At 38.1% G+C, this 144,179-nt stretch overlaps 2 protein-coding genes across 2 annotated transcripts; both read left to right on the forward strand.

Moving 5' to 3' along the window:
• Window positions 1-6,113: 6,113 nt before the first annotated feature.
• RPS16 (ribosomal protein S16) lies at window positions 6,114-9,392 on the forward strand. Its single transcript, XM_075711510.1, has 6 exons — window positions 6,114-6,153; window positions 6,241-6,296; window positions 6,897-6,998; window positions 7,775-7,871; window positions 8,999-9,046; window positions 9,195-9,392. The coding sequence occupies exons 2-6, from the start codon at window positions 6,249-6,251 to the stop codon at window positions 9,338-9,340; spliced, it is 441 nt and encodes a 146-aa protein (XP_075567625.1). The 5' UTR covers window positions 6,114-6,153; window positions 6,241-6,248; the 3' UTR covers window positions 9,341-9,392.
• A 6,228-nt stretch (window positions 9,393-15,620) lies between these two features.
• On the forward strand, window positions 15,621-112,690 carry OTOGL (otogelin like). Its single transcript, XM_075727956.1, has 58 exons — window positions 15,621-15,699; window positions 16,701-16,740; window positions 17,823-17,871; window positions 20,083-20,143; window positions 21,700-21,903; window positions 22,596-22,750; window positions 26,378-26,499; window positions 27,684-27,889; window positions 30,620-30,750; window positions 31,388-31,494; window positions 33,776-33,882; window positions 34,572-34,697; window positions 35,413-35,521; window positions 35,768-35,814; window positions 37,217-37,362; window positions 38,940-39,063; window positions 40,741-40,918; window positions 41,859-41,983; window positions 43,799-44,008; window positions 44,795-44,960; window positions 46,186-46,260; window positions 48,066-48,118; window positions 48,819-48,981; window positions 52,308-52,415; window positions 53,689-53,827; window positions 67,181-67,315; window positions 67,464-67,477; window positions 67,796-67,931; window positions 69,653-69,772; window positions 71,995-72,111; window positions 74,947-75,103; window positions 75,652-75,678; window positions 79,650-79,817; window positions 81,441-81,719; window positions 82,331-82,448; window positions 83,677-83,756; window positions 84,676-87,533; window positions 88,206-88,383; window positions 89,266-89,408; window positions 90,777-90,800; window positions 90,931-91,023; window positions 91,693-91,882; window positions 93,254-93,468; window positions 95,606-95,747; window positions 96,081-96,266; window positions 96,769-96,981; window positions 97,862-97,966; window positions 98,258-98,365; window positions 98,705-98,806; window positions 100,013-100,117; window positions 100,205-100,245; window positions 101,238-101,301; window positions 102,262-102,440; window positions 102,749-102,853; window positions 103,682-103,801; window positions 105,766-105,811; window positions 109,831-109,910; window positions 112,490-112,690. The coding sequence occupies exons 1-58, from the start codon at window positions 15,621-15,623 to the stop codon at window positions 112,688-112,690; spliced, it is 9,879 nt and encodes a 3,292-aa protein (XP_075584071.1).
• The last annotated feature ends 31,489 nt before the right edge of the window (window positions 112,691-144,179 follow it).

Genomic DNA, 144,179 nt, shown 5'->3' on the forward strand with positions numbered 1-144,179 from the left:
TGAGATTTAAAGAGAAATGTAGACCTACAGATCACGGAGTGCGACATCGTATTTGTACTCTGAACATAACTAAACCAACTGGGGCAAGAAGTCTGTATTTTAGAGATGTGCAAAATAGGTGTCCGTTTCTATGGTCACTCGTCCCTAAATTCCTTTAACATGGAAAAGCAGAAAGGATCCCAACAGGCCTGTGGAAGCTAAGACCCAGGACAACTCCTCTCCCTGCGGAAAAGTTGAGAGAGGGCAGCTGGATCCCACTGGACCCTGCTGTGTTTAGTTTCTAAAAAAGGGAACTAAACCGAGAAGCAGCCTCCAGGGGCAGCAAAATACAGCAGGAAGCTTGGAGATGCCGTTCTGTTCTAAAAAAATAAATTGTTTCATGTACGTGATTCTATTTACTTGTTAGCTTATTTGTGTAGCTTGGGGGTACTGGGTTGTTGCCTGGTCAGCTTCTTACAACTTTGATTCCTGTTGATATATAAAAGTGTGAGTGTACGAGCTCATGCGCGCATACTTAGGAGCAGCTTCTGTGAATGTACAGGAGAAGAGCTTTAAGTAATTCTAATTTACTGTCGATAAATTTCACTAAAGCCTTGTATATGGCAAGAGAGGTCGAACACAGATGAAGTCATATGATATTCCGAATCTAGGTCATAGATTTTTCGATTTTATCCTTTAATATATGGACGGATTCTAAAATGAGTGGTTAACACACTATCACTTTTCAGCTAAACTTTGTTAACTAAATATATGCATTTTCTGCCATTGTAAATAGGATGCATGTTGTAAATTTAAGTCACAACATCTTATCAGATTCCAGAAACAAGTCAGGTAACAGAACTAAAACAATGAGCCTTAATGTCTGTCTGTATGTTCAGATCCAAGATGGGCTTTGTATTTCTTTTGTTTATTGTACTGAAAGAGCTATCCTATTCATTCAAAACTAAGTCAAGACAATCATTAATTGTGATTTTCCCCAAGTAGCAATGCTAAGAGTGGGTCCTGAGTGACCTATTGTATTGCTAATTATTTACATGCAATAAATTTCAGTGCGAATACACCTATCACCATGTCAATTTCTACATTACAAATAGGCTTGTATTTTCAATCTCAATGTGACATTAACATTTATAATCTGCAAATGGCAGTCAGTATTCACACCAATCAGGATAATCCATATGTCTTATGTTCCAGAGCTTATGTTATGGAGCTTCCTTAGAGAAGGATAATTAAATCAAAAATTTTGCTTTAGATTTTAAATACTTTCTTAGGAAAAAAAACATTTATTGATATGAAAGTCTTGTGTGATCCTTATTTGTTTTCAGAACATACTTCCAAGAGCTGGGAAGATTTGTTTTCTGGCATGCATCAAACATTTTTCCATTGGTCACAGCATTCTTGCACTAATTGAGTTTAGAAAGCTCTTCAGCTGCTGCCTGGATGAATATGATCTGTGAAAAGCAAGCATCAGAAATAATGTGATCCATTAGCTAATTACGCTTTATCATCAAACACACATCAGTCACACAATGTAATATGAGAACTATATTCTGCTATCCCAGATCTTTCAGATTGTAAGAGCTGCCATAAAAAAAAAAAAAAAGTCAGTATCTTCTTCCCTGAAATGCTTCATATTTCTCAGTGAAGGAACCCACTGATTTTCAAAAGGTATAAACCTGTACAAGATGGAAGCCTTCTGAAGCGTATAGAGATGATCTTGCTCTCTGAAGTAAAAACTTCAGGGAATATGCTTTGTGTATCATGCATGAAATACGAACAAATCTTTTTGCTGGTTAAAATTATCCACTCTGATAAAAAAAAAAAAAAATCCTACAAGGTATAATTCAATTGCAAATTGGGACATTTTCATAGAAGGCATGGATTTTTTTTTTAATGTGATTATGGACTATGTAGAAGAAATGTTTCTTCGTATTTCCCCTAAATGCCCCTTTACTTTTACAACGATTTTTTTTTATTTTCTATGACAACATACAAAGAAGTAACTGACCATATTTTGCCATAGCTCTCACCTTTCTATTAATGTTTCAGATAATACATGAGGAAGATAATCTCATTAATCCTAACACTATTTTTCCATGGAGAGCATTTTCTCTCCTCTAAACAGGAGGAAATTTAGTCACATTACAGCTGGCCTTGTTAACATATTGACCTTGACTCTTTGTTGCCTTACACTCTCAGTAGCTACATACTTCGGTGTTAAGTGGAAGCTAAAATGCCGTCCTCTTGGAATGCTTACCTTTTGAACTTACATGTGAATTTTATTTGAAAGATGACAAGGTCCAAGTGGAGAACCAACATCATGATTTCACACGGAAATCCAGTCACTTGCTATTTTAAATTCCAAACTACATAAAATCCCAGAACCTCACCCCCCCGCAAAGACATAAATAGCAAAAATCTTCAATAGATTCGGCTCCTGCATAGAGACACCAAATAAAATCTGTTAGCATTCAAGTAACAAGTATACATTTAAAATTCATTGGTTGCAGTACATCAGCCTGACAGTATTGGCAGGCAGTGGACTGACACACGGGTTTTGTACTGCAGCTTTCCATATGCTCCATGCTGGCAAATCTCCAAATGAACAGATACAGTGCTGCTCCGCTCAGCCCAGCTCACTGACTCTGCTTGGTCCACCTTTGCCCACCTCCTGCCATTCCCTTCCTGTCCTCCTCCCCACGGAGCCATGTTACTTACACAAGGTTTGTGCTCCCGTTGCAAAGCAAGGAAACAACTGGAGACATCATTGGAGACGTTCCCCTATAGCGCTATACCCTGCTGCTATACCCTAGCTTTTTCCAGCGAAGGGAGAGAGCAGAAGTGCACGTCTGGTCTGTGGGAGGAGAGCAGGTCACAGCAGCATCTTACAACACAGCCTGCAATGAGGTCAAAGCAGCTTCAGCAGAGGAGGTCAGTCAGCGAGAGACTCAGTCCCTTAAAGCCTCACTAAACGCCCGTGTAAAAGATTTAGTAGTTCTAAGATATTTGTTGGTACAAAGATAAACAAGAGATCATCTGTTAGTACAATACAGCATCACCATGAAATCAAGGACTTAGACTTGAGGCAAATCCAAATATTTTCCCTCCTGTTAGGTATTAATAAAAATGCCCTATCAAGATGGGTTCAAACCTGCCAGCTTTCTCCTGAAAAGCTCTTTCTGGTAAGAGTGGCTTACCAGCAAATACACCTTGATTTCCCTGGGCATGATTATTCACTGTTTTGCATGCTTTGTAACTCTTCAGACTGGTGCAAAGTAAGGTTAAAAAAAAAAGAAAAAAAGGCTGCCAAACAAGTGCCTTACATTCCACAGGTGCAATTATTTTACAAATAAAAAGGAAGTGAAGACAAGAGTCTGTAGGTGGTGCTTGAAGATTATTACTATGTTATTATTTTTGAAATGAGAGACATACTACCATTTTAAAGTATTCTGTGCTCAGTAAAACTAACTAGGGATATTGTTAGTGCTTGGACTTTTCTTAAAAATATAGTATCTTACCTGACTTTTTTTTTCCATTCTGGTATTTTTTTTTTGTTTCTTTTGTATATGGTGATATTTATGATCTCATTCTCTCTTCCTGTGTTACAGCCTAATTTCTGTGGTAGGTGGTCTCTAAATGCATTGTAGCTTCTATTCCCATTTTTATGCTAGAAAGCAAAGGAAACAAGCAGCACAAAGCCTTTAACCTTACCTTCTAGGCTACACTATCAATATATATGTTGGTTATCTTATTTTGCTAACAGAAAACAGAAAGATACATCTGTGTAGGCATATCACTCCCTTTATATACAGGTTCTTCTAGGATGAACATTTTCAGTTCCAGTAAGAGTGTGCAGCAGATGAACACCCAAATGGGGATGGATTTTGCAGAACCTAAGCAAGCATGCTCCCCAAAGGTAAGGTTTATGCAAGCAGACATTTGAACCCCCCTGTTTAATGGTGTACTTGCTATCAAAACACAGGTCTTTATTAGCAGACCTCAGATAATGCCCACAAAAGGAACAGATTTAGATTTGTTTTCCTTTTCTTTAAAAGTGCCCTGAACACCCAACAGAACTCAGTTACTAATGGTTCACCTTTGGGTTGATCCTTAGTTGAACATTTTTGTCTGAGTGGGTTAATTAGGTATTAAGTTTTCTTTATTTTTCACCTAAATAACGGCTTTGTAATGTCTAATATTTCAGCTCCCGCAGCTGCGTTCATTATGCAAGTAAAAGATCTCTCTTACACAAAGCCACCTACTTTCACCAAATAAGTACAAGCTAAATTGGTTTCTAAATTTCCATTCTTCTGTGAAAACTAACTGAAATTGGCCGACAAGCTGGTGACCATTCCCCCAATGATGGGGAAAGAGTGGATGATAGACATGTGTGACTGCATAAACACTGTTCCTTAGGAAACAGCCTTAAAAAAAATCACTTTTCGGGTCACATGTTAAAGCTTTGTACAATTGGGGGTTTGAGATGTGCTAAACCTTACACGCTCTGCACAGTACTGTTCACTTGAATAGAACTAATCACTCAAATTGCATAGAGCTAAGTGCTTGTTTAAATCCTCACATGACTGATGACTAATGTTCAGTATTTAAAATCCTGTCCAAAGACAAAGGAACTGATTGTTTCATTGAACAGTCAACTTTCTAATTAATCATAGTAATTTAAATCTCTGTCGTTTAAAATATCTAACAAGCATGACCTTGCTTCATCGACAGATTCTGCTTTTGTCCTTCTGGAAAATTTTGCATTCTAAATACCAGGCCTTAAAAGTAAAATATTTTCAGTCTGAAAGTTACTTAAATTCCATGTTTTATGACAGAGATTAAACAAGTAAAACAGAGACAAAAACTCAAATTGATGGTGCTCCATGGATGCCCCGAGTCTAAGAACTCCGTGGCTTGATCTTAAACATAACGGTCCCTGACTATTTAAGTGGGTATAAAGAATTGCCTGAATACGCTTCAGTGTACAATGCTAGAATACAAGGTTCAATGCTCCATCTTCTCCAGCAGTTTACCAAACTTTAAAACTAAAAAATCTATGTAGTTTGTATTGCTGTATTCCTTGTATTACATCTCAAGGAGGTACAAAGAGTGATTGCAAGCCTTTTGGGGAAGGCATCATTTTGTTCTCATTATACCAGAAGCTCAGCCTGTGACTGGGATACCTAAGACATGGTGCGCTATGGTGTCAACACTAGATGTTTTGTAAGTAACTCGAGGGAAGAAAAAAACCTCTCCGCAGGCTGTGCATCCTCTCTATCCCTCCGCAGGCTGTGCATCCTCTCTATCCCTCTCAAGAAGTCCTTTAAGCTGCTGTAACCCATGACAGAGCTCGGGCAGTGAGTGACCTCCACCGCTTCTCACCGCAGCCGTTCGAGCTCGGGCCGTGCTGCTCCCAGGCCGCCGCCCCGGTCACCTGGAGAAGGCGCAGCCGCTCGGCCTCCTCCTCCCGGGGAGCGGCAGCCACCTTCCTGCTGCGGAGCGGCGGCAGGTCCCGGACGGGCGGATTCAACAGCAGCGGGATTAAAGCAGCATTAAGGTGAGACAAGCTGGCTCCTGAAAGGGGCACAACGCCTACCCAGCGCTTACGGGGTCTGATGGGACTCCATCATTTTACATAAAAAGCAGAAAGTGAGGCAATTCTGTGTGGGACGAAAGCAACTTAAAACAAAACAAAACAAACAAAAAAACCCCAACAAACGGAACAATAAGAGACAGGGTGACCCTACACCACCGTGCCGAAGGGGATGGCGTGCGGGCACAGCGTGTCCCAGCCCCGGCCCGGCGGCCTTACAGAAGGCCCGGTCTGCCCCGTTTAACCCTCCCCAGCGCCTATCAAGCCTGTCCGGCTGACAGCAGGGCCCAGGGGCCGCTGCTCTCTGCCAGGGGGAGGCGGCGGACGCAGCCCCGTCGGAAGGAGCCGGGGAGGCAGAGGTGCGGCCTCCCGGGGCCGAGGGAAGGCGCCCGTCCCGCCCAGCTCCGGGCTGCCGCAAAGCGCGGGCGGGCAGGGGAGGGGCGGACGGGCGCTCTGTCGCAATGCCGGAAGACGGCGTTGCGCTTTGCGGCCCGGCTGCCCCTGAGGAGAGGCTGGGAAACCCCGTTCGGCCTTTTCCTGGTGCCGCCGCTGAGGGGAGGGTGAGTGTCCGGGGGGCTCTGGCCGCCGCCGCCCTCTTCGCGCCCTCTCCCCTGGCAGCGCTAACGCCGCCTCCCTCTCTCTTGCAGGAGGAGTCATGCCGGCCAAGGGCCCCCTGCAGAGCGTTCAGGTCTTCGGGCGGAAGGTGAGGCCGGGGCGCGGCGGCCCCCTCCGTCTGCTCCTCGCTCTCGGGCTGGGCCGCGGCCTGTGGCCTTCCGCGCTCGGGGTCCCTCGGCCCCAGTTGGGGACCAGCGGCGCCGGCTCCTCGCCAGGGCCGTGCGGCGGGGCCGGGGCGCGGGAAGGCCTCCGGTGGCGAGGCCTGCTCGGCAGCCCACGTGTCCTGCTCCGGGGGTGCCGGGGCGCGCCGTGCCCACGGGGCCCTGCGGAATCGGGGAGGGGGGAGATTTGCTCTTTTGGGATTTAATGGCTCGAATAATTCTAGGTAGTGGGCTCTTGTGAGGAAATGAGCCACAAAAATACCGTGTTGCAGAACGGAGAGGATATCTTGGCCTTATTTATAACTAAATGTTTTACATGCATAGCACTTATAACTATATACCGAATATAACTTTATCAGGATGGTGCCTTAATATTTTGAGGGAATACCTGGGAATGTAAGGAGTGTACTGTTTTCTCTAGTGTGAGATGTTATGCATAAACCTAAGATTTTTAGATTGTTAAAATTAAATACAAGTTTACTAGCGCAAAAATGAAGTGCTGCGCTAACACACATTTCGATTTTTAGAAAACAGCAACTGCTGTTGCCCACTGCAAGAGAGGAAATGGCCTCATTAAAGTGAATGGAAGACCTCTGGAAATGATTGAGCCCAGAACTCTGCAGTACAAAGTAAGCATCCACCCAGCCTCCCCTACCACCCTTGGATATTAAAATACTATTACACACATGATTGCTTGGTGTTGGAGAAGAATTGATTGCCTTATTGACAGTACTACATTTTTGGTTGTGTGTTACCTGATCACTTGAAATGTAGATGCTGTTCAGAAAATCCAGAAAACTGTTTTCTTACCACTCTCTTGTTGGGAGGGATGGTGTTTTTTGCTTAGTCGGATTTATGTATATTAATGTAACATGAAGTATTTTCAGCACGTCGCATCCGTTTTTTTAAGTTGAAATGGGTGACTTAAAACCCTCCATTTTAAAAGATTCTTTAGGACTTAATACAGTAGCTGTTTGAACACTTCTGAGAGAATCTAAAACAGACTAGATGAATATAAAGTGTAATAAATAGTGGACAAAACCACCCACAAATTACTTCAGATCTTCAATTTTAATAACTTGATTTATTTTTCTAGTGCTAATGTAATTACGGCATTCTCCTTAAACTGTTCTGTTGCCCTTAATTCCTGTGTACATACGCTTTGTTAGTAAAATTTTTTTAAACTTTAAAAAAAATATTCAAGACTTCAGTAAACTTATTTTACAATAGTACTAGTAGATGTCAAAGAACTCTGTGAAAGGTGTGCTTAACTTGAGGGTGTACTTGTAAAATCAAGGCTCCATTTTTCAGAACATTTAATAACTTCACATTTGTAAACCTACTATAAGCTCTAATCCTTGTTGTCTCTGATCACAAATTTTCTTAACTGTGTTTTATTTCTCAGCTGCTTGAACCCGTCCTCCTCCTGGGGAAGGAACGGTTTGCTGGTGTTGACATCAGAGTCCGTGTAAAGGGTGGTGGCCATGTAGCACAAATCTATGGTATGATTGTCTGTGGGGTCTTTGGTGTGGGCTAGAAGAAGTCAAGCCATGTATTTAAGAGGCTTGAGTTTAGTAACTTGCGCATCTCAATGTTCAGTTTCTTTTTCACTTATTAAGGGCTTATTGGTTATATTTTATGTGCAGAGCTGTAACATCTAGAGTAAGTTGAATGAAGTAAATTGATGAAATTCTGAGGAAATGTGAAGAAATGATCTTTGCATCTTGCAGTGTGATAGGACAGTTGAAGCACAGCTGAGCAGAAAGATTTTGGGAGGGGAAAAGGGCATTTATCATTAGAAATTTTACCTTTAGTTGTAAATTTCCATGTTGTTCAGAAGCATCTTTTGGCTCACCTGTGAAGCTAGGTAGTTTTTTCCCTTGTGGAGCAGACTGAGAACATACTTGCGTTAGCTGTTGATAGAGTTGCTCTTTACGAATGATAATTTGTTCTGCTGGTACAGTTTGGGTATAGGTTAGTGAAGTGGAGCTGAAGCCGCATGAAGAACAGCGACATGTTTCAGTCTCAAAGTTGATTGCATTCATTTTTTCAGAAAATTCAGGTTTTCACCAAAGTCCTGATCTTAATGTTCTGACACATAACAGCCTAACAAAAGCTTCAGAGTTATGCCCATACTCCCGGTTTGAGTTGGGATTACTGTGTTACAGGCTTGTTTTATTGAGGTATGCTAGAAGAACTGCTCATACCATCCTGTTGTCCCTTTTGCCTCCTTAGTCTTTGAACACACTGATCAATTTCATCCTTGTTGAAAAGCATAGACATTACAGAGGATTGTGTTTCTAAGGATTTTGAAAATTGAGTGCTTGTAGGTAGAAGATGAACCTACGTTAGTACTCTGAAGAGGAGGTGATCAAGACCGCCCTTGTACAATTCCTTGGCTAGCTGGCAGTTGTGAAATCAACAAATGAACTGTGGGTGGCCTCTTGGCACAGATTTCTTCAGATTTGCCAAAGCAATGGTCGTGTGGAGTATGTGGGAGGGGAGATTAAGGAGGGAAAGGACAATTTGGCAAAAAACAAGACAGCAAGTTTCTTGGATAACTGGCACTTGGTGTTAAAGTTTTAACTACATTTGCAGTCCTTACTCATCCATTGTCTTTTTTTAACAGCTATCCGTCAAGCTATTTCCAAAGCATTGGTGGCTTACTATCAAAAATGTAAGTTGTTTTGATTGTTGTATTAGTCTTAAGTGGAAATATATGGCTTCTGGTAGTTTTGGTGCAAAAAAAAAAAAGTTAATATGGATTTGTTCCATGTGAAACTTCTTAAACTGAAGATTTTTTTAAATTTTTTTTTTTTAAACAGATGTTGATGAAGCTTCCAAGAAAGAGATCAAGGATATTCTAATCCAGTATGATAGGACTCTGCTGGTTGCAGATCCTCGTCGTTGTGAATCCAAGAAGTTTGGAGGACCTGGTGCTCGTGCGCGCTACCAGAAGTCTTACCGTTAAAATTGTTCAACAGTCATGTGACAGCCAATAAACCTAAAGAGAATTTGATATATTTCATGTTTCTAAATTGCGTTTTTCTCTGTGGGTGAACAGATTTTTCAGTATGTGTTAACTTAAGATTGATACACAAATCGATTGGTATTAAAGTAAAATCAGAGGGCTGTTGGCCCTTTATCCCTTCATAGTAAGTCCAGATAGATAAGGTCTTGGGAAGAAAGGAGAGCTTTCTCCTGTTGATGAACGTGTGGTTGTCAGAACATAAAGAACACTTACCTCCTGGTTTTGTGGGTACATGCAGCAGCGTAGCAGTTGATTAAAGCAGAGTTTGATCTTTGCCTTTCTGGTGAATCTTAAACATGGACCTTTTCCATACCTGGATGGCCACTCTTCATGGCGTTACGAACCAACATGAGTAGCGCATGTTCCTCACATGTGAAAATGTCTGTCTCAGCCTGGTTACAGACTTAGTCCATAATGCACAAGAGTCTGGATCTGACCCCTAGCTGGTAACTTGTGTGTTATGTGACTTGCTTTAGTCTGCTGCCCTAGGGTAATGCAGCATGAAGCATCTTGCTGCGTACGCTTCAGCGCTGGCAGTTCGTGTTCTTGCAAAGGACTTCTATTTTCCTTGTATATTCACCTGAAATACCACACTGAGAGTGAAGTTCCAAACACTGCTATGGCATATTGTATGGCAATGAGTATTGTCCCTCTGCAGGACCTGCTTTTGTTTGTGCTTGCTTAGTGGTAAGGAATTAACCCCTTAAGCGTAACTCCCACAACATGGTGCTAAAGTGGGTATTCAGGCAGCTGTTCTAATGTCTGTATTTAAAGTTTACATTGTCAAAACCAAAATAATTATGGGGGCAGGGGAGAGAGGTTTGTTGAACTCTTGCTATACCTGACAATACAGAGGTGGAGTTTTCTGGAGTAGTATATCTAAATGTAGGAAACTTTTTTATTTCTTTAAATAACAAACCCCATGTATTCTGTTTCAATTCTGTTTCAAAAATAGTATTTTGTAAATGTAAGATGGATTTTGTGTTACAGATCAGGTTGAGTCCAAATTATTCATCCTTCAACCACATGTTCACGCAATACAAGCACAGAGGGATGTAGACCTGGAGAACAACATTAAATGATTTAATAAAAAGAAAAATCCCTGTGGAAGTCAGGCAGTTGCTTATGTCATGAGCTAGGTGAGGCAATTTGAAGGCCTTAGGGAAGTAAGTGGGGAAAAACCTGGAGTTGGAAATATGACTGATTTCCAAAGATCTAGCTAGGGTGTGTGTGTATCGAACATGAAAAGAAATGTTGGAGAAGTTCCAGTTTCTTGTCCATTGAAACTGAAGATTTTTGTTCTGGAAGTGATCTCCCGGGGACAAAGAAGAAGAGTAAAGTTCTGAGTAAGACGTGGGATGTGCCAACAAAAGGCTGTTGGAAAGGCTCATTTGGTCCCTTGGAAGAGTTGCAAGTAATTGAGTGAGGCCTTGGATATGAGCTGACCCAACAGGCATGGGAACAGCCCTGGGCTGCAGTTTTCTATGTTTGAAAACCAGTTTGGAGAGGAGCTGGAAGAAACATTGGAGACAAAGCAACTGAGAGCCTAGCTTCTGCTGTGCTGCTCTTGAAGCCTGGTATTTTTGTGTCTCGTACATTTGTATGCCAATACCGAGATTGTTACAGGAGCACCTTGGTACTTTGAGATTTGCGCTGGGCTTTCTATTAATGTGGTATTTCTTCCACTTGATCAATGGCAGGTCATTTCAGTGTACTCAGTCAACACAAAGTTAAACCGGTTTCCTTTGTGAGTTAGGTTGGGGAATTGGAAAGAATAGTACAATTTTGCCCTTTTGCTCTAGTTTAGGAAAATAGGTGCTCATGGCTTGGTATAGATGCTAACGTTTGTTATGATGTCTGCTTTTTCTGTAGGAAGGCGTTTCAGGCATCTTCACTGAAGTGTAGTTACACAAGAGTTAAACGTGTAACTTTAACAAATTCCTTCTGAAAAGGAATTCTCCATCCATCTCCCATTTTAGCTGTCAGCATCTGCCACAAAATACAGCATTACATGACCTGAATAGAAGTAGCACACTCTTGTTCAAACCCCTCACACTCCCATTGAAGTGGAGGGGACTGTTGTGTATTCTATTGCCAATTTACATACCAGGATTTTTTTGTCTTACACTAAGCGAGATATTCTATTCCAGACACTTGCTGTCTCTTTGGCAAGACACATGGTTTGCTTTCCTCAGTCCCCCCTTTCCGCACCCTCAGATCTGACCCATGTCTTGTCCAGTAAGTTCCTCAGAATTTCTACCTTGTAGTAGAGTTGCTCGCAAATTATTCTAGCTCTTGGGCTGCTGAAAACTGTGATGTTCTGCCTTCTAGCCTGGTTTTCTAAGGAAAAGATGCTGTGCAGGGCTAACTTCAAATTTCATTACTTGAATTCCTATGAGTTTTGTGAAAACTGGCATCTTGATAGATGTTAATTAGCTTCAGCTGAGGAAAAATAAGCCTTTTAGTTGTTTGGCTCGTGTGGTGACTGAAAAGCAATGGCTCACTCATTGCTTAGGAAATGCGTACTGCCCTGCCAGTTGGCACATACGTACCCTGTGCTGTGGCTTGTCCAGAACTGATTTTTGCCTAGCTGTTAGAGCAATCGGATGCAGGGAAAACGAGAGGACACAAAAGTACTGTGGTCTGAAGCTCAGGGAGGCAGGGGGAGATGCAATACCTGATGCGAGTAACCTTAAGGGTGGATTTCACAGCTATGGGGAAACCCGATGTATCAGTTTTTCTGCCCACAGAACAGCTTGTAACAATTGGGGATTTTTGTTCTGCTGTTCTTTTATGGAAAGGCTGAAAATAAAACTCGCGCTGCTACTAATATATCCAGAGATGGTATCTGCAAGTCATTTCTTCAGCCAAAAGGCTCTTAGCATAATAAAAATGCTTTCTGAACTGAACTCTGATCCTATAAAAAATGCCCCGTTAATCCTGTAGAGTGATGTCATACCCACAGACTGGCTTGCTAAATGAGAACTGTTCATGGAATCGGGCTGGTGTCTGCCTGGGTGGCTGGAGCTTTTTATTCTAAATGGTTACTTACTGATCACCCACTAGAGGGCTTAACTCCATTGGGGAAGTGTAACTACTGTGAAGTTTGGAGGTGTAAGGAGAAAACCTGTTCATAAAAATGTTTCCTTCCCTGACGTCCCGATTCTGCAGAGATGGCGACAAAGCTCTTGTCATTGAGCACTGAGAGACACATTTCCAAGAGAAATAGCAACAGTTTGATCTTCAAGCCCCTAGCAAGGTTGTTGAGCAGCTGTGGAGGCGGTTCTTGGAAAAGAAGAAATGCCCCTAACCTTGTATCGTCCAGCTCTTTCATTAGGTTCACTGACGCTAATCCTTAGGAAGATCAGGTGCGCACATCAAAACGTGGCCTCACTTGAATTCTTTGTTGAAAATACCAGTTCAGTGAAGGCTGGAGTGTGAGCTCTAAAAAGTTCCATGACGACAGTTAATGACGACAGTGGATCCGATTCCAAACCAGGGCAAGCTTGTACCCGTGGCACTGAAGGCGCTTATTTTCTCACCCATTGTTTATAATCCTGATAAACTGCGTAACCTGTATATAAAATTAAGTCCTCCTAAATGTTATGTTGGAAAATTTGGGCCAAATTCTTTTTGACTGTGATATACAAATATATTAACATTAAAATATTTAAATTTTATTTTTAAATAAAAATCTGTAACTTAAAAATGTAATACTAGCATTTTTAAACAATGGACCAGTGTGTTCTCCATCATGTTTGTTTTCTTACAAAAGTGATTATTTTCTAGTGCATTTTTTGTGTTCAAAATTTTCAGGAGTCCTAATCTGTGAGTATTCTACTACTTGTGTAGATAATGTGGTTGTTGCCTTGATATAATTTGATTTTTTTTTTTAATCTCTTTCTTAATATAGTCCTTGGAGTTACAGTTCAGTGTAGTTGGCTGAATAATTCTTTTTTCTTATTAGCTAACATCCTTCACGTGCTTGGGACTGTGCTGTTTCCTACCCTGCCTTGAGCAGAGATATCCAGACCTAATGAAACCTGTTGCTCTAACTCTTACAATGTCCCTTTGCAGCTGATGAGGCTTGGCCTACTTTTTAAATATGAGAAGTTAAACAACTGTGAAATACTAACATGTACCAAATATGTCTCCTTTTCTTTCCCTTTTTTGCACTGCATTATTATAAATAATGCATCCAACTATCTAACTTTAAAAGGATTTAAACACACTGTAGTAATACGTAGGTCTAAGATGCCATCGTAAACGATTCTATGATTCTATTCCCTCAACTTTGCTATAGAAAAATGGGGGGGGGGGGGGGGGGGGAAGAAAGGCTATTTTTGATAGTTTCTGTTAAACCAAAAGTGTTCATTCATATTAAAGGAAAGATTTATTTGTGAAGCTACATATGAAGCATGGTATGAAATACGGTCGTGACGAAGGGAAGAATCCCAGATCAGATTTCTCAGAAGAGTTTGAAACAGTTTCTAAACCAGACTTAGCTAGATAAGACAGAGACTGGTAATGGAATTTGGAAGCTCTAATGCTTGGGTTCATCTCGGCTTGAGAGCAACCTAAGGCATCATCCTCCAAGAGTAGGTTTATGAGAGAGTAAAATGCTGAGTAGTCTCTGCCACCTCCTGTAAGATAAGTGCCCACATAGTAGTTCACAGTCTGTGAGTATGACTACATCGGTGCGTTAATTTGGACCAGGAACTCACTTCTTTTGCTTCTGTTTGCAGTCTAGAGTGGTTTTGGACCACATGGAGCAGATGAAACTAACAGCAGTCTAGCTGCAGATAAGCAGCCAGTGCATGGCACCAGCCCATAGCTAGTCAGAAGTAAAAACAAAGCAAAAAACCTCTTGAAATGTGAATTATGTGAATGTCAGCTTCTCAGATCCAACAGTAATAAAAAGAATTCTTAAGAAATACTCCAAACATAGTGTAGTGTTATAACATGTATCAGTTTGCACTAAGTATCCTTGGGCCGCCAGTGATCCTGAACCTGCATGAGTACTGTTGGCTGCTGTGTGGACACAGGGTTTTGTCTTTGTGGTTGGAGAAGTTGAGTGTTTTCCTTTGCCTTCTCTTCTAGTCCAGCTGGGGAGCAGGAAAGAGAAAGGGCTAGAATAAATGATGGGAGAACTTTTTACCCAAGAGAGGCCATCAACTTCTGAATTTTATTTTGGTCCAGACCCACCTTCTGTAGCATGCTCACAGGGTCTCACAAAGCACATCCTAGGAAGAGTGGAGGGTTAGGCAAAAGATAGACTTTGCAAAATAAAATGAGTAGTAGCAGTTTCAATTAGCCTTATATGTGTCTTTAAAACTGTGCTTTTTAATGATTCTGTTAATGTTAGGGTAAGGCAGGTAAGGTTTTTCTATTTTAAAATATGATCATTTTTATTTTTGGTGAAATTATATTTTTATATTGTAATGAAAATTGGAAACAAAACCCATTGGCCCTGTTGACTTCTTTCTCCTTTTTGCTAATATGAGATTTTCATAACATGTTTTATTAAAAATGAAATATACTCATCCTCTGGGAAGCTGCCTTTTGTGATAATAAGCAAACTGTACACAAAAATGTATCTAAAATATTCTTAAAAATCCAGGTATATTATTTAATGGAAGTTCATGTCTCTCCTTTTAGAACAGATAAGGAACATCAATATGTTAATCTCTAAAACCACCTGGTTATAACTTATACAGTAGCATCATTGCAGGGTCTTGCAAAAATATTTCGCTGTAATAAGCAGTAAAGGGCAGCACTCAGGGCAAGCCTCGAAGCACACACACAAAGGTGTGTGACAACTGAAGGAACTCTCAAACCATCATGACATGGCAACATTTCTATGTCACTGTCTGCTATGTTATAAAGGGCCGATTCAATTCAACAGAGGAGTAATACTCACAGGTCTAGTGAAAGTGTAACTAATACAGACTCTGCTGAGGAGTTACCGTGCATTACTAATGAGACACATGCAGCCAGAAAGTTGCATGCAACGCTTGCAAAGCTCCTGAAGCTGTGTGTAGCTACCAAGCTTGATGTCTCCTTTTCTTTCCCTTTTTTGCACTGCATTATTATAAATAATGCATCCAACTATCTAACTTTAAAAGGATTTAAACACACTGTAGAAATACGTAGGTCTAAGATGCCATCGTAAACAAAGCCATTAGTTTGGATAAATTTCCTATTACTAAGTTATACTGAAATGAACATCGTGGGAAAGCTCAATTTAATGATAACGTGGAGTATATTCTTACTTCATTTGCTGCTGTCCTCTTTGCAAGGTAAGAAATTTATTCCATTTTTGTAGTAATCCTAAATTTTAAGAAGATTTTTCTAAATATTTTAATAATATGGCTCCTTATTTTTCTATCATTATAAAGCAATTTTTTTGATGCTTGCTGGAATTCATAAATAAAAAAGTTTTTTAACACAGGTTAAAAAGCTATATATCACCATTCTCTCTTACAGATGTAGAAACTAAAATATAGCTCTTTTATTTTTTTAAAGATATATTTTTATGTCTGAAGTTGTTACAAAACAATTATTTAGGAACAAAATTTAAGTTTCTTGGCTTTCTTGCCATTATTGCCAGATGAGTAAGCATATAATGATTTTCAGTGGGGTATGGTTTTGTTTGATCAGACTGCACCTGGAGTTTGTTTAAGCATTTTTAGAATGCTAGGGTAAATAATCGCTCTTCTGGTTGTAGAAATGATCCTATTTTCTATGTAACGCAAATGGATCTTGTAGATAGTTTTCTTGTAGCAATTATAAAGATTTCTAAGGCAATGTGAGAAAGAAGGGGGGTTTTGTGTTTGTTTGTTTGTTTGTTTGTTTGTTTTTTAAAGCATGGACTCTAGAGCATTTTAAGTGGATTGCAATTGAGTTTTACAAGTAACATTCAGAAAATTATTATAGGTAACCACCTCAGAAGTTTGATTCTGGAAAGCTCTGAGCACCTCTTGTATTTTATCAGTTTTGGTCTGAGCCTCTGAAGAACTATGAACTCTCTGCTCTTTTTCATGGTAGCACGTACCAGAACTGAGACCATGGAAACTTGCAGGCGATGAGTACTTGAGAGAATCAAACTCTCAGGAAGGAAAGCATGTAGTACCACATCCCTCGGAAACGGAAAAAGTTTGTGTAAAGATGCTCTGGAAAACTTAGGACCATTAAAGAACAAAATTCAATAGTGTTGTTTTAAACTTGACAACTGTTGTTTGCCAAGTGCAGAGTGAGGCTGTAGAAAAAACATTTAATGTGATGCCTTTTTAATCTACAGGATCTTATTGCAAGCTTTCTCTTTTGAGAAGAACTTCAAGGTAAGTTTTTATTCCTTATTTGTCAAGTCCTACAAACAGAACAAGAATGAATGTGTGATGCAGTGCAAGCTAGAAAGTAAAATACAGCCTTGGACTCGACATGTAAAATGTCATGTACATGTACGTTGGATGTGAAACACACTTTCAGAATGTTTACAACTCTTTTCAAAGAATTTACATAAAGGGCTGGTTTGAAAAATGGAGGTCCTTATGAAAAATGATACTTCTATGGTCTCGAGAAAGCTTAGAGGAATAATGGAATGAAACCAGGATGAGATCATGATTTCATGACTGGAAAAATACATTAAATGAATACCCTTCTACAGTTTTAATTGCATGATAAAATCCTAGCTGCTATTTGAAGCACAGAAAAGTAAGTGTTATACAGCCTTAAAATAAACATTTTCAATACAAGTTTTCATGCAGAAGCTGAAATCCAAACAAAACCCAAACTAGGGAATGTTCCTGATCCCATTGAATTAAATGGGAACTATGCCACTAATTTCAATGGGAGCATCCAGTCGGACGTAGCTTTGGATGTCTAATGACCTCTAATACATCCAGCGAACCCACATGCTCGTCAAATGATATGCCATCTTGGACTGTTGATAAAACGAAGTATGTTTTATAGTTTGATGCCCTTGTTTCTAAACTTAATCACAAATTTAAGTCAGCTACAGCTGCAGAGTCATCTCTTGCTATTAAAAGTACCATCACAAGATATTCAAATAACACTTGGGGGAACTTGCAGCCACTCACACACAGAGTCGAGTAAATACGAAGCCGCTTTACAATTTTGTATCCTGTCACGTAAGCCTATTTTGCCTACTTACGTCTCCCCCACAAGCTCCAGGTACCTCCCTGTCCAAGCAGAGATCGGAGTGCTGCCCAATTCTGTAAAATGAGACCACGAAAAGAAAAAAAAGAAAAGAAAAAAATTCACCTTCTTAAATATTAACCCAAGAAAGACCTCTTTGATAAAGTGATGGTAATCAGAGACAAACACTTCTCTCTGGGGAGCTGCTTATTCAGGTTGCTCCAGGGACCTTTGATTATACAAGATCCTTTTTGTTTTCTTCCAGAAATGACTTTAATGCAACTCGACAGAAAAGCGATCTCGTAACAGCCCAGGTAGGTTATACCTCCAAAAGCGTAAGGGAGGGGAAACCCTCCCCCCTTTTTGTGCTCTGGGCCTTGGCCATCCTTACAAAGGAGCCTTTGTGGGGAGAAGGGCTGCGGTGACAGGAGGACAGGGAGGGGAGCAGCTACTCCCTACCTGCTCGCCCCCGGCCTGAGCCCCTGGCCTCAGGCCCTCGTTCCCTCTCCGCAAAGCGCCTGGTGGGTGACCCCCCCCGACGAGCCGACTGACGCGCACCATGGGAAATAAAACCGCGACGCCTCTGTCTTTTGTGAGGGCGAAGAGGCAGCCCTGGAAAGCTGTTAGTGTCTGGTGAGAGGCGCAATGGCGGCGCCGCCGGAAGGACTCCCTCCCGCACGTGGTGCGGTGGCGGCTCCGGCCCCGCCATGGTTCCCGCCGCCCCGGCCCACCGCTGCCTCAACGCTGCATCCCGGCAACGCTGTGCTGAAATTTAATAGTAAATGGGGGAATCCCATTCCCCCACTGGTATACATCTCAGGCTATGGAGCCCAAGCAAGGGGTATAACTCCATTCTGTGGGGGCAGGCGTGAAGCCCAAGGCGGCCCCTCCTCAGGGTTTTGCGGGGAGCCTGCAGCCGAACCACGGATGATTTTCTCTGAGCCCCTTTGAGATCTACATGTCTCCTGACCGAGTCAGAAGGTAGCTGGTGTGAAACGCTGCGCTAAGGCGGATCAAGCCTCTGAGGGAAACGGGCCCTTGGGAGTGATGGTGTCCCAGGAGGGCTTCAGCAGGAGCGTGCTGTTGCAGCGAGGATGCTCTACCTCCCCGAAATAACGCAAAGGCCAAAAGCCGCTTTCCTGAGGAGGGTGGCTCAGAGTAACTGTCAGGGGAAATGGAAACAGGTCTTGTTGTGCAGGGAGGGAAAGGATCCTCTCCGGCGAGTGACGGGCCATGGGAACCCGGAATAGTTTTGGTGTGGGGCGGCCTTCCAGGTGGTGATTTGATGAAGTCCATTTCAAGTTGATTTTAGACAGATTGAGCTACTTGGATGCATCCCACAAAGTATTTCCCTTTGGAAAAGGGAAGTTTTTATGTCACTGTATGAGGCATTAGTGAGACTTAACCTAACCTGTTCCTTGTGCGGTACCATTCACTTTGAGATCCATTAGTTCAAACTCCAGACATGGAGAATGACTGGCAGCAGGAGGGAAGAAAGAAATTAGCTTACAAGTGAAGACTTAAACAATTTGTTTTGCTTAGTCGTGCAGCTGACGGCTGGTGTATACATCTGTGGGGAGCACAGAAGGGTAACTGTTTTCCTCATAGTACATCAGAGAGGGAATAAATAAAAACCACACGGAAGAAGAGCTATTTAAGCAAAAGGGCCAAGCTTTATAAAACAAAAGGATTTAAACTGGCAATGAATAAATGTAAGAGGGAAATATCTAACTACCCAGCACTTCACCCTGGTAAACTCTCCAATCAGACTAGTTAGGGCAGAAACGGCAGAGTGCTTTCAGCTTGGAATGGGATCAGCTCTTGGAAGGGACGATGCAACGTGACAAACTGCAGTAGCGGCGTGCTGGGTCAGATCCAGGGCTTTCTTATAGTCCAATGCTCCCCGGTTCCTAAATGAGACAGGAAGCAGATCAGGCAGATCTGCCTCCTCTTTTGTTTGGGATGAACTGAAATGCAGTTCTGAAGGATCTCAAGAAGGACATGAATCCATCACAGCTGGAGTGGCCACAGCAGGATGATTGGCATGCAGCACAGAGCATGAGTCAGGGAGGAAGGAGATGGAGGGATACCACATGTCCAAGATCTCCAACTATTGGTATTTGACCAGAGTGAAAAGAGTACAAGTGCTTTCCACCCCTTCACTCTTTCTTCCAAATGTAAATGCAAAACTCTCCAGGTGGAGCCCCACTGGTTCACTGGCACTGGAGGGCATGGAGGGGAAGCCAGTGGTGATCCCACAGCGCAGCTGTATTCTTCCCCATCCCCCCAAAAGCCATGCTTCCCCTCCCCACGGCATCGATTGCTGCAGTCACTGCCTTCCCCACTGGCCCAGGCTGCTGACCTCTCCTGCAGCACCCATGGTCGTGCCATGTGCTGGCTGAGCTGCAAATTGCTCTTCTGCATTAAAAGTCCCAACCCAATGTTAGGCTGCAAGGCATCAGGCTCGTATCGGCTCATTTGTAAAGCATGAACACCCTGATTTTGCCTTTACATTTCTCTGACAGATTCAAGCTGCCTCTCCTCGGTTACACCTTCATGGAGCCTTGACGCGGAGTCTGCCAGGAGGTCAGTGCCGTGCTCCTCACCTGCAGGAGGAGAGATGGTCCTGCAAATGCTGCCTTGCTACCAGCTGTCCTGTGTTACTGTGGGTTGTGGAAGCCCTCCTCATTATGTCCCCTACAAAACCCTGCCCTGTCTCATTTTCTCATATTATCCATGTTAAATCATGGAAAATTCCTGTTAAAATTGTACTTTCAAAATAATGCCTTACAACCAAATCTGAACAGCTAACTAAGCCAATCCTTTGATTTTTTTTTAAAGTTTAGTTCCACTGCAGTTTTTCTTCTCTGCCACTTTTTCTGGCTTTGGCAGAGGATGTAAGTATGTCTGAGAGGCGTGTAACTGGTTATGGGAAGGGACAGGGGTGCTCAGGCAATGAGCACGCAGCTGCTCCTGGAGGGTTTTAAGCATTGTACAAACACGTAAAGCAGGTCCAAATTGCAGAAGTTGTTTTGCAGAAAAATTCATTGTATGCAACCAAACTTTGGCATCTTTCTTGGAATATACATATGCCTGGGTAGGTGATTTCTGTTGCATTTTTCCATGTACGTGAATATATGTAATTTTACAGCTCACAATTCTAACAACAACAAAGAAGTTTTCCACATTAGTGCTGTTCTATAAACAGTATTTTCTGCTTTGTCGGTATTTTCAGAGTATCTGTGTATATTTGGAAAGCAGTTCTTAAATGGAAAAAATTCAAAACTAAGCATGGAAAGGAGTTTTCACAGTGAAGGCTGCTGTTCATAATCATTGGTAACTTCCGTGTGTGCTTTACTGTAAAGGTCCCATTTTGTGCCCATTTAATGTCACTAGCAGCTCTACCATGGCTTCATTGGGAGTGGAAGGGCCTGTTTACTTCATTTACTTCCTGCTTTTTGCAATGCTTTTTTAATCTCTGTCAGCAAGATTGTAAGCATTTGTACCTAGAGTTTTAATCCTCCCTCAAGAAGGAAAGCAACTTCTCCACTTTTGGGGAGCTATGATTTAGACCCACCTCAGTGAATGGTTAGTAGGTGGCAGTGTGGTCTTAGCTTCCAAACAGACTATAAAACCCTTTAATGAAACTGCTTTTGGAAACAATTACTAATTATAACATAAACCAAGCCATTCCCATGGAATCTTAAGTCTCTAACTCCAGTCACCTCTTAAGCAGAAATAACCTTTTAACTGACTTTTTTTTAGCATGGGGGGAAGGTTATTTATAATTGGGTTTGACTCTGTAAATTATATATTCTGGACTGTTCATAAACTGAATGTACCCTTTGCTGTAATGCTTAGGAGGGAGGAGCTGAACATATGTATAAATTGTGCTGAATTTGGTCAATTAGAATAATCTGTGTCCTGTGTATTTCGAGATCAGCAGGACTGGGATTTCGTTTCTTTACATGGGAACGTGACCTTTTGTTTGCTGGGAGGAGGCTGACCTTTTGCTCCTTTGTTAGTTTACGAGTCTCAAACTAAACGAGAGAGAACCTTGCTTCTCTTTTAACCAAGGAACACAAAGAATAAAATTAAGTAGATGTTAAAAACTGGAGACTGGTGTTCGTTAATTTTCGTAGCTAATATTGCTGCTTATGAATTAACAATAAACAGATTTAATGTGGAGATCTCAGCCTGTTTGCAAAATACTGTGTCTACTAAAAGGCTGCCGTGCTTGCTTACAGGTTCATGTCCTCAGGAATGCCTTAATGGAGCAGCCTGCACAGAGGCAGGTGACTGTGACTGTCAGTTATTTCAGGCTCAAGGAAGCAGGTGCCAAATTGGTAAGTTTGGGGCCAAAAGAGTCAAGTTTCAGCTTCAAGTGAGTTTTAAGGTGCAGGTTTTTAAAACAACGCTGTTAACAGCATATTTGTGATTCCTCTGTAGTAGGACTGTCATTCCCCTAGTAGCTAAGAGGATTAAAATAATATGCGGTAGGGATATATAGAGAGCAACATCAGGAATGCCTACATTTTAGCACTTGGGCTGTAATGATACATAGATACCATAACAGATAGATCACTGTCTAGTACATCAGTAGCTAGCCAGCATTTTTATAATTCATTTTATAAATAATTTTATAAAAAGTCACTGCATTTTTCTAACAAACAGTGACTTATCGCAAATAAAATCACCAACTATTTCAGTGTACTGGTTTCTGGAACCTGCTGTGTGTAGGGATCAACAAGAATTGTCTTTAGTAGATCTAAATTCCTTGCTTCTACTTATAATTAAAATGTCTCCACTGAAGCAAATTAAAAACTTAGATGATCACATGTGACTAAAACTGCAGCCTAAAGATTAAAAAAAATGTACTGACTCTTTAAAGTTGAAGAAACAAGGTTATCTTTTGTCCTTGCTATGTATTTCCTTTATAAGCTCTTATTTCCTTTCTGAGCTCTTACTTTTGTAGATACCTGTGACACCTGTCCATTTTTGATTACCGTGCTTATTGTAAACTCTGTGTTCTCTCCAGTACCTAGCACTGGTAAGGACCGAGATGGGATTTGCAAATCGTGGGGACAGTATAATTTTGAAACATTTGATGGCATCTACTACTACTTCCCAGGAAATTGCTCCTATATTTTTGCAAAAGACTGTGGTACTCCAGAACCCCAGTACACTGTTTGGGTAAGTATGCGAGCATACGCTAGAAATAACACACTGAGTATTCCTGTGTTACAGGACTTATTTTTCATCATAAGTAAAATAAGTAGAGAGACAATAAATGGATCAAACCATTGCATTGCTTACTTAAGTATAAGAGTATGCTGCTGGAAAATGTCTAAGACTATATGCAGTAACTCAAAACACTGACGAAATGATAATCAACAGAGTCAGTATATTAAAAATAGTATTTCTTACTTCCCATATCCTAAAAAGGATCTCTGATCTCTCCTTTCTGGGAGCAAAAGTGGGTCTTAAACCAGACCTTGGAAATGTCAATAAACTTCAGCTGTCAGACTGTAAAAAACCCCTGAGTTGCTGAGTAAAGTGCAGCTATCACCTGCCTGATAGCTGGGCACCCGAGTGTGCTGGGTCCCGATTCACAGCCATCGGTGCACTATGGGGAGCTGCCTCCCTGGCCCACGGAAAACTCTGTCCCCTCTGGGGATTTGCATTCTAATTTTGGCTTACCTCTACGTCATGCAGAGAAGATTAACAGCTCAAAAGCCTTCATCTTGACCTATGTATGGAAGGCACTCTTTTTAGTAATTTCCTCAAATTGCTGAGTATCTGTGGTTAATGACTTTGGTTCAAGGAGAGTTCAAACCTATACCCTCTTTGAAGGTAGATGCCCCATTTATCAGGCTGTTGGTTACTGTGGGGAGAGGATACGAGCTCATTATGTTACTTTTTACACAATGGTTGGGATTTGGTGCTGATTGGGCAGGGGAGAGGGAACAAGAGCGGCCCTAATTCTGAGCCCTGGTGGTCATAGTGCTTGCAGGGGCGAAGGCGGACCTAGATGCTGATTTCTGCTCCAAGGACTAGCTTTCATTTATGACCTCCTCTCCCCCCAGATAATAGCATCTAGTGAAGATAAATCTTCCATTAAAACTGCCATTTCTATTCACTCAGGTTATAGACAGATGCTGTTACCTCTGCCTTCCAATATTTCATTTTAATTCTTTGGATTCTGTGTGCAGCTGTGATCTTTCAAGCGTTTTCAGAAAATGCTGTAGCAAAGCCCAAGATTATATTAAAAACTAGAATCAATATTTCAGTGGATTTCAGTTGCTCTGGAAAGTGAGAAACTGCCGTTCAATTGCTGGAACAAATGTCATGTTTTGCTAAATACTGAAAATGTTTACTCAGAAAAGTCAGAAGTAATGTTGAAGCACTGCAGTCACTACAGGCTGGGCAATGGAAAGCCAAGAACCTCACATTACAGTCCTTCTGGCTTTAATAATCCACCTCTCTAGAGGAGAGGAAAACACAAGAATTATTTCGATTTTCCTTGATTGTGTTTCTATCTTGGGCCAGGTTTACATAGAAACCATCTGTCAATACTAGTAATATTTATGAAGTCTTTAATCATGATTTTCTTTTTACATGTAAAAACTCTAATGCTTTTCCTGGTTTGGTTTATTTCACTCAAAGAAACAGTAACTGTTTTTCACCTCCAGGATCAAGTGTCAGTTTAAGAAGATTAATTCATGTATGTATTAGCACTGTATGTCTTTACCAACAGATCTTTTCTACAAAAACAACAGCTCTAGTTACTTTTACAGTCTCCATTACTATGTTGGCAAAATGTTTCCCAGTTACTAACCTATTTAGCTTCACAGCACTGTCAAGTAAACCGGTAATGCAACTCCCATCCTTCTCAGAGAATGGTGATGCACACAGTTATAGGAGTCATATTTGAGCTACATTTTGATTTAGCTAATGATAGGTGTCTAAAATTTACAACACATTCCCCTCTCAGTGGTGTCTAAAATCAGCTCGCAGGCTTTTGAAGCACCGTAGTCTAGGGCATCCCACAGGTTTGGGTGGCTCAGCCCCACAGAGATTAATGGAAACTGTTGAAGTTTTGCTCAAGCCCTTAGAGTAGGTGTGTGCTTAAAACTCACTTAGACTATGAGAGTGCAATTCAGAACTGTGTAGTAGTTAATTGGTTAGAGCACATGCACAGAAAGTTGGAGACCTATATCTCTATCATCAGGCAGAGTAAATCTGAACTCACAGTTTTCAAGTCCTGGGAGCACGCCCTGGCCAACGAAAGCTGTGTGGTCTCTGGGGAAAAGGACCTTCCTGCAGGAGTTGTGCTCTGCCACACTGAAGGCCGGGAATGCAAAGGAAGTCTGTCTTTAGGGGTAGCCTCCTTTTTGCCAAACTATAAAAAGGAAGAGTGCTGGCTTATCATGCCTGTTCCAAGGTCTGATTACACATTTTTTATGCGAGATCTGCTTCACTGCCATAAAACCGTAGACATGCTGAGACAGGAGTTGCATGGTTTTCATTTCTGGAAGCATGCATCTGAGATCTGTTTAACACCTCTCTCTAGTAGCAGGCAGTCATGGAAGTCACACATTGCCAATATCTGAGACGCAGTTTTGCAAATCTCTCTCTGGCTGACTGAAACTTGTATTTCCATTGCTGTGTTCAAACTAGGGAAGCTGATAGATGATTCAAACCAATACCCTGGCTCACTATGCTATGTATGTATAATGGGGAGAGGCAGCCTTCAGAAAAGCCTGCCCTTCTCCATCAGCAGGGCTGGAAAGCCAGTGCGAAATGGGTTTTAATAGATCCACGTAAGTTAGAGGCCTTCAGTAATCCATGGGAACACTCCAAAATCTCAACAAATCCTGAGTGGTTCAGGAAAGCATGTTGTAGTTCAGCTGGTGACAGTCTCAGCCGGTGTGGAGAATGCTGGTATTACTCTGAGGTTTTGTATTGGTTTGTAGTCCCCTCTTGCAGATCAGACCTCTAGAAACAGAGCAGTAGAGGTGTCTCCTCAGCGCAAATAACAAGCTCCTACGCTGGCAGTTATAAGGTAGCTCACTACAGTGTCTCTGAAGTTCATCTACATAAAAGATCTGAGGCTTTCATCCAGTATTTATACCACTGTCTTGTGATGCTTTTTGCTATTAAACAGTTGCCGTATTTGTATTTCTCAGTGCTACTGGGTAGCGTGAACTAGTTGTGCAGGAACTACTCACAGCAAGAAACCAAAGTCAGAAATTCTTCATGGGAGCCTAGGAGACTATGCTCTTTCCCTCTCTTGCCCTCACAGCTTCCCTCACTCCCCCACAGATGCTCATGCTTTCCTCTGGGAGCCAGCTTGCAACTTCCATTTAGGAAAAAAAAAAAAAAAAAAGCCTGTCTTTTTTTTAATGAAGGTGTTTATTTAAAAAAAATGTGATCCTTCTCCTTTATTCAGTGCTGCTGAGGCCACACCTGGAGTACACTTACTGGAGTAAGTGTTCAAAAAACGGGTACATGTGGCACTTCAGGACATGGTTTAGTCTAGTCTACCCTTGATTGGTTTAGAGTAGACTTGGTAGTGTAGGTTAATGGTTGGACTGGATGATCTTAAAGGTCTTTTCCAACCTGAACGATTCTATGATTCTATGATTCTATATCTTTGTAATTATGACTTTTTTTATATTCTTAGTATTTATTTGTAAAGCTCTTTCAGTGATTGGTGCATAGAAATGTAAAATATCATATATGATTTAATGAAAAATTGCATGAAATTATTAAGAACAAACATGTATTCTTATTGTGTGTATATTTTTTCCCTCTAAGGTTCATAACAGTCCTCACTGTTACGGTTCGGTATATACTTGTCAGAGGTCCGTCAGCTTATTTTTTTCAAACCAAGAAGAAATAATTATTTCGGGACATGAAGTAAGAAAAGAAGGAACCAGGTGAGTGTTCTAATCTGGGTTTTAACATTTTATTGCAAAAAGATAGCGTGGAGTTTGGGAAATTGATGCTTTTTACACCAGCCAGAGAAAATAATTTGATCTATATCTTCATTGATCCCTCGCTGTTCTGTATTAGGGCTGACAGAGCTCTAGTGTGAGCAGATGTAATGGTGCTGATGTAATACCTGAGTGAGGACAGCATACACTCTCCTCATGAACCTTGGGTTCAACTTCTCAGCTGTAACCTAACGGTTACCCATCCCTACTTTGTAGAGACAAAGTGTGCATCAGACAATTCTAGCTAATCCTTGGTGCATCCTGATACCATTTTGAACAAGGCGATCATTATTTATTCTTGGTAGCTATACTTAATGTAAAATATAATTTTCTTCTAGACAAGTCTGAATTGGTTGAATCAAAGATTTTAAGTCCCCTTTGCCCCTTTGGGGCAAAAACTCCACAAAACATCTCTGAGATACATCAAACTCCCAGATTTACCAGTTGTTTTTTAATAAGTAAAAAGATGAGTGCAAGGCTATCATAAGTGTATTTTACTGGTTGATAAAGTACAGAAAATTTCCAAGAGCTGTTAAGGTGTTCTTGTCATCCCCTTTGATGTAATTCTATAGCCATTAGCATCTGAGACTGTCAGCTACAGTGATGCTGTGAATCCCAACAGAAGCAACTTTGGAAGATTAGGATTAGATCCGTGCTACAATATTATTGTCCAGCTGTCTTTGGCCAAAGGAGGAAAATATACAGTATTTTGGTCAATAGGATTTTTTGTACTGTAAGTTCCTCCATTTGCAGATGTCTAACCCAGTGAGGACACTGTGCCCAGAAGGGCTGCTGGTGCCCACAGTATCACATAGCTCCTTGTGCAACGCAGCATGCTCATGAAGTGACATATTCCTCAACATGCCCATGCTGGGCTTTGAAAATGAAGATTCATTATTCTTTCAGGCTTATAATTGGTACAACTGGTAGGTATATACAGCAGAAAAGCATTCATTTTTGATGGTCAATATAAAGAAGTGCAGAGAAGAAAAGACACTAAGAACATGATGAAGAACTGAATGGGAAAAATGGCTTAGTGAGTTAGAAGGTGATGTTTTATGTGGTATTTTCCTAGCACTAATCTCATCTCATCTGAGATCTTTGAAGCAGGCTGTTTATTTTTCCAGATTAATATTGCCTCAGACAGTTGGCAATGCTTTCCTTGAGAGACTGGCCGACTATATTCTGGTGAAGACTACCTTTGGCTTTTCTCTGGCTTGGGATGGAAACTCTGGTATTTATATTAAGCTGACAGAAGATCATAAGGAAAAACCTTGTGGCCTCTGTGGAAATTTTAATGGCAATAAATATGATGACCTGATACTGCAAAATAGTAAGTAAATAGCTTAGAAATACACCCTTGCCTTGTGTGAACAGCTTCCATGTTCACTTTAAATATAATACTGTAAAAAGGCAGAGTCCTGCTTCAGTTATTTCAGTATTATTCAGAAAACAGACTATCTGCTCTACTTTTCCTCATCATTAAAGATGCTAAGGGAAAAGGCCCCAGTTCAAGAAAGTATTTATATGTATGTTTAAGCCTCTTCTTGCTCAGCAAAGCACTTGGGGTATGTTTATCTTAGCCGATGAAAGTGCCTTCAAATAATAAATAAATAAACAAATGCTTGTGGTTTTCTCTATGTTTAAGGATGGAGGGAGAAGGAGAGAAGAGCCAAAATATTAGTATTTGGAAAAAGCACCATCTCCAGTCATTCATTTACATGAGCATCATAAAAATGCTAGCTGAAATACGCAAATTTCAAAGCTGTTGCCAGGGAGTTCCTTGTATCTCTTTGTTGGTATGGTGTGTTACGGGCCTCTGACTACCCGGTAGGATGAGGAGTTGCCCAGTGCTGTGTCTGAGACAGAGATGACTTGCTAAGCTGGTAGAATATTCTGTAGTCTATGTTGGGAATACTCTATAGGGATTTTTTGTGGCGGGGGGGGGAAGAACAAGCTTGAGACTATGAGGAATATTTTTCTCAGTCTGATAAAAACAAAGATAGGACTGTTTTACCATTATTTGCTGAGAGAATCTAGTCCCATGGCCCTGCATATTCTTGTCACAGAAGTTATCTCACTGTAACTTTTTTCCCCATTTTTTATGGTTGATAGCAGAGCTTTTTGACTTTCTAAGTGAAGGAAGATGCAGTGTACCTATCTTTGTATAGTCTTTAAAAATCTGCCCAATACAAATTTCTCATACCTCTTCTCCCATGAGAGCAATAAGTTCCCTGTTTCATATATTAACTTCTGCACACTAGAGTATAGTATGTTTAATAACTAGTTAAAACTGGTGATCTGTAATAATGGAGAAAAATGGAGTTTGGAGGAGATAATAAATTCACATGATTTCTAAAAAATAGTATTTTCAGTATCTTTAATTGTATTATCTGTTATAAAAGACTTTTAGCTTTTAGCTTTCTTCATTTCCAGTGCTATGTTTCTTCACCATCATTATTTCTTCTAGCATTTTTCCTTGTCAGAAATAATAGTATTATTTTAGTGTACAACTGAGAGCGCTATGAATCATTTTGACCTTGAACCAATTGTATAGCATGGTGCCTTGACTCTGTGCAAATACAAAGCATGAAGTTCTGATATCTTCACAAGAATAGACTGCTAATTCAAATTACTTCTCAGCCACAATATTTTTCTTTGTGTTTCCAAATCTTATAAATGATTTGGGTTGATGATTTATGTCCCCCAGCTAAACGTCCCCCAGTAGTGTAAGGGAAGCTCTTACATCTATCCTGAGTCTTCCAGAGTCTGAATGCTCTGTATTTGCAATGCCCCAAATAAATAAGTTGCTGAGAGGCATGTAATACTCCATTTCAAAGCACAGTTTAAAAACAAACTCCTTTTCTATTTCCTTATCTTCATCTTTATTGGCGTCTTTGTATTGCTTTAATATACAAGGCTGTATCTGTGTATAGAACTGTTTCAAGGACAGTGATTTTATTTTGTGACATTTTTTGAGGACTTAGAAATTTTTTTCAAGACTTGTCAAGATGTAAATAATATATTGTTAAGGTTTTTGCAGAAGCAGAGTTATGTCAACAGGTTTACCTCTATATCACAGCCCAGCTTTTTATGTTTGGGAAGGGTTTTCTGCATAAAGAACTATTCTGTCAGAGAGGGAGAAATGTTTTAAGTCTCCCTGGCTCTTAAGTAAAATAGATTGGTGGTTAGGATCTTACCTTTGTTTATTGGTGGAGATCCAAGTACAAATATCTGATTAGTGTGCTTTGGGGCCTTCCACATTTCAGAGTGTCAAACTTTGTACATCTTGTGCTAGAAGAAGTTAGATTAAGTTTTGGATAGTACAGCTCTGTGAAAAAAACTGTAGCTGATTTCATTTCAATACCCTATCTCCTAACCATGCACAGATATAGATAACTATAGCATAGATACCAGTTACTGTAAGGTCCTTTTTAACATCCTTAAGAACATAGAGAAAATGTAATATTTAGTTCTTGCTGCAAAAATATAGAATTCTGGGGTCTGTTTCTTTAATGCCAGCCTTCTTGTATGTCCATGTATCTTCCTCAGCCTGTTGCCATGACTTCCAGTCATGCATCTTGTTCATTAATTCTCCCATGCTCATGCTGTGAGAAGAGCTGGGCATGCAGTGGTGTGTTTGTTGTAGGGCTTTTCTGCAGCAAGGGAAAAGGAGGGAGATAATAGTGCTAACTGACCTTTGTGAAACATGATGAAAGCCTTAAATTGTTTTAAAGAAATGTATTTTTTCTTACGTATTCAGTGCATGATGCTTGTCCTTATTTGTATATTTGTCACAAAATTGTCAGTGATTGCACTTAAAAAATCCCAGCCAACACCTTGTCATATATTTTTTTAATCTTTCCATTTAAATGTAGTATAAAATACTACCTGAAATTAAAAAAGAAAAATAACATTTTTCTACACCACCTGTACTCTGAACGTATCTGTAACTGAGGTAACAAACACATTGAAAAACTACCAGAAATTTTCAAGCTGTCTTTTGTGTATGTGTTGACAATTTTTTTTTTCCCCCGGATGCTCTTCCAATGTTTTCATGCAGTTGGTGAATATACAGAAGACATTGCTGAATTTGCAAATAGCTGGGCTGTGCAAACCTCAGATGACATAGCTTGTGTACCTACTGCCTCAGATTTTCCTAGTCCTTGCTCAGCTAATGCAGAATCCATTGAGGTAAATTAATCATGGTTTTTTATATATATATATATACACACACACATATATACACACTCTTAATCTTCATTGCCTAGTGATGGTACAAGAATCTAGCAATATACACCATGTTGAAAAAAGCTTTAAATGCATTGAGGTTTTGAGAAAGGGGAGATTCAGATCAGGACTGTTGCTAGGGAATGTCTGAATATCTTCAGATGCTTAGCTTAAAAGTACAAAGGCTCAGATAGGATGTGCCAAGTGGCACAGGTCTGCTGGCAGAGCTCTTCATTGCTGCATTAAACTTGGGTTCAGTTTCCAGTCCTGGCATCTTACACCTCATTATTTTGGAAATTGTGAAATACTGCAGAAGTAACATGCTCAGCTCCTGCATTGACACAAAATGGGCTTTTTGTCATTTCACAGTCTTTCATCCCAGCTGGTTTAGGACCAGCATGCAATCAAACCAGCCTAGGCAGAGAGGACAAATTTTAGGAAGAATAATAAAGGAGACATAATAATAAATTGAGACTGTGAGGTTCTCAAATTTTAATGGGGATATAAAGAACCCTAGATTAGGGAAACAAAGCTAAAAAGAATTATGCTTGTTCAGAAAGTATTTGCTAACTATTGTTTACTGATTCTTCTTAATGTACAGGACATATTCTTCAAGTGCCAAATACTCCTACAGTTTCCTTTTCTCAGCTGTCATGAGAGCATAGATCCATATTCTTACATTTCTAGCTGTATGAATGATCTTTGCAGGTAAGACTGGAGTTCTTGTGTATTTATTTTTGACACATGAATTGAATGCTCACTCTTTTGTTTGAGACCAGAACTGAGCAGTGCTGAAGGAAGTTAGGAGGAACCAAGTTCAAAGTGAAAGGATGGGGTTTCTCAGTTGGTGATTTAGTGTGGAAACAAAGGACACAGAACCAGCCTGTCAAGGGATATTTCGATTGCTAAAGGTTTACATGGATTCAAGGAAATACTAGACAAATACATGGAAGAGAAATCTATGGAAAATCACTAACGACAAATGAGGAGCTGCTAATCACAAAAAACCTGAAACCTGTATCTGGAGGTCCTGAATCAAACATAAACGGAGATGATACTAGCAAGAAATATCAACGATACTGGAGGAGCTGGACCATGTGTCTGACATGGACTGTTTTCATGAGCAATCACTATGGTTCAAATTAGTAGAATTTTTCAGAAGTGTTTTATGTATGTAAATTCAGAGTTGTCAAAAGAAATTCAACTCTCATTGGCTTTGGTGGGAGTCAGACCCCCCTCAGCTGCTGGCATTATATGCAGCCTGGTGTTTTTCCCTTAGCTCTCCAGACTCCTGTTTAGTTCTTGTCATTCAAGTCAAACTGGTGCTCCAGAGTGTAATTGAATAGATGACTGAGCAGTGTACCACTTCCTTTTTAACAGGGTGTTTAAATTAAGAGCTAATTGTCATAAATAGCAGGATTTTTGCCAAATACTATTATGGCCTCTCAGAGCATCATCAATTTAATCAAAAGCATACAGAAAGGATCACAAGACTAAAAGTAAGAATCACTCAGTATAATCCATTACAACTTGTTAGTTTATTTTTGATGAATTTTTAGTTTTCTGCTTTACCATAAAGTCAAGATGGAAGAATTTGTGTTTGTAGGCAAATCTCCAAAGTGTGCTTCCTGAAGTTTATGATCTGTACATTGATTTTGCTCAGAGAAGAGATGAGTTGCTTCTGTATGGTCCTTTGTAACTCAAGAGTTTATTGTGACTTTTTCTTAGCAAAAGAAGAATAATGAAAAGCAAATTTTCAAATGTGATATTGAATCAGCATCACGGTCTTAAGGAGGATTTGATTTTTGTCAACATGCATATGTGTGTTGATGTGAATTGTGTGAATGTTAAAAACCTTGAAGGAAGTTTCTGTGTCTCAGAACCTCAATAATTGAGGCTTATTTTGTTTATAAAAGAGACCTCTCTTCTTGTGGCTTAGTGTCAGTTTATGAAGTTTTTTTGTGGGGCCATAGTGTATGCCAAGTATTCTTTCTATTAAGACCCATTTAATTGGATTGGATAAGGAGAGGTAGAGAGACTCTGATAACTGTAACAAAGAGTATAGTGGTGTTTCATTTGATAACAGATGTGTTGAAAGCCGAATACAAACACAATACAATATATTCTTAAGACCATTAATTTTGGAAGCATGATCTTGTGTGCTGAAAGACAAACCCAGCTGATCTGTCACAGTCATGTTTATAATAGAAATATTGTGTCATGACTAGTTCATTTTGGCATCAAGTCCTCCACATTGAGTGATGGGAGTTGTTGGACTTTCACAGTAATAAAAGGTTGGTGGTATCTTGCCTCATGTGACTTAAATCTGAATAAAATTTGAGTTTACCTAAACACTGATGAATGTCTTTTTACTTGATCCTGGCAAAAGCGCACTGTACAGCTTCTTCTGTATAGATTAAGGCAGAGATAATGTCTTTGCCCAAGGTTGTGCTGTAAATCCCTAAGCCTCTCTACAGTATTCAGTGGATAATGCTTCTGATGCTGAGCACTTTGGCACAAGGTCAGGAGTCAGGTCAGTCACCAACAGGGTTCTTCTCACCTAAGTTCAAGAACTGGCAGGCAATTGGAAACTTGAACTTGTTACTTGGACCAGAATGTCTTTTATCGGTGTAGGTCGGGGTTTCCACATCAGGCAGGAAGGAGAAAGCCTGAGACATGGATCTTGAGACTGTTGAGTTGTCCATTGTTCAAGACAAGGTCATGTTTCTTGTTCAAGATAAGCAACATTTATCTTTTTTGTAATAAATTAGTGGTTTTGTTCATTGTGGTAGTATTAAAATGAAATAACTTTTTGTGAGATCAAATGATAAAAACACAACAGTGTATTCAGTATAGCTCATACCTTTCCATAGTATTTTCACCGTGTGCTGTTATGACTGAGTGCGAAGTACCCTGTGCAGTGTCCCGTGGCAGAGATTTGTAGATGGGATTTGAGTTCCTTGATTACTCTCTTGTTTTATCATTTCAGAGTGGATAATGATGAAACATACTGCAGGGCGGTGACAGAGTACGCTAGAGCATGCGCTCATGCTGGGTCCCCGGTGCAGGACTGGAGGGATGACTTTCCTGCCTGTAGTAAGACTCTTTAATAAAGCATACTATGTGACCTTTGAGATAGCCCATGTATTACTTTCAAATAATTCCATCTTGACAACACTTGTCACTATAGGATTCAAACCTGATACTGAAGTAGATCAACCAGCTTCACTATTGCTGGCAAACAATGAAGTCAATGACTTGCTAGAGGAATATTTTAATTCCATTGTGATCTGACCTAGATCCATACAAATTTCATGTTTCCACAGATTGCTTGAAACATCATGTGTGCTGATCATATTCTAGGACAAAGAACAAATGTCTGTGGAGATCTGATGTTGCCCCTCTTTCCAGATGACCTTTCAGCCTCTACTGGCCCTATAACAGAATTAATACAGTTAATCCAGCTCCTTCTAGTTGTCACCACCACTCACCAATTGCAGTTCAGTCTCATGCACAAGACTAGCTGGGATATGAGCACATGTTCCCCTGTCACACAAACTGTAATTTGTTTTGGAGGGGTGATGTAAGAATTTGGTAAAGACAGACTTAAATACTGATGTGAGATTCATCACAGTTCATCAGTTAAAACCTCTCCAAACAATCCATTGTACCTGATCTGAATAATTATCTATACCAGAAGCGCTGCACAACTGTTTATTTGAGAGAGAGGGGTTTTCCAGTATGGAAAGAGAAATTGCACCTAACATTCAATGTATTTTTTCTAGCTGAGAAGTGTGAAGACACCTTTGTACACCGTGACTGTATCAGTTGTTGTCCACCAACCTGCACATTTGAAAAAGATTGTCTTGGCAGCAATCTACACTGCTTAGATGGCTGTTACTGTCCAGATGGTAAGTACTGTCAATTTTATGTGAAAAAATATGTGTAAAGCTAATATCCATCATAATAAAGTTGTCTAAATAGACTGTGCTTAAAGTTAAAGCCTGAAAATATGAATATTGTAAATTCTGCTCTAGCTGTTGTTATTCTCACTGTGATTCTTCCTTTTATTGTGTTTTAAACATTTCTCTAGAATACAGAGGTGGCTCAGAATGAAATATCAGTTAAAATCTGGAGCCATCACTAATGCTTGCTAAAATAAGATACTGCACAGATTTAATCCACTTTATTTGAATTATTCCAAAATATATCGAGGTCTTGTTTAAACAGAATGTGTCTTATGCTCTGTACAAGAAGACAAACTTCTTGAGACCTGTACTCAATAAAAAATAGGGATTGGACTATGAACAGTCCTGTTCTAGAAGGACTAAAGATTATGTGATCTCAGAATCTTTTCATTTTTGAGTCTGTACAGTTTTACATGCTTAAGGCAGACATTTTTCATAAAGCAGCTATTCAGAGTGACAACTGCTTTGAGAGAGCTTCAGTGCTCATCACTCTGAGGTCTCTACACTCACCGGGTGACTCTTTTTGCTGGTCCCTGGATAAGACTGGTGAGATCACCTTCTGGCAGATTTGAATGTTTGAGTCAGATGGGGGAAGAGCAGTGATGCGGAGTTCATTAATTTGTTTTTTTCTCTCATTTATTAACTTCCCTCCCAACAGGTCTCATTATGGAAAATGGAACTTGTATCTCTGTGTCAAATTGTCCTTGTAGTTATCATGGAACTGCCTTCCCTGTCGGCTCAAAAATTGAACAAGAATGTAGCAACTGGTATGTGAAAACTTCAGGTCTGTGTTTCCTCTCTCTGTGACTGCTGCTCATAGTTTAACATCGTAGTCACACATATTTTAAAGAATAGTTAGTACCTATGTTTTACAGTCTGGGCCCTGTGTATCACTAAAATATGCACGCTATTCTATGGAAAGGGTAAATTCAAGACATATTAATTAGCTCAGAGCTGCTCTTTTTGCTAAAGATCAGAACACTGAATTTCTGTGGTTTGATTTTTCTTTTCAGTATTTGTATTGGTGGCATTTGGAACTGCACTGATCATGATTGCCCAGGTATCTGTATTTTATTATTCTTTCCTTTCCTTAGTGAACATAAAGAATAAACTTTTCAGAAGACAACAGAACCAAATATGATCCAAGGGCTTGGGATGCTAATTTAAGAAGAAAGATTAAGCAGATGGATACTGAGAGTAGCACTGGGCCAGCTAGGGTGAAGCTGTTAACTACCTGACCTTACTCATTGTACCTTTTCCCATTTGCTTCCCTAACTCAGTGTGTTACATCCACCTCTTGTTTTCTATTTCCTATTTATGCTTTATGTTCTTTGGGGCAGGTGGCTTATTTCTACTGCCTATGCAGTACCTAGGCCAGGTATAAGGATCTCCTCACTTCTAGGTGCAATTGTAATGCAAATAATAAGAAAAAACATCATTCTGATTCTCAGTGTGCTGTATTTTCTCCCTTGGAACAGCAGTTCATGTTTGGATAATGATCCTTATCTTTAAAGATTACAAGTCTCTGTAATGAGTTACTCAGAGGAACACGCAGTAGTCAGTATTGAAACTCCCTTGACAGTTCTGTATCTTAGACAAGATTATACTATGAAACGCATGAAAGAGAATTTTTTACAAATTAAGGAGCCCCCTCTGAATGAGGTAATAACCAAGGCTTAACAGTTACTAAGCAAGGCTTGACAGGGTGGATCTGTAGTATAAAACAGTTGACACCGAGAACCACTCCACATGTCTTGTGTGTGTCATGTGTGCATGTGGGGGGGTTAATTATGACTGGTCCTAGGAACTGAATGCCTGTTAGTGGCGGGAGCACATTAGATGTCCTCCCACAGAGCACCTCCTGCAGTAGCGGCAGCCAAAATGAATCTAGTTCATGTGCTCTGACACTGCCCCATGGTGCGAATCAAAGTGCAGTAGCGGGGATGCTCTGGAGACTTGCTTCAACAGTGCACTCCTGATCCAAACTGAAAAATGAATAAATATAGGTGCACTCTGAAGACAGACAGCTGCGGCCTCTTCATACCTGCAGTGACAAGTAGTTCCATAGTACCTAGAAGGAAGGAGAAAGAAGCTTGTCCTCTTTCACACTCAGTCATGCCAAAAGATGATGAGGAAGAAGATTGTAGGAAACTTCAGAGTTGTAATAAAAAGAAAACTCTTTTGTATTTTAGAGAACTCATGACTCAAAGGCATCTCATCTAGTTAGAACCACAAGATGCTGCACATTGGTGTGTGCAATATGAGATGGCATCTGATGGAAATAGGTGTATATAACATATTTTATTTCCAAATGCTGTAATAGATAGATAGATTAAAGTTAGCCTGGATTATGTGCTTAGAAATAAGGAGAAAGTTTCTTATTTATCTCTCTTCCATCATTTACAGAATAATGATACATTCTTATGCAAGTGAACATTCTTGTTTATCCTTTTTCTCTCAAGCTGAGTGCTCCATCACAGGTAGCTCTCATTTCACAACATTTGATGGACGTCATTTCACCTTCCTTGGGATTTGCCAGTACATTTTGGTAAAAGGCACTGGGAAAAACAAATTCACAATCACTTTACAGAAAGCACCTTGTGGACAGGTAAGTCACATTTTTGTTGAACGTTCACAACAAGTGTGTCCATCCATATTTCAGGCAATCTTGTATAGATTCTACTGTAAACCACCAGGTTATGTTTAACAGAAAATATAAATTGAAACCATTTTACAGCTTTTCTGTAAGTGGTTGTATTGCTACATGTTGTATTGCCCTTTGTAAAATCAACTGCATCTTTAGAGGGATAAAGTCTAAAGAGTTATTCATTTATGCACATTAAACAAGTATATACATCTTTGGTTGTGGTACAAACAGATGTCTTAGGCTTTAGAAAAGCTCTTGCTGGCAGCACTGAACAGGTTTAATACACTGCTAGTTAGGCAAGAGATTTTTTTTGGTAGCTTTGGATTTTTATTTGATATGTTATCGCATATTTAATTTGTTGGAACAATGCCTTTTAGAAAATTATTGAAGAGACTAGCCACCACACATATTTGTTTGAAAGTATTTTGGCAGGTATCCAACAACAGGCTTTATGAGTAGAGGTGCTTATGAAAAGTATTTATCTGCGAGGCTGGATTTAATGATTTTATTAGTCACCTAGGCTCTCAGGAGAAGGGGCTCTGAGACTGTGACTCACAGCTGCCTGTGTGCTGAGGGCTGCGATGCCTGAACTCATCAGCAGAGAGTGATGCACTGAAGCTGCCCTATTATGGGACTGTCTCTCATGTCCATTCAAAAGCTAGACTATGAGCTGGTGCCTCTGCTTTTTTTGTAAGCACCTCCTTCTCCTACATAGGTGTTGGGACTCCTGTTTCTGCATTCCAGGTGGCCTCAAACATGAAATGGTTGGTTAGGTAGCCACTAAGACACAAGGATGCTACTGGAAATAACCCTTAGCACAACTCTAGGTACCTTGGAAAGTTTCTGGGTGAAAACCTAGGGGCTCCAGGGAGCATAAGATGCTTGGTTTAAGCTGGTTATGTGTCACCTTTTGTCCTGTACTTAGGTTCATAAATTCTGCCTGGATAGCACTCTGAAATGATGGGTGTGAGTTAGTTTATAAGTCACCATTTTTTGATAGTCAGATATTTATAAATTATTGTAGTATAATTCTGGACAAATTTTATCCTTTTGGTCTGCAGTCAGAGATCATGCCTACGTTTCAAGGTGAGAAGCACCTTCATGTGTGCAATAGTTTCTTTCTTCTGCACTGCTGCATTTGGGCTCTGGTTGCACCAGCTTGATGTAACATCAGACTCTTGCTCAAACACTGGTTAACCCAGCCATGAGGAGTACCCAGGGTGGCCATGCAAGCGTGGCCTTTTGAACCCAGTATCACTACTTGGGGATATCTGTCCTCTTACTACCAGACCTCCATAATAGCTACAATGCATTCTTTTTGCTTTAACATGCATATGCAATGTTTTATGATGTTCTACATACAATTTTGGGTGCGACGTTTAAAGCTTTGAGTGATAGCTTACAACTGATTTGCCTGATGACAGTTGTGGTATTTCCTTTCTATACAACTGTTTTTTCCCCTGTTTGTTTGGTTTTGCTTTCCATGGCAATATTAATGTCTTTGCCTGTTTCTGATGGTGAAACTTGTTTCTACTTAGAACTTTGACCACACCTGCATTGAGTCTATAACACTAGTTCTTGAAGACGACGTGAGCAAACAAGTAACTCTCACGAGATACGGTCAAGTCCAAACTGGCCCTAACCAAGTTTTTAACCTTAATGGTAAGAAGTGCATGGAGTAGAATTTTACCAGGGTTCACATTCTTTCTTTTATATGCTCCAAAGCTTTTTAATAATATCTGTCTATGAAAAAGGAGCTTCTTCAAACATAACTTATGAAATGTACAATCACTTACTTCTTATAACCTTAGTAATGGTTCTAGAAATGTAGTTTTTCATGCTGTTAAATGGAGTCCTTCATTATGCCCTCATTTCTTTGCATTTCTTATCTTGCAGAGTGCCTAGAAATTCTACTAATTTGGTTTGTGTTTAGGGGGGAGGTGGTAAGAAAAAGAAGGGAGGTGAAGAGAGGCTGGAAATCATCTTGATGCTGATGTTAAGGTCTAGCTTGATTAAAACTTTTTGGAATAAATGGCATGGAATGGAATCCATGTGCCCTATGGGATCTACGTTGCTTTCAGCGCTCACTTATGTTGTGATTTCAGGCAGGTTACTTCACCTTTTTGGAAAGGATAGTAAAATAAATCAGCCTTAAAAGGATGTTATAAAATTAAGCACTGAAGGTGAAAATGGTATTTCTACATTTTGTATCTTACAGTGTAGTAAATTACAGTAGTAAATTCTTACTGGATTTTTAGTCTCCTTCTGAAAGAGTAAAGTGGGAGTTCCCCTTTCCTTTCCCAGCCGCCAGCAAAACAGAGTTTAGGGAGATCTGTGCTGGTGGTTACAGCTATGTCTTTTCTTCATTGAATTTGTCCAGTCACAGTTCTGCTTTTGGCATTCACAGCTTCCTATGGCAATAAGTTTCATAGCTCAGTTATACTTTCAGTTATGTTGACAGTTCTGCTTAATAATTTCATCGATAATTTCATTTTATGTCTTTTGAATCAGTACCTATTCACTTTCTTGTCTCTTTCCATAGTCTGCGACAAATATAATCTATGACAAATATTTTGGTGTCACATTCTTGATAATTGGGTGTATCTGGTAAGTCTTATCAGCTAAGAACTTCTTTAAGCATTTTATCTGCCTCTTCTCAGTTTATGCACCTAAGTGCGTGTGTGTACATGCATAGAGGCTGCTTGTGAAGGGACATCTGCTTTAAGCCTGCAGCTGCAAGTAGCTCAACACTGTGTAGCAAATGAATGCTGTGACTGTGAAATTTCCATTTCCTCGCATGTTAGGTTTGCTGGGAAGGAAAGCTGGGAATTTGATAGGGCCTTAGTTCACATACAGTCTAAGGAAAGAGCTATACTGATGTCATATCAATAGCAGCAAGAGTGAACCTTGTATCTAAAGATTGCAATACACTTTACAGACATCTGTTAATTAATCTTATAACATCCCTGGAGACTAAGAAACAAGTGGCTTCTTGTCTTGTCTTCACATTGCCAGAGACATGCTGTTGCATTCCTTTCTTCTAAAAAAAAAAAGAAATGCGACAGTGTTTTTGGATAACTCACAGGTACAGAAAGGTGAAAGATTTTTTACTGTTGACAGTAGTTGCAATTCCTGATTTGTGTTGCTAATGAATAAGATATGTAGTCTTATAAGTTCAGATGGAGAATGGGTGAGGTTATTTGGCTGCAGGTGAGGTTGTGCATAGTTTCTCATTTTATTTCTGAGTTTTCAAAATCTATTTTGTTTAAGGGGTAAACCAATACAACCTGGAAGTTGGATTTCAGTGACTTTGTTTTTCTTTTTCTTTTGCTATGTCAGGGGCTATTGAAATTCAGAACATATCTTCTTTCTTTGTTCAACTGAAAACTAATTTTGGTTTGAAGATACTGTTTGCTAAAGATGGAGAGAGGATCTATGTTCAAGTTGATCTTGGCTGGAAGAGAAGGACGTTAGGACTATGTGGAACGTACAATGGGAATTTAAGAGATGATTTTCTGTAAGTTGCCTATTGTACATTTAGATTGTGTTTAAGTGAAAAGTTTTGTTGAGTGTAATCATCTGATTATTTAATTTAATTTCATTAATATGCTGATACTTTATTAAACTAACCAATATAAAACCTCTTAATTAAAATGTTAGTCACTTTTTAAAATATGAAACTCATAAATTTAACTAAGTCATTCTAAGATGTTTAGCTAAGTAATTCTAGAAAACTACCATATTATTTATAGAAGTTATTGGATGATGATATTGCTTGAATGTACTTTTTTTCCTCCCTGTTGCTCCCTTACCATCAGAGCAAATACATGAGCACTGACAAAAAGAGTGGATAATAATAGTAGTATCATCCTCACCTGATTAACACTTCCTACTGCTTGATATTTTTTCCCAAAATTCTAATGGGAAAAAATGTAATTCTGAACCACAGGAAGTAGTTTAATTAGAAGAGCACTTTCCTTACTCTTTTGCTTCTTTTTCTCCAAAGTTCCTCAAGCTATAATATCACAAAACTTCTCTAGCAATAATAAATGCTTTTGAAATACTTGGTGAAAAACAGCATCAACATGCAAACACCTCCCCTCGAGAACGCTGAAATTAGCTAACAGGTCAAATTTTTGACATTTCACTGAATGTACGTACTTGAATAAAGGCCAAATTCTCCTTTCATTAATGCCTCCTCCAAGTGATTTCACAGTACTTGAATTAAGTGTGAGGGCAGACTTGTGAGTGTAAGAATATTTTTGCATGAGTAAAATATTGAGGAAAAAGCTTCACATGCCCTCTCTTCTTTTATACCTTACAGATGGAAATTCTTTTGACACATTGAATGTTCAATGTGACTATGCACCTAAGGCTTTTTGATGTACTTGCGTCCTTACCTATGTAGTCCATAAGGTCAGCAGGACACTTGCAGTATTGATTTTTTTCCTTTTCAGTTCTCCAGCAGGGATGATAGAAGGGACCCCACAACTTCATGCCAATGCATGGAAAGTTTCCTCCGCTTGTTCTGTGCCTATCAATATTCCTGTGGCTGATCCCTGCAACGTTAATCAGCAAAATGGTATGTTTTCACATGGGAGTCTAGAATTAGCTGTATCTTATTATGGGACATTTTTTGTTTTCTCTGTGAATGAATTGCACATACATATATTTCAACTTCAGCTTTAGGTGTGAACTCTTTCTTTCCTTTTTCTTTTTTGGCAGAGACTATTCTTTCCATACATTTAGCATGTAAAATGAAGTAAATCCTTCATAAATACAAGCTAGTTGATCTATTAATGCTGGGTGTACTGGCCATGAGTCCTAAATTCTGCTGTCTAATATACATAGAGTGCTAGGCAGAACACCATCTGTAGTCCCGTAAATCATGCCAGTCAAGAGGAATGATGTGATGCACATTTGTAGATTGATAAAGAAAGCACAGCAGACAGTGTCTTGCTGAGACAGTGTTCAGATCAAAAGCCCTGTCTTGGGCTTCTCTGTCCTTGTTGCGTTAAAAGTTTCCTTATCCTCCATCTGTGCTCTCTGACACAAACTGCTGCAAACAATCTGAGATGTGTGGATTTGTTCAAATTCCTGAGTAAAGTTTTAGTTTTGGGTGGTTGACATGCCTATGTTTTGCGTTGAACTTTCACTGTCTCCTCCTTTCCATGTTGCTGTTCTTTTCAATTAATGAAGACAATGGGCAGACAGTAGTTGCCAATTCTGACAGAATTGTCTCATGTTTTTAATGTTTCAGACATAAGGCCTCACTAAGGATGTGGGATCTGGCCATATTTAGAGCCTGTGGGAGCAAGCCTAGAATAACCATAAACTTTTAAGAATCTGGGGCATTCTAAGACTTTTTATGCCTTCAGCACTGGCTGTCTTTTAAAGCAGCACATCTCAGCCAAGTTAGCTCTCTCCAAGATACCTCATGCCTCACCTTCAGTTCTGTGCTTCCTCAGTGAAGGTGCAGTTTGACCTAAGAGTAAGCTGCTTAGAGCAGGAGGGTGGACTACATGACCTTTTGAGGTCCCTTCCAGCCTGAATTTTCCTGTGATCCTGTAATCATCATTGGAAAAAGCAGTTCCTGAGTAAGTGGTCCTGCCCCATGCTACCACCTGTGCTGAGCTAGCACAAGCATTTTTCCAGTTCTGTGATGATTTTAGTCTGATGAAACTGAAAAAGAAATTATTGTTTGTTTGTTTACTTATTTTGTCAAGTTACTTTTCAACCAACTCAAGTTCACTCCTTGAATCTAGTTTACTGAGAGACTCCAGAAATCCTTGCATCAGTGTGTGCATGTGGGTATAAGCAGGGAGGATGAAGGGTAGGGACACTCTTTTAGCAGCAAAACTGGCTTAAATACGATCCACACTATGGTGATGCTGAGATATTCCACCACTTGTGGTGGTAGTACACTTCAGTGCTAGGAATAGGGTCTGTTGGTGCTAGAAGGTATACGGCCAGCTTGAGACTTGCATGCCCTCGAGCTCCAGTTTGTAATACTTCCTGGGTCCGCATGCCAAGAAGTATATGGCCATTGCTGATTTCAAAGCTAAATGAAACATCAGGTAGGAAAAAATGTATTCCCAGCTTCGGAGGACTCTTCTAACTAACTCTTTTGAAATATATTACTTTCCCATTTGAGTTTCCTGCACTACTAGAGGAAGGCGTAACTGGTTTTAGATAGTTATTTTTGTCTTAAGTAGAGTTTATTGTTGAGGGAGTTGCTTACAATATCAGTTTTAAACTATAGAACTTTGCAGAAAGACATAGTATACAAGGTTTTGTTGCACAACTGGCTATGTTTGGTTTTAATATTCGGTGCTATTCATTTGACTAACTGTTATATGCAAATGGATCTGGCTAAACCAGTATCACCTTCTCTTAGCTGGGTATGCATCTCACTGTGATATCATCAATCAAGAAGTTTTTGCTCCCTGCCATGCCTACATCAGTCCAGGATTATACTACCAGCTATGCCGCTTTGACGCGTGCAAATGTGGAAGCAGCTGTTTGTGTAATGCTTTGGCGCACTATGCTTATGTCTGTGGCAAGCATGGGGTCGTCATTGACTTCAGATCTCATATTTCTTACTGTGGTGAGTAATGTTTGCAGAACAGAGTATCCTTTAGAAATGTGTAAATATCATTCGCTCCACAAAATACAGGGATTGACCCTTTTTGCTGGAAACTAGAATTGTGCATGGGCTAATGACATATTCAGGGGAGAATGCTAATAGCCTTTATGTTAAGCATCTGAGTTGGGGACCCTGAGCTACCTCACAGAGGGTGCCTGTCCCTTTCCATTGGCTACAGAGAGAATTTAAATTTCTGACTTTGAATCCCTAACTCACGTGGAAGTTCGTATTAGGCTAAAGTAATCAGGGAGTGGCAAAGAGCAGGGCTGTTCCCTAAGGGAAGGCAAGCCAGGGTGGCAGGGGCTCCCCAGGGCAGGCAGGGCAGGATGGGCAGTGATTTATCAAGTAGGATATAGCAATGACTTAAACCAAGGCATTTCTAAACCATAGAGTAATGCCTCCACCTTAACTGGACCATTCTTGCTCTTTTGGAAGCCTGAGTTACTAGATAGACATGCCTACCACACACACACATGCTTAACATAGATAAAGAATAGACACCTACTGCTTACAAAATAGACAATTCCAGCTAAGGAATTGTCTAACATAAACCCACCTGAATCTAAACATTTCTAACTTAAGAAATCAGTAAAATAGCATTTTTGCCTTATGCATTTTAACTCACCCCAATGCAGCAAGAAATCATTTTGCTTTGCTGTTTCACACTCCCATGATATACTGCTTTGTTTTCTATTTTTCACATTTTAAGAATATGTTCTCCCTTCTCTCTCCATCTTTCTCCTCCAGCTGTGATGTGTCACAGTGGTATGCTTTATCATCAGTGCTCTTCTTTTTGTAAACACTCCTGTGCTTCACTTTCTATGGCAAAAATCTGTGGTGACGACTGTGCAGAAGGATGTAATTGTCCTGACGGGAAATATTTTGAAGAGTCAGTCAACTTTTGTGTATCAATGTAAGTCATAAGAAAATAGAATATATGTGTAGGCACATTTTCCTCTTTCCAGCAAGATTTAAAGTAGTTTTTCTGCTGTTTCCCTCAAGATGTAGACTGCCTAAACAGGATAGCAAGCAATATGTGAAGATTTCATATTCTTTTGTACCAATCAATAGTGGGGCCTCATCTGCTACTGTGTGTACAGCCATCTACTGCACTTCAGAGAAGATATGTCACACTGCATTAGAGAAGGGTGATGAAACTTTTTTATTCATGGGAAAGCATTTTCACATGAAAACCTTGGTTTTAACACTTAAGAAGTGAGAAGGAATCTATATAGTAGCAGTCCATAAAGTCAGGAATAGTATGGAGAGAGTGGCTAGGAGTGTCTTTTTTCTGTCTCACAATGCAAACCCCTTCAGTTAAATAGAAAGAAATGGTCAATGAAAGGAAATAGGGTTCGTACATTGTGTAACAAAACTTTATAGCTTTCCACCATAGGGAGTTGCTGAGTTCAGGTACTGAATTAAAAACTAGAGTACTTATAATATATATTTATATCTATAATATCTATAATAAATAATATATATTTATATATAATGTATAATGTATAAATATATTATATAAAATATATATTATATTTATAATATAAATACTAGAGTATTTATATAATTTTCAAGATTATACAGAGTTATCGCTGTTCATTGCAACATATATTTTGGAAACATCAGTAAAGTTCATATTGTAGGGATAAAGACTATTTCAAACTATTAAAGAGTGTGAGGTAACTTGGTATTCCCATATTTTTGCATGGTTTCTAGGGAATTCTGTTAACTACTTCTATCCCATCTGGCTCTTATCACAGACAGAGTTAATGGATTTTGCTATAAGTCCTCTGTCCCACGATTTTGACAGTCTTTTGAATGGGAACTACATGTTGCCATACTGCTCCCATACCTGGGAAGAAAAGCTCCTTTCCATAAGACTAATGCACAGAAACAGCAAATAAATAATATGGAGATTGGCGAAAATCCTGGCTTTTTGAAGATGGTAGGAGTTTTGCCACTGACTTCAATACAGAGTGTCATCCTTTAGTTTTTGCCTTTAGAAGTATATTGTAAATATAAAGATTGAGTTAATGAATTATAAGGTGTGTTTATCATAATAGCTTGATAAATGGATTGCACTTAAATCCCATTTCATCTTGCTTTTTTATCTACATGCGTAAATATTCGTTTAACAGATCTGCCTGTCGTTGTCACTACAAGGGCAAAGCCCTCCAGCCTGGAGAAATCCTCCCTACGCCAACAGGCTCCTGGTAGGTTTGAGTGCCAAGTTTTATCTTTCATGTATCACAGTTTGGATGCTACACAAGAGCCTTGAGAATTTTTTCATATAGAATGAAGGCCTATTGTATCGAGATTTTATTTTTGTTAGACACTAAGTAAAAGGGAGCCTAATAGAAATTGGATTACGTACCTGCTTATTTTAACAACAGGATACCTGGAAAATTCTGTAAACCAGGGACTAAAGAGTATCTCAAAACACACACAGACAGAGGTTACAGTGCTGTTCTTAGACCTGGGGGCATTATGATAGCAGTATGAGACTGGTTTCAAAAGAATAAACAATGTGATTCTATTTTGGAAAGTCTTTCAAACAAAGGCTTGCAGGGAGCTATATTTGTTCCATTTTGTAGTATTAATTCATGATGGAATCCTGACCTCACTGAAACAAGTGGGGAAACCTCCCAGGTTTCCTGATCAGACTTGTTCAATTTACAAGAAATGCTCTCAACCTCCTGATTTAAAATCATGTCTGTGACTTGAGTGTCAAGGTTGATGCTTGCTGAGGTCTTATATATTATAGTTGTTATAATTGAAGTTTGGTAATCATGTAGTTCAAGAGGTGTGAGTAGGGGCTTCATTTTTCTGCCACTGCTATGCCTCTGCAATGCTTTGGTTTTTTCACATTTTTTTTAAGGAAAAGGAAAAAATGAGAACTAGGTTTATTGTTGAATGTGTTTTTCTGCAATTCTGTGTTTTATCATAAAAAGAATCAAGCTGTGTATCCTAACGTCTGTGCAACAGGAAATTTGCATACTGTATCCTTCCATATTCACCAAGGTGGATAAGGTTTTGTGTTACCCTGCCAGCATCCTGAATCACCTGGCCCTACATTCCCACAGAGGCTGACATACCCAGCTTTTCTTATTTCAGTAAATGTTACGCAATTAAATAGTACATAAACACCTTTGTGAGTTTGGGCCCTGATTACAGATCAGATCACCAACAAAATGTTGGTCAGAACTCATGCTTTCGGATTTTAACCCTCCGGATTTCTGTTATTTACATTGGGTTAAGTTGTATTATAGAATCATAGAATCGTTTAGGTTGGAAAAGACCTTTAAGATCATCCAGTCCAACCATTAACCTACACTACCAAGTCCACACTAAACCAATCAAGGGTAGACTAGACTAAACCATGTCCCCAAGTGCCACATCTACCCGTTTTTTGAACACTTCCAGGGATGGGGACTCCACCACTTCCCTGGGCAGCCTGTTCCAATGCTTGACTACCCTTTCCGTGAAGAAATTTTTCCTAATACCCAACCTAAACCTCCCCTGGCGCAGCTTGAGCCCATTTCCTCTCGTCCTATCGCTAACTACATGGGAGAAGAGCCCAACACCCACCTCGCTACAACCTCCTTTCAGGTAGTTGTAGAGAGTGATAAGGTCTCCCCTCAGCCTCCTCTTCTCCAGACTAAACCACCCCAGTTCCCTCAGCCGCTCCTCATAAGGCCTGTGCTCCAGACCCTTCACCAGCCTTGTTGCCCTTCTCTGAACACGCTCCAGCACCTCAATGTCCTCCTTGTACTGAGGGGCCCAAAACTGGACACAGTATTCCAGGTGTGGCCTCACCAGCGCCGAGTACAGGGGGACAATCACCTCCCTGCTCCTGCTGGCCACACTATTCCTGATACAAGCCAGGATGCTGTTGGCCTTCTTGGCCACCTGGGCACACTGCTGGCTCATGTTCAGAAGGGCTTTTTTATCTTTTTTAACATGGTGGCTACTAAACATTTTCTCCTTGAATAAAGATGGATTCGCTTTTCTTTTCCAGTCAGTGTTTGAATGGAACAGTGAAATGTATTGAAGCCACAACAGAAAATGCAGGTAATTTACAGTCTTGTCTCATATTACAGTTGCACAGAGAAATTTTTTGACATTGAGCAGTCATTTGGTTTTCTCCTCATATGGATTTTCATTATGAGATACTCAACATCATGACATATCTAAAATAGGAGGTTAGGAGCACAAGTTGTCTTGTTTTTTTTCTTTTTCCTTTTTCTGTAGCACAAATTGTACTACTAAGTTACTTGGGAAATTAAAAAAAATAATAATACATGTGAGGTATAGGTCAATATGTTCTCATGGGAATACCTGAAATTAGGGTCACTATCCATCTTGAGGAAACCTTAAGATCTTGATTTCTAGAAAGTAAATTTTTCATTAGTTTCTAATGGATTTAGAAGGGATTTCAGTACACTGAAAATTAGGCTGCTTCTAACGATTCTGTCTACCTAAGGCATAATTACTCCATCTTTAAGAATGGGCTGTGTATCAGATCCAGGGTGCATAGATCCAGATGCTTATTATTAAGCTTTGGTCTTTCTTTTACATTAAAACATGTATGAATTTTGTATCTCTGTAATACAAATGAAGTTATAGACTTTTATTCAGATTGTAGTCTTATGTGTACTGTAATGTAGGCCAACTGTGCATTAAAATAAATAGATTGTGAACAAAAACAAATAGAAAACCTTCAGTGTAAAAGAGCAGTTGATCTCATTTAACCTGCATTTTGCATTTGAAGTTCACATATGCCCTGAAGGAAAAATCTACTATGACTGCAGATCTCCTGTGCCTGGATTACCAGCAGCGGGTGTGAATTGCGGGATCTCTTGTGCAAACCTTGCCATGAACTTCTCCTGTGTCCCCTCACCACCCTGTGCAAGTGGCTGCATTTGTCCCCCTGGGTAAGTTTTGGCAGAACAGCCTGGAGCACAAGCCATATACATGTTTTTCACAGTTTAACTCTGCTTTTTTTTTTTTGCTTTTTTTTTTTTTTTTTTTAAATTCCAGTGGTATCACACCTCTAATTTTGAACCTATTGTTCTATAAATTTTTGCAGATATACAGTCACAGTTAAAAGGCTAACTCTTTCTTTTGTCTCTGAGTACCTTTTTCTCCTTCCTGCTGGTGGGACGCTCCATGCTATAATGCTTCCTCAGTTGGAGTCCCACAGTTTCTCTATCCTGAGACCATGATTCCACTATCCCATGAGATATCCAGCTTGCTACCAGTCTGACTGGCTGGTATTTGGGACTCTCTGGATGGGAGATGACTCCCATCACTTGCACAGTACAGTTTATTTGAGTGTAGAAGCAAACACGACAAAAAAGTGTAATATAAACCACCTGTGTTCCTGCTTACTGCTCAAGTAATTGTCTCACCTAGACTTCTGCTCAGGCTTACAGTATTCATGCCCAATCTGGGGCAGGGAGGGGGGGTTGCAGGCTGGATCCTGCCCTCTTCCCCTTCATTCTCTCTGCCCTTCTGAACTCAGCCAAAGTTTTTGTTTTCTCAGCTAATGTATCTGGGTTTGGTGTCCAGAAACAGTCTGCTGATCTTTGCAGGGGTAAAATCAAAGTACAAAAGCTAAAAGCATTTGTTGTGAAGTTTCTGTCAGGATCAACCACCACTCCCTCCATCTGTTTCCATTTCCTCCCCTGATACCTGCCGTGTGCACTTTCAGATTTGGAGAGTCAAATATGCTGTGCAAATTGCTGCAATTTGACCTCAGGTGGAATGCTCCCTGTTTTTTCTCAACATGTGATTTTATTTCACTGTATGTGTAGCCAATGGTCCCCTGACAGTATATCAGTTGTGCACAGATCAGTGTAATGAGACTGCCAAGAAGTCCCCTTCCAGCATCTTGTGGTGTTCATAGATCACTAAGCACTGGTGAAGGACAGATTTCAGGCATAGCTATTAAAGATTTCACTAGTTGTTCTTGCCTGGTATTCTGTAGTCCTCTACAACCTCTCCCTCAGCTGAGGAGTTAGTTTTCAAGACCATTTTACAGGAATAAACAATTATTTTTAACACAAAAATGTATGAATCTCTACAAAGCATCATATAAAAGCCAGTAATTTTTTACTAAAACATCACCATGATATTTGCATGAACTTAAACTAGCAGCATTGTCATGAAAGTTCATTTGAAAATTTGAAATAACATAAGTTAAAAAACAGAGCTAAAACTCTGCTCTCACAGCCAAGCAGTATTATACCATTTCAAATTGAGTGTTACTTGATTATTTTCTGAATGATAAACTATAAAAGGGGTACAGACAATCCCAAATTTCTGTCAAATAATGGAGTAAAACACATGATAAGTAAGAGAATAAACACTTATTTTGCTATTGGATAGAAAAGTAAATGTGTGAAATTTAGTGCAGTTAGTACCATCATCAGTGTTAAATTGTATCTCTGGAGCCATTATACCTTTCAGGCTCATGGTTTCAAGAAGCAAGTATGGCTTTTAGCTAGGAAGGAGTTATCTTAAAAATTGGGTTCAGAAGTTCTCTTTTTTATACAAGAAAATGTTAAGCATATACCTTATGATATTAAATCTGTAAATCTATATGGACAAGTCATGAAAGCCTTGTTATGAGAAGTTTTACTGTTATGTCATTTTTGTATTCTCTTGAGATGCTGTTCTTCTCTTTGTTTCTCCTTTCCCACCTTATTTCTACCACTACCCATTGTTTGACCCAATGACCTAACCTTTTGGGGTGGAATCTTGAATTCTCCTGGAGACTGGCACCTTATTCTAGCATCCTGGGTATTTATGGTGCTCACAAAGTAAAGCAGCTTGTGTTTGGTATTGAAACCCTTTCCTTTGGAAACCCATGACAGGATGGACTCTAGTACACAAAAAATGGTTGTCTTAAAGTAAAAGTGTTTTTCATTTTCTATTGTTAAAATTCTTGCATAACAGCTTGTAGTTCTTTTAGTCAGTAGTTAAAGAGGTGACAAAGAATAAGAAACACTGAAAGTCTCTGGTATGCTATAAAAATTGAATAGAATAGCTCAAAATTTCACGAGGAAATGAGCTGAGAATGACAGTAAATTCATCACCCAAAGATACACTGAAAGTCACCCTAACACTGAGCTGGAGATATAAGAGGGTAAGTTGAATTACAGAAGTACAGAAGAGTAGTATGGAAAGGGACCTCATGGGGCTAAGTTAGTCTCCTGTAGCATCAGCAGTACCTATGTTATTCTGGCAGATAGTTAACTTCCATTGGCAGAAACTCTAAATGACCTTTCCAAGCCATCCAGTCTAGTGCTTTCCTATCTTTAATCATTTTTCTCAACACTTGACTCTTTTACTTAAAACCAAGTAATCTTTAATGAACCAGAAATTATGGGGAGAAGAAACCTCTAATCTGTGTATTCCTTTTAACTTCCAGAGAAGCAATCTCAAGATCATACTTTGAAAACACATCTCTCTCTACTCTCAACCGTGTATTGCAATGACAACTGCAGGAATTGCTCCCCTAAAGAGCAGCACTGGGAGTGACAATAACTTTTTTTATTTTTAAGTTAATGTTGCTAAGTAGATGGAAATGAGGAGATAGCAAAAAGTGGTTAACCACATCTCTGGGTCACTTATTCATGATCTAATTAGATTTGCCGCTTTTTGCATTAAATGCCACTGGTTTGTCTTAACCGTGTTAGTTGTTCCCGCATCCCCGGGGTAAGCAGGTAACCTCCACCACCGTCCTTTGTAAACTGTGTTTCTTTTGTCCTGCTAAGTCTGCAACAGCTGCTGTAGCCCAGCTCACTATCCTGTGCTCAGCACGGGACAGTTGCTGCGCTGTGCAGAGGAGCAGGCACATCAGTTTGGCTGCTTCCCTGGGACAGGAGGATGAGGGAGCAGCAGAGAGGGAAGGGCAGCCCAACTCCAGCCTCAGCAGCGTGCATAACACACAGATGCTCTGCAGTTAGCAGGGAGGAGTCCCTACACTACCTGCGCTCTTGCATAGGAGCTGCTGCCCCACAGCAACATACCTGTTTCGAGGTAGGAGAGCCACAGCTGCCAGCTTTGTGAGGTCTCCAGATGTGCACAGTGGAGATCATTTGATTCGGACAGCTTTTGCTGCTGAAACAATTGTCCTTGGCTGGATGGAAGACTGGTTGCCCTTGGTGGGGCTTAGACAATACACTACACATTTAGTTATGTTGATCTACTTGTGAATTTACGCTTTCATCTTAATCATTCTTTTATTTTGAAGGATGGCTGAGCATAGAGGGAAATGTTATATTCCTGACAGTTGTCCATGCACCTGGAAAGACAGGGAATTTCTGTCAGGAGAAGTGATAGCTACACCATGTTACACCTGGTGAGTGGCATGCATTTTGCATACTTCCAAATCATCTGGGTCTAGCCACAAAGGGAAATTGATACAGAAAATGCATTGAGTACATTGAAAATCAAAAATATATATGCTTGTTTATAGACAGTTACGGGATATATCTTTTGTTAGGCTCACTAATAGACTTGGAAGAGTAGGCAGACTTTTGGGTGAATGCTTCTTCAGGTCTGAAAAGGAAGCAGAAGATACACAAGTTAAAAAGCAGTCAAGAACAAATGCTTGATTCACACATATCAGTTAATCTCTGAAAGAAAAGACATTTGGCATTTTGGAGAATGGAATATCATGAAATATAACCAAGGAGAAAAAAAGAGAAATTAAATGTATGACAATGTCAATAGTCTGCTCCTTTGGGAACTGGACTGTTTGCAGTGTGAGTTACCAGTCAGTGTGAGCAACTGTATAGGAAGAAGATGGGCAATAAAAAAAAAAAAAGGAAATAAAAAAAGCATTAGAATTGGAAAATGAGCTAGTGCCCAGCATCTTTTTTAAGGAGCCTCATCTGACTCATATTGATGCAAACCAGTTTTTCATCCATTATAATTTGCTAACCAAAATATTTATCTTCAGTTAAGTATATATTTAATACTAATAAAAAAGTTTGGCATGGCAGCTTTTAATCCATTAAAAACTTCACTGGCAAGTCAACTGAGCTTATACACTTACACAAGCAAAACTAGAGGCTGTCAGTACTACCATCATACAAATTCATGTAAGTCACTGAATGTAGCTGACAGGAAAAGTAATCCCACAAAATATGAGCATTTACTTCTTAATCTCATTCCATAATTGTCTGATACCCTGAAATCTTACAGGTAGCAACTGGAGGTCTTTTGCATTGAATATGTGTGGATTTTTATCAAAATTTCTTGAGAAAAAATATCATATTGATGGTTTATGAATAAGCGTGTTGTGGCATGGTGTCTTAACTATACTGGAGGCAGTGATGGAAATATTTGCATAAGCCATAAAAATTTTAATATTTTGCATTCATTTCTTACACATTTTTATTGTATATATGTGCTGATGGCAAAATGCTCAACACTTTTCTGCCATGGCATCGCCAGTAACTTCAGAAGCAATCCACAGAATAGCTCCATGTTTCAAGGTCTGAGAATTTTCTTCCTTTCATGAATTTCTGTATGACTTGAAATAAAGAACCCAAGAAAGCTTTTTCTTGAAAATAAAAAAGAAAATGGCCCTGCTATGTGAAGATACTGATTATTAATTTTCCTTACAGTGTTTGTCGGAGAGGGATATTCAGTTGCACTACTTACCCCTGTCCTGCTGTGTGCACTATTTATGGAGATCGACATTACTACACCTTTGATGGATTGGAGTACGATTATGTCAGTGACTGCCAAGCTTACCTGCTAAAGGTAGGAGGATTGTTCACACATTTCCATGTGTCCAAGTGAAAGTTTCCGTGAGAAGGCAAGTATTTTGAACATCGAGAGATGATCTATAGAAACGAACATTAAGAATACAGGTGCAGAACAGATGTGTCTGAAAGGAAGAATCTGTAAATGACATTTCGTGCGCAGCCTTTCGAAAATGGTACATGGGTGTGTCCTTATGTATCTATGTGGTGTAGAGAAAAATAGAAACCAATGTTTTCTGTCCTACCTTAACCATACTTTCATCAGAACGAGCAAAGAATAACACTACAGAAACTGTTCTAGAACTAGGTTCTAAATCTATAGATTTATTTAATAACTATCTACAAACTCTGCTTGGCAGAGGGTTAATGATGACCTCTGAGGTTGCTTGGAATCCTTCTTGAATGTGATCTGCATCAGATCTGGATTGTATGTGTATAATAATATCAAACACAATGATTTCATAATTCAACAATGAAATCCTTCATTGAGATTGTCTGGCAGCTACACGCTAACGTTCCTCATAGTACACATTTACAGTACATTGCTAGCCTTTTTTGTTTACAAATACCATTACTGACATTTAGAAATATATTCTATTACTAACATCACTATTGTTTATTCTCATTGTTGCTATTATTAAAGCTAAGAGTCTGTCTTCTGAGTTACAGTAATGTGTTTAGAAAAATATTCATTTTCTGTCAACCCTACATGTCTAACCTTAAGAAAAAGCATGGTTTCTCAACAAGGACTACTGCAAATAGTTTATTTCATGTATGCTTTAGTAGAGTATTCACAGCTGTGGAATAAAATAGATCGGTTCCAGATTTTTTTCTTTGCTTAAAAAAAAAAAAAAAAGAGAGACGTTTAGTAAAGATAAGAATACCTCACAGCAAACTCCTGGCATGTATCATATTGTCTCATAAAAGAGCTCCTACTCTTAGAGGAATATGAACCTTTGCACAAACCTTCCTCCTTTAAGATGCAAAAAATATGGGTTACTTTACCTGTAAAATCATCTTGCCTGTATGATGAGGTGGAAAGGTGGGTTGTCATTTCTTAATTCTTATGCCATTCAGCCAGAGAGGTGTGTAAAACAGATCTGTGCTGCTTTTTCAAACTTTAGGGTGATACTGGAATGTTTTGCTTTTACAATCAAATGTCACCTGCCGCTCTTCTGCATAAGAAAGTACCTATCTGGAAACAAACCATGGGGAGCATCTGGAGTCCAAGAATAAAGTTGGCAGCCATGTAATTAAGGCATGTGGCACACTGCCAACAGGCCTTTCTTCAGGTGAACATGATGACACAAACGACAAAAATGCTGCCTACATAGATCTGCTTTTCAGACTTCAGACTTTTTTCAGCTTTTCAAACTTTTTTTTTTCCCCAGACTTAGCTAATGTGAGAAAGTATGGCCTAATTTGTTCATCATTTTTCTTTCCCCTGTAGTATATGGAAAACTTTCATGATCTATATTGAAGGACTGTTTATTAAAAATTAGGCACTGCATAATTATGTCTGGAACAGATGATGTATCTGTGGGCTCATTTTTGACTGTGAAAAGTTTGGAGAAGTTTTAGGGGGAAAAAAAAGAAACAAAGGATGGGATCATATGGCAGATGCCCAAGATCTTTGAGGGAACTAAAACACAGACCGATGAACTATGTGATGTGTAATGCTGGAATCAGAGGAATGGAAGATGGCAGCATAACCAAATATTTTAAAAGGACTCCATGGCTGAATCTGGCAGGAACAGACCAATATGTCTGATTTACATATGAAGGAAATTAATAGAAATTATAATAAAGAGAAATCACAGTTGGGGAAGAGTTGAACTCTTTTTTTTTGTAAAAGAAATTCATGCATGATGAATCTTCTGAGTTATTCTGTGAAGGCAATAAACATATGGATGAGGATGATCAGGTCAGTATGTGTGTATTTTAGTTTAAAGACCTTCTGGAGACAGATTTCAACAAATATTTTTTAGACACTAGTCTCTCATAGGATGACAGTGAAGATTTTTTGAGACACAAATGAAAAGTTAGAAGTTAAAAGATAGGAATAAATGGCCTTTTTTTAGAATGGAGAAATCCCGGTGACATCTCACAGGGATCCATGCTGAGACCTGCACTCAGCATCTAAAGAAACTATTTTGAAAAGGTGGTGTGAGGATTGAGGTGGGGTATGCTGATGGTAAAGAACCAGTCTGAACAGCTGAAATGAAGATGGACCACCAAAAGTTTCAGAAGATCTTATGGCACAAAACACTGCATGATAATATGGAGGATGAAATTGGACAATGAAATATGCAAATCAGTGAAGACTAAAAATAACAGTAACTATGCTACCACGAAGACAGGCACTAAATTAGCTATTACTATGCAGGAATGGAATCTTATGTAAGAAAAATATATGAAACAGATGTAATTGGCATCTTCCTAGTGGCAGCCAGTGTGGTAATTCAAAGTGTCATCCATTCTCCAATTTCACACATGCTTTTAATTGCATGTACACAGTTACACCACAGTTGTACCACATACATGTATGCAGTTGTACCACATACTGATGTGGTTAAAGTATGTTATATGTGCAGTCATGATAGCATGATGAGGCTGCTCTTTTTTGAAATATGCTTTGTTGTTCCTAGAGCAGAGATTTCCATGGCTGTCTCTTCATAATCATCCTCTGCTATATTGTGGCCATATGCAGTGACATTTTCCAATAGTAGTATTAGAGTAATATAATGAGTCTCACTTGAGCTACTCTTTGTTCAGAAAGTATGCAAGAGAGCCCTGTCTCTTATAGCCTGCTAGCCAAATAAACAAGCCAGATGAAAGGTGGGAAAGTATATGTAGTTGCAAAGGTTTACAAGCCTTGCCTAACACCTTGGCAGGCACAGCTGTCCAGGGCAATCTTGCCATCTAAACCATGCTACCTGTTCTACAAACCAACTTTTTGTTTGTTTGTTTTTGGTTTTGTTTAACTTAAATCATAGAATCATCGAATCATTTGGGTTGGAAGGAACCTTTAAAGATCATCTAGTCCATCCCCCCTGCCATGGGGGGTATGTGCTGTGTGCTTCATGTTCCCTACCTGTAAGGTATTACAGAACATCACAGATTTGATAGTTGCTAGTACACAATCCATTGACTTAATGGTAGTTTGCAGTGCTGTTACGATGCTAATTTTTATGGATAACATGTAAAAGGCTCACTAAACACCTGAAATCAAAACAGCTGAAGTGGTTGTAATACTGTATATACAACACTGTAATAACTTTCTCCTTTCCCTTTTACTAATCTTTTCCCTGTGAGAAATGGACCACTTTGTCTCTGCTATCTTATATACTCTAACAAAGGTGTTGTAGCAGTGCAATAAGGGAAATGATAACTACGATAAATTTGTTGGCATACTAGTCCTTCCCAGATGTAGAACTGAGTCCAAGAATTATAAGCTGAATGCCATGTCCCCAGCAGCATGATAATGCACTGTTCCCATCCACACTACCAGCCCTCACTGTTTGATTTGGCTGTTAGCCTCCCTAAATGCGACCTGTTTGAACAGCTCTTTAATTTGTCACTGTATTGCACTGTACCAAACAAAGAAGTCATCCTTACTTTCTACTATGTTTTTAATAAGGAGCTCTTGTGCTCTTGTGGGAGACAATTCAAATATCAACTTTCAGCCAATTATGAAACTTCAAACTTTGTTTTCAACATCAGTATCATCTGTCAGGCCTTTTTGTTTAAGGTGACAGTAGGTGTATGAAAAAGCCCTTTATAACTAGTTCAACAGATATATCTGTTGGTCAGAAAATGACAAAAAAGATTTAATGCAGCAATTAAGAAAATTAGGGCAGTAATGTCTCATGAAATAATCTTTTTCAAGAAATTAGGAGTTACATTACACACTGAGAAGTAAAGTCCATGTATGAATAAATGACATTCACAGAGCAGACATCAATATTTGCTTCTAACATTTTAAAATCTGAGCAATTTCAAAAGAAAAAAAGAAAAATCTTAGCAGACCAACTCATTTGATCAGTGTAGATCACATAAACACGTCATTTTAACTAATCTGAATATTGATCAATTTAAGCCAACAAATTTCTTAAAAGATTTGCTTTCTTCCATTTTTTTGCTTATCTTCTGTCTTTGATAATGCTACATTCTTTCCCTAACGAAATGTGTTATTTTTCTAGCAAATTTTTACTGCATGTTATTTGTACTTGCAGTCTTATTTCTTCCACTTGCCTGTTTCATAGACTTCTGCTTTTATAGTAAAATTGCTGTCTCCCTATCACACGTTGGCCTTTTTCTAGCTTTGTGGTGGTTTTCAGTCCTGCAGTTCAGTGTGTTTATTAAGGCTTGTAGGGTCAGTGCCCTTGGAGCCTCTCAGACTTGTTCTCTTCTGAGAAGCAGAATTGTATTATTTCTGATTTGGGGGGGTCTCCAAGCAAGAGTTTAGAGGGATAGTCTACCCGTCAGAATATCCTTGAAAGAGAGGGAGCTCTGTTGTAATGTTTATCTGACTTTAAAAAAAAAAAGCCAAAACAACCCACTGAAGTCTTTCCATTAGCTTTAGTAGGTTGTCAATAAGGTCCTAAAGCCAAGAAAAGGAAGGACTGTTTTATTCCTGTTCCCTGAAAGATGGAGGTCAGCAGAACTAAGCCCTCATCCTCAAGTATTCAAATTTTATGGATTAGTCCTAAATTTAAAGTATGAGATAAAAATATTTTCACATCTTTTCATCTGACAATGGGGGTTTGGCCATTTTAAAGTCACCTTTTTAATCTTTTTGATGCAACCATGAAGGCTCTTTTAAAGCCAAAGTTATCACCAGATTTAGTGTGTTGGAGGATTATGAAAGCCACAACCAGACATTTAATCAAATAATTGAACTGTTATGCCAATTAGTATTGCAGATGTAACTCTTTTGGGTCAGGAGACACCACATTTGTTAAGGCAGAGGTTCATTTAACAAAACATGCATGATCTGGTGAACCAGTACTACAGTTTCCCAAATGATTAGCCTATGGATGAGCAGTCCCCAGTGTTAGATACCTGGTCTGCCCTGGGGAATACAGCAAGAGAGATCTTTTCTTGCACACCCTTTCTTTTGTAACTTGAGGCAAGTTCAAAGCCATTAGCGTATGATGCTTTTATTAGAGTGCTTAATACAGAATTTGGTTGACGTACTGATAATCTTTTACCTGTTACTTGCTGATATATTCATCTTAATTGGTAAATTTGTTAAATGATGACTGGGCATAAGCTGGAGCAATCACCCACAAAGCAACAATTCCTCAATTACTCATTTGTCACATCTGAGGAGGCAGAAGTAGCCTTTATCCCATTTCCTTTCATTGAATATCTGTAAATTTTTGTGCAGCTTTTTTCAACATCATTTGTGCCAGGTAGCCAGTCTGAAGATCCATGAAGTTGGCAAACCTATAGAATGAAATAGTATTTTGCATGGTCTCTCTTGTAGCCTGTTTGTAAAATGAATACATTCTGCTCACTGTTAGTCACCCTATGGAGGACTAAAGCTGCAGGTTCATGGTTAACCAACATTGTTGAGCTGACTGTTCATAGTTAAGACAAATATTTTCTTTTAATAGACCCTGAAGATTTTAATGGGAAAGTAAATAATATTGATTTTGAAATTACAAATGTTTTAAATTGGGAACCTGATTCTAAAAGTAATTTTCATCTATTCAGGGAATAAAACTGCAACATGGGGTTCCAATCAGAATGACTTTAATTTTTTAATTAACATATCTAATCCTCAAAGCCACATTCCAGCAAATAGTTTAATGAGTAAGTGGTGTGCCAAAATATGCCCACCTAAACCATTTGTCAAATAATTTATAGCAACAGTAACTGTGCAGAAAAAATTATGTGTTTCTTGACAATTTGCATGCAAATTTGTGTCCAAAAAAAGAGAGTCTATATTTCAGTGAAAATATTATTTACTGTGAATAGTTTACCCTGCTCCAGTTGCAAAGTTTGCTTTTCATCAGTCTCATGATTTCAGAGGAAGCCTTTCTGGATGCCCTCTTTTCTCTGGATCTCTGGAAGTCCTGTCAGGGTCAGTAGTGAGCTCCCTGTGGGAGACATCCCTTTCCATCCTTGTCTTCAGCTGGGAAGCACGGTGCTCAGATAACTTTGGCTTATACCTGTTTTTCCATTTGTTCTACCCCTTCTGTGAGCAAAAGATTTCATTACAGTTGGCAATGGATTTATGCTCTGGTTCTATTTTCTCCAGATCAATGATTTCAGACTCAATTACCTCTACATGCCTTTCCTTCTCCACCACCTGATTCTCCAGACCTTTAAATTATGCAGTGAATGAACCACTTTTATTCTCCAACAAAGGAAAGATTTCTTTCCATTTGTGCAGATTAGTGTGGAGGGCTTCCAGGAAAGGCTTGGGGAAACATTTCTTGCCATGAGAATGGCAATTTGGAGGCGGTGTGTGCATGGTATGACTCAGAAGTTGGATCCTCTTTCTGAGGACCTTGCCATTTAGTGACCACACAGCCTGAAGAAAGTGACCTTTTCACCTTGAATTTCTGCTTTTGGGTTAATGTTCAGCATCCAGCAGCCCTTTGGTTGTACTGACTCTAAAATGTTATAATCTGATGGCTGCCTGAAAAGGCAGTTCGTGATAAGAATGACTGCCTGAGTTGGATCCCATCCGGTGGATACAGCTTTGTGGACTGTTGATGCCCATCTTCTACTGATACAGCAGTAAAGGATGAGCAAAAACCAGCATCATGTGCTGCTGTTTCAGGAAGCTGTACGGTATATTGGCAGCAGTAAAATGAAAGCCTTTTGCTGTGTTCGAAGTGGAAGGATGCTCAGGCTAGTCACCTGCAGATGCTGCTTAGCAGTTTATGGCCTCTGACTCTGGGTGTTGTCAGTGAGCTATGAGAACTGTGAATTAAATTTACTCTGGTTTAGGTCAGGATATGAGAATTTTTATTTCTGAATGCATAGAAACTAAACTTCAGCACTGTAAATGAACACATTTAACCTTCATTATATTTAAAACAATAAAAGCTTTGTGTAAGTTCCAGCTTTCTAGCTCCTGCCATCAGTTGCTGGAGCTCAGAAAAGGCAAATTTATCACCACTATGTTTTGTCCTTTTTTTTCCCTGTTATGTTGTGCTTTATCATTACAACCAACGATGATAAAATATTTATATTTATCATGCATTTATTAATAAAACAATACTAATAGGTCTCATATAAATACCCATTTAGATATTTAAAACTAACACCACCAACTGTGCTGCTGATTTGTGATTCAGAATAGCTCATGTTGCAGAATGTGTCACTTGGAAACAAATATTTGAATGTTTCCAAATCCTTAATCTTCAGAATATCTAATTTCTAATTAGAAAGGGATTGCAGTAATGTGACCTGTGCAAAAGCCAAATCTGATACACAAGCAGGCAAAGCTAAATAAATGAACCAAAATAAAATCTGCTTTAAATGATCTTTTCTCAAACCTTTTAATATAGTTCTCTTAAAATATAAAAAACCCAAAACCTTTCCAGTGATCTCTATCTGATTAATCAACTTTTTCAAAATTAAGAAACATTGACTTAGAAAAAGGTTTTGAAATATATCGTCATGTACTTTTCATTGTTAGCAGTAGATTTTAAAAAATGATTTGGATTTAAAAAATATTGTTGACAAAACCTCAGAACACCCAACAACTCAACTACAAAAAACCTATGTATAATAAAGAAAATATGATATAATGATTTATTTTTTCTATTGCTTGTATACATACACACAGATACTTGTAATGCATCTTTCTCAAGAGTTGTTGAGAGTTTATTCTGCCTGAGGAGTATCCTTTTGGGAAGTCACTTTTAAAGAAATAGGAAAGAGTTATCGTGGATTCATTAGCAGACATCTGGAAGTTGTTTGAGGGTGAGTCAGTAGCTGGAATAATCTCACTCCCTTTGAATTGCATCAGTGAATCTACTCAGTCATACTGCTCTCCTCCATGTCTACTCAACTGTGCTACAATGCTAGAAACGTGTCATATCTTACAGGTGTAATGCAAGTTTCTTTGCCATATTTTAAGTGAAAATAATCACATAATCTGCAGCTCTGTAGAAGATGCTGAGGAGAGAATTTGTGTGCGTGTGCATGAGCAATTTAGCTCTTAGGTCCTCAGTTCCTAAATGTGTTTTTTTTTTTTTTAAAAATACTTGTACAGAAATACATAGCATCAGTGGAAAAATAAGTACTATTATTATTCCTTTTCTCTCTCCTGTAAGAGGATCACCTACTATCTTTCCTATAATACTGTTTTCCAACTTTCACGTGGATTTCTTCACAAACTGAGATAGTGTGTATCAGTGCCATCTGCTGACTCCAAGCAATATTGCTCCAATGTTTTAATAGCTATGGGGAAAGCATTTGACGATACAAATTAGTACAGGATGCAAAAGCAGGGATTAAATAAAGTTACACAGACTGTGTATATATATATATAATTTTCAAATGGTACAGAAGAAGTTATCACACCAGCAAAGCGAAATAAGCCTTCCAATAGGAGATGCTTCTTGGTGTAAATTGTTAATGAGTTTTGCATAATTAATGTTTTTTCACTGATTATCGAGAGATCAATGCCCCCATAAAATAGTACAGGATCAAGCTCACTAGAAGTAACAGTTTCAAATGTTAAGTTCCTTCAGAAGAAACTCAGAGTCCAATAAACAACAACCAAACTAATTCTGAGTTTCCATAAGATTTTCTGAAAGGTTAAGTCTGAACAGAGCTAATGGTATCTCTCTGAAAATATGTAGGAAAGAGAAAGCAAATTCTACTTTTTAAACTACTGTATATTTTTTTCAGTATTTTTACAGCTTTTTTGCATTTGTTTGTGCATGTGGCTATATATGAAAACCTCAAAAGGGTCATTAAAACAAAAGGAAAATAGGACTAATCTATCTCTATCCAGCTCCCAGGGTGTCCCTAGATGCTTTTATGGCCACCCTAGTTTGCAAGTTAGTGTATTGTAGGGAATGAAACAAAAAAAATGGGGAAATCAGGGTATTAAGAATGGAAAAGAATGAGTCTGAACACTGAACAGTTAGAGTGATTTTAATGAAACTTTCAAAGAAGATAAATACAGCCACTTCTAAATTGTCTTCTCCCAGGCTGCATTTTGACTATGTAAGCACACTGCACAGTGTTATTATTGGTTAATAGCAATAGAAACTTTCTAATGGGATATTGAAATAGAAAGTTGCTAACAAAAATAAACCCTAGCATTCCCAAGCACTATTTAAAAAAAAAAAAAAAAAAAAAAAGGAAAGCAATGCTTTGCTTTTTCGGCTAGGAAGAAATATGGAAAGAAAGTGCAGTGAAGTCTAGAAAAAGAATGTCCTGAGAAGCAGGACTGACAATGAGCTTTTGACTGACTGCCCGGAGCTGTGACTCTGTCTTCCCTGTTGCTTGGCAACTCCATGTTATCACAAAGAAACTGATATTAAGTTGGAACAAGCTGGATATGGTAATTTACGTGGGAAGATACTCTTGCAGTGGGAAAACCACTTTATTTCTAGTTTCTGTCAGCGTAAGTAGGTTTCACATGATGAACTGTAGTACATCCCCTGTTGGGTGCATTTTACCTAAAAAGGTAAAGAGCGACTCTGCCTTGGAAAGAGACTGTACAGAAAAAAAAAAAGAAAACCAACAAAACCCCCCACCTTGTTATTCATTAGACCTGCTCCTAGTGTCAACTCAGACATTTCTTCCAGCGGTAGTGACAAAAGCTTGTTCTCATACCTGTGTGGATGCAGTACAGGTTACAGAGATGGAACTCGATCGTTATCATTTATACTATCACAGTCCCTAAGAGCTGTTGAGATTTGCCCAAGACCTCACTGTCTTATACAAACACTAAAAGATGATCCTCACTTTATCTAAATAGTCTCTGTTCTTTCTTTTGCATTGGCAATAGCGAAGTGCTAAGTTTCAACTGCATTTTATTTCTTCCCTGCTGAAAGCAGAGGCTGCACATATAGCAGTTACAGAATAATTTGAAGACCAGGATAGAAACTGTCATTCAACTTTGAATTTGCCTGGTACTGTATGGGTGGGAAAAGACCAAATTTTTATTGAGGTGTATGGAGAGAATGGTGAGGGTATGTATGCAAAGCAGGTCTTACCGTGAAAGCTTTGAGCCACAAGGGATACGTAATCCATGATGGTGTTTTTATACTTGGGTTTAGGTCTAAGATTTAATTAGAAAGAGAGAAAGCACAGAAGGTTCAGGATTTAATGCAAAGCCCTTTTTGTTAAATGTCTGGTTTACTCACAGCTCTACTGAACCACCACCACTGTCTCTCTGCATTTCCATTCTGCATCACTTCTAGTAATTTAACACCAACATGCAGTCCTACAAGTAAGGAAGTACTTCACATGTCTTCAGGACTCCCTGTTCTGGCTTTGGTCAGCAAAACACTCCCTGTCTCCAGGCTTCTCTCTGCTGCAGAGTTAACTTGAAATATAACTCAACTTTTGCTCTTGGCTCAAATCCCAACCATACACAAAAACTTCTGACTTGAGTATGTTGATGCTGTTCAGCTGAAGGGATCGGCCTGGAGTGTCAGAAGGCACAGGCAGCAGCTTCAATTAGCATAGCTAATACAGCTACCCAGTGCTGCTCCAAGAACTTGTCTTCATTGCCAAAAAAGGTGTATTTTTACTGTGGGATAATTAGCCTGAATTAACTATCCTTATTTAAAATAAAGCCTTCCATCTCTTTTCTTACAGTGAAGACATTGCTTCCCTATTAGCTCAGAGTGTCCCCTTTTGCTGAGGCTAAACTAACTGAAGAGGAATGAGCCCTGCAATGAAAACAGCCCACAATGTCCTAGGTATCAAATAGACCCATAGACTGCAAGCAAAGTCCTGTTCTGAACTGACTCATGGTGGGGGGGTAGCTTCTTCGCTCACTTTTCATTTGGCCAGCACAGAGTGTATCAGCTTGCATCCTATCTACCAAACTAATGAGTTTGTCTCCTTTTTAATTTACCACATCACCTCCAATAAATCAAAAAATGCTCTGGGCTGTTATCTGACTTGGAGGAGAATAATTACTGGACTGACTCCAGCAGCAAGCCTCGTTTAATTAAAACAGTGTATTTCCCAAAAAGGTAGTGACCAATTTTATTCTGAGTGCAACCTAAACCAACTTTACAACAGAATGGAACAGATGAACTTTGCTTTACCCTGAAGCTTTCAGTACTTTTAAATTCAGTTCCCTGCTAAATCATGAAGAGCTGATTTCTATACCCCTTTCCCACTAGCAGCTAGTGGCTAATTTTACCCACCTGAACTATTGTTTTCAAAGCTAATTGCTAACACATACCACCTGTCTCTTAAGCCCTGGCATCAGGGTAACATAAAGCTTGCAGGCGGTCTCCCATGCCTTATGTTCATTGCATTCACTCACACTTGCTGTAGTGTTTTCTATGCCAAGTAGCAGCACCCTCTGGCTTGTGGGCCGTGCTAGACTAAAGGCTGCAAAGCTATAGCACTTCCTCTGTGTGGCAACAAAAATACCTCTACACTTCTCATCATCTAGGGGTTGGGTTTTGTTTTGTTTTTTTTTTTAATTGAAGGTGTTCTTTAAATAGCTTGGTCACTATGACTTTTATTAAGGAAAACAAAAGCTGCTTCCTGTAGCACCCATATTTTCTGTGTGCAGTGTTTCTCATTGGTGAGGAAAAATTGCTGATATGTTTTTTTATTCTTGAATTCTGATGCGCACAGAACAAATAAAGGTATAAATGTGAGACAGGCGAGGAGTAGTTAGGAGTATGTACCTAACACCTTTCAGGGGTACGTTGACCAAGGGAAGGAGCAAAGCTCTGGGGAGAGATGCTGTGGGCACAAACCAAGGCAAGGGATCCCTCCCATTGTGGCCAAGTGGAGCTCTCCAAAGCACTGCTAGGAGCCAAGAGGAGTTCCCAGGACTGGGGAACTGCTGAAAGCCACCATTCCCATCTTGCCCACCGTGCCCATTAGCACCTGCAATTAGTTTCAGCTAGTCATAGTCTCAGAGAGTATTTAAAGGAGGGTGGGAGTAAGAAGAGTAGTTTAAACATCTTTTTGTTTCCAGTGCTACTCAGGTGTCTTATATAAGACTGGATGACTCAGCAGGTGAGATATATAGCTTGCTATCTCCAAGATTTTTATTTCATATCTGTCTCAGGTTTGTAATGACTGTAGGACTGAATTTGATCAAAAATTTAGCTGGATTCAGAAGCACTGTTATTGACTTACATTAACGTTATGAAGTTGACTCTCTCAAATCTTTTCTGTAGTTACAGCTTCTTGTTGACTTGCAAGGATTGGTACAGAAATTAATTGAAAGGCAAATTAAAATACAAAACAATAGAAGTAACTCAACTTTATTTTTGTTTGTGGTAGTGTTATCAACTCTGAAAATAGAGCTGGTCTCCTTTGTTCCAGTACAAATCCTAGCATGGGGAGTTACAAGGTGCATGTGTGTTTCCCTCAGGGTACAGAAGAACCACAGAGGCTGTAGGTGAATAAACAGATATGTTGAGCCAAGGTGCAAAAGTGATTTTATATGCCTAGAATGCAAAATTAATTTACAGGCTGGAGAGCCAACAGATACAGGATTGGGCAGGTAGTAAATTTGAATTTTGGGTACTAAAGCACCAGCAAATCAAAAGAGAACAGAGTAGACAAATCTCCTAAATGTTAAAGAAAAAAAACACAAACAAAAATATCAGCAGAAACCTTTGCCCCCTCCAATAACATTGAGTATGACTCATGGTTTTGTGAATTTTGATGTGTGGCGGTACAAAAATTGTTCTATCTACTACTGACAGATGGTAGGTTTCTTGGTTTTAAAAATATGAAAACAGCTTGATCTCATGTACCTTGTTTTAAAAATAAAGCATGTCTTTTTATAGCATGTCTCAATTTTGACAACCATACTGTGCAGTAAATATTGGATTCCATGTATGAGAGTGTTTTAAAAGCCTAAACCAGACCCTTATTTTAGGGGTAGGCTGATCCTCTGAGTTTGCAAAGTCCTCAGAAAGAGGACTCACAGCTGAATGTAATGGCTTTTTGTGTTTAACTCCAAAGTTTGAGTTGTTTGTGCCTTCAGCTTTGAATTTAAAAATGCATTTCCTTGTTTGGTAGCTTTCTTAAATTTAATTTCAAAGATGTGTAAATACCAAGTTATGCATTTTTTTTGTGATGGCAAGTCTGGAATAAATCTGCAGGAGTGAAATGCAATTGCATCTATAAGTAAAATGACTTCTTCTTCATATTGCAGAGCATAGATAACTCAAATATATCTATTATTGCCCAGAACAAAAAGTGTTTTGACAATGATATTGTTTGCTCGAAGAATGTTTTCATCACTGTTGGAGACACTGAGATTTATTTTAGTGAACCTTCTGAGAAGCAGGTTAGTTATTTTCTTTCCTTTTTGGGTCATCCTTTAAGATAAGCATTGTAAAGTTACAACTCTAAAGGAGCATGTTTTTGGAAAACGTCTCTCAGTCTGAGTTAACATAGTACAAGTGCCTAGGCCTGGATAAAGCAGCAGGTCCCAGGAACAATCTTCATTGTTTCTTTCAAGCTCTATTTGTCCTACAAAGAAGACTACTCAAAAGCCTCAAGCAGTCAAAGCATACTGGCATTTATTTGTTTCTTTCCACTTGGTTTTGAAAGGGAAACCAAAGTACAAAATCAAAGCAAACTTGAATGATTGAAAAGACAAAATATCAAAGTATTAAACAACACTTCTAGTAATATTATTGATCCAGCTAAACGCTAAAGATAAAGTATTCTTCGGTACACACTTTGTTATTAAATGGCTGCATACCTTGGTAGAATTACTTTGTTAGATCTTAATAAATATTCATTTCTGTCAGAGGACCTTAAGGGGACAGGAAAAAAAATCTAACTATCAGCTTTGGAAGGCTGGATATTATACTGTGATACACTTTCCAGAACAGGACATTACAATTCTGTGGGATAAGAAGACAATGATGCATATTAAAGTTGGACCCCAATGGAAGGTGAGCCAAAATAAAAACCTAAGATTTTTTGTAGCTCTCTCTGTTGCTAATGTGATCTCTTATTGAATAACTGTGATTGTCTTTTCTTCATGACTAACTTTCTGAGTTATATAGCTGTTTACCATGGTGTTCAGCTGCTAGCATTTCCCAGGTAAGAAGAGACAGAGAACGTGATTTAGTGGCTGGACTTCTGAAGAGAAGGGGTGGTTCCTATGTGCATGTTTAATCTGTTGTTCCACATATTGCAACCTTGCAGATATGCAGTGACTCAGCTCTGACTCAAAGTTACTTTGGGGGTGGGAAGACAGGGTTAGTTTTGAGTTACCCAGTTCACTGCATGTTTTCATAATTGCTGATGCCAATGGAAAAGAAGCTTCCATATGTAGCGACATGGAAGATGGCATGTTTGTAGCACAGATTGGATTAGGCTGATGATGGAACTGCACCCTGAGATGTAGTAGAGGCTGCTGAGATGAACAGATGGAGTCACACTTTGGGTTTGAATTAAGAAGAGAAGATACAGGAAAGGATCTAGACAAAACCTAACATTTAAACCTAATAAGTATACTGTGACAGGGTTCAGCCATGATGCAGAGAAGAATATGAGGCTCTTTTTCTTGCCAGTTGCTCTTCTCTGTTCCATTCCTACATCATCACCATCTGCATTAGTGTCTCTGCAACTCAGTCTTTGCGTCCTCGCAGAGTAACCTTATGTGCACATTTAATAATTACATTCCTGCTTCGTCTCAACCATGAACACATGTATTGAGAGGGGGCTCTTTCCAGTAAAAGAAAGGAAAGCACTCTATGCTAGAATACAATATCAGATTTTTTCAAGTGTAAGTCAAAGTTACAATGACCATCTAATCTGGTTTTAAAGCACCATTATTACAGGCTTTTTTCCCAATAGCCATAAAATCCTTACTTCACATACAAGCTGATTTATCAGCCATCCATACACAGAGTGAAAAAAAAAAATCTTCTGTTTTTGAGGAAGCTAGCAGGGAGCTGAGTTCTACAGGTTGCATGCAGGGACACAAATACTTCAAGCTCCTTCTGTTTCCAATAACTGTTTCTTCCAGAGGCTCCAGGTGAGTAAGTTAATGCCTGCAGCAGACCTTAGGGAAAAAGAATTCATTAGAGTGACCCACAGCATCCTAGAAATCCAACTCTACATTTTACTGTTGTGCAGAAATATCTTTTTCTCTATGTATGTATACATATATGCATGTATATATACTTTTTCCATCAGCAGCACATGCCCCAACACAAAAAAGTTGGAGCTGTCTCTTTTGTAACTGCTATTACAAATGTTCTTGCTATTGTGAGCTAAAATTAGAGGCAGCAAGTTTTAATGGCAGCCATTAGTCAGGCTTCACAATCATGAGGTAATTCACCTGAACTTTTGACTTTTGGACTGGATGCACTACTAAGCTTTCAGAAAAAAATATGACTAGATTCCAGTCCCTTTTCACAGGCAGACAGTAAGAACAGGTTCTGGACAACAAGAAGAAAAAAGGAAAACATAAAAGTCTATTAAAAGTTATTTGCAATACGGAACTGTAAGCATAGCAGAGTGTCAGATATTTTCAAAGTATATGTCAGAGTTGCATTCACCTTTTTCAGTTGAATATTTTATTCCACGTATGTAATTTGTACCGATTATTGACTGTCAGTATATGTAAAAAAAAAAAAAAAAAAAAATCCATCTTCTCTTTTAGGGTAAATTGGCAGGCTTGTGTGGAAATTTTGACAAATATACTTCAAATGATCTGACCACATCAAACAACATGGAGGTGAGAAATGCACAGGTGTTTGGAGACAGCTGGGTATTAGGACAGGTAAGGCCCATGTCCAGTAAAAAATTTAGCAAAAAAGGATGCTAATTTTAATTTATAAATGAACACATTATAAGGACGTGATGTACAGGGATTTTCTAAACTCATGGTCAGTGTATAAGAGGACATTTTAATTTTTATGTCTGTAGACGTGAAATGTGTTAATAATGTCTTATGTCATGGCAAACATATACTGAATTTAAATGAAACCAAACACTCTCTTTAGGGAAGAATGTATTTTTCCCTACGTAAGATAATTATTACAGCTGTCTGGATTTCAGCTTTGTAGAAAGTTAGATACCTTGCTTCTGATATTTTTGGATTCAGCCAAATTTACAAAACAACTGTAATTTCTCTGGTGTTGGAGGCATCAGGATGTTGAAAGTAAATAGAATCTGAACACTGGGAAAAAAAGCTCTGGAAAAAGGTTTCTTTCTGAACACTGAAAAAAAAAATTGGCAATTTTTTTTAGTTCCAGTTTATAAACAGAGAACAAACTGACGAAGCAGCAGTGGTGAAGGGGTGACACAGAAAAGGCTCAAAACAACAACAGGCACAACCCAGTATGGAAACTTGGTTTCTGAGAAGGGAAGAGGCTGTAGAGAGTGGATGATTGCAACTGTGTTTGATAACACAGGAGAATAGGTATTTCGTTAATTTGTGCTGAGAAGATGTAAGGTTTTATAGCCTCGTGAACCTCCTGAAAAATCAGTATTTGTAATGCACTCCCTTAGTATGTCTGTGAGAACCAGTTTTTAATCTGTTCTCTCCTTGCCTCACAGCAGGAAATTGAACCAAAATCTCTCACCTCATGAAAGAATATGATACTTATTCTGCTTTGGAGTAAAGATTTTGAGGCTTCTCTCCCTCAATATCTCCCTTTGGATCTATTTTACTCTACCTAAAATGTTTAAATTGTGTAAGCAAGCAAGGCAAGTGTGTAGTGTTGGTGGTGATACTACTCATCTAGAAGGTGGTACATAAAGGAACGTGTAAATAATTTGTATGAAGTATATGAATTTTTCTTTTCCAATTTATCGGTTCAGTGGCCACTTTAGAAAAGCGTGTAGTGTTTGTATAGCACATTAACTTCTAGGATGCTATGATCTTTGCTTATGCAGCCCAAACTTGCATTACCTTTTTGTGGCCATATACATGTATTTTGTAAAATCTCATGTAATCTTTTGATCTCTGTGGCTGCCACAGTGCTCAGTATTTGAGTTCAATATTGGCCTTGCAGGCACCCTGCACTCAGCCAGACTTGACACTTCATCTGCTTCTGCAGTAGGTGTTAGGGATTTTTTAAGAAAGGACCTTTGGCCTTTGTGGAGATGTGTCCTGGTCATCTTTTCTGCAAAATCTAAATACTGTAAAGGAGTATTTGATAGCTGGAGGCCTAAAACCCAACTCTGCTACTAGCAAACGTGCTTGCCTTGGAACTGTGAAGCATGGGATGCTTCCTGGGTTTCTCCCTCCTTGGAGTGGCAGCGCATCACCCCATGTCGTCATCCGAGCATCCGCACAGGAGGGCAGCATAGGTGGGTGAGTGCACTGCAGCTGAGGCTGTGTCGGGACACCCCAATGCTGCCTGTGGATCCACCATTACCCCCTCTTGGTCTTCTCTGCTGCATGAAGAGAATATGGTTTTGGATGAACTTGTGTTTTCTGAGCTGAGTGTCATTTTGTTCTGTTTTTCTGTTCATTTGTTTTTCTTCTTGAAGAGAGACTTTAAGAACGGGAGTTGTATCTCAGCCATTTTTGAGTTATCATGATGATCTTTGACTCTATTTTTTATGGGTTGCTCTCTTCCTACCGCTGCTTCTTTATTTGAACTTACAGGGCCAAGGCCATCTGTAGTGTCACTCCATTTAAAGTCAGTGCAAAACCACCAGGGATGGATTTGGACCATGTATTTGTTTGTGATGTTACGGTTGGTTGCTCTGGTAATGATTATAATGTGTCACAAAGAAAACATTTTGTCTTTATGCGCTGAGCAGACAGCAGGAACATTTTAGTACTTCAGAACAAAACACAAAGATTCTTTTTTGTGCAAATGTTTTCAATTATAACAAATCAGGGAAAGGGGAAGATGAAGATAGCGTTTAAACTTTACTTTTGTTTTCTGAGTATGCAGGTATTGAATTATATGAAATTATAGTGTACCTGAGTCAGTGGTAAACACACCTTTGTATAAAATGTCTGTGGTGTTTTTGCTTGTTTTTAAGTGCAAGAGCCCAAATGAAACACTAAGACCATGTGCAGTACATCAGAGCAAGTTCCCTTATGCCAAAAAGGAATGCTCAATTTTATACAGTGATGTTTTTGCACCTTGTCGCAATGTGGTAAGTTTATTAAGTATCCAAGATGTGCTCTCATGTAGAAAAATATTAAAATTCCAGTAATTCATTTCTTGCCATTCCCCTCAGTCTGAATGCTGTGGAAGGTACACAGTAGAGCCCTGCCAGTATCTCTGTGTGGGTGGGCTATGTTTGTGCAGAGCTCCTTGTTCCTTTCAAGACTGGAGCCTAAACATAATAGTGATAACTGGGAGCCATGAGTTAGTAGACTATAATCAAGGTTCTGTTCTCTTTAGGTTTTATTTATAACTTTTATTTATATAGGTAACGAAATTTTTAAGGCTTTTGTATATATTGCAGGATTCTAAAATAAGCATTTGTGCAATGTGCCTACAGCTTATCTCAAATGGTTTTGCTCTGTTAACTGTCCTGCTCAATATAGAAAGAAATATGAGAGTGAGATTTCAGCCTCAGAGCTATCAGTATTTTTAATTGGCTGACAGCTGATCACCTGCTTTTTATCAAAACTCTGAGACTTGGTGTCCTTGTTTTCCCAATACCTGGCTGAGCCTGGGACTTGAGTTACAAGAATGTCCTTAAGTTCAGTCTGGACAAGATGGGGACAACAATAGCTTGTGTGGGAATCTTTTAGACTGTTTTAGTCCACCCTTTATCAACGCAAGACATGCTCTGTATGCTTTTCCTTATTTCTGATTTTAGCTCCCCAAAGGTATTTAGTTATCAAAGATGCTTCTTTACACCTGTGCAAGCAAGAACCACTACGACATTTTGTCTCAGTCTCTTATTTTCTTTATGACTATTAATACTAAAGGAGATCATTAGATGTCCCAGCTGAACCTCCTGACTTTCAGGACTGAAGCTTGATATCAACATGGTTAGGAATTTGCCTGAGGAGGAGGTTGCAGTAGTTTAACCCGACAGATTTATTAATGTTGACTTTAGTTACTATGTAAAGAATTTTTTGAGCATGTGCCTGAGAACATAGTGATGAGTGTATTTTCAAAGTGGAAAGTAATAAATAAAAATGGAACTTTTGAGAGTTTTTAAGGAGCTGTATTATAACAACTCATAAAGAAAGATATTTTCTCCTGAACATTCATTTTCTATATCTTATCCATGTTGTGACTAAAATTTACAAATATTATGCCAAAAATTTAGCCTAATTATGTTAAAAATTGCATATTAGGTGCAAAGCATGCCATTTAATTAGTAGTCATGTATTTTCACATGCACATATCCATCCTGTATGGGACAGCCTGTAAAGCAAACATCTTCCAGGTGTTTTCACAACCTATTCATCAGCATGTGAAAATACGGGTCTTATGAATGTAATGTAAAGTGACCTGTCAAGGATATCTGCAGCTGGCTGCATGGGTCGGGAACTGGGTGCCAAGGAAAACAGCCCAAACAGAGACTGACGCTGGGGGCACGGAAGGAACAGAAAGTATAGATGTGGGTTTCAGGATGTATTTGGAGCAGCATTCGTACAGTCACTCCTGTGCAGGTGGTAGAGGATCCTGCTGTGGATGGAGGCAAGTTCCTGCCCGTGGGACAGGTGGCCTCAGAGTTCAGCTGCAGGTGGAAAACCACATTTTCAGGGAGACAGAATCTTGCATCTCTGGCTGGCAGTGACTGATGGATTGCAGTTGCCTAGCTGAGCATTGAACTTGGAGGGGGCTGAGGAGCCTTGACACTCACAGAAAAAAGGTCTTCCTCATAACTCCTGAACTTAGCAGGAGCTTTGACCCTAGGCTCCCAGTTTGTCACAAAAGCAGGATATTGCTGACCCATAGAGAGATGCTGTCCTGCAGACGTGAGAGACAGGGTGAGCTCTTTGGAGCCAATCTGCTGTTTGGTGTTTCCTGCAAAGGTGTTGCAGCCATTTTCAATGGAGCTAATGCTTGTGCCTCCACCCCAGTGGTATCCCTGTTTTCAAAATAAGAAAAAGAATGAAAGCAAAATGGCATCTCTCTCCACTGAAAGCAGAAAAAGCCTTCGTATCCCTGCCAGCTTCTAGCAACTGCCAGCTGAGAAGCTGTCTTTGTGTTAGATAAGTGCTGCTTTGTTACTGTGATGGTATTTCTGTAATCTGACATGTGCCATTTGAATGCTCTATGACTAAGCTAGACCAGAGTCTAAAAATTAGTCTAAACTGGAAAAAAACATTGCTTTAAACATTCCATGTGTTAAGAACATTGTTTTGAAAACAGTGCTTAACATTACAAAAAAGATGATGAACCCAAGAATTAATGTATCATGTAAAACCATGAAAGAATGTGATAGGATTTTAGAATGGAGAAGTGGATTTCTGATCTAATGAAGGTCTGTGGGCAAAGTATATTAAAATCTTGATAAGTGCAGAAATATTTTTCTGCAAAATGTCACCAGTGTGCTCAAGCTTTCTTTCCCTGACCAAAATCCACCCTACAAATTATTACTTTAATTACTTGATAATCAGAGCTGCAGCTCTGATTTTGTTGTTCATGCAAAACTGACAGGATGACTACAGATGGCAGTATTTGCCTTATGAAAACACAGAACTGCCAGCTTCAATACACTTTCCCAAATCAATGAACAGCAAGTGCGTGGACAGACATACTTGTTAATAGTCGCTGAATGAAATTTTCTCTTGGACTGTAATGTAGGTACAAGCTGATTACTCAAAGTGTACTTTTTGTATAGGAATGCACCCAAACCTTAGAAAATGCCTTATTTTTGTGTTAAATTCTTTCATTCAGTCCAGAGGTAGCACTTCTGCTGAAAATGGTGCAACAGGAGTTTGTACATCTTGTGCAATTAAGTCACCAGCCCTCTCTTTTTTTTTTTTTTTTCCTACCTTCTTTTTTTTTTCTTCCCCAGATTGATGTGACTTCTTTTGTCAAAAATTGTCACACAGATACATGCAACTGCAATCTTGGCGGGGACTGTGAATGCTTGTGTACCAGTATTGCAGCTTATGCCCACAAATGCTGCCAACAAGGAGCAGCGATTCACTGGCGATCTCCCTCGCTCTGTGGTAGGTACCTGGGCTGGCCTTGCACCAGAGCTCATCTTTGAGGCATCTTTGGCCTTTTGCTGCCCAAAAATACAAATATGACAGATATAGGTAGCTAATAAATGTACTTCACATTGTTCAAGCTGTCTGTGTGTTAGCTGTTAGTCTTATACACCCAAATCTGCTGTCTTACTGAAAAGGACTGACTGTGCTTAGGGTGTGCCAGCGCAGAGACTGTTGGAAAGGCACCCGTATACCAGATCTGGGGTACGTCCAGTGTTCTGTGTAGGGCTGCAAAGAGATTCTGTCCATTCTACTTTTCATTGACGGTGAGAACAGTTCTTGGCTGTAGAATAATTCAAGCTTCAGGTCTGCTGTCCTGGCACATTTATTTAAATACAGCCATATGTCAGTGAATAAAAGGCCAAGGAAATAAAGTCGCTGACTGAAATATATTATGGGAAATGAAACTTCCTCTGATGAAAGTGAATTTTACATTTTTAGGATGCAGATACGCATAAATTCTGTTATTTTGTAACAATAATATGCTTGTTTTCTTTTCCTTTTAGCTTATGACTGTGAATATTACAATCAAGGTATGTAGTATTTGATATTACTGTCTTTGATTCATCCTCATATTTATATAACTTGCTGAATACACTTACTCTTCATGTTTTCTAGCATACCAGCCAGCTATGTTGGACTTGATGATCTTTAACGGTTGGATGTGATGATCTTGAAAGTCTTTTCCAACCTAAACTATTCTATGATTCTGTGTGCTAGCAACAAATCTGTACTCCCTGGTTCCAAAATAGAATTCATTTTTACAAAGCATTTAGTTGCAGATAATTCCTTACATCAACCACTCTAGAATACAGAAGGCATCTTTGATGTACTATTCTACCATCTTTGTTTCTGCATGATGCTATTTTGAGGTATTTATCTCTCTCCCCCCCTCGCTTACTTTGTTTCTCTTTTAAAAACAAATACCAAACAGACACTCTTCTTATATCAGCTCACTCAGACTAACCTTGGAAGAAAATATAGTTTGGTAATTTCTCTCTTGCACAGGTTACAATGGGGTTTTTTATACTCCTGATTTGGATGTGTGAGTTTAATGAGCTCAGCAAGTTAGCAAAGCAAGTCCCCGTGGGCTTTTCTGCTCTATGTCCATGGACAGTGGTGGCATGGAAATAAACATCACAGCTGTAAGCAAAACAATACATCCTGCATCTCTGATGAAACATGATACAGTGCACACTGCAAACAAAACCCTTCATAGCTTGTGCTGAGAAGAATCTCTGTCAGCTGCAGCAGTGCTGGAGGTTATCTCTTTTCCGCTCTCTCCGTTCCCTAGCGTAGGACTGCATAGTCACAATCCCTCGAGCTCACTGGACCTTCAAATCCATTAGAAAGGAGAGGTGACTTGTATGAGCAGCCTGGAGTATTGTATGTCATTTTGCGACATATTCCTTGTCTGTTTAATATCATTATGTCCTTATACTGACTTTTCCTTCCTTCCTGTTCTGCTATGGATATCTAAAATACTGTCTTTCTGTGCAGTATCTCATGTATCGCTTGAGATTTGTTCTATATAAGCACAGACAGTCCTACATTAGTAAGGAATTCAAATAGTGACACATTAGTGAGCATCTTAGAAGGTTATACATGGTTATTACCATTTGAATTTTCACCCCACTGAACTAATTGCCTTTGGCACAGGGAAATTCAAGTCGTTTTCTCCAAAAATGAATGGTGTGGATATCATGCATCTCTGATGATCCTGAGTTAAGATTAATCAGAATAATAATTAATTTGTTAAGATCTTTGGAAAAAAATTAAAAAGCCTCATAAATTTTATGAACATTTGTCACACTACGCAATTATCTTCTAGGTTTTCATTCTGAAGTGGCTTGCTTTGTTTTATTTTTCCTTCTTTCATATGGGAGATATATAAAAGAGATTGCTCTGGTTCAATTAAAAACTCAGTTGAATTAATTGATGGGCTTTTTCTTTGACTTGCTATATGTAGTTTTAACATTGCTTCTATTTTTAATGGGTGAAGGTCAGTGGGCCAGCTGTGCTGAATGATTTTAGTAATCCCTAATGTCTCAATTAATAACCTCATTATATTCAATGTGGGGGTGGATTAATGCACCATGCAGCATATCTTGGCAGTCAGGGAGAAGCTCAGGAAGGATGTTAGCTTGTGCTTGTACTGTAGATTTCAGAACTGGGACCTATTATGTTTTGAAATTGATATGTTACAGGATTTCATGCACAAGTCTCAAAAGTATTGTACTGTAAAGAACAGTTCCTTAGAATGAGAGTGGCATTCATTTAACAAATTTAACTCCTGTGGCATCCCCTCTTACATTCGGATACTGTGCATGTGCTTTGTGGGGAGCAAGGTATTGAAAAAGAAGGGAAACTTGACTAAATGCAATGATATGAATGTGACTTTTGATACATCTTTTTTAGCCACTTGCATCCTGTAATAAGCATCATATAGTAGATGATTTTTTTTTCCTCCTCCAAGGACTCTGGCTCAGTACAGTAGCAGCATGTAGATCTTGCCAGGTATAGCTGACTTTCCATAATTTCTTTGCAATAGGGAATTCTGTATTATTTAAAAAGCAGTAAGGCATACTGGTTTTGGCTTGGATAGAGTTAATTTTCTTCATATAGTTAGTATGGTGATATATTTTCGATTTGTGATGAATAGAGTGTTGATAACACACACATGTTTTAGCTACTTCTTACACAGGGTCAAGGCCTTTTCTGGTTCTCACACTGCTCCACCAGCCAGCAGGCTGGGGGTGCACAAGATGTTGGGAGGGGACACAGCTGGGACAGCTGACCCCAAGTGACCAAAGGGATATTCCATACCATATGATGTCATGCTCAGCAATAAAAACTGGGGAGGAAGTTTGCTGGGACTGAAGTTGCTTGGGGTCCAGCTGGGCATTGGTTGGCTGGTGGTTGGCAATTGGGTTTTTTGCACCACTTTTCTTGGTTTTGTTTTCCTTTGTTTGTTTTTTATTTTTTTTTTAAACTTATTAAACTGTCTTTATCTCAACCCATGAGTTTTTTCAGTTCATCCCTTCCGACACTCTTGCAGGGGGGAGTGAGCGAGTGGCTGTGTGGCGCTTAGCTGCCTACCAGTGTTAAAGTCAAGGACGGCGTTATGCATGCTTTCACCACCAAGTGCCAGCAAAACAGCTTTTGGGGCATAGGATGGCTCCTCCTCGGATTCTTTTTTTGTTCTGCATGATGTCAAACTGTTGAATCTTTATGGAAACTTTATCAGTTACAGCTCATTCCTGCTTTTGCTCAAGTCATAGGCAAAATGTCTGTTACATTTAAGGGATAAACATTCAATGATTTAGAATAAAGAGTCCTTTTAGTATTAAGACAAATTGCCTCACTGCTTCTTTAAAAGCGGTCATTTTGTGGCAAGCTTGTGGGCTTCACGTGCATATGAGCTCCAACACAGTTTCCATATAAAAACAGTGGTTATTTTCACGCAGTTTTCTTCAGAAATTGGTGTTTAACTTCCAGCTGAGCCAAATCTCATTATTAGGAGAATTCCTTCCCTCTTGGAAGAGTCATATTTGAAAGGAGCTGTCTTAGGCTTGGAAAGGGGTTCAGTCTTTTCACTGTAAGGATTAAAAGCTTTCACAAAACTTACACATTTTGTTTATTATTCACAAGGTGAGGTTTTGGAAGTATGCTGCTCTTGGTTCTTTCAGTGGGATATAGTGACAAAGACGGATGCTGTTGTATCTGGATGGTATCCCTGTGAGCCTTTCCAGCCCAGCAGGAATAGCTCCAGGGGTTTGCTGCGGGGCACGGTGAGGCCAGCACCATTTTGGCAGTGGTACCAGCTGAAGCTGTTGTCACTGTTATATTCACATGAGATTTTGAAGGACAATGTGGTGAACCAGACTGGAAAAATTAGCTGGTTATTTTTCAGCCGGACCACGTCACTGTTGAAGGACTCTGGATAGCATAATAAATGGGGCAGTAGTGGGGGGCGGAAGACGGTAGTTTGTGGGAGAGGATGAAGTAGACAACTGCTTAAGCAATATTGCTGCCAGAAGTTGAATTACAGCCTTCTAATTTGAAATCTGTTTTTTTGGGGGGGAATTGCCTTGTAGATCTTAGAGCAGCTTCAGTGTCTATTTGGGGAATAATATTAAAGTTGCTCTGTTGATTTTTCAAAGTATAGAAATAAGGCCATGTAAAAGACTAAATACCATAAAAAAGCAGCCCAGATTGCTTTCTCATACAGGTCATTTTGTGAGGATAGCTACCCACATTTTTTTTGTGCTCACTTTGTATCTGTTGTATTCTGGACAACAAGCAAAGAATAAGGGAGTACGTTGAACAGACAGATACAGACCTACTCCAGCATAATACCTTGAGGCATTGAGTAGTTCCAAACTTTTTTGATTCCAGGTATGGTGAAATATTTAAGGCAATATATTATGTTAACTAAGACTTAAGTTTTGTATGTTATGCAAGGAGGATTTTTTTTTTTTCTATTTGATTTTTCTTCCCTTAGGTCTTGGTGAAGGACCCTATATTTTGGCAAGTTATGGAGAGAATGACACAATTATAGGAGCCAACGTATCCAGTAGAAGGATATTTCCCCTGCCTAGAACCAGAGCATACGGAAATGTATTTTTCAGTTTCATGATAACTCCAGGTCTTTTCAAAGATAAAGATTTATGTAAGTGTTCTCAATAATTTTGCTAACAGCGATACGTATTTTTCAGACTATATGAATGATTTTTGCTGCATCTTCTACATCTCCTAAAATAACCTAGATATTTTTAGTTATTGGAATAAATGAGGATGAAGCACCCAATTTCAAAACTGAGGAAGAATACTGGTTTTTTTCAAAAATTTTTTTAAATATGGGAAAACCTCGCTGCCAGCTTTAAAGCTGACTTTTCAAAGATTGTTTTAGAAATATTGCAAAATACAATTAAATAGAAATCCTTTGTGGGGGTGAGGAATTAGTTTGTATAACTGCAAGCTGGAAAATTTTGCATGTGTATCTGGCAAGTATCAACACTGAAGGTGAATGCAGGATATTTTTGTCGCCAGTAAAATCACTTCTACTTCATCTTTTCTTCTTTTTTCTGACTTTCAGTGGACTATAAAATGTGCGACTTCAGAACAACCAATCTGTCTCCTGCATTGTTAGTAAGCAGTATCTCCATACAATGTAGAAGGAAGTTTCTTAGGTGAACAGTAATTCCTAAGCTCTATTTTTCACTTATCAGAGACCGATCTAAACTATACAACCACAAATTAATATCTTCAAATATTTTTCTTTCTGTATATGTTTTCCTTTCTTCACTCGTATTGCATTTGTGCCAATTAAGTCAATACAGATTTTGTCATTGCTTTCTCACAGGATTTAATTTGTTGAAAAAATCCCAAACCCTCAAAAATCAACATACAGAAGGGCTGTCTTCACAGTAAAATTTGAAACTATATTCCCAACAGTTGACAATTTTGCAGTGGAGAAATTAGGTTTTTAGATACAGTTTTGAAAAGACAAAGTACATAGAACAGAAGAATTAATTCAGTCTTGTCAATTCTCCAACTGATGTAAAGTGGAAGCAAAACATTCATTATATCTGTGCAGTACCCAGGTAGTTTTCATATCTGTGAGGAATGAGATAGTATTAATTTAGATTAAAGACACTTTAAGATTTTATTCAAGTTGAAAACCAAATATGAAGTCAGTCGTCTTCTAAGTTCTTAAATTTTCAGAGAATTTTCTTCACTTTTGATTTCTGGCATGGGTAGAGGAAATAGAGGGCTGAGTCTTTTATTTGGCCACAGGTTTTCTTACTGTATTGCTGGATACGACTGTATGTAAAAAAAAAAAAAAAAAAAAAAAAAAAAAAAGAAAGCCTGACCTCAAGGTGAAGTCAATCATGTTCTTACAATATTTGTGTGACGTTATTTACTCATGAAATTAGGGCAGCATGATGTCAGGCATTTGTCTGAATTTGAGAAAAAAACTCCCAATTTGAGCAAGTCACAATTTGAGACTGCTTATGAATCATTGCAAAGGCTGGTAGCAGTAGGCTGAATGTACTTTTGATCTAACTGATTAGCTCTCTGGTGGCTTTGGATTATGTGATCATTTGAAGTCTCCTTTAGACCCTGCATTTCTAACTTTTTTTTTTGTGTTACATAAAACTGTTTTTTTTGGTGAAAAGCTGCTTAAAAGGAGCCACTTAACAGCCAATATATAGATTTTAATCCCACTTTTAAGATGTTTTCTGTGAAAATCTTACTATTATTATAATTTTTTTTTTTTCTTCTGCGGAAGCTGTCTCTCTTGTTTCCCTTGAATCTGCTGAAAGACCAAACTACTTTCTGTACGTACACGACAATGAAACTGTTGGGTTGGAACAGTGGCAGGCAAGTGCCTCCTTTCGGAGACGAGCCACCTTCTTCCACCACCAGGGCCTCTGGAGTCCAGGGCTCAGCGCCTTCGAACTGCACAGTAAAAAAGGTTTTTTCATCATTCTCACCTCATCTGGTGTTAAAGTGGCAAAGTACGATGACTCAGAAGAATTCAAACGTTTGAGTAGCTTTAGTATTGAAGGTAAATTTTGCATAATCCCCAGAGATAAGTATGGTTTTTCTGCTTGCCTTCAGAGCACTTGTCTTTCATCAGCAATAGTAAATAATATTTTTTTATCCTGTTTTTAATTGCTATTCTGTCTTTGTCTTCCATTCCTCCAAATGCTATTATTTTCTAATTTTTGCAGATATGATGATCACTTTATCTTTGAACTACATTTTCATTGTTTTACTCTTTCAAAATGAATGTGGCATGTCACAAAAAGATGCATGTTAATGTCTTGCTAGTGAGTTATAGATATCTGTTCTTTTAAATGAATGGGGTAAATGTATTGCTTCTACTACCAACAGTACCGTCACTATATTGAACTGATTTTTAAGGTTTTTAAACAGATTTTAGAAGTGAGTAGCTGTCTGTATCTTTGGAACTTCAGTGTCTTTTATCTTGATTGAATTTAAAATACTTGAAACAAAATGAACAAAATCTTGCCTATTTGACAGTTCTCAAGAATTTCTCTACCTGGTTTTCAGTCTTTCATTTTCCTGAAAATCCCAATGTACACTATAGAAAAGGCTATAATTTTATAGTTTATTGACACAATCAATAAATAATACCTTTTCCTTCTTTCTCAGAACTCAGTGCATCTGTGCCTTATAGAAGGATGTGTGAATGGCGATATGAATCTTGTGCTAATCCTTGTGTTAAAACATGTAGTGATCCTGAAGGAATAGCATGTAAATTCCTTCCGCCGTAAGTAAAATTAAGCTCATATTGCTACCCTATTGTCTTTCATAATATGTGTACCACACACTTTCTGACAATTACTGCAGCTGCACTATCTATTCATTTTTACTCATCCAGATTTCAGTATCACTCGTGAGAAACTCTCACAGGTTATGTGAAAACATTTGTAACAAGCCTCTCATTTCCCACGGTACACATTCCTGTTTACATGCAATCTTTCAACACAAGAATAAGAGGGTTTGTATTTAGCCCAGGGGATTAGCTCCTGGTAGTGGTTAAGTAGAAATCTATTAAATTAAATGAAGGCTATTCCCTTCTTTGGATTTATATTCACATCCTAAACCTGCATCCCATGATGCTGTAAAGGACTACATCTTTCTGGAGTCTATATGACAGATCAAAAACTGTAAGAATAGTAAGGGTGGACTACGCCCTCTCCCGTAAGAAGAGGGAACTTTACACTAAATAGAGATGCTCATTCGCATGACGTGAGGGATTTCACACGGCTGATGTTACCTTGTTACTTAGTAACAAGGTTTCTTGTCTCCACGGATCTTCCCTGGCATCTATGGAACCACAACAAACTAAAAAGAAAAATGCCTAAAAACTTAAGGCACGAAATGTGGTGGAAAAGAAATGATATTTTGAATTTCAGGCTACATCACTAAGCATATGCAGTTTATGACTAGGACTATTACTAATTTTCTCTATTGGTATTCTTAGCTTTTTCCATATGGGCACAGTGGTTGTTAATGTCATGATTTTCTTATTAAAAATCCCCCTGCAAATGAAAAAGTAAGGGAATATATGGACTTGTCTGCGCTCTCCTGTGCTGGAAGTGCACAAGTACGAGACTTTCTATGGAGTCAGTCTCAATATTTTAATGTCTCAAATGAGACATCCTGGTAAAACAGCGGTCTTTGTCCTATGGAAAACCTTTCTGCTTAGGGATCCGAACTTCCACCTGGCTGTGGAAGCAGAATGTTCCACAGCTATTAAGTTCGTCAGCCTACGCAAAGAATTGATTATTAACAATTTAGAAACAGAATTGTGCTATTCAATGTACTTTTGACCTTAAAATGACTCAAAATGCTGTGTTCACCATTACACTGGAAAGTTCTCAGAACTCTGATGGGGAAGACATTCAAATGTTTCATTTTGCCAGAGTAAAATAATTTAAAATTAACTTACATTTCTACTGTGGCTTTAGAATTAACTATACAATATTTTAAAGGGTTGAAGGATGCTTGCCATACTGTCCCAAAAACATGATTCTTGATGAGGTCACACTTAAATGTGTTTATCCAGAAGACTGTAAGTATATTTTATTATATTGGTCTAATTGTATAAATAACTCTTGAGATCCCAGGAAAGGTTTTAATCAAATGTACATTGTTGGGTTTTTTTGTTAAACACTTTACCAGAACATCTTTCTGTTGAAGAATATCTTGCTGGGACATAGACTCCATTCCCAGTCATCCAAAATACATCTTCTACATACAAACAAGCCGTATCTAAAGTTGAATTCTTTCATTTCTCTAATAGTGCATTAAATTGAACCTTTTGTGATGGTGTTATACTCATCACAACTATATTTGACTATATACTGTTAGTATATCATATGTATATATGAGAGAGGTCCCAAATGGAAGAAATACTGCTGTGGTGAAAAGTTCAGACAGTTGATGAGCCACCACTAACAAATTCAGTGCATCTATTTCATAACTTCTGGTGTGTGAAGATACTACATTATTTGATTATTTTGGGGATACAGTATTCTTTTAACATAACAATTACATTTTAATACTGTCTCTTGTTTTATTTTACAAGTTTTGAATGCAATACATTATGCTTGATATTTGCTAGTACCAAGTTATCTCATATAGTATACTATCTTCCCAAGATATATTTATTCCAAATATTTTATTATTTTGGATTTACTGAATTTTCCATGGAATTCCCTTGTTGCTTCAAAACTACTCTGCAAAATCAAGGTTTTCACTAATAGTAAAAAATTAGCTACTTCATTTGCAAAGAGAATCAGAAAACTCCTTGAGTCAGCTGAGTTCCTCAAAGTCATCAGGCAACTTGGAACTATTGGCAAGTTATCTTCTCAGCAAAATGATGCTCTGATTTGCTAATATTTAAATGGGACTCGAGCAGAGACAGATGTTGCTATTTTGCTTTACCAATAATCCATAAAAGACAGTGAAACATGAATTTTTCCTTTTAGGCATACCTGTGACATCTACAGAATCAACAATTGGAACAAAACCTTCATTGTTAATCTCTCTCACGGGTGCTACCACAGAGAGATTTCCTTGGACACCTCCCTTATTTGTTACTTCAGGGACTGAGTCAACTCGTACCGGTGTGACAGCCAAAACGACCATGATGGCAAACACAACTTTAAGGGGAACGAATATGTCGGCACAGTCCATTACAGACTTTTATTCACTGGAAACATCGGATGAAGCCACCTATTCAACATTTTCATTACCAAGTACAGTGGTGCCTTCTGATGTACTTCACAGCACAGCCAGCCCTCCTGTCCTTTTCAAACTCATCTCTTCAACAGATTTTCCAACTGTTCTTCAAGCCTCAGCAGTTACATCACGTACTGTCAGTTCTACCGCATCTATAACTTTTCCCATTACAACAGCAACTCCAACAACCCTGCTCAGTGCGACTCCTATTCCAACACGTTCTGTGTTATTAAAACCCACTTCCCTAGTGGTAGTTCCATTTCTACTTGAAACATCAAACACTCATCTAGGAACTGTTCCCCCTGCCTCAGCATTAACAATTTTAACCTCCAAGCCATCTTTTGTCACTTCTGAGCTGCCAGCAGGGATTGGGAAGGGTAGGAGTCCTTCAGTAGTATCCTCTGAAATGTCTTTGTCTGCTTTGCTGGCTGGCAGAGCAACTTTCACAAGACCTGTATTTCTTCTAGGTTCACAGTTGACACTAAGCACATCTACTTCTCCTATATCTACTTTGTCTGTTAGAACTAGGCCTGGCATTGGTCAAACTGCAGTTCACCCAACACCCATTTCTGCACCGAGTTCAACTGCACCTCAAATTCCTATGACTACTAGATTTGCTGGCTTTGAGACAAGTTTTCCTCAATTAATCACAGTTTCATATTTTGAAACAGCAAAACCCTTGTCTAAAACTTCTCTGATATCATTAAATGCAAGTTCTTTAGCTAGTTTTTCTCCAAAGCCATTTTTATCTTCAGTGGAAATTTCACTGACTGTTCCCAAGTGGACGTCTCCATTAATAAAAGGCAGTATTTCTGCTGCTCTGCCCATATTGACTGTATCTCCACCTCAAGTTGCTTCTCAAATCCCTATAAACACTTCATGTCCTTCTGTAACACGCACAGTATCTATACCAGTGCATTCTCCAATTACCTCCCTGAAGCCCAAAGCCATGGCAGATGTCACTGTTGCCTCCAAAAGTCTTTATAAAGCACCTTCTGCTGCTTCCACTCTTCTAGTCAATCCAACAATCTCTGATATATCTATAGTAAGTAAATCCTCAACAGAAGATAAATACATCATGCACACTGATTCCTTTTCAGTGTCATCCATTTCTAAAAAGCCAATGAAATCCATTATGTCTACAATCTTCCCTCTTAGGGCATTGGTATTACCTCTAAATGCTACATTAATAACCACTTCAGAAATTAGAGAGTACCCAAGCAGTTCACATACAGAACTGAAAACTGACCCTGTGGCACAAAGTTCAGGCACTTTCATTCCTAAAGATCCTTCTCTTACAAGGTCATCACCTTTATTTACAGTCTTGTTATCAACATCAGTACCATCTTATGTGACATCTGATACTAGAAGTTCTTCATTGATTCCCCTAGTCGGTAGGATATCATCATTAACACAAAATAGAACTGCTACCCAAACACCAGTTTCATCTCTAGATACACAAGGAACCTCAAAAAGTCCAGTTACAGACTTTGCAACTTCTTCTGTAGATTTTTCCACACTCACTTTAAACAAAAGCCCTTCTACCAGCCTTTCAGCAGTGCTAAAAACATCCATTGTAATGCCCTCTTTACGAATGCCTACAACTCCTGAGGCCACTTTAGAAAGCCAGTCCAGTGGGGTCTCTATGTCTTCACCTCCTCCTAAGACCACTCGTATCTCTACTGTTTCTCTAGGAAAACAGAGTTCTTCGGTAAGTTCTTCAGAAGAAGATGGAACAATATCAGCCATTTCAACTGGAATCATCACTCAGTCCACTACACCAATGATCATGAGCACAACAGTGAACGCTACATCCTTAAAAGCACCTTATATTTTTGCAAAAATACCACCTAGCTCTTCAGCCAGTTTATTAGTTTCTTCCGGCACTACTGTAGCCTCTAGGTTTACTACAAAAACCACTGATTCTTTTGTTACCGATTTGGAGTTTTATATGGCTTCAGCTTCAGTTCCTACCACCATAGGAACACCCATGCATGTGTCACACAAGTTATTAACATCTGCAGTGACTCAGGCTTCACAGAGCACTAAAGAAACTCCAAAAATGATGATCATGAAAACAACAGGTACTGCAAGGCCATTATCACAGCCAAAAAGTACCTCATTTACAGCTTCAGAAGTCAAATACACAACCTCATTTGAAAGAACTGTGGATATTTTAGAAAGTGGTCAGACTTCACATGAGCAAAGAAATGTTACTAAGACAAAGTCAACCGCAACTGAGAAATCTTCCCTGCCTTATCTGACAGTATCTGCAGTTCAGAGTTCACCTTTTTCAAGAAATACAACCTCAGTAAAAAATCTCTCTCTCTCTGGAGTCCTGGATGTAACAACATCCGATTGGTCTAAAATCCTAACGCAGAAAACCATTAAACCTTATTTCAGTTTAACAGAGCCCACAGAGCTGCCGACCAGAACTGTAATAGATTTATCTCATTCTAGTGGTGGAATGGTTCTGCCTTCCTCTTCAGAGCCTGTGGAAATACAAACTTCTCTGGCAAGCACAGAAACAATGAGCACTATACCTGACAAGGCTTCCTTTGGTACAATGATGTATACACTGATGTCTACATCTTCTGAATGTGTGGTATGATCAGTTTTACTTAACCCTATGTGTTAAAATATATATTCCTTTTCAGTCCATTATGCTATGCTATGCATATAATACCAGAGATTTTAAATATCTCCTATTTTTTTTTTATTTGTATCTTTTAAAATACTCAGTTATTCTTAGAGGATTGTGGTATCTGTGCTGTTATACTGCTCTGGTATATTCTGCAACTTGGATGTATTGCTCTGGAAAAGAGTGACTTTTAAAGCTATGTGCTGATTCTAGGTAGCAAAATATATTTCTGAGGTACAGAAAAAGCCATAATCCATGGAACTTTTGGATTTCTGCATATTTCACCCTGTTTTTCCTTTTCCATTTGTTTCTTTGTCATAGGGTTTAAAATGGTGGGAATGCCTGATTCTGTATTTCTTAAAATGCTTCAGATTATTACTGAATATAACATGTAGCCTCAATGCATAATGCTTTACATAGAGTATTCCACCAAAGCTAGATGGAAGAGGAAGGGTGTGGGTGACTGGATGTACTCATTGTCAGCTGTTACAACCACACAAAAGCAATTCATTCCAAAATAACTGATGAGGGGTCACATAGATACACTGATTCTGTCTCAGAGCAGGGTGATGAACAAGTGATTGCTTGGACTTCATAAGGGCAATGAATGTAAAGGTTTTTTTCCTTATATGACAGCCAAGATATCTCGAACCTGTCGACAAATGTAGCCAGTACATATGTGTTAATACGGGTTGGATGTTATACAACCTTTCAAGGAACTGCCCTAAGGATGTGCAGAAACCAGACTGCGGTTTTCGAGGAATGCCAGTTCAAGTTAACACTGACAGTTGTTGCCCAGAATGGGAATGTCCCTGTAAGTCACTGTTTTATTTTTAAATACAACATAGAGCCTTGATCTGTAAATTTCAAGTAAGAAATTAAGGGTTTATTACAGTGGGAATATGAGGTTGAATACCGGAATGAATTTAAAGAGCTGTTCATCAGTAAAACAGAACGAAATATACTGAATGTTTTGGTATCTTTGAATTAACATTCAAGAGACTCAAAATGTTTTGTTTTGAATGAAAACATTGAAATGAAATCTGCAACATGAACATCAACATTTTCCAGCTGAGACTTTTCAGAATTTCTATCAGTAGAAAAGCTGAGATTTCAACATTTTGTGAAGAAAACAAGTTAAATACTGGCATTTTCTGAAAGACAGAACCCCTCCAAAGTTCCGTTAGCTCTAATTGCAGTTTTTACTCACACTTAGAAAACTGCAGAAACTGGTAGGTGACTGTCTGCCAAGGGAACAAAAGGGCCAAAGAGAAGTCATTAAAAACCTTTCAGCATTACTGAAACCAACATCACACTTTTAAATATTTGTCTCAAGATAGGACAGATCAGCCTCCTGTTACCAGTATCTCAAACATATGTATTTTTAATGCATATATTTTATCTCATATGTACAGATTCATTGACCTTACCCGTAAAACATTGACTTAAGTGAAAATTTTCACCAATGTAAACTTTCTCCCCTACCCTGGGCACATAGCAGTAGGTTAAGGTATTTCTACCAAGTAGCATAAGATACTTGCTTCTGCTTACGGCTCAGTATGCTGTCGGCAGAACAAGGTCATCAATATATATATGAATGTGTACAGGAAAGCAAATATTGCTAAAACTGAAAGTTCTTAGAAATGCCCTGTATTCAGTTTTGTTGTAACCTCATTAAATGACAGTTCTTTTTTAGGTCAATGTTCTGTACTGTCTGAACTGAGTGTTATTACATTTGATGGCAACAACATAGCCCTCTGTAATACGGCTTCCTACATTTTAGTGAAGTTACCAGGAGAAATTATTGTTGCTCATATTGAAAAATGTCCTGCTAATCAGGTAAGATTCTTGCATTTCCACAATAATTGTAATAGTTCCTTGAATTTTTGTGTTATAGGTATGAAATTGTGCAAAAGTGTATCACTTAAAACTTTCAGATAAAAGCCATACTCATTGAAAAATGGCAAGTTATTTCATTTTTAAGGAGTACACTTAATCATGCTGTCTAGATAAAAGAATTTTATTTTAGGTTAAATAGCAATTGCTGTGTTATGTTCTAAAGACATTCAAATTTAGGTTCCTTTTAAACTATCAGGGGTGACATAACTTCTGAATCTGCATGTCTCCTTTCAGGCTCTCCACCCACAAATCTTCCTGAGGCCTTGAATTTATACTTTACAATATGGTCAAAATACCAAAATATTTTGGATAGTCACAAAAATCTTTTGTAGCTACTTTTGGAAGGTATTAGTGTCATGAGTTGTTCTTTTTAGTTGTATAACTCTCTGTATTGCCTACAGAGGGGATCCAGCCACTTTATTTTTAGACTGCCAGTTTAGGTCAGGTCAGTCTCATCCTTAGAGTTTGTACATACATTTCCTTTGCATTGTCCATAGTCCTAATTTATGCAGCCCTTGAACAACTGGCTTGTATTTCCGTCTTTAGTTTGTAGATAGACAAGTTCCTGATGAGGAACTTCATCAAGCTTCTTTCGTTCCCACCCCTATTTGGTCTTTTATATATTCTCACTGGGCAACCGTACAGTTGATTTTTAAATCCCAAGTCTTACGGTGTGTTAGAGGTTTTCTTTTAAATTGCTCTCTTCAGTGTTTCTTGGTTGCAGTCTAAAGGTGTGAATGCAGCTCACACAGGCAGATAAGCTTCAGAAGTCTGTAGCTACAGTTCTTTAGGAAATATTTTTTGAAAGGGCTTTGCAGCATACACTGAATCTTGTGGTGCTGGTAATGAGTTGCTCTCAATGTTAAAGCTGTTTAGTTAAAAGCCAGCTGAGGTATGGTATATACGAGCTACAATCTTGTGCAGAAAGATGCCTTGTTAAAATAGCAGTTTTATCAAAGTTAGGGCAGGGGATTTTATTGGCATGACCATTGTATTTCTATGTATTTTTAACTCAACTTGTTCAGGTCATTGTGTTCTCTTTTATGTATTGTTTTCCACATAAACCCCTTTGATTTAAATCTTTAACAAGTAAATCAAGTTTCTAAAAATAGTTCATAGAAAGGTGCACTACATTAGCTAGGAAATGTGTATTTTTAATTATTTGTAAGGAATATATTAAATTAGTTTAATTATGAAGCTGACTGTAGAAGAACTTCAAACACAAAGAAAACAGTCAACTTATTTTTGCCAAATAAGAATGCTGCTGATTATCACTGCACTTCTAATCTATTTTTTAATGTTTTCCAGAGTATAAATTCAATAAGAAAACTAGTGAGTACTTTTTTCTTTTACTAATTATAAAAAACACTAATGTTACACATATTGAAAAAACTCCCTGTAGCACAGGTACAGAATTAGAAAAACAATAGTAACTAAACTTGTTTGTCCCTTTTCTTTCAAGGTTCCCCCTGCAAGTACTTCAGGGCTCTGTTTTAAGAAATTAAATGTAACAACACGCACACATAAATTACTTATCAATCGTTTAGCAAGAAAAGTAAGTATATATGACCAGTATGTAGCATGTGTATGCTTAAAAGATAGCTAGAGAGCTATGCTGTTGTAGAATGCAATAGATCAAATTTATAGTGAATGCACTACAGGATTAGGATTACCTCTGCAGTTTAGGTTCCCAGTAATTCATGGTGTGCTAGAAGCAAGAAATACATATTTCTGATACCATGTTTCACTTATATGTCATTTATCCAAAATGACACTTCAAAGCTCTTCTGAGATTTTAAAGAAACTGCAAAAGTCATTTATACTTGAGACTCTATTTCCAGATAACCTAGAACCGAACAGAAATGTTCCAAGACGTGATAAATACTTAAGCTGCCTTTCCTGCTAGTCAATAACAGGTCAGAGCAGATAACTTTGAATAATTGGGATGAGGTTTTTTTGTTGTTTTATCACATGATATGTGATAAATAAAATGTATTGCTTCCTTTATTAGAAAAGATTTCTGTATCATTATTTTTTCTCATGCCTACTTCATTTGCAGTTATAGGAAATGGCACTGACAGGAAGCTCTGTGATTTAAGCACTGTGACTGTTATTGTATGTGGCAGAGGCTGTAAAAAATATCTTTTGCTGTAAGATGTAAAGACAGATAAAATACATCTTCACAATCTGTTTTTATCCTTAAAATGTACTTGGTTTATTTTAGGTAGTAGTGGATTCTGTAATTCAGTCATTACCATTTTCAAAAGAAGGACTGAGTATTCAGGATACTGGCGCGATGTATGTCATTAATACCCCAGCTCGTATGAGCATCAAGTGGGCTCACGTTACCGGCATCATAGATATACAGTACGGATTACACTCTAACGCATCGGCGAAGACAGAAGGACTTTGTGGTGAGGCTATAGTGGCATTTTTTTTCTTATTTAATAATTTTCCATTTAAAATTTACACCTCCCTTTTTTGTATGTGACCTGCTGTCCCTATAGCTCTCTCTGTGACCCCCATTAACTACGCTGAAAATCTTATTTGAGGTGGGCTTGTGAATTTCTGCTAATTAATAATAATAAATCAATAATTCTCTTTCAAAGCACTGCTTGCTAATAAAGTAGTTTGCAGAGCAAGTAATGATCAATACATTGTTTCTAATTAACTTTTTAAAAATGTACTCATCTCTGCCTATATTTAAGAATATTGTTGAAGTCAAGTAAAGAAAAGGGGAAAATTTTCAATGGAGAAGTGGCTGCTGAAGAAGTTCAGGTAGTGACAGTATATTTCAGTGATTATGGGAGAAAAGAGTAACTGTCAGCTGTTAGCAGTGGCAGCTTATCACTATGCAAATATTGATAAAAGGTGTATCTTGGTAAGGGTCCAAGTTCGCTGAGTATAGTGAATCCAAATTCAGGCCTCTTAAGGTTGGATCTAGGGTCCAAAACTGTGCTGAAGGTGTCTCAAACTTAAATTACAATGATAATAAATTTAGCATGTTTCAGGCTTCCCTGATAGCCTTTTTATAACTCTGCCAGTATGAATTATATGGTAAAGGGTAAGTAGGTATTTTAGAGTTACTTGGATTCTGTCATAAATGTTCATTTTCTGGTGCATTGTAATTTTACAGAATCTACCCTATATTGAACAGGAAAATGAACTTTTTATAATCTTTTAAACTGCTTTAGCTCAATACGTACAATAATGAATTCAGGTAGCCAATGGCTGCCAGGCGTTTGGGTGGGGCATTTTTTTCAGTGGTTTCATATTAATAAATTGAGCAAGAAAAATGTTTTCTCTAGAGATTCCTTTCATAACTTCTTGCATTTAGAATGTTCAATTAAGTTTCAGTACAGTGTCAAATAATCAGTGATGTGCAGTTAATTTGAAAGCCATCTACATTTACTCCCATGGAGCTGATTGCTATTCAGTAGAATGAGATCAGAATCTGGTGCCATGTCAGTGAATTTGCTACACTCAACAGCACATTTTGGTAGCAGTTTTTCTCATTGTTTTTCTCATTGTTGGGAAAAGTATCATTATTTGCACTGTATGATCTGCTTGTTTTGCTAAGCCATTGAGCTGACAACTAAAATCACAAGTAGAAAGTTGGAACTACAGTGGACATATAGCTGCTTTCATTTATAAATTCAGATGACTAAGTCTCACAGATGAGCCTGATGCAGTGTTAATCTTACCTTATCAAATGCACTTTTCTTTCCCAAAGGAAGTAATGTGGCATGTTTGTTTGTGCTTTGAATGTGATGCTCTGTCTCCAGGGGTGTGTAATGGAGACCCTACTGATGACCTGAAAATGCAAAATAGGACCATAATTACAAGTATGGAGGAAACTGAAGTGTTCATTAAGAGTTGGGAAATTGAGAAATCACTTGATGTAACAACCAGGAGGCCAGTAAGAAACTGTAATGAAGATAACTGCACGTACTGTATGGAACTGTTAAACAGAAGCATTTTCATCCCTTGTCACAAGAAAGTGAGTATGAAGATCAGAGAAATTCCAGGTGCAAATTAAATAAAAGATGTATAGTTAAGAAAAGGGTGAGAGAGATATGCACATGTTTTATGTTTTGCTTGTTTTCATGAGTTGACAACTGGATGGGTGGCTTTAATACCTTTCTCATGTTGGCCGTAATACTTTTGTCATGTTGTCCATTGTAAACAGACATCTATGTGGATACCTGCACTATTATGCTGTTTCTCAAATTATTTAGTAGGCAAAGCTCAAAGGAGAGCCACCAGATCATCATCTCAACACAAATGCATTCCAAAAGAGTTATTTTTAATAAATGCTTGACAGGGGTCACTAGAACAGAAAGCCTCATGCTTCTGCTGCATACAACAGCAACTCATGCAGTCTGAGATTGATTGGACTAAAGAAATTTCCAGTTAAACAAATTTTGATGTAGTCACTATTTCATTGACAGTTTGGTAGCATTTCTTACAAAACTCATTATCATTTATTTCTAGATGCATACTTTCTAATGGGGATATAGCTGTAGCATGCAGACGACTACTAGAGGTGGCTAGTGCAGCACAGCTACTTCCCAGAACGAGAAATGAGGAAGCCCCAAATCTCTGAGGTCTGACTTACCTTTCCCACTTAATTCAAAATAAAAAAGGATTAATTACTCAAGTGACCCTTTCTTTCTCAGAGATAGATATGTCCAGATTCTTGATTCACTTCTTGCTGTTCTGCCTTTCCACCCTTGGTTTGCGTTGTGTTACTCTTCAGTTTTCATCACAGACAAATGCTGTTAAAGGTATTGCAGGCAGCTGAGCCTCTTCCTTCAAACTCCCAAGACCTCTCCTCACTTTCCCCAGGTAGAAAAAAATGGAGGGAGTTCTTCTGAAAGGAAGGGGTTAAAGAGATTTTTTTTTTTAAAAAAGATTAATAGATACATGCCACAGAAACTTGATGGGAGGGAGCAGTGGTAAGCAGTTTGGAATCCAGAAGGAAGAGTAGCACCAGTGGATAGCAGGATGCTTTTCATAATTGTTTTAACATATCTCATTTAAAAATAATTAAAGGGAATCTGAATAGTCAGAATTCCTATTTCATGTATGTTTCCAGGAGAACTCTCATAGCCTCAGATACAATGCAATTGCATCTTTTCCTGGTTTATAGCAAAACCTGACGTAGCATCAAAATTGCCAAGCACTTCGTTCATCCATTATGAAATTTGTTTTCTTTCATATACATGATGGTGGCAGAGCCAGAGTGGATGGAGCATATTGTGCACTTCACAGGCATGAAGCAACTGGACAAGGATAGGTAACAGAGTTGTCAGCATAATGAACTTTATGGCAGAAGTGAGTGACTGCTTGAAGGTTTCCTGAAACCACAGGGAGAGCCGGGCTGCAGCACAGTAGTGAACAGGCGGAAAAAAACAAAATCTGACTTCTTCCATCTTGTTATAAACTTATGCAAATAAAAACAACAGAAATAAGATAGGTTGGAGTACCTGTATTTAGACCCAGTAACATAGGCTATCAGGTCCTATAGACACAGAAACAGAGCACAGTAATAATTTGTTCACAGCAGGAATTTATGGAAGGTATAGCAGCAATGTTTAGCTGAGATTATTGACTTTTAGCTGACAGGACTGTACTTCTTGTAAGTAGTGTGACAATTTCATTAGAATCATAGAGTCATAGAATGTTTTGGGTTGGAAGGGACCTTTAGAGGTCATCTAGCCCAAGCCCCTGCAGTGAGCAGGGACAGCTTTAACTCCATCAGGTTGCTCAGAGCCCCGTCCAACCTCACCTTGAATGTTGCCAGGGACGGGGTCTCCACTACCTCTCTGGGCAACCCGTTCCAGTGCTTCACCACCCTCATTGTAAAAAAATTCTTCCTTATATCCAGTCTAAATCTATTCTCCTTTAGTTTAAAACTAAACAACTGTAGGACTGTGTTCTGTGCCTACTAATGAGCATAAAAAATTCTGGCAGTTAAAGTTTTGCACAATGAGTGTTCTGAAAAAAAGGGTATTTTTTACTTTAGACACTGCTTGTGATTTTTGCCCTGCAGCTGTATTGTTTCTTGCAATTAATGATCTTTAATCACCAAAACCTATTCTACTTGTTAATTCTCAATTACAATATCTTCCTAGGTGTCACCACAGGAGTTTTGTGAGAAGATGTGGATCAACAGTACTTATTTTTGGAATTATGAGTGTGACGCACTTTCTGCATATGTGGCTTTATGCAACAAGCACAACATCTGCATTAAATGGAGGACCCCTGACTACTGTTGTAAGCAGATAGCCATGTTCTATATCCCGATGTGGCTTTGTACTGCTGCAGTGCTTAGTGATGACTTAAAAATATATTTCTTTCTGTTATTATTGTACTGCCTCATTCTGTCGCAGCATTAGTAAGTCAGGGTACAAGTCGTTAAGATTTATTGTTTTAGTTAAAGTGTCATGAATCAGTTTTAATCTTGATTGAATTAGTTGCTTACCTAAAGTACTGTTAAAAATATAAATGATTGCTTTCTATGATACACTCGTTTGTATTACCTGTTTATCCAGTGAAATGCTGAAAGAATAATAGCAGCACTCAATTTCCTATTTTTATGACTTGCAGCTTTGAGTTGTCCTGAGGGCAAGGAATACCAGCCTTGTGTGCAACCCTGTGAAGCCAAGACATGCTTGAACAAGTGGTTCTATGAAGATTCTCCCTGTTCCTATTTAAGGGAAGACTGTGTGTGTAAAAATGGCACTATTCTGCATAGAACAGACTCTGACCTCTGTATACCAGAAGAAAAATGTAGTAAGTGCAGCAAGACAGAGTAGTTCTGCAAATATGCTAATATTAACTGCAGCTCAGTGTAAGCAATGTTTAAATTCTGTGTCAGTCCTCAGTAGGTGTGCATCTGGTACAGCTCCCTTCAAGAGAGCCTAGCTTTATCTCAAGCTACAGCAGTTTGTGCTCTCACTTCACTTGGATTCAAGACCCAGTGCTGATGTACTTCTGTGGGGAAAAATGGTAATTTTTCTGTAGCTCCCCAGGCTTTCTTTCCTGGAGTACTCAGGAAGGAATAGCATAGGCGGGTTCTTTCCCCTGCACTCACTGATTATTTTCGCCCACAGCAAAGCATATGTTCATTTGAGGTTTCTGAGGTCATTATCTTTTCTTGGATTCCTTGATCATAGTGCTCCACAGTGCTCTTATTTTAGGCAATAAGGTTACCTAGATGGCAAACTAATTCATAGTTGCTCGCAGGAAATCTGCGCTCTCTACTTGTTGAAGGGATATAATGTTTTTCTCTCAGCATGTACAGATAACAAAGGACAACCCCGCTCTGCTGGGGAGATCTGGAATGGGTCCATGAGAGGCTGTTGCATGTACAACTGTTTAGAAAATGGAAGTGTTGTTGCCGTAGAACCTGAATGCAATGAGGATCCACCACCAGTCTGTGAAAGAGAAGGAGAAGTTATCATCCATGTCATTGAAGAGAGGGCTTGCTGTCCAAAGAAAGTTTGTGGTATGTACCACACTGATTTTCAGTAACAGAAGTATAAGGTAAGTGCTTGACATTCATCATCAGATGATAATCTTTAGACAGGGTTCAAAGTAACATTTTCCAGAAGTGGGCTTCAGGTGCTTGTTGGGCCAGCAAAACAGGCTTCTTTTCTTTGTGAGAACTGACTCACTGAAATAATTTTTTTTTTCTTAGAAGTCCACTAGTGAAACAAAACTTCTGTTAAAAATGAATGTTTATGCTTTTGGGTGGAATTTCAAAAGAAATTAAGCAATACTTGATGACAGAAGTAGCTTGGTAACTGGGGCAGCCATCAAAGCCTATTTGCTTTTCTTATTACTGTTTTGGTGTCAAGTGTAGTATCCTCTGACCTACTGCTGTTTCTCAGAAGCAGTGTTCTGTGATATGCTGTGAGCTGATCACTGAATACTAACATTCTGTCTAGCCATGGTTCTTATGCTTATTGCTTCTAAAACGTTAAGCAAAAGATATTCATTTTTTCATAACATCTTCAGGGGAAAAAAGAGAACAAATGGTCCAGCTGATATGGTGCTTTTGTTCATTAGTTAGCTACTGGTAACCAACAGTGTGTTGTTAATTTGTTTAGGGAATATTTTTACCAGCTTCATCTGTAGGAAGGAGGGGAAGTAAATACCTGCTTTAGGAAGGATATAACTGCTTGCACAGGGCCACACAAACGGAGCTATACCAGCCCTGGGTTGAGCTGGGAGATCTACGTGATGGTGTGGAGTGCACTGTAAGCTGACTTGGCCTGTTGTTACTTTGTGCATCTCTATGCTAGATGGCATAAATATCTTGAGGTATAGGACTTGCACTTGTATGTATTCAAATAGGTCAAAATTGATTGTTCTTTATCCCACAGAATGTAACAGGTCATTGTGTGATGCCATTATTCCAACATGCAAAACCAATGAAAAACTGGTTGTAGGCTACCACCCCCTGTCCTGCTGTCCACAGTACCAATGTGGTAAGGGAAATAAAAAAATACAGTTACTGGGACATTTTCCACGCTTGTATTATGTGTTGTAAGAAAGTTTGCCTTAGAAGTTGTTTTGATTGTTAAAATAATGGGACATTGTAAATAGCACCAAGGAATGATGGGGTTTTTTTTTTTTACACTATCCAATATTTTTTGTTTGTGTGTTGTGTCACTTCCGATTTACAGTCAATTTGGGGTTTTTGTTTAACTAAGGAGATGAAGAATATATTTTCCTTATCTTGACTCTTTTAAAAATACTGATTATTTCATATCCGACAGAATGTGATCCTTCAGCCTGTTCCAATGCTTCCCAGCTGGACTGCAGAGAAGATCAATTTATTGTTGAAGCAAAACAGGAAGATCCCTGTTGTTTTTCTTATCTCTGTGGTAAGAAGGCTCTAGTATTTTTGTGGATAACTAAGGGATAGTTAAGTATTTACAAAAAAGTAGTACTAGTTCTTTACCATCAAACTGGCTATTACTTAGTGTAAGTCCTGACACCTAGGTGCATGCATTGTTGCTTTGTTGTGTTTTCATATTTGAACGTCAATCCACAAAACCTGTTACCCAACAAACATAATACGACTTGTAATATTAAATAAAATTCACATGTACTAACTTTCTAGTATTTAAAACTTTTTAGATGTCTTGATTTTTTTAAAATTTAGTTTGTGAATCCTGTATTTAAAACTTTGTAAATGTCTGATTATTTTTTTTTTAATTTAGTTTGTGAATCCTGTATTGAGCCTGTTCCCTTGTGTAATGAAGGGGAAATTCTCACTGTAGACCTTAATACCATACATTACTGTTGTCCTCATTACTACTGCGGTGAGTGTAACTGTTATCAGTTCAATATATTACCAAATTTAGTAAAAATGACAGGAAGCGTGTGTGTGTGTGGAGATTTTTTTTATTCAGCATTTAGGGTGGTCTTCAGTTAGAGATTGAGAGATCTAAATGAGGGTGTCTACATTTGAGGTAGGTTCAAAGTTCTTGAAATGTACTCAATGGTCATCTAACCAACACAGCCAATGGACTGTGGGGAGCCTATTTAGTTCACCAAGCAATATATAGCTACTTTCAGGATGATCTAAATATCGATATGTTAATCTGGAACTGAATCCCATCCTTGGTGTATAAATATACAGTTGTTCATATATTAAATCACCTGTAATAAAACAACCTCTCTGCTGTTGTTCCTCTGTTGTACCATTCATTAGTGTTTGGGCACTTTCTTTGCACTTCTAGCTTTTAAGGGAAATAGTGCTGTATGTTCAGAAACAGAACAAACAGAAATTGTGCTGTATGTTCTTAACTACTGTCTATAAGCGTAACTGCTTAATTTGTATCAATGGAGTATTCCTGCATTAACTCTTGTCCTATTACAGTCTTCAGGTAATTTCAATTAATTAAATTGTCTTCCAGTAAGTATGGAGCTTAGTGATTTTTACTTCAGGTGGTTCCACATTTTGGTCTTTTCCTTTTCCTAGTACTTGCATCCAGGTGAAAGTTTCTGCAAAGGCTTTTGTCACTGTTTTTGCCAACTTCTAGCAGCTAGAAAGTTAGCACATGGTCTTTTTTCAGAGTCCCAGTAAGCCTCCGCTGATAAGACAGACAAGTATTCTCTTATTAGAGTCATCCCAGCAGGGCAGTTGCTCCCTGTTATCTTAGAAAGAAATGTGCTTTACAACAAAGCTGAGATGAAAAAAAAAAGCATGTTTTTCCAAAAGTTGTGATTTTAGTTGTCTTTGCTACTGGTTATCAGCTTGAGTCACTCTGAAGTAGGAAAAAATACTAAGTGAATGCTGTGTGATGTTTTCTGAAAATTTAAACTTTTTTTAAGGCAACTAAAAGCACTTTTGAAAATCTTGGCTTATTTTTCACTTCCAAGTATAATCGAGATGCTTAAGAAACAAAATAAAAATTTATTACAAGTGTCATTATTTTTAGAATAGTTGATCAAGAGAAATGTAAGCTGGAAAATTCAAAGGAAATTTGAGTAAATTCTCATACCTGCCTCTTCCCCCCATTTAGTTTGCGATGAAAATCTTTGTTCTGAGACTCCTATGAATTGCACAGATGATATGACACTTGTGAAGAAAAAAATACCTGGGCGATGTTGTCCAGAATGGCACTGTGGTAATTATTGCTTTATTCCTTCAGTCACTGCTATTAACAAAAGCTAACAATTAGCTGACTAATATGCTTTTCTTGTTCTTTTCTCAGAATGTAGCTGTGAAAATGCTACTATGCCGACCTGTAAATTGGTAAGCACTGTCCTTTAGATATTTTTATTAATAGTGTTCAGCCCTCTTACTCCTCCCTTTCCATTCCCTGTTTCAATTAGCTGTAAAGGGTGATGAGGCTGAACAGGGACAGGCTGGGACTCTGCCTCCCAGTCCCCAGCTCAAGCATGTAATTCCATCAAGTTTCTGCACAGCATTGTCAACTATTCCCTGGGGAAATTTCACTTTGTGTGTTTTAAGATGTCAAAAGAAGAAAAGCAACTGTAATACTATTCTGTTCAATGTTGACTCGACACAATATGCTGGGAAGTTTCTCCATGTAAATAATTCCTAATTGTTTTTAATAATTAACGAGGGATGAGCTTTATGATTGTATCTGTCATCTGGAGATATGTTATTTTGTTAATCATTTATGCTTTTAATTAAAATGATTTAAAATGATTGAATTTAGCTGATACAAGAAGTCATAAATATGTTGCTCCTCACATACTTTCTCATAATAGGGACCATGATCTGGAAAATAATTATGAGTGAACCTTCCAACTCCCATTATTACCATAGTGACAGGGATATATTCCCTATCAAATGCCTCTGGCTTGTCCTTCTCTTCCCCTTCTGTGAAGACTGCATAATCTAAAGTCTAAACAGGAGTTGCAAATTTGAATAATTTTCACCTGTCTTTTGGGAGAAAATTCATAGAAGGCAGTCTTTTGCTAATATGTTTATTACTGAAATAACTTTGTATCTCAGGAAAAATAGCTGTTTAGCCACTCTGCTGTTTATATGCATTCCTAGAGAAAATGAAGTGCTTTGCTCCTGTTTGAAGAGATAAATACATTGAATAACTCTGAATGTGCTACTGTTTCTTGAGTACATTGCAATTTTTCTCTTTTATGAAAGCAGGGGTGGAAGCGATGAAAGTAATATTTTACATTTTTAGAGAAAAACCATCTGTTTAGCCCTACATTTAATTGTGCATGACTTTGCAAACTCTTTTATCTTTTTATACTCAGGGAGAAGTTAAAAAAATAGATAGTAGTGTTTCCAGTGCTTGTGGATGCACTCACTACATTTGTGGTAACTTTTTCATCTTCCTAGCTGTTTTGTTTTCTTTTTAGTAAAAAGGGCATGCAAAGAAAGCAGAAATAGGACCATAATAACCTTCTCAAACATAAACACTCTTTTATCTTAATTTTATGGGTGCCTACCTAGTTATGCAATTATGCTCTCTTGTCTGAATATGGTGCTTTGTCTGCTAACCCCTCCATTTTGTGTCTCTTCTGGCGGGGCGTAGGAGTGTCGTAGAACTGCCCATGGTTTCAGAGTCAGGTACGGTCTCTCTGGTGAGAGGCAGGTAGGAAGCAGGTTGTGAACTTTTAGCTGAGTTTGAGTGGTGCAACTGCTCCTAGTCCCCTGTTGAGCACAAATGAGATGATCTCTCACACCAGAGCAACAGACCTGTCCAGCCAGCACGAGGGTAGGTGCTCAGTCTTAACATCAGACCTCTGCTCCCTTCCCTCAGTCAGCTACCCCATGTAGACTAAATTTCAGCCGTACTGCATAGGGGTGCCCGAGGTATGTGCTATCCTGACTGCAGCCCAGGCTAAACTGCCTCTGGGAGCAAAGCACACACTTACAGTACAGCTTGAGCATGTTACTGTCCCACAAGTAATTGTAGACATGCTATTTTAATTGACAGAAAGGCTACATTTTGTGATGTACAGAATAATTCATACAGTGTACTTAGCCTGATGTTAAATATTAGAACTCTAAAAATAAGAACAACAGATATTTTTCTTGCTCCACAGTAGGAACATTATCAGTTTTAGGCAGTTCTGCATTTTGTAGCATTTTCTTAAGCTGAATTATACCTCCTCCCCTCCTTGTTTGGTACTTAAAACCACAAACCAATCAAGTCTAAAAGCGAGAAAACTTTTGCAGAGCATAGAACTTTGCCCTACTTTTGTCTTCAGTGATTCTGTTAATGTGCTTGATGATTTTTTTCCCTCTGGTAACATTTATTTCTTTTGGTGTTAGAGAAGGATGACGTGTGCATCTTCCAAGAGGTCACAGTACTGAATCCTGGACAGTCAGTGATTCAGTACTTGGATGGAGACCTTTGCTACACTGTACAGTGTTTACAAGAAAAAGATCAGAACACAGGATACAATGCCATGCATTTTACAATGGTGAACTGTTCCCAGCAATGTGAAGCTGTGAGTATTCTTAAAATACAGGAATGATGCAATTTGTGAGCACAACTACACAATTAGGATAAAAGTCGAAGTGAAGACTTTTGCTAGTCCTGTTTGCTCAGCGAGAACTTGAGAACTTAACAGTGGTGATGTCTCCAGGACTATTTTGAGAGGCAATTTCTGTCAGCATATGTAAACATACCCATCCATCTATCCGTATGTTGTTTCTCTTGGTATTTTTAGTTTCAGAAATCAATGAATTTTCATATACTGTATGTTTAAATAATGCTTGGGGTTTTTTTTCTTGTTTTGCTTTCCTTTCTTTCCAGCATCAAATATATATTCCTTCCTCCAGTCACCATACTTGTTGTGGTACCTGTCAAAACGTGTCCTGCTCTTTTCATACTGAGAATGGAACACTAATTGTGTATGAGGTAAGTGCCTCTGGACAGAGATTGAAAATAACTATAGTGATATGATAAACAGGTGTCTGACAGTCACTTCCTAGTTAAGTCATGCTGTGAGTCTTGCTTCATACCTCCTTACTGCTGGTTACGCACTTAGGGACTATTTATGGTATATGATAGGAAAAAAGTGTGTTTATTTAAAGACCTGCCATTTCACACTAGGTGAATACCTTATTTTATTTTATTGGTTGTAAATTTTCTACAAAGATATGTGAATGTCATCATTTACTTAAGGCTGGATATGCTGTAAGTGCAGGGTAGGGCTCAAATTGTAACTCTAAGTCATATACTGTGATTTAGATGTGTTGGCAGCTTCTGAGTCCACATCAGGACTCCCATGTCCCCCTCTTTCCAGAGCCACTCTTCTCTTCATTCTGGTTTCTACAGAAAGGAAGCATGCAGACTGAAGCACTGGGGTTCAGGATCCTGGTGGTGTGTTCCAGCATACACATACAAGGAAATTTAGATGTGGCCGTGACTTGGTTCATGCTTCCCATTGCTTTTGGAGCAAAAGAAACTACCGGACTTTTTTTCTGGCATAGAGCCCTTTTGTTCTGCACTAGCACAGCTGTGCTGAGCAGCATGCTGGAGACTAGAGCCATGCATCCAGGGAGGAGTAGCCACTGGTAGTTAGACGATGGTCTTTCCCTTTGCAGCCTACGGGTGGTCTGCAACAAACTTTCCACTCCAGTAGGTAGTCCAACATGAGGGCACCGCTTTTACAGACATTTGGGGTTGGAGATAATGCTGAAATGTTTTGGTTTTCCTGACAATGGTTTTGGTTTATGTATTCAGGAAGGAAGCACCTGGAGCTCCAACTGCACTAACTACAAGTGTGCAAAGACTTCTGTGGGGGCTCTCATACTGGGATCAAGTGTTGTCTGCCCTCCTTTTAATGACACTGAGTGTACAAAGGTTTGTACTTTGGGTGAGGTAAGTGACAATAACATTCTGGAGTTTGGCTTACACTTGACAACACATGCATACCTCAGGCACTTTCTTTAAACTGAAAAAGTGGTAAGTAAAAACAGGTAAGCGAGCAATTTACAGTCTTGGTTTCTAAGCTCCTGTTTGCTTTTTGACTGGCAAAACATCTGTGAGGAGTACGAAAGTTTGTTTGGGGTCTTAATGATGACTGATTTTAAAGTATTGTGGAATAGGAATCACGCTTGAGATACTACTATATAAAGTGCTAATCACTATGTCTTTAATTTGGAATAACAGTTTGCCAAGTTTGTAGTACACATACATTAAATAAATTAGATTAAGCAATTCAGAAATGCTGCATATAAAAGTGGGCTATATTAAAATTTCCTTAAGCTGTGCAAAGAATAGAAAGATGACAGAGTATATATAAACTTTATTATCTCTTAAACTAAGCTTTGTATAACATAACAAAAAATAACTATCATACAAGAAAGGGTATCTACCTACATCATATATCGAAAAATGTAAATTTGCCATAACAATATAAACTGGTTTGAAGAATGTGGCTGCTTCACATATATTACATATTTATTTACAATTTTAATTTCTAATTTAATACTTCTCTAACTTTATACTACTACTTACAATTCTTGCATTTGCAGTACACCATATATTTAATATCAGCTACAAGTAATAAAATAAATATACATGTAGAGAGGGTAAGTACCATTGCTGCCTTGACTAGATATTATAAATTTAGCTCAAGTCCTACTTATCCATTGCATTTGTTTAAAAAAGTCCTTATTTCTTCCAATTCTGAAGAAGGCATTCTGTCTAAAACTAATGCTTATTCTACTTCGACTTTATGCTTGAGTTTCTTCCTTGGAACCCTTTTGTCACTGTCCATTAGGATCTTTCCTTAGTAATAATGGTTAAGATTTTAAAGAATGGAGCCCTCAAATTAACTTCCTGACTCAGTCTGACCTGTTTCTCAGAGGTACTGAGCATAGACTTGAGCCAGTAGACAAGGAGAAAGCTATTCTGACAGGCAGCTCAGGATAATTTAGGAATATGGATTTAAGAGGCTGAGTTTAAGTGCTCATTTAAGACGCTCTTGAACTTGGTATTTTTTCTGTAATGAGATAAAAAATGCACGCTAGCATGAAAAGATGGAAGCTTAAAAATGTCTTTTGTCTGTTGTTATTGTAAGAGTGCTATTTATGTTCAGTTGTCTGCTTGATATGCAGTTCTGGGCTATGCACTAAAATTGTGGGTGCATGTTTCTTGCTTGCACCCATTCTGACAGATTCTGACAGCCTCTCTCTCTCTCTCATGCTCTCTTTTAATTTCAAAAGGACATTTTCTTCACTTTGATACATTTTTAATTTCTAGCTAATAAGCAACTTTAGTCTTTGTTATTAATTTCTTCTGTAATTGAGAAAAAGAATTGAGCACATCAGTGGTTCTGGAATTCCACAGTTAATGCTCTCTTTCAAAAGTGTGTGTGTATACATACATATAGATATTTTTAATGTTGTAAAGAGCTACTTATTAGGTATTAATTTTCTCCTTGGCATATCATCAGTGTAAATCCTTTTACATCATCAGCAAAGTCGCATACATGAATTTTTTAAACTATCCTAATAAATCTCAGTGGTGGGGAAATAGATGGCAATTGATGGTGTACAAAGATGCTCACAGAAACTAAGTGGCTTATTCAAAGGAGTCTAGATCAGATCAGATAAGCAGTGACAAGTTCACATTCAATGTCAAAGGCTGTAAAGAATTTGTGAACCAAACCTTCAGCTGATCATATCTGTGTAATTCTCTTGATTTCAGCGATACTATTTTTTGTAAGTTGGACATCTTTAAAACATGGAATATCTTGAGATACAATTCACCTTTGCATTGGGCACAGTCTTTTTTGATATATTCTCCTTTTATTTTCCTAGAATGGAGGCATTGTGCAGACATATAATGATGGCTGCTGCAAGACCTGTAAGTGATGAAGGCTGCAATATGTGCTAGTTTGGCTTTGGTTTTGGAGGGCTTGTTTTTTAACCTCAGTTGCTGGGATATAAAGAAGGAAAAAGCATGCAGTCCCCCCACAAATCACATAAAATGGCTATAGTTACCTAACTACTCTTACTAAAAGGTCTTGCTTCACTTGGCTGCTGACTTGGTGATTTTTAACAGTATTGTTCTGGAGTATAACCAAATCTCTCCAAATATAACCTGTGGAAGCTGAAAAGTTATCTTGATTAAAATAATGAAAACATTCTCTTTATTGCTAAACTGACTCTAAAATATCGCCTATATGATTTTCACCATAAAATCTAAGGATTTTCCCCCCTAAAATTGATTCCTAATTCAATGATGTTTTAAAATACATCTCCAAACTTACCAATTTATTCTGTATCATTAGTATGTATTTTCTAGGGCCAAAATACTGGAATTTTTTTTTTTTTTTAAATCCCAAATGAAGAAAATTTATAGTAATACTGGTATTAGCAACCTTTATATAAAATTGGCTTTTTAATATCTGGGAATACATTCACGCTTTCTGAGTGTGTAACTTTAAAATATGATTAATTGTGATGCAAGCTTATATAAAGGTTTCATAATTCATGCAATTTCAAAAGTCAATTGAGAACAAACTGATTTTCTCTGCAGTTTTGACTAGGAAAGGTTTTATTATCAAGGTATATAATTAGGTACACATAAAAATAAAACACTGTTGCGTAAAACTAATGGTGTACAGCAAGAACTTGTTGAATGCCACAGAAAATCCTCCCCCCCCATCTTTTTTGGCCTTTTTTGTGTTCAACATTAAAGTTAAAATATATAAGCAAATTAGTCTTTGGAATTTTTTAAGACAAACCTTTACTTCATAATATTGAATAGGAAGTCACAGACTTACAACCATATATTGCACAGTTATTAAATAAAATTCAGAAGTGCAATGCATTGTAAATAGTTTGGCGATATAAGGGGAAATAGTCATATTTATCAAATACAGAATACTCAAGTTTCCAAGTTATGCAAACCTTTGAAAATGAACTGCAACTATTGTTGTTCTATTGTATCCAAAACATAGAAAATAAAAGCTATTTTAATACAACAGAATACTTTTTTTGAATATCAGCAGAGAAAAGTAACACACCAGAATTGTGCTAAAATCGTATTAATCAACATTCTTTCTCTAACGAGATAAGCTATGTTGAAAAATATTTAATAAACCCCCCAAATTAGGTTGGCTTTATTTAGAAAATTAGCCTAAAGAATTAATGGCTACTGGTTTTCTGCTGACCAGGAAGAATTATGAATTATAATTTTGGCCATATTCTGTGGCCTCAGGAAAGGCATTGTTATACTTCAGAAATACTTGCTGAGGTGGCTGCTAAAAAACCAGATATAATTCATACAATTATATGCTATTTTTTTAAAATTTTGTTTTATTTTTAACTAAAAGCATGTGCCCTGTGGTGAAGCAGTTAAAAAGAGTACTTATAAATAGAGCTTGTAACACCTTGGGGTTTTAATGGGAACAAATAATCTTTCTGAAAGAGCTTGATTCAATGCATGCAAAGTGAGTGCATATATTTAATTCTTACCTTGCCATAGAGAGACTCGTTGCAAAAGTTTGGTTTGCAAGGAAGCATCATTCCAGTTTTGTGTTAACCAGAAGAGTAATAAAATTTAGGCCATCTTTAGTGAGACTTGAAGCAGCTGCAGAGTTCCTAAATTTGGAAGACTAACAGGAAAGCTCATCATCTTTTGCTAAAAGAAAAATTGTAGTTGGCAGTGTAAGAATTAATGAAATGTCATTTATATAAAAATGTTTTTATTTCATGAGAAACTTATATTCCTAATGATTCTGCCAGGTTCTGGATTGGGTCTATTACCCTTTGCCATTAGTCCAGTAGTGCCTACTGATAGTATTAATTGTGAACCAGGTATTATTTTTAATAATGTATTTTCTTTTTTTAATAATAGTGTAAGCACTGCTTGATACACACGTATAGCTGTCGTCACCATTAAATGTTACCATGCAGTTAATGGGATCGGGGTTGATACTGAGAGATACTGATCCCCTGTTGGCCTCCCAGATCAGTGGTTTTCTAAAGCCTGGTTAGGTTTCGCTGCTCAGCACCGGTCAGAATTAGGTTCATCCATTTATGGTATATGCTGGTGATGGTTCTTCCTCCTGTTCATTTCTGAAATTGGTTTTAATATGTGAACTTAATGTACAGGGCAGTTGTAGTAAGAAATGTTACTTTAAAAAATATCATCATCCTGAATACTGTTACCAAGAGATTCTGAATCTGATCCCAGGTCTCTGATTTTAATGACTGAACTCGTTTTGCCTTCAAATAGAGCAAGAGTGTGCATTACTGCCTGGTCTCACCTTTGCAGATATGGATTTATGCTGTATTTCTTCTTTGTCACAAATAACATGATTTACAAAGTTATGAAAATGTTGGGGGGGAAAATATACAATTACAATCACATCTTAATAAATACTCTTTGCACCAGAAATTACAGAATGTTACATTACTGTTGCATTATGGTCGTAATTCTTTGCTTTTAAGGATAGGTAAGTCACAGAAACTCCTCACTCAAATAAGGAGTGAGTAAAAAAAGCACACCTGATACTGAATGCAGATCTTGAAAGTTGAAGGTGGGAGAGGGAAAAGTATAGCAGCAGAGTTTTCATTAGACATCAGCACCTTATATGCTGAAATGTCGTATATCTCTCTGTATGACTGGTACAAAGATTCGCTGTCTCCACATATTCATGCTGGCAAGCGCTTTCGGATGGAAATATCACAGGACTTCTTCTTCTTAAGTGTTGCTGATGAAGGAAAACCAAGATGCCGTAGGCTAACAGCTTCGATCATACAGTGATCTGCTAGCTCGGTAACAGAATCTTGTTTGACCCTGCAATGCGCAAATTAAAATCTAGCTGTACTCTGCAGCCAGCCTAATTTTTAAATACACACTGGAGCTGTGGTTGCAGACTGTCTTGGTTACTCAAAGCTCATTTATCTTACAAAAGTGCTCACAAGCTTCTGGGAAACAGAAAAGTTGTTCTTTTTGTGTACACCCAACCATGAAGGCATGTGCTGAAATTGGAGAAACTCTGCTGAATAGTGCTTATTATTTTATACGCTCGATGTCCAGAATGGTTGCATAGCAATAGATGATTTTGATGGGTAGTGAAATAGGGTGTCTAAATAACTGCTGTTACACAGATAGTAATAACACTCTGACATGGAGTGCAGCATCAAAGATTGTATATTTAAATGTTTCAGTATTATATTACGATTTTTATTATGTTAAAAATGGTTTTGCACGGTACAGCTTTGTTTTTCAAATAAAAGAAAAAACCTCCTATCAATATCTCCCAGAATGTACTTAAAAATGTAGCATTTCCCTAATCCTAGATCCGTATGCTGACTTAGTGATATATGCTTCAGTTCTGGTGGTAAAAATTGCACTGTATTTAGCAAATATATGCATCTCTCTCTTTCAAAGCTTCCTTGAAGGACACCATTCTCAAAAATATATGGAAATTATATAGTTCTATTTGAATTTTAAACATTCAAATAGGATCAAGGTTGTAATTACATTCACAGTTTTACCTTCTCAAATGTTAAGTTCTGAAAATTTTCTAAAATGCAGAATCAAAATCTTATTTACATTCAATTTGTCTTGCCATATGTGAATTTAAAATCATATTAATATTTTAACATTTATAGAATCTGTATAACTTAATGGGACACTTGATGCCTCATATGTGCCAGCTATAAAATCAATAATTCTGCACAGGAAGTATTTATTAATATATGAGATTTTTTTCCTAGAAAATGATTTAATTATGGAATTCATCGTTTCAGTGTGAACATTAATGAAAATGAAGTATAATTATAAAAATTATTTTAATAGTTTCACTTTTTTAGTAGCAAATACAGTACAAAAAGTGTATTGATTCAGTATTTTCGGTATTTTATCAGGCAAAAAGGAAGAAAGGATTTGCCAGAAAATGACCATCAGGACAACCATAAGAAAAAATGACTGTATAAGTCAAAGCCCGGTAAGCATAAAAGACCTGTGTCTGATGCTGGGCCTATGGCATACCAAATGAAGTATTAAGTGGGTTATAGCTATCAACAAGCAACAAAAAATGCTGCTATCTTCTCAAAAGCAGACCTTTGACCCTAGCAATGTTATCGTACTTGTAAATGGAATAAAAGTAGCTGTTCCTATGGCTGAAAGACTGAGCCCTCCTACTTGGAAAAACATCTGGCTTCAAATGAAAAGTACACAGCATAATTGCTTGTAACTAAGACAGACATTGAACTCTTCACCATGAAATAACATCCCACTCTAAAAGAGGAGTAGAAATGCTTCCACTTAGGATGTGATGGAAACACTGCTGCATTCCTCTGTGAAGACCTTTACTCTCTGGGTGTCTTCTCCTCCACATAGCACGTGTCTTCATATCATAATTCATGATCACATTTATTTATGGGTCTGCTTAAGACATCTTATTTCTCAGCTTTGGTGTAGCCCCATCTACAAACCCCAGGACATGTCCGAGCAGCAAATGTCCTTCTCATATAGCACTTACAGGAGAAGCAATTGACACAGTATCTCAAGACTTCCAAAAGACCTCTGGTAAGATTCTGTTGAAGAACCTAAATAGTCATAAGGGAAGAGGCAAAATATCATCACAGATTGAAAGCTGAGCAGGTTAATTTCCATCCTGATAGAAGGTCAACAGTGACATGCCCAAAGTTTAATAGTAGAAGGAAGAGCATGTGGTATATTTACTTAGTTTTAGAAGAAGGGTTGGTAATGAGGGAGTACAAATATGGAGGTGAAATTACTGTGGAGATGAAGTTACTTGCCATAGTTAAGAGGAGCGAAGACTGTGGAGAGCTTCACAGTTACTTCAACAACCTTGGTTAAGGGACAGCAATATGACAAAATAAAGACATGGTATTGACTAAATAAATAATAATAAATATTAAAAAGAAATATTTAGTCAAGCCTCATAGGTTTTTAAGCTAGCTGAAAAGGACCTTGCCCTTGCATCCTGTTCTGTGAAAACCTCTGTTAAATGCTCTGCTGCAGACAGAAAGGATAACTAAGAGTTATGACATTTCAGGAATAGGACAGGAAGTGGAAACAAAATCATTCTGGTGTCTTTTATGAGCCAATGGTGCATGCTACTGAGGGTGCTCTGTGCAGTTATGGTCCCTCTATGTTGCTGCAGAACTAGAGACGGTTCAGAAAGGAGCAACGAGAATACTGGCCAGGTCATTCCACGAATGGCACAACAAATGAAGCCTTCCTCTTTATGACTTTCTGTTATAGATTCTTTATCCTTCCTTCCCCCTCTATCCACCTTCCAAAAAGACCTACCTACATCCCACCTCCAGCGGTATTACAACCCCCTTTCCCCAGTATCTTCTTGTTTCCCATTTCCTTGATGGCTGCCCACCCTTCCCACAGTCCAGATTCCCTTACTCCACACCCAGAAGTACCTCTGGATTTTCATGTCCTCAAAATCTCTGTTCATGTCCTTAGCTCCACTTACTTTCTTCTCTAGTTTCCCCAATGCAAAACTCCTGGCACTGTATTTCAATCGCGTGATTTTGGCCCATCACAAGGCAGGATCTGCTATGGCTGGTTTGGAACTACATACCTATTCTTTGGCCAGATAAATGCTGTCAAACTTTGGATAGGGCTGAGTATGATTACATTCAATTAATTAACAACTGAGATTATTAGTGCTTAGGACAAGGTATCTTTTTTCCCCTATCAAATTTCAGGAAAGCTGTAAGAGTAATGTTTTGGTCTAGTTTGTTTGGATATGGCCCATTTGTTCACAGGCTCTTTGGAAGGGGATGGATCAAAGCATCTGTCATATGCCTCACTTGGATAAGAAATCAGATTTAAAACTATCACAAAAAGAACTAGAATTTCCCAGCATATCAACTCTGCTTAAGTTTTAATTAAAAATTACCATTTCTTTTCTGTCAGAGTATCAGCTAAGAAGACTCTTCACATACTGTAATAATGAGAGAAAGCTTTGCTCTGCTGAAGTCTAGAGCACAAATAATTGTATAGCCAGTCTCTGCCCGTGCTGGTTTGTTACTGCATCTATGTTTTGAATGTATTTGTTACAGTGATAACTGAGCTAATATTGGTGTGCCCTTAGTCAAAAGCAGTATGAATAAAAAAGGGAAAAGTTTTTGCACTTATATGTTTTTCCTCTTGAATCTTCAAGGAGGATAGACTTTGCTTCATTTTGCTTAGAAGAATTTAACTTTTCAGCAGTGAACATGAAAAGAACATGAATTTATCTATGCTGTTTTGAAGTTATACATTTGTAAACCAGGGATTCGATTTTGGTATCCACAGCACAACATTTTGCTCAAGGTTAAGACACAATACATGATTAAACAACCAAAAAAAAGGTTAAGTAAAAAAAAATATTAAAAATGTGTCTACACTTAGAATGAATGAATTTTAGAAGATAAAATAATTTTTAAGACCAGAGCACTTTTCAAATGTAAAAATAGGTTTTAATCACAAAGAAGTTTGAAATATAATATCTTTATAACAAAATCTGAGATGTCTAACCATTTCTTCTTTTACTCATAGATAAAAGTGGCTTCTTGTGATGGAAAATGCCCATCTGCAACAATTTTCAATGTCAATATTGATAGCCATTTAAGATTCTGTAAATGTTGTCGAGAAAATGGAACACGTAATCTGACTGTGCCACTACGCTGCTCAGGAAATGGTACTGAAATTATGTATGTCATTCAAGAGCCTATAGACTGCTCATGCCAATGGAACTGAACATTACTGCAGATACAATTTAATCTGACGAATCAAAATGAGTTTCATTCCACCAGACTCTATTTTTTGACCTTGGATGGCCACAGTACTCTGCAGGGAAAAAATAAATAAAATGTCTTCACTTATGCTTTATAATGTAACTTTTCACAAATTTAGTAAAGATGACGACGTTCGTTGTTCTTCAGATTTTCTTTTTAAATATTGGCGTGTATAGAAAGAAAAATATAAATCCTTTTGAACAAGGTGTAATCTAGCCACCATTTATTTCTCCTCAGTGGCCTTCCAATGAGCTGCTGAAAGATGGTTAATGTCCGTGTTTCCAGTGTTTTAAAATTTTGCATTGTGAGCACCTTTCAAAGTTCAGAATTTCTCAGTGGTTCTCTTCCTTTTACGTAGAAACTTCCATTTAAGAACCATCACTGGTCCCATGTTTAAATGGGAATTAAGTATACTAGGGTTTTGAGAATGACTGAATTAATTTATTAAAAAAAAAATAATGGGTTCAAATGAAACATTTTTTATCTTGTTGAAAGGTCTGCCTTTTCTCCGTTAAGCTGTTGTCAATGACTGGACTCTGCTTATGCTGTGAGTCACTGAGAAACACCACAACTGTGGTCTGTAAGCACCTGTAGTAAATCTCCGGAGCACAAAGCAGAATCATAATCATGTCTTTAAACCTTTGACATTTATTTAATTTTTATATATATTATAAATATGAAGCATGACCAGGCAAAGGCTGAAGAGTTCAAGCTTTTGTGCATTTATTAAAAATATCTGAAAGCTGTTTCTGATTTGAAGGATTCTATTTTATATGCATTTTTCAGTTCTCACAAATAAGAAACTAGCTGTAGAATAAGATTCTATGTATATATATATTTATTAAAAAAACAGGATACTGCACATTTTAACTACTCATAATGGGTTTCTTCCTTTGTTTTCCAGTTTGAAGATTTGTGTTCAGTATATTTTTATAAAATAAATAAACATGGTTTGGGGGTTTGGGTTTTTTGGCATTTTTTGTTGTTGTTGTTGGTTTGTTTGGTTTTTTTTAAATACTGAGATTGGGACTATTGACTGAATTTAGAATTCATCATTTTTGAGTCCAGGAAAGAAAAATCCAGGTAAAATATATGTTTTGAAGGGCTTAGGTGAGCTATTCATGTTCAATCAGGCTGTGAATGTCCATGATTCAGCACCTCAAGCTGAGTATGTTCTCTCTTTTATTAAACATACTACATAATCTTATCTTAAAAACTAAGGATACAATTTTAGGGTTGTTTTTAGACAATTACTTTGCTTTATAAACTCACTGAATGAAGCTGGTTTAAATGATGACAGTGGGAGTTTTGCCATTGACCTCAATGTGGCCAGCATTCTCCTTATCACGTAAATTTAAAAAATCTTGTCTAAAAGTCTGAAAAGTTTTTGACAGACAGTTTTTATTTCATGCTGTCATCATTTAATTACAAAAAGGTTGCATTATCACAGTGGTTTATACAATGAAAAATAAGCAATATAAAATTTAAAAGCCTTAAAATCCAAGGCTATTTTGCTACTTTGTGTGACAAATCTTTAAACATTTGCTGTATTCAGTTTGATGGCTTATAAAGAAAAATAGCATATACAGTGAAATCTGTCTTTACTAACAACACTGTAATCTACTCCTCCATCTCCTTAAAAATAGTAACTTGGTTTAAAAATTAAAGAACAATCCGTTGTATTATCAGTAAAATATGTAACCATTATAAAGAAATAGTGATCACTTAATGATCAAAATAAAGTGCTGTTCTGAAAAAGCATATGCTTTGTTTGCACGTTTTTATTATTTGTATGGCCGATGTTTCAAGTTGTTATACACTAGGGCCTAGAAACAAAATATTCTCTGATATTGCTGTTGGGATTTGTGTACAGAAACTTTTCATGCAGGCCAGAAATGGAAATTAAATCATGGTCATAGCCGTAAAGATTGTGTACTCATACAGCAAATTAAAAGGACAACTTTTAAAAGAAAAATACATCCTTAGGGTCTTTTGATTTATTAACACAGAGATAGGAATCCTGCGCATCAAGAGAGTTTGGCCCAAAACTTCTTCATGAATTTAGCATTTGATAAATTACTTAAGGAAGCTCCTACAAGATAGCATTTTTCCATAATGACCGAACACTTGATGTGTTTTGGTTGAACAGCTGTGCTTTTTATAAGCAATGTGCTTTTGTAAGATTTAGAACCGTGTTTGTAATTAAAGAGAAATTAATAAACATTGTTTTGCAGAATGCTAATAAATCAGTGTTGATGCAATTAATTTACCTGTGCCACTACAGATGAATGATAATGCAAAATCTTAGACAAACTTGGAAATTAAAACCAGTTATGGTTAAAATTAACTCCATGATAACCTGTAATAGGAAAAATGGTATTAAAAGATCTTTTTCCCACTTACACAATTTGGTTTTTTAAGTGCAACAATCAATAGGAACTGTGTCAGGATCCTCCCCTGAAGCCTACAGCAAAACCTTACGTCTTCAGCAGAGCTGGATATGGTCTGATTGCCTTCCACTTTACAATTAAACTTCAAATTCAGACTGTTTTGGCCTGGTCAGAAAGCAAACATCTGTTAAAACTTGTAAATCATTTCTGGACAGCCATCCCACCCCCGTTACCTCCATGAAGGTGATGTTGGCATAATGTGGTATGTTTTATATAATGTGAACCAGCCTGCGCAGGCCTTGCGATGCATAGAAGGTTTGAATGAGCCTGCAGTGTGGCAGGACTGCTCTGCTCCAAGTATTTCTTCAGTCTGTACCTTAAATACAAATGTAGATGCAGTCCGTGGCTCTGTCTCTGTTTCCTCACCTCTCTTCAACTCTGCATTTCCACCTCAACCCCCAGCCTCGAATTGCATGTAACCCTGTGTGCGCAGGTGTCTTGTGAGCTGGTTTGGAAAGCTGATCCAACTCAAACCTAGCAGAGTTAAATACCAAAATTAATTAGTTTGTTTATTATTGACTAAAAGAGCTTTAATACCCACAGAGTTCCCTCCCTTCTATCCCCTCTGAAACGAAGACTCGAATAATTTCTACTCCCCTAAAAGGAAGGCTGGGAATGCATGCCTCTCTCAAACTCCCACGCTGCCACCGGAAAATGCGAGGAACGGGGGAGAAGCTGCGCGCGTGACCGAGTGCACCCCCTATGCCGCAGTCCCGCCGTGCCCCGTCATTCCCCCCATTCGTAGCTGGTTGTACCTGTCCTTCGTTCCTGCATTTCCGCTGCTCCATTCTCCTAGTTGTGCTTGCAAAAGAAATTCGACAACATAAAGGCTTACCCATAAAACTATGCAGGTTTTTTTAGGTATTAACGTGAATATATCTCTATACTTAGAATCAGATTTTAACTGACTGTAACCTCTACAAAATAGTAAGGCTTTGGCCATATTATTTATAATATTTGACTTTTATAATTCCACTGCCTTATTACCAGGTCACTTGTTAAGACCAATTCTTTCCCCAATATGCAATTAGAATTTGAAGCACAGCTTTTAATACTGGGTTTCAACCACTTACTGTGTGTTTTCATTAACAGAATCCAAGACCTAGAGTAGAGCTATACAGGCAGCTAGTATTCTCATTTTTAGCTAGACAAATCTGTATACTAAAAATAGAAAGTAAAACTTAATACATTTGCATGATTTATTACTTTTCCACATTGCAGGCAGACATCTTCCCAAATACATGCAGTTGTCTATTGGTGAAAAAGCTATCTGCACTGAGGTCCTGAGAGCAGTATCAGGCCTGAAGTATGGTGTTTGAACACAGTTACAAGCCACATAACACACCAAAAGGTGGAGGCGTTTACAAGAACGCACTCCAGAGTGACAAACAGCCACCGTGCTGTTCACAGTGCTTAAGCAGTCACAGAATCCTGCTTCAGATGTGGCTCCTTTCCCTTTTCTTCTGCACTGTTTTTCCTGACACGAATTCAATTTTTTTTCTCTTCACCTTCTTCACTGCTGATAAGCTCAGCTTACAGAGCCTGGATAATTTTTTTATTATTATTATGCATTGGTTCTGTATAGCTCCTTCCATCTCTTTTTCTTCCATCTTTCTTTTTATAAGAATTTACAAGGACAAATCCAATTTCCAATTACTACAGAGGTTCACCTTTGTGTAAAATCTTACTGCCAAATAAATGTGTAGGTACCAATGAGAAATTCTGTGGCAGTGGGAAACATTGACGTGAACTAATTTTTTCAAGTTCCGTCCCATCAAATAATTTTCCAGTGGTTACCTTGATGTTACGCTGCTGGTGTAATCATGTACAGCATCATAGACTCATTTAGGTTCGAAAAGACCTTTAAGATCATCAAGTCCAAAAGGTGTACATCCTGTGGAAAAATGCCACAGATCTGTATTTTAGTACAGGGGACAGAACATAAATGAGTTGTAACACAGAACCACGGCAATAGAGTGATTGTAGAGGGGCAGCATGAAGGCCAGAACACCAGCAGAAAGTTTTTATAGTTACAGTGGGATATTGGTACTGTATTATCTATATTTGGTTGGATTTCATGCTCCAAACCACCCTGGGGAATATATTTTTACAAAACAGTCATGAGGTGAAGGTAAATAATCTTTTGAGGGATAGACTTCAGCACTTAGCATTAATGCAAAAGAAAAAAAGGCTTTTAGTGAGGAAAGGTTAGGATGTAGAGGGTCTATATGTAACATTGTGTACTAAATTTTCTGTTTCACTAACCATTCTTTAAACACCAAATGGAATGTGCAAGCTGCCCACAGAACACAGAAACTTGAAAAATTGTGTATCCATTATCATTAACAAGTCACCATATTTTAGGGGAGAAGGGCAGATTCAGAGCTGAAGAACAATGAACTCTAGCAACCGCAAATATGACTCATTGACCAGCGCTTGGCAGCCACATACTGACCGCTTCAGAACTGCCATTTTGGCCTATTTTGAAAACAATTCCACATATAGACCAATGAGGTGGTCATATGCCTATAGAAATCAGTGGTAAAAGAGTCCCTAAGATCAGAGATTTGAGAATCTCACTCAAAGGAGATATTCAGAAAAAAATGTCTTAGACATGTAGTTTCTGTTTTCACATGTAGTTTTTGTATGAAGAATAGGTGGAACTTACAGAGCTGCTTGGATGATCTCAAAGGTCTTTTCCAACCTAAATGATTCTATGATTCTATGTTGCATTCTGAAGAAAACCAATAGTTAATGATGTTAAAACCTAATCACTAGAAATGCTGAATAAAAGGAAAGTGATTATGGTTTGGGGAGTGTTCTTTTGATTAAGGTGGAATGTGCCATGCACACTTAATTTAATGAGGTTAAAAAAGAGAGGGCTCCTGCTGTTATCTTGAAAATTGCCCCATTAATAAAGCCTCCCTTTGAGCTCAGTGATGACAAAGCGCTGGGCGGGGGGGGTGGGGGGAAGAGTATGTCTGCTTTGTAAAACAGCTGAATAGGCATCAGCTAACTTGTGGCATTTAGAGCCAAAATAGCATTCAGGTGATACACCCATGTATGCTCTGTATGGGAGTGTGTTTCTTAAATAGAGGGAGACTGACTCAGTGTTTTGAGATCAGGGGTTTCATTGCTGCAGCTTTTGATTTACGACATCTGTCTTTGAGCCGGGGTAACATAAAAGCTCTGAAATGGTATTTTTCTGGTGAGATTAAGCCTGCCTTGTTTACTACACATTCTAAATAAAGCTCTAATTTAAAACTGTATGCCTTATTTCACGATTCAAAGTTCAACTGCATACAGGTTTTTGGAAAAATAAGGAACAACCCATTGAAGAACAAGGTACTATCTTAAGACAGAAATAATATATTATGTGATGATAGCGCCTAAGAAAATACATGGTAAATCATAGAATCATAGAATCGTTTAGGTTGGAAAAGACCTTTAAGATCATCCAGTCCAACCATTAACCTACACTACCAAGTCCACACTAAACCAATCAAGGGTAGACTAGACTAAACCATGTCCCCAAGTGCCACATCTACCCGTTTTTTGAACACTTCGAGGGATGGTGACTCCACCACCTCTCTGGGCAGCCTGTTCCAATGCTTGACCACCCTTTCCGTATAGAAATAATATGAGTGTTGCTCATTTTTATGGTACATATATGCAGTGGCACTAATTTTTATTTATTCTACAATTACGTTGTCTGGAAATAACTGATAAACAATTTTTATCAGCTTATTAAACTGATTTAATTTCAAAGAGCACAGCAGAGAACTGATTTTCTATTTAAAAGGTTAATTTGGGGAACGTTAGGCCACTGGGAAGTACATTGAGATAAGCTTACCTGTGAATTCACTGCTTCAAATCTGGCCAAAGGCAGATGTCACCCAAAGTTTTTGTCTGAGCCGAGTTCTTGTTCGGTAGCCTTTGGGAAATCAATCAGTGGTCCTGCTGTTACGTATTCTTGTCTATTCTTTCTTTATAGATGCTCGCACTGGCCACTTTGTGTGGGACCTCTGTACAGAGGCCAACAGCTTGGTAAGGAGAAGGAGAAATTCTGCCCCGGAGAGGTAAATGAGGATCTTTCCAGTGACTCCGGCAGCAGGAAACTGGTTTCACACTGGGGAGCAGCTGTATGGGTTCTGAGACCAACTTTATTTCTGAGGCCTGCTTTATTCCTAAGGGGTCTGATTTGACCCTTTTCATGTAAAATCTTGAACGCAAAGATGCCTGTTAGGAGTCTAGCTAGTTAAAATGATACAGCACAGTACTTCATGCTAGTTGCTTTGGTTGTGTGTGTCACTAATACTTCCCGCAGATGTACTCTGAAACTCTGTAGTGCCGAACTGGAAAGCATTTTCTCAAAGCAAATTAAAGCCAGTAGTCATCATAGAATCATAGAATGCTTTGGGTTGGAAGGGACCCCGGGAGCAACTTTCGTATTTTGCACACATTTATTTATAAAGCCCCGAAGACATAGCTATTGCACGTAAAAAGAGTTGAGGAACATCTGCTTGTGGTGAATTTAAGATGAGTCCATATTCCAGTGCAGCTGGGTAACAAAAACACTAAAATTGGGCCCCGGAGCTGGTCAGACGGGGTGGCTGCGTTAGAAAGCACAACAGCTCTTCACACAAACACTCAGCTACCGCACCCAGCCCCTGAACACTCCATTTGCCTTCTGGTGTTTCCTTTCATCCCGGTGGTTTTGCAGGAATAGTTCGATTTTTAATGTTAAGGAAGGTTCCGCGGCGCGGCCTCAGGGCGGGCGGCGGGAAGGCACCAGGCCGCGCTGCGCCGCCGCCGCCTCCCTCAGGCCGGCCCGTCCCGTCCCGCTGCCGGCGGAGACGCTCGCCTCGGGGCCAGCGCGGCGAGCCCCGGGGAGCGAAGCAGCCCCTCTTCGTGGGGCGGGAAATAAGGGAGAAACTTCTGGTTTGAACCCCCGCGACGGGCATGAGGGGACCCGAGGGGCGCCCGCAGCCCGGCGGAACCCGCTCCTCCAGCCTCCCTCCGCCGCCGGCAGCAGCGGAAAGGGCAGGAGAGGCTGGAACAAAATGGGGGGGAGGGAGGTTTAAAATGTCTGCGGCCGCCGTGGCGGTGCGGGTCTGCCGCGGCGGGGAGCGCTCTGGCGGGGGCGGCGGTTCTTCGTCCTTCTGCCCTTAATGCCCGCGTTGTCCTGGTGCTGTGGAGATTTCTCCCGGGAATGGCGTGCTGTAGTTAGCAGCTAGAAATTTCAGAAGTCCTTTAGTAGGTTGTGTGCGAGTTAGGAATTTCTAGGCTCTGAGAAGTAGGATTTTGTGTTTTCTGTAAGTAATTTTAGACTTGCTCACGCAGTTTTCTGGTGCTAGACTGGTGTGCACCTGTCTTTTGATGAGCAAATTTAACAGAAATTACCGTAAACTTACACTTTATGCCTCTTGGGCACCCTGGCAAGATATATCAGTGGTTCTGCAGGTGTGCTTAGTACTTCCACCGAAACCTGCTTTAAGGCTTATTTCGAACACTGATAAAGGGGCAGCTTGCTAGAAATGTGTACTGTGGAAAACAGCCAGAGTCTCCTGAAGAAAGTGCAAGGGGTTACACTGATTTCAATGAATTTGCATCTAGTAATCGCTGGTAAAAGTTTAAGAACCCTGACATTTTTTACACTGAGTGGTTTTTTAATTGACTAGTGAACGACAGGCACATCCCTAGTTCGGTGAAGTTACAAGACAGGCGTTTGCAGATTTCTCAAAGCTTTATATGAGGCCTGGGAAGAGGCAGGGCCAAGGCAAAGACATAAATCTTGGGTAGACCATTGGCTGCTGCTCTGTCCATGTGAAGTATAAATACGTGTATTCATTTTCCTTTTCTTCTGTCTTAGAATTTTTAACACCATTTTGTTTTGAAGCTGTTGTGATTCAAACACGTAAGAGACACTGGGACTATAACGCTTCTTTCTCTTATGGATCAAGCAATTCTTCTTCTGCTTTTATTAAAGTATTTGTTTAAGGTAAGAAAAATATTCCCTTTTTTGAAGGTGGATAGATACGCTAATTGAATGTTGAAAATTGCTGTTTCGTGATTTGGAATGCTTTTTTGTCTTTCTAGCAGTCACAGGGAGCTCTCAATTGTTGCTACTGAACATTCCCAGTCTTACTTCTATATTGTTGGAAGCTCTCTTGAGACCCTTAATCTGCTTTATTGCCTGGTGCTTCTGGTTTAATGTTGTTCCCCAGAAAAAGTAACAGACCCCAGCATCTTTAAGTCCTAAGCTAGCTCATACTGCTGTGTACATTGTCACCTTTTGAACACGGTGGAGACATGCATTGTGATGATAGAAATTCAAGATTGTCTGGTACCCAGGGGTACACTCTTGGCTATGCCTTTAGGAAGTGTACTTCTGCAAGAGGTATTTTGCTTTCTGATCCAAACCTGCCATTTGTGGATTAGCCCTTTGGGTTTAATTTGACTGTTATTAGAAGAGCCACGTACGTAGGAACCACACATATCTTTCTGCTTACTTTTCTTATATGCTTTCCAATAGTGTTGTCCATATTTATCTATATTTAAAGTTTGTATGTGCGGTCTTTATTTTACATTTAGCTTAACATGTTTTGCAGCAAAGGTGATTTCAAACCTCTGTCAGTTACTGTGGAAATACCACTCCCTTCCTTTGGAGAGCTGTGTATTTGGGGTGGTGAAATGTTTCTGTGGTACTCAGCCTCCCAGTATATTCCTTCAGAGTATCCGGATAGTGTCTGGTTGCACTGGCCAATTTTGAGCTTGAGAACAAGTGTTTTTTGTGGAAGCCATAGTGCATTAGTCTGTGATCTGCCTTAGGAAAGTTTCCTGGCAGTTGCACAGTACCTGAGACTACCTGACTCTTAAGGATGGTGGTATGGGGTGAAATAAAAACTTCAGGAAGTTCAGTATCACATCTCCAGCAGTAGCAAAAAGCAGATCCTTGGGGAGGACTGTAAGAACAATGTAATATGAGAATTGCCTATACTATGTTTGTTTCCCACCATTTGCAGCTTAAGGGCTTCTTGAGACGGGTGTGGTTGCAGTGCATTTTGTGAGCTTCAATGTCATTCTCTTCTATGAACTTGTCCGTCCTCCTCTGAAGCCCATAGAAACTTTTAGTACTTGTTTTAAGCTTTGTCAGATAAGCTATTTATCTTGTGAAGAACTGCATCTTTTTGTTTGCTTTGAATCTGGAGCATACCGGCTATGTTTCATCCTTCACAGTTCTTGAAGAGAAAATGAAAAAATCAATTTGTGCTAGCTTCTTCTGGCTACTTACGATTTTATAGACCTCTGTTGTATTTCCCCTGAAGTGCCTCTTTTTCAGGATGAGAAGCTTACTTGAGTCATATGTTGAGAAGTAATTGATAGCAGAAGTCAATACATGTTTGTTGTGTAGGTCTCCTAGCTGGTATGTAGCTAGCCTGAAGGTAGATTTGAGCCTTAACTCTTTGGTCAATTTAATTTTTTTTTTTTTTTTTTTTAAATTTCTGCAGTCTTTGAGTGAGGGCCTAAAAAGTACTGGCAAGGTGCTGGAAACAAAAAGGGACATTCTAAATCCCTCTCATCAGATATAAGTATGGTAAAATTTCTGTGTACACTTGCAAAATTAGTTCTTGTTTTCAGGTCTAGGAGTATGTATTTCTGTACAATAATACAATATTGCTGACAGTAGAAAATCATTCACTTTTTAAATTCAATTGTTGGCACATACACATTTTTTAGTATTTTTAAAAGCAGATTTTCCTGCATTTTGGATTGTTTCGACTAGGCAAGCCAGCTATACACCCATCAATTAAAAGCCTGCTACTTTTCCTGGAAACATCTAATATCCTTAAATGCTTTTGTGTATGCCATCATTTTAGTCTAGTATGTCCATTCAGGGGCTTCCAAGAGGTGGTATGTACTCTCTTATAAAGGGTTTATAGAGATTAAAGGCTTTACAAACTTTATAAAGTTTATACTTTATAAAGTGTGATCTAAACTCTGAACATTAAGATCTTGATAGATTTATAGAATAGAATCATAGAATCATAGAATCATCTAGGTTGGAAAAGACCTTTAAGATCATCCAGTCCAACCATTAACCTACACTACCAAGCCCACTCTAGACTAATCAAGGGTAGACCAGACTAAACCATATCCCGAAGTGCCACATCTATACTTGTAGTTTGTCTTAGTTGTCTAAGACAACTTATAGTTGTCTTAGTTTGTCATTAGTTAAAGGAAGTTACCTTACACTAAACCAAGAGTATGTTGTGTTAACAGATAGGAAAGAGCTGAGTGTTTTGTATTTGGGGGTGGGTTTTTTTTGTGTATGTGTGTAGTAGATTGCTTTACAGGACAACGCAATAATATAATAATAAAAATGGTAACTTTTAGTGTACTAGGGTTCCTATTCATGCCTTGATTTTTGTTTTGGTTTGGTTTTTGAACTACATTTTGAGTTCATTGTTAAATGATGGCATTTGTTTGTCATCCCAATTCGTAAAGAAAATAAAAATGGAACTTAAAATGCAGGACTGCAATCTTTTAATAAATGTTACGTGATAGGGATTGGCATCACATGGCCCAATTTCTCTGAATTTTAGAAGTGTGATTCAGGTTTATATCTTGTTAGATAGAAGCAACCCGTAAGTTTCTGGTTTCAAATGAAATTCAAACATAGAAAGAACCTGCTTCTCTAAACAGCTAAGCCAAAGTCCCTCAAAGGCAGGTACAGTTATTAAAAAGGTAGTGTCAAAAATACAGAAGACTTGTGTCTAGAATGAGTTGACCTCTGTGAGAAGTTGAAACGCTGAACAAAGTTTGTACTGCTGTGTCTAAATTGGATTGGTAGGGAGGTGTTTAGTAAATTATTTCTTTACCTCTTGAACACTTCTGGTTCTTGTTCTGAGAAATTTGGAAGTTGTGAAAACGATGCTACTAAAGTCTTTACCACGTAATTTGAGAATAGGACTGAGACCTCCAACTCCTGACTGACTGCTAACTGTGATTGCATAATGTACATTACAGGTGAAATCTCTGACCTGGTTTCTAAAATGATGGCAGATTTCCCTTTTCCTAGTAGGGCATGTTTGGGTCCGCTGACATGGTTTGGCCACCTCTGGAGAGAGAATGAAAAATAGAATCTGTACCTGCAGAACTTGGAAAAGGTTATGAAGCCTCTGTGTGTTACACATTAGGGCTGGTAATACTGGTCTGTATAAAAACTGTTGCTAGCTGACAAGTTCGAAGTAGTTAAAATCGACAGAATTTAATTAGTTAGTTAGAGGTATATTTTCTGCATTTTCTACTAAGTTGCATTCATATGCCTTTCTGTTACAGGTTTCAGAGAGTCTAGACTGTGAGCCAGTGAAAAAGCCTACTGGAGTGGTTTTGATGGAGTGGACTGAATTGCCTGAAGGAGAGGATCCAGACTATTATATTGTAACATACCAGCGCGTAGATGCTTTCAGTCAAAAAGTAAATTTCGTCAATCTAAGTGATAAGTAGTTCCAAATGTATTTAAGCTGTAGATACCAGTAGTTAATAGCATTGTGTATGTGTTTGTTTTAAAAAAATAATATGAAATAGCAAATAAAGAGAAAATTTGGAAAAATTGTACTGAATTCTGTAATTCCTGTCATTTATATGCACTCTTACAGAGTCCTACTGAAGCCAGTGGGTCTTTTAAGTCCCTTGGGTATCCTGGTTGAATAAGGATAGGTAGGCTTATGTTCCAAGTTAAGAATATGCAAGTTCTTCAAGGTACTGTGGTTTGAAGGAGGAGTCTAACTTCTCCAGGAGAGGCAGAGACACTACCCCCAGATCTCTGTGGGAGAGCATTGTTCTTATTTTGAGCATGGGATGTTCTGGAACGTAAAGAAAATAGGGGGATTTTAATATGAAGGTGTTTGTTAATAGTTTGATTTCTACAAAATGTAATGGGTATTTTGCAGTTTAACTGCAGCCTTAAGTTTGACGTGCTGCAATACAAACTACGTTTTTAAAAGCTTCATAGATAATTTATGAATTGTGTTTTTATTACTTTCACTATATCCAGAAATTCTTTTAACTTGCAGAATGTAAGAAACGTTTCTAAAGTTGAACAGAAACCTGTCAGTACTACAATTCTGCTTGAGGAAAATAAGAAGTATGATATTACAATAGAATCTCTAAAAAATGGCCGAATCATAAGTGTAAAATCATTTAAGACACGTAAGTAGTGTAGCACAAAAATATTTTAGTATCATTATAGTTAGTCTAATACTGAAGATTAAAGAAGTAAGGGTTGAAATCCTGAGCTTACTCATGTATTTAGAAACTTTGCATCAACGTATGTTTTAAACCATGAAGAGTAGAAGGAATAATTTTTATATAACTCATTTGGTTAGTGTAACAATTCTGCGGTAAGGGACTGATGTAAAAGTTTGAGAGATTTTCAAATATTACGGGCTTTGCTGTACTGCAGTAATTCTAGGAGAAGAGATTTATAAAAGTGGACCTTTGAGAAAGTTACTTAAAGCCTGGCAGTTTCATATCAACGTAGGATTGTGATTGATTGTCTTACAAAATATATTGGTTAAATATTAAATATTTTTGTTTCTACTTTATGACAATCCCTCTTTAAAAAGGGTTAATGAGTCGCTTGAAGATCTTAGTATTGTGACTAAATGGGGCGGATTTTTAGTATAAGAATTTATGAGTCTAGCCACTGAACTTAAAAAAACCACTGTTTATAGCTGTAAATCTGTTCAGGACCACAAGTCCCACATATAACTAGAATGAAAGGGCTTTTTAATCTTAATTTTGTTAATTGCTTTTAAACAGTTTATAGTATTACCTTTGTACACATTACAAGCTCATACTAGCTTTGGAATACAGTCTAGGATCTGAATACAAACATCACTGGGGAAAATACATAGTAAGTTGGAAACACTGCAGCAGCCATTGACTCTGCCTAAAGTGAAGATGTTTAGCAAGCTCCAGGAAATAATTCATGGTTTTGCTAATAATGTGTTACTGTACTTGACATCTATTACTTAACTGATATTCTAGAAAATCAGTTTACTGGTTCTAGTTTATTCCTTAAACTGTGCTCTTAACTTTTACTTCTGGTTGCTTCAGACAGAAGTTTATATACCATGACAATAAAAAAAGTGCATGACTTCCTTAATTGCTCAGCAAGACATTTTCTGTTTTCACACTTTCTTTCCCTACTGTATGTATCCCTCATCACTTCTTAAAAAAAAAAAAAGCAATAAACCTGTGAACTAATTATTCTGTTGTGGTAAAGGCAGGTTTTGGTTTTTTTTTTTTTTTGTATACTAGGTGCAATTTCAGAAAATGACATCAAAACATTTGTGACAGCTACTACAGTGTCTTTTAATTGGAGTACAATCAGTAAAGAATTTTCAGTTTCAGTTTCACTGAATGATACTTCTCAGATTATAAAAAAACCCCGTGGATTCTTTGTATGGAGTAATTTGACACCTGCCACCTTATATACATTTAAGTTTATATTTGAACAATTACATCTGGAATTTATAAATGTGTCTCAGTTACTAGATGTTCAAGCTGAAACAGGTATGTATTAGAGTTTGTTGTAGTCACAGTGAATGCAAAGAAGCACTGCATATTTTCTAGAACAGTTAAGAGTAAATTGTAAAAAGCCTGTATTCCATTTTACAGTTTTTTAATAGATGTGGATTGTTTCATTTCTAGAAAGCTGAAAGAAATTGAGTGTTAATGACATCAAAAGTTTATTTCTAATTAATATTTCATAGTATTTTTAGGAGCAAGAATTCAAATTTGTATGTGCAAATATTTTAAGCTAACTACATTTTTTGCAGTCTAAAGTATCAAATAAACATTGAGGTTTGGCATTGTAATTATTTGAGTGTATGGATTGAATCTGCTATATAGTTTCAATGAAAAGGCAGGGAAAATCCTGAATTTGGTAAGGATTTGGGATACTTTTTGCCAGCATTCAAAGTGATGGGTTTGTACTACCGAGTGGCTAACCTAGCTACGCTGTTTTGTTACAAGTGTTTTGAAGGAGGCAGGATTCTGAGGATGTTATGGCTTGACTGTGTAACTTCATTCCTTTAAATGTGCTACTCTGATAATGCAACTTAAAATCTTTAAAATTAGGAACACAAAAGAAGGGATGATAGAGGCTCAAATTCAACTAAATAATTATTTTTCTAAACTCAGGAAACTATTCCAAACAAATGATCTGGTAACTCCAATTTTAAAATTTAAAAAATGAACCGTCAGGAACTAAGCTTAAAGAACACCTGAAAATTAATGGATCTCTTTTTGCTTCAGTGGGTTGTGTTTGGTACTCTTTAATTCAGTCAATCAGATTTTTTTAAGACACTCAGGATTTTGAAGGGAGGTCGATTCATAATTACTGAATTTTTGGGGGCTTGCAATCATGAATTAATCAAATGCTGTCATCATCTTCACAATGTCTGTGTAATCATAAAAAATCTAAAACTGTACTACTGCCATAAATAGTACCGAATATCTTTAAAATCCTGTCCTTGTTCACCTCTAGGCACCTGTTCCCAAGGGTGGGTGGCATTCCAAAGCAGTTGCTATCAAATGGGTAAAGAGAGCAAGCCGTGGAAGGTGGCACAACAAATCTGCGACATGTCTTCACGAGGGGCACATCTTCTTGACATAGGGAGTGAAGAAGAACGTGGTTTTATTTTGTCTTATCTCCAGACAATTAATCAAATAATCATGTTATGGACAGGTCTTAATGACCTAAAGGTTAGTCTATTTTATCTTCTTTGTTATTACACATGTGGAAGCAGGAGAATTTTGAATACAGAGCCCAATTCTTTGGAATAAAAACTGCTATGCAGTAAATAGGTTAGTTTTTTCTGTAGTTGTTAGTAGTTATAAGAGGAATCATTATTTCTTCTTATTAGAAATACTGAAAATATTTAGCAGGCCATAGCTGGGAAAAAAAAGACATAGTTTATACAAAACCTGTTTAATTTTTTTTGTGTGTGAGTACTTTACAGGAATATTGTTGTGCCTGTAGGTGGTGCTGCATTACCAGATTTTAAATCTTATTCTCTAGGCATGTTACTTACTATGGATATCGAAGTCTGGGGTTGGCTTTCTCAGTTTTGATGCGGGTCTGAAATGTTGAATGTTGAGCTTAGCAAGGTCTGTCCAGTATGGATGGATGCTGGATAGGCCAGTGGAAGAAGGGATTGCAGCAAGGTATTTCTTGTCAGAAGTTTCCTGTTCCTCATATTTGGTATATGAGGGTTCTTAATGCCAGCTCTGCTGTTATTAAATGACTCACTGTGGTGTGCTGTGTGATTTGGGAAGAGCTACAGAGGTAAATAAAAGTATTGGGAAAGCTCTCAGAAAGATGGAGGCACTCTGCCAGAAATGTGGGATCCAGTGTTCCTGTGATTAGGCTTAGTGAAAACTTCTTTTGTGGTAAGTATCAGAAGGTTGGGAGGAAGCCACTGTTTTTTTGTTTGGAAAATGTATGCTCTGAAATTTAATTTTAGTACTGTTTTGGTCAGATTAATTTTAAAAGAAATGCTGTGAAAATGAGTAAAAAGAAAGTAAACTTTAAGGATAAGAGGTAAGTGATAAACATGTCATAGACAGAAAATTTCTTTTTTGCAGACTCTGTTAAATAGCATAATGGGGCTAACATAAACAGTCAGAGTGGAATAACACGGAAACTGAGGAAACACAGACCTGTCTAGGTTTGTGGTTAGAGAAGCACTCTAACCTTCCTGGTTAATAAAGCACCAGTAATATATGGATTTTACATGTTTTATGCATGAGATTTTAGAATCCTGTAATTTTTACACCATAGTAATATTAATCTTAACCAACTTGGTATTTTAGAAATAAGGTATTATTTGTAAGAGGTTGCCAGAAATAGATGTCCCATGAAAGCATAATATTTTTGCAGATTGGAAAGAGTGCTAGAAAGATATTGGTGGTTGGGTTTTTTTTTTCTTTCTTTTTAAACTCTGATTACACAGAAAAGGGTTAATTACCGGTTTGGAATTTGACTGTTAGTCAACTGTTTAATCATTACATGCATTTTTATGTTTGTGGGAGTCTAGTCAGTTAAATGAACTAGATGAGTATGTTGTTTTAAGAGTAGCAAGGGATAACAAAAAAAATGCTTGTTTTTCAAGCACTTCTTTCCTAAATATTTCTGTTTAATTAGGATGTTCAGGTACTGTCTGAACATGTTACAGTCCTTTTAAGTGTCATTGTTGTCATTTGCTCTCTTATGAAAACTCCAAATGGTACTTACACCAAATTGTACTTACTCCAGGCGTTCAGAGATTATGGGACGTATGCTAGGAATTGCAGGACTTGTTTAAAATCTGAGATTAAAAAAACCAGATTCAGTTATTTTTGCTTTCTCTTTCATATTTGAACCACTAGGGAGTTAAATTTCTGATTTCAAGTTTTTTTTCTCCCAGTACCCATGGGACTTGAAATATTCTATGAAATTAAATGCAAGTTGAGACTAGAACCTACTCAGAAGACTTCAGCAGCCTTAGGAAAACTGCCAAGCACTGTGACACTGATAAAAATTAGTGATACTGTGAGCAGGGTTAGTTCTATAGCATTTGTATTCTCACAGTTTCTCCTTCTTTAACCCTATTTTGACCTGTATCTGCATGCAAACCCTTCCTGATGAGGGTGAGTGTTCTTGTGAAAGACCGCAGGGACCCTGGAGACGTAGGTCAGTGTGCTGGGTAAGAATGAATGGAGCACTTTGCTGATACCCTCATGTCTGTCCTGATACTCTTTGCAGTTCTTTAGAGTTAGGAAGTGGGAAAGGTGGCCAAAGACTGTTTGCTGAGGCTTCTCTTACAAGCCCTGTTACAGAGGTTTGTATTGTAGCAGTATCTTGTGGCTTCCTGTGCTTGTAGTTAACTCCGGTGCCCAGGAATATATTTAAGAAAAAGATATGCATTGATCTACACAGTATTTTTGAAATGGCAGGCTAGATGCACAAGTCCTCCTGGAAGTCAAGTTGGATTATTTCATACCATTGAAAATCTTCTTCGCTTTCTTGGGAAAATGAAAGAGATCACAGTATTTTATTTGATTTTTTCCAATTCAGTGGGTGAATTGAAAAAAATGGGCTTAGTCGCAACAAACATGATTTTTGGTTGTTTTCTCAGAGAAAAGGAAAAAATCTTTTTTCTCCTCCCCCTCCCCTCTTTTGAATATCTTTAAAAAATGGAAAAGCAATGGAAGTCTTAAAATCATGGTGGTACCTCAACTTTTCTCCCTTACAGTACTTAAAAGCATTTACTGAGATTGTAGGACCACAGATTTGCTATGCCTGAAAGCACTTAAGCTAGTGTACCTCCTGAGAGTGCTCCAATGCCATGCATGAATGTGTTGGGTTTTTTAATCCCCTGTAGATGTTAGTATGTGTTAGTGCAGTCAGACTAAAACCTGCCTCCCACTAGAGGGGTCTGTATTGCAATGCTGTGAGCATGTTCTACAAGCATCTTTCCTTCAAAATATCATGTTGCCCCAGCCTAGTATTTCTAGGGTTCTGCTGGAGAAACTGAAAGTACCTCAAAGGTTACAAACTTTAAGTTGGGTGTGAGTGAGTGTCCTAACCACTGAGCTACTTGCCAATGGGAGAAGGGGCAAAAGACAGCACTTCCTCATCTGATTCATCTGAATCTAGCCCTGGATTTTTTTTCAGCTAAACTATTTTTGCTTTCAGACTGAATTTATGAACATTTTTGACTGAATGAATTTTTTTTTTGAGTGAATAACATTTTTAGAAAAATTATCCATCCATGATTATGAGATTATTTGATTAATAGTGATTTTTAAATGTTTGTTTGTAATGATCAAACACTCTACATTAGCCTTATGTGGCTTTTATTATATTATATTAGTACCTTGTAATCTGTTGTAATAGAAGGGATAGAATTTTGCACTGAAATATGTACTTCATTCAGAATGTTTCTATATAATTAATTTGTATAAATGAAGTGTGTAAATTTTTGATGTTTAGATGATATCCTTGCAATGATGAAAGCCTTAATAGTTCATCAATATAATGTAAAAATACATGGAGTTTTTATTTCTTTTTTTTTTTTTTTTTTTTTTTTCAATGTAGGAAGAAGGTCAGCTGTTGTGGACAGATGGATCTCCTTATCTTCTAAAGGCTGGTGTCTCAACTTTGTCAATGATACCAGAAAATGAAACTGACTGCTATGCCCTTCAGAGAGATCCCACTGGTCCAGACTATTTCTTCACAGGATTTTTCTGCTATATACAGCTACCATATATTTGTGAATATGAATGTAACTATATTTCTTCCAATCTTTTGCATTTATTTTTAAAAGCCTTCCCCCCAGTTATGTTTATCTTTGAAGATACAAATATAAAAAAAAAAGGTTTTCATGTTTTTCAATTATTTTTTTCTTTTTTGGTGTTCTTTTTCAGTACCTCTGGTACCGGAAAACTTCACGTTTAGTGTGCGTGATGTCAAGACAACTGAAGCTGTATTTATGTGGAGTGATATGGACATATGGCTTAAGTCAGGCTTTGCACTTATAATTAAATACTATTTTAATCAGTGGAAGCCATACATTCTGAGCTTGCCTGTGAATACAACTGAAACAAAAATTGTGCAGTTGTCTCCTGGCCTTTGCTATAGTTTTTTATTAGCAGCAAGGAACCCAGAAGGGGCACAGACTACCTTAAGTCCAATTCTGAAAGTAGAAACAAGTAAGTTACAAAAATAAATAGCAGTAATAACCAGATAATCATACACTCTTTATATTTTTCCTTTAATTATGCTATTCCTTTTGTTGATTTTTTTTTTGTCTGAAAATATAAATAACTCTGAACATGAATTCTGAATCCAGGATTGACCAGTTGGTATAGTGGATTCCAGTGTCTTCATTTTGGTTGTGTGCAAAAATGCTTTATTGGGATTGATGTGGGAAAATTCAGGAGTTTTCAGTGGCCACAAGCAGAAGGCCAGCTACAAATTCTGCTTCTGTGAAGTGTATTTTAAAAGCTTGTTCTTACCTTAATTTTACTCACAGAATTCCTGCTGATGTCCAAAGGGAAAGCTGGATGTCAGAGTAGCAGTAAGGTATTGTTTGGCCATGCTGATGAAAAGCAGAAGCATACATTCCAATCTGAAGTAAAAGATTTTGTTGGAGTAAACAGAGATATCCTTATATACCTGCGGTAAAGATTAAGACAGGCTTCATGGTTTAAAAATACATTGCGTTTTGACCCACTGCATGATGCAGTATGGCCTAAGAAAAATTCACGAACCAATTAACTTGTGTCCTAGTAAAATCTAGCTGAATGAAGCCAAATGAAACCTGCCAGTTGGTAGAGATGAAAAGTACCTTTGAATCTTAAGGTGATCAAATGGATGTGTCCTCAAGGAAAAATTACTTCATGGACACAATTTCAGGTGCAGATTTTCTTCTGGTTCCTCTTTCTGTGGTACTGGGAAAATACCCAGATTTGCAAAAGTTAAAGAAAACCTACTGCCCTAACATTTTTACCAATTCTGGCAAGGCAGTCCAAATATGAGACAGAGGTCCATTTTCCTAAAGTCAGAACAAAATACTGATTTTTCTGTAGGGGAAAGAACTGTTCCTTTCCTCCAGCAAGTACATTTTGTACAGTTCACTTCTTCCCCTGGGCTGCTTTAGTGCACTTGAAAGTCTTCCTGTCTCCTGTGCCTACCAGCTTCTCTGTTCCCTAATCTGATGGTTTGTTTTCTGTATATAAGACCTTGTAATGCAAGTTACCTCTATAATGGAGGAAAGATATTCTTGCTTTCTCCTATGAGAAGCAAATATGTGTTTTACCTCAGAAATCAGCTTTTCAGCTGCAACATTGCTGCCTACAGAAACATAATTGTCCAGGCAAGGAAAAATAGGATGATTTACTAATTATTAGACTGGTGGCTGGATTTTTGGAAGAGTTGTGGGAGACATAATGAAGAACTGTTTTAAAATGATTGATAAAAATAGTGTTCATTGAACACTTACACTTCCTGAAATTCAGTAGATTTTGCCATTTAATTCATTAGGACCAGGTTTTAACCAACATGGGTAATACATACCATTTGTCTTAGATGATGTTTCTGATCTGACCGAAGTACAAGAGGGAGGACCTAAATGAGGAGACTGAGTTCTACATAAAGAGCTGGGTGATTCGGGAAACCTCAGATAGTGAGAACATTCGCCTGCATATCAATATTAGATATACAGTCAAGGTTGCTTTGTTTGATTTGCTCTGATACTATTTAGCATTTATGTAAGTAAATGTGTTCTGTTAGCTTTTCAGGCTGTATTTGAAAAAAAACAAAAAAAAAAAAGTTAGTTATTGGTAAAAGATACCAGAAGCTATTATCCTATTTCTATTCCTAATCTTATTCAATAGGACCGTTGCACTCCCAGAAGTTAGAGGCTACATATGTTTCATCTGCAGAAATACATGTAAAGTGGAAGCCTCCACAGCATTCTTCCAGTGCTTCTTTTCATTACTACCTCGTCAACATTTTGGATACTGAAACCAATGTTTGGGAACAGTTACCAGTTGAAAAAAGCAAGACTTCACTAGTAATAGGAAATGTAAAAGCTTATCATCAGTATCAGGTATATTTACAGAATGTAGCAGAAAAAGGAACTCTAAGCTGCCATGAAAAGCCTATATTAATCACAACAGGTGATGTATCCATTTTCTGGAGGTTTTATTTCACTAGACAGAGTTTAAATTGAAAATACAAGGCACAAAAGTATTTTTAAGGCCACGTACAGATTGCGGTTTGTTGGAATGTATTGGGGGAAAGTCAGGGGAATTCTTTTCTATATTCTCTGTTTACTGATTCTAACCTTCAGAACCTTCCAAAAGAGTGAATGTACCTGTCCCCTTATTTATTTATTCGCTTGCTTACTTACTTACAGCACATTAATATGTGCTAAAGAAGTGACATCCTATTTGATAAATATTTGTGGTTTGTATATTTAATTTTAGCAAAGTAGAAACATTACCATGATGTCTCAAATTATGTAGGTGAAGACAGATTCATGTTTTTTCTAGTCATACTGTGACTCAGATCATGTCATCTTTGTTACTCTGTATCTATCCGATGGAACGGAATATACTTGTAAAATAAGTCCCTATTTGTTATGAGAAAACAGAAAGCAGAATCTGCCTGTAACAGGTAGTTGTCTGCAAACTATTTTAAGAAATAATTACATGAATTAGTAGTTCTAGAATAATGACATTTTTTAGAAGCAAAAATAAACCAAAAGGCATAATTGGGAAGTGATTGTAAATTGATAATAAGTTTGATCTGTGGTTTTGTACTGACATCTTTTTCTTTGATCAAGCTGTCAGTCCACCTACAGCTGTTTATATTCACCCAGAGGATGTACAAGAAGAGAGTGTAATCCTTCACTGGAAGCTGCCACAAGAGTGTCAGGAATCCTACATTCAAGTGAAACCTAATGCAGACATAGGTGAAACTAAGAAGTTTTTATTAAACAATACAGAAGAATTTAAGGTTGATGTCCTAATTCCTGGAATGGCTTATGAAATAGCAGTGGCAAGTGTGAAGAATGGAAATATGAGTGAACTGAAGACCATTCAATGCACTTTAAGTAAGACATCTTTTAACAGTGGAAACTACGGACTACACACACATCAGTCTCTTTATTGTTACTATCATCTAACAGATTTGGTAGATCAAGTCGATTTGCTTAATAGCCAAGGATCAAAACTAGAATATGAAATGTATTGATCCAGTCCTAACTGTTAACTGCAAAGTAGATGCTGTTAACTTTCAAAGAGGGTGCAGCCTTGGGAAACGTGCTGGTAGTACTGATAATTGTGATGAGGACCATAGCTGGGAATCATGTGCCCACTGACAGAAGAAATTGGGCACATCATTGATTTGCTTTGAAATAGGAAAATATTAGAATGGTTGGAACAGATTATTTTTGGAGATGCATTAGTTGTTCTGTGACCTGTGATAGAGAAATTGCCCTACTATTCATGAGAGGGTGCTGGGAAACGACTTCTGAGTTAGAAGTAGTAGTAGCTCAAACGTAAAAGCTTTACATTGTTTATCAAAAGGTCTTTCCTGTTACTCTTAGTTTACCAAGATGTTGAAGTGCTTTTGGCACAGTATAAATTTTTTGCATATGTGAAAGGAATGGGCAGGATTCATGTATACATGTGGTATGTAAAGGCTGCAGCTGTCAGGTTATAGATACATGAACTGCTGCGTTGTCATTTTTTTCTAAATGATTACACTATTTTGGAGGGTAGCAGGCTTAGTCTTTTTCAGAATTTTTTTATAGGATTAGATTTAATACCTCATTCAAGACACAGATGACAGAAAATTCTAGATGGGATTTTTCACAGCTGTCAGAGCCAGCTGTAGGGGAAGAAAACTAAACACGTCAATATTGCATCCATCAAATGTATCTTATTCTCCATGCTCATCTTCCAGTCCATATGTACATTTCTGTATATTTTTTCAGCTATCCTGACTTACCTTCTTGGTGTGGTTGTAGTTGAAAAGGTAATTCATTGATACCTTTGGAAGCCTGACTTGCTTTGATTTGTAAATCATTTGTCAAATGCTTCAGGCTTCCAATAATAAACACCTAAAAAATCAGGTCGTTTATTGTTTCTGATCAATAACATGTTTTATTATGGTAGCTGTTTGTTTGCACTGGGCAAGCATATTTCTCAGGGCAGTTGTTTCAGATTTACTGTGTGGTTTTCACTGAATTTATTTTCTGCTGATTAACATCTGGCAATTTTTTTTTCTTCTTTTAGAGCCCAAGCCTGTTCAAATTGTAGTTCCTTATGTGCTTTATAGCAGTGCTGTGGTATTATTTGTTCGCATGCCTGATATTGGAGTATTTGATGGCATATATGTTACAAGTAAAGGAGGACCTAATGCGACATTCATTTTAAAAAGTGATGGTAAGGTAACAATTGAAAACCTTACTGCCGGAACAGAATACGATTTCTGTATCTCCACAAAAAGTGGAAAAATGTTGAGCTCCTTTTACCATGTATCTGGTGTAAAAACATGTGAGTATTTTAAGTTTATTCCTATAAAATTGCACCGTATTAAATTTTGATTTGTAAACTCTTTTAACTTTTATTTCAGTGCAGTAGAAAAGACGGGCTATTTAAAAATCACCTTGATATATCTGTGTAAGCAATTAATAATTGTACTAACACTAGCTGTTTTTTAAACAAGACTATAATGATCCCTTATAATTTCTAAACTTTCTAAATTGTGGTTTTTATATCAAGTCTGTAAAATGTCTAGCAAGTATTTCAGGAATTTAGGCTGTATTAAGTAGTTGTCCTTGTGGGAAACAAGACACATTTTCACCATTTATTTTAGCCAAGATGATGAGTATCAATGGAGTTACTTCTGTGTCTTGAGATTAGTAAGTTTATTCCTCCCAGTGCATCTCTAAGCAAATAGTAAAAGCATTGAGATTCCCATTTTTCAAGATAATAACATTCAATAACAAAGACATTAAAAAAGTATTATGGGACGGGGGCTCCTTCTAGCAAGGCCTTTAAAAAAGGGATTTTAATAGGAGTTTAAAACCTCTTTAAAAATACCTGCTGAAATTCTGTTTTGACTTTCCTATTTTTTATTATAATTATACTTGCAGAAGTTTTTCTTTTCCTGTTTTATCATTTTCCTTTGAAATTCTTTTCTGCGCTGTTTCTTTCAGAGTAGAAATGTTATAAAAGGAAAAATTAAGATAGGATAAAAATAAGCAAGGAAGAAAAAAGAGGAGAATGAGGGCAAGACAGAAAAATTCTTCCCCAAATCGTGAAAACCTTGAAAGCTGATTTTTCTTAAAATACAGCTTTAATAAAAACTTGGGTTTTGATTGATGTTATGAAAACATTTCCTAAAATTTAGCATGAGACTGCCTTAGAAAACCTAGTTTTGGTCTGTCTCTTCTGGGGCCCCAAAAACTTGGAAGAAAACAAAAAATACTGACCCGTCACATGTATACAGTTTTTCTTAGAAAAAGTGTAAATTTTGGTACACTTTAGCCAAAACCAGCCATGGTGGGGATGAAACAGATGCAGAGAAGAGTGGAAGCTCCTCTATAATGTGATCTGAATTCTATCATACAAGGCTATACTAATTTAGGGATAAAGTATATTTGTCTTGCCTGGTCTAGCCAGTTTTGCTGAGCTGTTTGACAAAATTTAGGTACATTCTGAGCACTATGGTGGTGGCATTGGAGAGATTAACTTCATTCTGGAGGACTTTCCCACCTAGGAGTGCCACCTCTGTCCTCAGGGAGAAATGCATGTTCATCCCTGTGTAATTTTAATATAAACAAGCAGGCAATTTTCTTTAAATAATGCCAATATTATCTCTTTGTTCTTTCTCCATTTTTCTATTTCAGAATGTCTGTGTGTTTGCATGCCTGAGATCAGATTTTGCCCTCTATTTGTTTGAATCTGTTACTGATTGTCTTCATTTTTATGTCTCCACAGGAGATATAAAAAGCATTGGATTGAACAAGGTCTTGGATTGAACAGTAATGTGTTTTATGTCCTTCTGCAGGTCTGGCAGCTCCCCTCAATGTACGAGAAGGTAACATTACAGACACTACAATACAGATTGCTTGGGACCGTGCTGATGGAGATTTTCAGCAATATGAAGTTACATGTACAAATTGTGCAAGTGCTTTCAGGGTATGTTTTTTAAAAGACCACTTGTGTATAGGCAATGCAGTTATTTTTCAAAGTCTTCTATTAAGTAGTCAGAGGTTAAATTAAAAGCTGTATCTCCCATTAAAATAGGTGGAAGTAAGATAAGCAAATTTTGCAAACAGTTCTGTGAAAGCTGTGTTTGGTTTTCTAGGTCCAGAAGGTCAAGCAAGAAACAGCAACATTTTCCAGCCTTACTCCTGGTAAACTGTACAACTTTACAATTCGAACAGAAAAGGAAGGTTTCAGAGACAGTATTTTTGTGACAAAGGAAATAGAGACAGGTGAGACCACAGTGTTGTCAAATTCAGCATTTGTGTTCCTCCATCTATGTCTTGCTTTCTTCTTGAATTTTATATTTGTCTCAAATAAAGTAATTCAGCCATCTTCATAATTTTCTCTCTATTCTCTTTCATTGTTATTTTCCTTATTCTTTGACTGCTTGTATCTTTTAAGAATTTGAATATGGTTGCAGCATACAATGAACTACCAATGTTAACTTCATAATGACTCAAGCAGGTATACAGTCCAGTAACTGATACACACTTCTCAACAGCATAGATCTGTTCTGTTCTAGTTCTTCTAGCTGCTAGTGGCTTCCTTCCATTATACATTTAAAAACCATTCTTTCACTGTTACTTTTTTCCTTTTTAAATTAAGATCTCTTGAAGTCACATTTTTCTGCTGTGTTTTCTCACTCCAGCAATATATTCATTCTGAAGAATTCTTTCATTTGTGGAATAATGTTTCTCCTCTCTGTCTGTATCAGGCTTTCACTCATAACACAATTGTGTTGCTTCTTTTTGATGTCACTGTGAATAAGTCTATTCAGATAGCACCAGAAAGTAAGTACTCTGGCCAGTAACCTTCACATACTGTCTTGAGATAATAATTTCAGAGTTGTATCAGTTCACTGTTGCTTCTTCTTTCAATAAGCATGATGTTCTTATTCCAGTGAAAACTACATTAAAAGAGAGTTCAAAGTCTCTGAGCTGCTCTCTGTCTCCAGTAATGTACAGTGCCATAGATACTGAGATATCCTGCTCCAATGGAAAATGGTACCTTCATCTTGGGTGTAGGAATTCATGGTGTAGAGAGAAAAGAGTTTTGGTCATTAGCTCTAGATAAAACCTGGACCAGACTAGCAGTGTCACTATTCTTGGCTAGCAGAGTAACTCACCCTAGGGAGACACCCACTATTGCATTGCTTTTTGGTTGTAGAGTTATAGCTAATAATAAACTACTTAGTATCTTACAGTTTAGAGGTAGAACAAGAAAGGATCTTACTAGTATAGGAAAAGTATGCCTCAAAAACATGTTTGGATTCTTTCGAGTCATCAAACATGTGGTAAGGGAGATGCAATTGATATATGCTTTGTGGATTTCCAAAAACCTGTTGGTGAGATTCTCTTACCGTGGCTCTTAAAAAAGCAGCCAGTGTTTTAAACTGACCTAACAACAGGGAATAGAATCATAGAATCGTTTAGGTTGGAAAAGACCTTTAAGATCATCCAGTCCAACCATTAACCTACACTACCAAGTCCACACTAAACCAATCAAGGGTAGACTAGACTAAACCATGTCCCCAAGTGCCACATCTACCTGTTTTTTGAACACTTCCAGGGATGGGGACTCCACCACTTCCCTGGGCAGCCTGTTCCAATGCTTGGCTACCCTTTCCGTGAAGAAATTTTTCCTAATATCCAACCTAAACCTCCCCTGGCGCAGCTTGAGCCTATTTCCTCTTGTCCTATTGCTAACCACATGGGAGAAGAGACCAACACCCACCTCACTACAACCTCCTCTCAGGTAGTTGTAGAGAGCGATAAGGTCTCCCCTCAGCTTCCTCTTCTCTAGGCTAAACAATCCCAGTTCCCTCAGCCGCTCCTCATAAGGCCTGTGCTCCAGACCCTTCACCAGCCTTGTTGCCCTTCTCTGAACACGCTCCAGCACCTCAATGTCTTTCTTGTATTGAGGGGCCCAAAACTGGACACAGTATTCCAGGTGCGGCCTCACCAGCGCCGAGTACAGGGGGACAATCACCTCCCTGCTCCTGCTGGCCACACTATTCCTGCCACAAGCCAGGATGCTGTTGGCCGCCTTGGCCACCTGGGCACACTGCTGGCTCATGTTCAGCCGGCTGTCAACCAGCACCCCCAGCTCCTTTTCCACCAGGCAGCTTTCCAGCCACTCTTCCCCAAAAGATAAAAGTAGTTTTCACAGTGGAGGCAGGTTGTCAGATGGCTTCTGGGACCTGTTCTGTCCAAAACATTCATAAATGATCTGGAAAAGTGAGGAAACACAGAGGTGACAGAGTTTGCTGATGCAAAGTTACTCAGGATAGTACAGATGAGAACGAGTAAAGAGTAACTGTGGAAAAGACCATATATGCCTCAGTGGCTGGATGTTAAAGTGTCAGATGCAATTCAGTTTAAATAAGCGTGATACACAAGGCAAAAGTAACCCAAATTTCACACATATGGTCAGCTCTGAGCTGACTGTAACATTCTCTAGAGTGATATCTTGAGAATATGATGGGTAGTTCCATGAAAAAGTCAGCATATAGCTCAGCAGCAAAGTAAAAAGCGGCTGGGATGTTAGAAGAGATTATAGGACAAAACAGAAAATGTCGCTGTATTGTCTGTAGAAATCCAGGTACTCTTGCCTCTTGAAGACAGCATGCAGTTCCGATCCTGTTAGGTTGTGGGATAAAAAGTGAGTGGGCCAGCTCTGGGTGAGAGAGCATCTGTGTATCTCTAAGGGCGAGAGCACCAGGGACTTGGGAAGTCCTGGCCAGCTCTGTGTGTGCCAGCAACTGGGGAGACTGGGATCGAGGGGTGTCTACTGGGCAGACTCAGCCCAACTGCTGGGGAGATCCACCTTGTACCTATGTATATAAGTATTGTTACTAGTGGACCTCCATTCTCAGCTGGAGAGGGGAGCAGGATGAGGCCGTTGGTGCTGTCCGTGTTCCTGTGAGGGCTCTGAGTATCTGTCTGTGATCTGTGTGTGTATGTGGTGCATATGCGTGCTCTGTGTGCGTGTGCCTGCTGGGCATACGGCTTCAGCCTTGCTGCTGGTTGGACCTGGCATCATGGCCTCTCAGGCTGTTGGATCTGGCATGTTATATTTTCCTCTAACAGGTCCCTAATGTGAAAAAGTAAAATATAGTACATGCGATCGAAAAGGTTCACCGGAGGGCAGCAAGTGTGATCAAAGATACGTAATGTTTTGCATTTAAGGAACTACTGAGCTAAAACTGATACAGGAACAATGATGTAATGTAAAATAATTTGTGAGAGGATAAGTCACGGAGAGGTAATTATGGAGCAAGTAAGAAATGATAATTCATTGACATGTCCTTTACAAGAACTAAGGACTTGAAACTAGAAGAGAGCAAGTAGAAAACAAGCAAAAGGAAATGGTTGTTTATTAAATTTATAGACAAGTTACAGAACTTCTGGCCACATAATATTTTGTGTGATGATTATGGTCATAGGTTAAAGTGGAGACTGAAGACATTCGTAAAAGAGGAATTTGCTGAGGTTTACTGAATTCACAGAAATCACCTTTGGCTCAGGAAATCCTTGGGCTGCAAACTGCAGTCTGGGAGATTACTGAAGGGGATTATCACTCTATGCAAGTCTTGCTTTTCTGTAGACATATGCTTTTGGCCACTGTTGAATACAAGATACTGTGTTAGTGGGAACTTTGGTCTCAGCTGAGTATCTTACCTCTTATACAACATTTCTTTTCTTGAGGAATTGTCTGGTTTTGAGGAACTCCACATTAGTGATGTCAGATCTGCACTAAGTAGCATTACAGAGCAGCAAGCAGTTTGGCTCTGAATCTCCTGGATAACAGAAGTCCCTATAGACATTACCACAGCAGTATTAGTCTGTGTGTCCTTGAGATAAGCAAGGACATGGACATAATTTTTCTGGAGTTTTAGTTGCATTCTGATGACATGAATCCTGTCATAAAGTAATGTATTTAAAATGTATTTTTAAAGTAATGCATTTTTTTTTATTGTCACACAGTACCAAGCGCAGTTAAATATCTGAACTATAGCAGAGACTCTGAATCAATAACTGTTACCTGGCCATCAGCCCAAAATATGTTTGATGGATATGTTATTTCAATAAACAGTAAGGTGTTCAACGAGGAGAAAATGTTACCTTCTGGTGTAAGGTATGAAGATTACGTTTGAAAAATAACTGATGTGAACTCAAAATAGATGTTTCACTGTATATTTAAAATAAGTAGCCTGCAGTGTTACTTGTATGTGGCATATATTTGATGTTTTAGTTGATACACATTACTGTACCCTCGTGAAAAAAGATCATTTTAAGAATTGCATTTTTTAACAAATTACAAATCTCATATGATGCATTTGTGCAAAGAAGAGCAAACAAAATACTACGCTGGAGTGAGCACCAGTAGAATCTGTGTGTCATTCTGGATGTTTAATTTAATCTTTTAAGTCTTGAACTTGCTGTGAACCATAGTGTGATGCATCCTATGTAAGGTTTCATCATACTAAAATAGCTTTTGACCGACAGCATATACACACGTGTAAATAATATCCATAGTACTATAAAGAATTAACATATGAAGATACATGCATTTTTAAAATCCTAAAGAACATCATCTCTTTTGTTAATCTTTTGTAGAATGTACAAATTTGAGAGTCTTCTGCCAGGCACTGATTTCTTAATCAGTATTGTGACAACCAATGGATTAAAAAAAAGTCACCCCACCATCCTCAAGATTAGCACCTGTAGGTTCACGGTTTGTTAATAACTTTTCATGATTTCAGATAATTAGGGTTGTTACATTTTAAGGCACTGTATAAGAAAAGCTATTCCTTATTAAATCAATGCATCTTAACAATGACTGAATTAATGTATCTATGTCTTTCTTTTGAATCTAAAACATCCTTGAAAGCAAATAAAAGCTTTCAAAACACAAACAGGTTTCCTCTGTAGTTAATGGGATTCTGCCAGTAACTGAATCAGCAGTAATACTAGGATGATAAAACTTTTCCATAAAAACCTACAGACATTGATTTTATTTCTGATTCTATTGCTAGTATGTAGAGGTGAATTTAATTTATTTTATATTCTTCTTAAGTACAAAATGAGATCTGTTTCTATAATGAATTATAAAATAATGAATTACAGCAATCTTCTGTAGATGTTAATTTCCTTTAAAGTAATATAGATTATTTTGATATTAAATTTTGCATCCACTCCTGTCTTTACCTCAGATCCAGATCCACCATCAGATTTACAGGTGTTTGGGCAAGAAGAAAATACAGTCTATTTTTCTTGGAAACTACCAAGAGGAGGATTTGATATGTTTCAGGTGAGATATGTGAAGAAATCAATGCAATCCTTTTTTTTTTTTTTTTTTAAGATTTCAATGAAATTATCATCCTGTATGTACTGCAGACCCAACCATAAATATTTGTCTTTATAACCCACATAAGCATGGGAGGGAAATACTGCTATGGGAGATCAGCTAAATACATATTTCATATTATGTAACAGTTTTTTAAAAGATTATAAAATTATGCTTTTAAAAGCTTTCAAAAACTGTTTTTTTCAGCTAGTGTGCAATAAAAAAGATTACAGGTCAAGGGTTGAATGCAACTGCAATGTAATCTTTTTTTCTTAGCTTCCCAAATTTGTAATACAAATTAATTTCATTGAGCTGCAGAATAAAAAATTCATTCTATATAGGAGGATCTAAATGGTTTGTTTTTTTTTTTAGAAAGTTCCAGAATAAGACTTTTTTTTTTAAATGTAGCAACTTACAAGACAAAACTGCAAACATTTGATACCTTCTGTACCCTCCCAGCCTTGGGCACTAAGGAGTTTAGGGATTTCCTGAGTGATAGGTTAAAATGGGATATACATGAGAAAAACAGTGAATGTTTTTTCTGAATTTGTTTGATCCTTTATATTTCACAATTTTGTTATGCCCTGTTTGAAAGAGTACACTTTTTTTAATTTTAAACCTGGTATTTTTTAGGTTCTTGTGGTACTAGAAATAGCTAGTACTTCCCTATTCACCATACCCATACCTTTCATGATTTTATAAGCTTTAATTTCCCAGTTGTCTCTTGTGCAACATTCTTATGTCGCAGCTGTTCTCCATCTTTTATTATTTTTTTCTTTAATCTTTCTAAGCCTTTGATATTATTCTTGA

The sequence above is a fragment of the Pelecanus crispus genome, chromosome 1 (assembly GCF_030463565.1).
Source record: "Pelecanus crispus isolate bPelCri1 chromosome 1, bPelCri1.pri, whole genome shotgun sequence".
Taxonomy (NCBI): Eukaryota; Metazoa; Chordata; class Aves; order Pelecaniformes; family Pelecanidae; genus Pelecanus; species Pelecanus crispus.

Bases quoted from the DNA above. Each gene is read 5' to 3' on its own strand.
- OTOGL (XM_075727956.1), top strand. From the start codon at position 15,621: ATGAACATCGTGGGAAAGCTCAATTTAATGATAACGTGGAGTATATTC. The intron at 26,500-27,683 runs GTGAGTGTTCTA...TTATTTTTCCAG, and splicing joins GTAAGAAAAGAAGGAACCAG to ATTAATATTGCCTCAGACAG. The intron at 82,449-83,676 runs GTAAGTAAAATT...AATATTTTAAAG, and splicing joins GCATGTAAATTCCTTCCGCC to GGTTGAAGGATGCTTGCCAT.
- RPS16 (XM_075711510.1), top strand. From the start codon at position 6,249: ATGCCGGCCAAGGGCCCCCTGCAGAGCGTTCAGGTCTTCGGGCGGAAG. The intron at 7,872-8,998 runs GTATGATTGTCT...TTTTTTTAACAG, and splicing joins CCATGTAGCACAAATCTATG to CTATCCGTCAAGCTATTTCC. The intron at 9,047-9,194 runs GTAAGTTGTTTT...TTTTTTAAACAG, and splicing joins GGTGGCTTACTATCAAAAAT to ATGTTGATGAAGCTTCCAAG.